We start from the raw sequence: 144,179 nt of genomic DNA, 5'->3' as shown, positions 1-144,179 counted from the left end.
GACATCTACTTTGTGCATGACACAAGTCATTTTTCCATCAATTGTTTGCAGACAGATAATTTCACTTATAATTCACTGTATCACAATTCCAGTGGGTCAGAAGTTTACATACACTAAGTTAACTGTGCCTTTTAAACAGCTTGGAAAATTACAGAAAATGATGTCATGGCTTTAGAAGCTTCTGATAGGCTAATTGACATCATTTGAGTCAACTGGAGGTGTACCTATGGATGTATTTCAAGGCCTACCTTCAAACTCAGTGCCTCTTCGCTTGACATCATGGGAAAATCAAAAGAAATCAGCCAAGACATCAGAAAAAAAATTGTAGACCTCCACAAGTCTGGTTCATCCTTGCGAGCAATTTACAAATGCTTGAACGTACCACGTTCATCTGTACAAACAATAGTACGCAAGTATAAAAACCATGGGACCACGCAGCCGTAATACCGCTCAGGAAGGAGATGCATTCTGTCTCCTAGAGATGAACGTACTTTGGTGCGAAAAGTGCAAATCAATCCCAGAACAACAGCAAAGGACCTTGTGATAATGCTGGAGGAAACGGGTACAAAAGTATCTATATCCACAGTAAAACGAGTCCTATCTCGACATAACCTGAAAGGCTGCTCTGCATGGAAGAAGCCACTGCTCCAAAACCACCATATAAAGCCAGACTACGGTTTGCAACTGCACATGGGGACAAAGATCATACTTTTTGGAGAAATGTCCTCTGGTCTGATGAAACAAAAATAGAACTGTTTGGCCATAATGACCATTGTTATGTTTGGAGGAAAAAGGGGGAGGCTTGCAAACCTGAAGAACACCATCCCAACCATAAAGCATGGGGGTGGCAGCATCATGTTGTGGGGGTGCTTTGCTGCAGGAGGGACTGGTGCACTTCACAAAATACATGGCATCATGAGGAAGTATAATTCTGTGGATATATTGAAGCAACATCTCAAGACATCAATCAGAAAGTTAAAGCTTGGACACAAATGGGTCTTCCAAAGGGACAATGACCCCAAGCATACTTACAAAGTTGTGGAAAAATGGCTTAAGGACAACAAAGTCAAGATATTGGAGTGGCCATCATAAAGCTCTGACCTCAGTCCCATAGAAAATGTGCGGGCAGAACTGAAAAAGTGTGTGCGAGCAAGGAGGCCTGCAAACCTGACTCAGTTACACCATCTCTGTCAGCAGGAATGGGCCAAAATTCACCCAACTAATTGTGGGAAGCTTGTTGAAGGCTACCCAAACCGTTTGACCCAAGTTAAACAATCTAAAGGCAATGCTACCAAATACTAATTGAGTGTATGTAAACTTCTGACCCACTGGGGATGTGATGAAAGATATAAAAGCTGAAATAAATCATTCTCTCTACTCTTATTCTGACATTTCACATTCATAAAATAAAGTGGTGATCCTAACTGACCTAAGACAGGGAATTTTACTAGGATATATGTCAGGAATTGTGGAAAACTGAGTTTAAATGTATTTGGCTAAGGTGTATGTAAACTTCTGACTTCAACTGTAAATAAAGGTTAAATAATAAAATAACACTTTATTTAGATAGTCCATCTGTAGATGTCCAACAAACAGACTATCAGTTATATGCCAACAGCATATCTGTTGACTTGCATCGTGATACTGATAGTCTTTTGATAGTGGTCCTCTGTGGCTCAGTTGGTGAAATATGGCGTTTGAAACATCAGAATAATGGGTTTGATAACAGCTGTGGCCACCCAAACAAAAAATCTATGCACACATGACTTAGATAAAAGCTTCTGCTAAATGACATAGTTTGCTGAGCATCTACAGATGGACTATCTATTCTAGGTGTTACCCCTTTTCCCACTTATTGTCAGTTTGTATATAACATATTTTCCATTGTGTTGCATGTTTGTTCACCCTGACACTTGTTTGAGCTTGCCTCTTGATAGTTTCCTCTCCGTAGTAGGAACACACCCTCAGTGTCTTTAGAGCATTTGTGTGCTGTGCACAGTGCACAGCATGGCACTGTTTTAAGTGAGTGTGTCACGACTTCCACCGAAGGTGGCTCCTCTCCCTGTTCAGGCGGTGCTCAGCGGTCGTCGTCGCCGGCCTACTAGCTGTCACCGATCCTATTTTCCTTTTCGTTTAGTTCTGTCTGTTTTTCACACCTGTGTTTAGTTTAGTTGATTTCGGTGGGTTTATATCACCCCGCTGCAGGCTAGGCTGTGTGCGGGATTATTGCTGTGTATTGTGCTTGTAAGGGGTACGTGCGTGCACCACGGGATTTCATTTGTTTCTTACGGTATATGTTTACTGTGTGCATTTTGCACTCTAGTTTGCGGAGTCGAGGTTTCTCCTCCGTGTGCGCAATTCCTTCCCTGTGGGTGGCGACGATGTTAGTGTGGTTATTCCCATTGTGTTTGTGTTGTGCTTTCGGGACCGCCTGAATAAACGTTGTGTTACACTGGAACTTATCTGCTCTCCTGCTCCTGATTTCCTACACACCCACCTCCTACGAAGAGGCATTGTTACAGAATCCCGCACCACCTCAATGGAGTCAGCAGGAGCTGACGCGCTCTCCACGTCCATGGAGGAGCGCGTACAACATCACACCACCGTTCTCCACCGTCTCAGGACCGCCATGGATCAGGTGATGGCAACAATGGAGAGATGGGAGAGGGATGGCCTGCCTACCCCTGCACCCGCCACGTACCAACCTACACCATCACCTGCACTGGCGCCATCCGAGCCCAGCGGTATTTGGCTCGCGCTCCCGAGGGAGTACGATGGGACGGCTGCCGGGTGCAAGGGTTTCCTGCTCCAGCTGGAGCTGTACCTGGCAACCGTTTGCCCGGCTCCTTCGGGAGGGGAGAGCGTGAACGCCCTCATCTCCTGCCTGTCCGGCAAAGCTCTGGAGTGGGCCAAAGCGGTCTGGGAGGGACCAGACTCGACGAGGGACAACTACCCAGAGTTCACCCGTCGCTTCCAGCCGTGTTCAACCATCCCCCGGAGGGGCGAGCGGTGGGTGAGCGTCTGTTCCATCTACGGCAGGAGACGAGGAGCGCCCAAGACTTTGCGCTGGAGTTCCGGACCTTGGCCGCCGGCTCGGGGTGGAACGACAGGGCCTTGATTGACCACTATAGGTGCAGCCTACGGGAGGACGTCCGCAGGGAGCTAGCCTGCAGAGACGCTACCCTCACCCTGGACCAGCTAGTGGACATGTCCATCAGGTTGGATAAGTTGCTGGCTACCCGCGGGCGTCTGGATCGGGTCCTGTTGGTTCCACCCCCCAGCACCTCCGCTCCAACCCCCATGGAGTTAGGAGGTGCTGCAGCGAGGGCAATCGGAGGAGGAGCCTCCTCCTGCACCGGATATGGTCGGAGAGGGCACACTGCCGACCGGTGTTGGAGGGGCTCGTCTGGGAGTCGAGACGGCAGGCCGAGCACTGTTCGGGCACCCCAGGTGAGTCAGCACCAGGCTGACCCAGAGCCCCCTGTTGGTCACATGTATGTGTTGATTTCTTTCCCTGAGTTCTTTCTGCATTCTCAGCATAAGACGCTAGTCGATTCAGGCGCCGCAGGGAATTTTATGGACCATGGTTTTGCGCATAGGTTAGGGATTCCCCAGGTTCAGATGGACAAACCCTTTCAGGTGCACTCCCTAGATAGTCGACCATTAGGGTCAGGGGTGGTCAGGGAGTCCACGGCTCCACTGGACATGGTTACGTGGGGGGATCATGAGGAGAGAATGAGTTTTTTCCTCATTGATTCTCCTGCGTTTCCGGTGGTGCTGGGGATTCCCTGGTTGGCCTTTCACAACCCCACTATTTTGTGGCAACAGAGGGCTCTAAAGGGGTGGTCAGAGGAGTGCTCAGGCAGGTGTGTGGGAGTTTCCATTGGTGCAACGACGGTGGAGAGTGCAGACCAAGTCCCCACCGTGCGCATTCCCCCCAAGTATGCCGATTTGGCTATTGCCTTCTGTAAGAAGAGGGCGACCAAATTACCACCCCATCGACAAGGGGATTGTGCGATAAACCTCCAGGTAGATGCCGCACCTCCCAAGAGTCACATGTATCCCCTGTCACAGGAGGAGACGGTGGCTATGGAAACATATGTCTCTGAATCTCTGAGGCAGGGGTACATTCTGCCCTCCATGTCACCTGCCTCCTCAATTATCTTTTTTGTGAAGAAGGGAGGAGGGTTGCGTCCGTGCATTGACTATAGAGGTCTAAATTCGATTATGGTTGGGGTACAGTTACCCACTATTTCTCATCGCTACGGTGACGGAGTCATTCCACGGAGCACGCTTCTTCACAAAATTGGATCTCAGGAGCGCGTATAACTTGGTGCGTATCCAGGCGGGAGATGAGTGGAAGACAGCATTTAGTACCACATCCGGCCATTATGAGTACCTCGTCATGCCGTATGGGTTGAAGAATGCTCCAGCCGTCTTCCAATCCTTTGTAGACGAGATTTTCAGGGACCTGCATGGGCAGGGTGTGGTGGCTTATATCGATGACATTCTGATATATCCCGCTACACGCGCCGCGCATGTGTCTCTGGTGCGCAGAGTACTTGGGCGACTGTTGGAGCATGACTTATAAATCAAGGCTGAGAAATGCGTGTTCTTCAAACAGTCCGTCTCCTTCCTGGGGTATCGCATTTCCACATCAAGGGTGGAAATGGAGTGTGACCACATTTCGGCCGTGCGTAATTGGCCATCTCCCACCATGGTGAGGGAGGTGCGGTGGTTTTTAGGGTTTGCCAATTACTAATGGAGGTTTATCCGGGGTTTTGGGCAGGTGGCTGCTCCCATTACCTCACTGCTGAAAGGAGGGCCGGTGCGTCTGCAGTGGTCGGCTGAGGCGGACAAAGCTTTTGATCGCTTGAAGTCTCTGTTTACCGAGGCTCCCGTATTGGCTCATCCGGATCCCTCTTTGGCATTCATGGTGGAGGTGGACACGTCCGAGGCTGGGGTAGGAGCCGTGCTCTCACAGCGCTCGGGCACGCCACTGAAGCTCCGCCCCTGCGCTTTCTTTTCGAGGAAGCTCAGCCCGGCGGAGAGCGAAACTATGACATGGTGGACCGTGAGTTGCTAGCTGTCATAAAAGCTCTGAAAGTGTGGAGATATTGGCTCGAGGGGGCCAAACACCCTTTCCTCATCTGGACTGACCACCGTAATCTGGAGTACAACCGGGCGGCGAGGAGACTGAACCCTCGTCAGGCAAGGTGGGCCATGTTTTTCACCAGATTTAGATTTACTATCTCGTATAGACCAGGTTCCCAGAACACTAAGGCAGACGCACTGTCCCGTCAGTATGATACGGAGGAACTGTCCATCGATCCCACCCCCATACTTCTGGCCTCTTATCTGGTGGCACCGGTGGTGTGGGAGGTGGATGCAGACATCGAGCGGGCATCTCATTCGGAGCCTACTACGCCTCAGTGTCCTGCGGGACGGAGGTATGTCCCGCTTGCTGTCCGCGATAGATTGATTCGGTGGACGCATACGTTACCTTCCTCTGGTCATCCAGGTATAGATAGGATGGTGCGAAGCCTTAGGGGGAAGTACTGGTGGCCCACTTTAGCAAATGATGTGAGGTTTTACATCTCCTCCTGTTCGGTCTGCGCTCAGTGCAAGGCTCCAAGACACCTGCCCAGAGGGAAGTTACAACCCCTCCCCATTCCACAGCGGCCTTGGTCACACTTATCGGTAGACTTCCTGACCGATCTCCCTCCATCCCAGGGGAACACCATGATCCTGGTCGTTGTGGATCGGTTTTCTAAGTCCTGTCATCTCCTCCCTTTGCCCAGTCTCCCTACGGCCCTACAGATTGCGGAGGCCCTATTTACACACGTCTTCCGGCACTACGGGGTGCCTGAGGACATAGTTTCTGATCGGGGTCCCCAGTTCACGTCCCGGGTGTGGAAGGCGTTCATGGAGCATCTGGGGGTCTCGGTCAGCCTGACCTCTGGTTTTCACCCCGAGAGTAATGGGCAGAAGGAGAGAGTGAACCAGAATGTGGGTAGGTTTCTGCGGTCGTATTGCCAGGACCGGCCAGGGGAGTGGCGAGGTATGTTCCATGGGCAGAGATGGCCCAGAACTCGCTCTGCCACTCCGCCACTCCTCAACGATAATTTCGCCCTTTCAGTGCATGTTGGGGTATCAGCCGGTCCTGGTACCATGGCATCAGAGCCAGACCGAGGCTCCTGTGGTGGAGGATTGGGTACAGCGCTCGAAGGAGACCTGGGAGGCCGTCCAGGGGCACCTCAAACGGGCCGATGGCCGGCAGAAGACAAGCATTGACCGTCACCGCAGTGAGGCCCCAGTGTTCACGCCTGGGGATCGGGACTGGCTCTCGACCCGAAACCTGCCCCTCCGCCTGCCCTGCCGGAAGCTGGGTCCGCAGTTTGTGGGGCCATTTAAAGTCCTGAGGAGGATAAACGAGCTGTGTTATAGGTTACAGCTCCCCCGTTATTACCGTATTAACCCCTCGTTTCATGTGTCTCTCCTCAGGCCGGTGGTAGCTGGTCCGCTTCAAGAAGCTGAGGTACAGGAGGTCCCTCCGCCCCCCCTGGACATCGAGGGGGCCCCGGCGTACAAAGTACGATCCATACTGGATTCCAGGCGTCGGGTGGGGGTCCTGCAGTACCTTGTGGATTGGGAGGGGTACGGTCTGGAGGAGAGATGCTGGGTGCCAGTGGGGGACGTCTTGGAACCTTCTCTGCTGAGTGAGTTTCACCGCCTCCATCCGGATCGCCCTGCACCTCGTCCTCCGGGTCGTCCTCGAGGCCGGCGTCGGCGCGCTGCGGGAGCCGCGTGTCGGGGGGGTACTATCATGACTTCCACCGAAGGTGGCTCCTCTCCCTGTTCAGGCGGTGCTCGGCGGTCGTCGTCGCCGGCCTACTAGCTGCCACCGATCCTATTTTCCTTTTCGTTTAGTTCTGTCTGTTTTTCACACCTGTGTTTAGTTGATTTCGGTGGGTTTATACCACCCCGCTGCAGGCTAGGCTGTGTGCGGGATTATTGCTGTGTATTGTGCTTGTAAGGGATACGTGCGTGCACCACGGGATTTCATTTGTTTCTAACGGTATATGTTTACCGTGTGCATTTTGCACTTTAGTTTGCGGAGTCGAGGTTTCTCCTCCGTGTGCGCAATTCCTTCCTTGTGGGTGGCGACGATGTTAGTGTGGTTATTCCCATTGTGTTTGTGTTGTGCTTTCGGGACCGCCTGAATAAACGTATTACACTGGAACTTATCTGCTCTCCTGCTCCTGATTTCCTACACACACCCCTCCTACGAAGAGGCATTGTTAGAGTGGTTCTCTGTGAGCTTAGCAGGCTCAATATGTTGATACAAAAAATAATAAGAATGTATTGTCACACACCAGACAGGTGCAGTAAAATGTGTTGTTTTACCGGGTCATCCATAGTAGAACGGTGCCCCTGGAGCAAATTAGGGTTAAGAGCCTTGCTCAATAGCACATTGACACCTTGTCGGCTCAGGTCTTCGAATCGTCAACCTTTTGGTTACTGGCAAAACTCGCTAACCGCTAGGCTAGGAGAGGAGAGTGAGGGCTTAAGCAAGAAAATGGGGTGAGCTGTGTATGCAGTCATGCAGTTCTAGACTGTTATGTTATCATCTCTTCTAAAATCCCTGCCTGACAACATTTTTCATTAGGGTGTTTGGCGTTTCATTCAATATTTGATCTATTTCAGCCTTGTGTGTGCATGCGTGCAAGCGTGCGTAAAACATGTGTGTGTGCGTGTCTTTGAGTGTTTACTTAAATCAATGGGAATATCTAATGATATGAAACAAGGAAAATGATCTGTGTTGAAAATAAGTGTTACAGGGAAGAAGAAATGTTTAAATTATTTTATCTGCTCAAATAGCTGATTTACTGTACTATGTGCAAACCAGGCTGGAAAGCAACAGTAGCTTACATATTCAAAATACAGCCCTCGGCTCGTTTGATGTCATATTCAATAGTTCATCAAGGATGCAGAGGAGTGAGGAGAGCCCTTACACAAGACTGCCTCATTATGCCAGCCAGGGACTTTTTTCTCTAGACAGAGACTTGGGAAGGAAAAAAAGAAAGAAAACACAAGGAAAGAAATGTCAACCTACGCTTGCTTCTTCTAAGTACTATTTTCAGGAGACGCTGATTCACTCCCACTGCTGCCTCTCTGCCTCGCGTTCCTCATTCTCCTTGTGGTGGGAGACACGGCGTAGGGAATGCGCTCCTGTCACTGGCTACTGTTGTAAGAGGCAGCTTTTTCTTTCTCAAAAGCTGATAATATTTTGTGATCTTTTGCCTGTCGACATAGCATCTGTGCTTTACAAAGGTGGCATTCCTTTACTGAGCCACGTCGACCTTCATGAGGATCAGTGAGTGAAGGGATGTGAGCTCGCTTACACTCGAACACTCGTCGTATTGATTATGTAATAAATCCAAGTGCCTTGATGTCAGTTTTCTTCCGCACAGCACATTGGAAAATCCAATTGTTAAATGACAGATTCCGTTCATTAAGTTCAATTCTTGATTGTTGGAGTACGATTTCCTAGTCAAGTGTAGTAAGCTGTTATGTTTTCTACAAGAATGACCCAACCATTATCGTGAGTGTGATGAGAAATATAAAACTGAGACCCAACCAGAAGAATTGTCAAAGGAAGACCCATGGCAACCATGAAGAAAACCAGGACAAAGAAATGCCTCCAGGTGAGTTCCAACTTTCTCTCTGTTTGTTTGTTTGTTTGTATCTTCACCTGTCCTGAAAGAATCTGACATAATGATTTCTCTCTAAGCTTTATCAGTTATAGTCCAATATTTGTTCTATATACCCCTACATTAGCATTTTCTAATGCAGGTTCATGTCACATTGCAGCATGCTTTATAATGTGTGGGACTTGATCTACAAACCGATTAATGCTTCTATATGATATTATGCAATGATTTATTTAAATCTGTCTTGAGAACTACGCTGCCAAATCTGTTAGTGGCAAATGAGCATTGCCCCCATGCCAATATAGGCAGTAGGCAATGAGATGCCCTGCTTCAATGCCATGGAGATGATGAGAGGTTGTCAGGTTGATCCACTTGCAGGGATTGTTATTCTCACAATCTGGCAATATGCTTATCCACAGAGGACCTCACTATCCAGAAAGATCAGCAGCCATCTGGAATGAAAAATCATCTTCTATGTTTTTCCCCCTAAGCAGTGAAAGATCAAAATTAGGACCCTGCTTATAAAGTATCATACTCAGTACACTCACTGCATGCACTTTGAACTAGCCTTATAATAATTTCCCAAACATCTTTGTTGATCTCAGAAAAGTTTGCATCCTGAACGACTTGTCTACATGACAACCATTGTCATTTTTACCAGCCTGTCACCTATGCACCAGGCTATAGGCAGCTACTGTATCACAACCTTTGTTTACTTGCCACAATCTCAGGAATTCATTATTTTCTTCGATAAGTTCTTTAACTAAATGAATACATGGTAGATATGAATGAAGAGCGTTAATAATATAACCTGTTGATCAAATCAAATTGTATTAGTCACATGTGCCGAATACAACAGGTGTAGATCTTACAGTGAAATGCTTACTTACGAGCCCCTAACCAACAATGCAGTATTAAAAAAATATATAGAAAAATAAGAGATAAAAGTAACAAGTAATTAAAGAGCAGCAGTAAAATAACAATAACGAGACTATATACAGGGGGGTACTGCTACAAAGTCAATGTGCGGGGGCACCAGTTGAGGTAGTATGTACATGTAGGTAGAGTATTTAAAGTGACTATGCATAGATGACAACAGAGAGTAGCAGTGGTGTGAACAGGGGGAGAAAGGGGGGGGGGGCAATGCAAATAGTTTGGGTAGCAATTTCAGTAGATGTTCCGAAGTCTTATAGCTTGGGGCTAGAAGCTGTTTAGAAGCCTCTTGGACCTAGACTTGGCACTCATATACCGCTTGATATGCAGTAGCAGAGAGAACAGTCAATGACTAGGGTGGCTGGAGTCTTTGACAATTTTTAGGGCCTTCCTCTGACACCGCCTGGTATAGAGGTCCTGGATGGCAGGAAGCTTGGCCCCAGTGATGTACTGGGCCGTTCGCACTACCCTCTGTAGTGCCTTACGGTCAGAGGCCGAGCAGTTGCCATACCCGCCAGTGATGCAACCAGTCAGGATGCTCTCGATGGTGCAGCTGTAGATCTACTTGAGGATCTGAGGACCCATGCCAAATCTTTTCAGTCTCCTGACGGGGAATAGGTTTTGTCGTGCCCTCTTCGCGACTGTCTTGGAGTGCTTGGAACATGTTAGTTTGTTGGTGATGTGGACACCAAGGAACTTGAAGCTCTCAACCTGCCCCACTGCAGCCCCGTCGATGAGAATGGGGGCGTGCTCGGTCCTCTTTTTCCAGGAGTCCACAATCATCTCCTTTGTCTTGATCACGTTGAGGGAGAGGTTGTTGTCCTGGCACCACATGGCCAGGTCTCTGACCTCCTCCGTATAGGCTGTCTCATCGCATCGTTGTCGGTGCTCAGGCCTACCACTGTTGTGTCATAAAATAAAATACAATTTTATTGGTCACATTCACATGGTTAACAGATGTTAATGCGAGTGTAGCGAAATGCTTGTGCTTCTAGTTCCGACCATGCAGTAATATTTAACAAGTAATCTAACAATTCCACAACAACTACCTTTTACACACAAGTGTAAAGGAATGAATAATAATATGTACATGGCGATGGCCGAATGGCATAGGCAAGATGCAGTAGATGGTATAGAGTACAGTATATACATATGAGAGGAGTATTGTAGGGTATGTAAAAATTATATAAAGTGGCATTGTTTAAAGTGACTAGTGATACATTTATTACATCCAATTTTTTATTATTAAAGTGGCTACAGATTTGAGTCAGTATGTTGGCAGCAGCCACTCAATGTCAGTGATGGCTGTTTAACAGTCTGATGGCCTTGAGATAGAAGCTGTTTTTCAGTCTCTCGGTCCCAGCTTTGATGCACCTGTACTGACCTCGCCTTCTGGATGATAGCGGGGTGAACAGGCAGTGGCTCGGGTGGTTGTTGTCCTTGATGATCTTTTTGGCCTTCTTGTGACATCGGGTGGTGTAGGTGTCCTGGAGGGCAGGTAGTTTGCCCACGGTGATGCATTGTGCAGACCTCACCACCCTCTGGAGAGCCTTACGGTTGTGGGCGGAGAAGTTTCCGTACCAGGCGGTGATACAGCCCGACAAGATGCTCTCGATTGTGCATCTGTAAAGGTTTGTGAGTGTTTTTGGTGACAAGCCAAATTTATTCAGCCTCCTGAGGTTGAAGAGGCGCTGTTGTGCCTTCTTCACCACGCTGTCTGTGTGGGTTGACCATTTCAGTTTGTCCGTGATGTGCATGCCGAGGAACTTAAAACTTTCCACCTTCTCCACGACTGTCCCGTTGATGTGGATATGGGGGTGCTCCCTCTGTTGTTTCCTGAAGTCCACGATCATCTCCTTTGTTTTGTTGACGTTGAGTGTGAGGTTATTTTCCTGACATCACACTCCGAGGGCCCTCACCTCCTCCCTGTAGGCTGTCTTGTTGTTGTTGGTAATAAAGCCTACCACTGTAGTGTCGTCTGCAAACTTGATGATTGAGTTGGAGGCATGCATGGCCACGCAGTCATGGGTGAACAGGGAATACAGGAGAGGGCTGAGAATGCACCCTTGTGGGGCCCCAGTGTTGAGGATCAGCGGGGTTGATGTATTGTTACCTACCCATACCACCTGGGGAGGCCCGTCAGGAAGTCCAGGATCCAGTTGCAGAGGGAGGTGTTTAGTCCCAGGATGAGCTTTGAGGGCACTATGGTGTTGAACGCTGAGCTGTAGTCAATGAATAGCATTCTCACATAGGTGTTCCTTTTGTCCAGGTGGGAAAGGGCAGTGTGGAGAGAAATAGAGATTGCATCATCTGTGGATCTGTTGGGGCGGTATGCAAATTGAAGTGGGTCTAGATTTTCTGGGGTAATGATGTTGATGTGAGCCATGACCAGCCTTTCAAAGCACTTCATGGCTACAGACGTGAGTCTTCCAGGTCGGTAGTCATTTAGGCAGGTTACCTTGGTGTTCTTGGGCACAGGCACTATGGTGGTCTGCTTAAAACATGTTGGGATTACAGACTCAGACAGGGAGAGGTTGAAAATGTCAGTCAACACACTTGCCAGTTGGTCAGCATATGCACGGAGTACACGTCCTGGTAATCCGTCCGGCCCTGTGGCCTTGTGAATGTTGACCTGTTTATAGGTGTTATTCACATCGGCTGCAGAGAGCGTGATCACACAGTCTTCCAGAACAGCTGGAGCTCTCATGCATGTTTCAGTGTTATTTGCCTCGACGCGAGCATGGAAGTAGTTTAGCTCATCTGGTAGGCTCGTGTCACTGGGCAGCTCTCGGCTGTGCTTCCCTTTGTAGTCTGTAATGGTTTGCAAGCCCTGTCACATCCGACGAGCATCAGAGCCGGTGTAGTATGATTTGATCTACTCCTGTATCGACGCTTTGCCTGTTTGATGTTTTGTCAGAGGGATTTCTTATAAGCTTCCAGGTTAGAGTCCCGCTCCGTGAAAGCGGCAGCTCTAGCCTTTAGCTCAGTGCGGATTCTGTCTGTAATCCATGGCTTCTGGTTGGGGTATGTACGAACATTCACTGTGGGGATGACGTCATCGATACACTTATTGATGAAGCCAATGACTGATGTGGTGTACTCCTCAATGCCATCGGAGGAATCCCGGAACATATTCCAGTCTGGGCTAGCAAAACAGTCCTGTTTCTTAGCATCTGCTTCATCTGACCACTTTTTTTATTGATCTAGTCACTGGTGCTTCCTGCTTTAATTTTTGCTTGTAAGCAGGAATCAGGAGGATATAATTACGGTCAGATTTGCCAAATGGAGGGCGAGGTAGAGCTTTGTATGCATCTCTGTGTGTGGAGTATAGGTGGTTTAGAGTTCTTTTTCCTCTGGTTGCACATTTAACATGCTGATAGAAATTTGGGAAAACGGAGTCCCCGGCTACTAGCAGCGCCGCCTCTGGGTGAGCGTTTTCTTGTTTGCTTATGGTGGAATACAGCTCCTTCAATGCTGTCTTATTTCCAGCCTCTGACAGTGGTGGTATGTAAACAGCTACGAAGAATACAGATGAAAACTCTCATGGTAGGTATTGTTGTCTACAGCTTATCATGATATTTTTATTTTATTTATTTCACCTTTATTTAACCAGGTAGGCAAGTTGAGAACAAGTTCCCATTTACAATTGCGACCTGGCCAAGATAAAGCAAAGCAGTTTGACAAATACAACAACACAGAGTTACACATGGAGTAAAACAAACATACAGTCAATAATATAGTAGAAAAATAGGTCTATATACAAAGTGAGCAAATGAGGTGAGATAAGGGAGGTAAAGGCAAAAAAGGCCATGGTGGCGAAGTTAATACAATATAGCTAGTAACACACTGGAATGGTAGATTTGCAGTGGAAGAAAGTGCAAAGTAGAAATAGAAATAATGGGGTGCAAAGGAGCAAAATAAATAAATACAGTATGGGAAGAGGTAGTTGTTTGGGCTAAATTATAGATGGGCTATGTACAGGTGCAGTAATCTGTGAGCTGCTCTGACAGCTGGTGCTTAAAGCTAGTGAGGGAGATAAGTGTTTCCAGTTTTAGAGATTTTTGTAGCTCGTTCCAGTCATTGGCAGCAGAGAACTGGAAGGAGAGGCAGCCGAAGGAGGAATTGGCTTTGGGGGTGACCAGAGAGATATACCTGCTGGAGCGCGTGGTCCAGGTGGGTGCTGCTATGGTGACCAGCGAGCTGAGATAAGGGGGAATTTTACCTAGCAGGGTCTTGTAGATGACCTGGAGCCAGTGGGTTTGGCGACGAGTATGAAGCGAGGGCCAGCCAACGAGAGCGTACAGGTCGAGTGGTGGGTAGTACCTCAGGTGAGCAATAGCTTGAAACTTCCTTAGATATCATGCACCAGCTGTTATTTACAAAAATACATATTCCGCCGCGCTTGTCTTACCAGACGCCACAGTTCAGCCACGACTCCGTGAAGCATAAGATGTTACAGTTTTTAATGTCCCGTTGGTAGTTTAATCTTCCGCGCAACTCTGTGATTTTATTCTCCTAGGATTGCACATTTGCTAGCAGAATGGAGGGAAATGGGGGTTTATTCGATCGCCTGCGAATTCTCAGAAGGCAGCCCGCCCTTTGGCCCCTCTTTCCCCGCTCCTGAGGAAGCAGTATATCCTTCGCGTCAGACTCAGAGTCTTGAAAGGAAAAAAAGGATTCTGCTAGTCCGTGGAGAGTAATCGCAGTCCTGATGTCCAGAAGTTATTTTCAGTCATAGGAGACAGTATCGGCAACATTATGTACAAAATAAGTTAAAAAAGAAGTTACAAGCAAACACAAATAAACAAACAAAAAAACACAATCGGCTGGGGGCTCGTCAAACCTCTGCCTTCTTCTCCGGCGCCATGTAGTTGTCACGATTATCTAAAGCTGAACCCAGAAGCAGACCAGGACAAGGTTAGTAAAATGAAGGTGAGTATTTATTTACAGACTCGTGGTGAAAATAGAATTATCCAGGAGACGGAGCAGCAGCGGAGGTGAGTTGATGAGAGTGAGTAGGCAGATCCAATGAGGTCACTGAAAACACCGACGACCAGGCAAGGGGGTGGAATGTTCCGGGAGGATGACTGTAGACAGAGTAAACGGGAGTGAGTAACTGGCAAAAAGTACAAAACAACAAAACTAACTCTGGTAACATGAGGCTGATACGCTGACACAACATACTGTTCATTGCTAACGATCCGGCAGGGAATGGATGTCAGGTCAGAGCTTATGAAGAGAAGAGGTGATGATCAGGACCAGGTGTGCAGATGGCTGATGAGATGCAGGTGCGGTTAATCAAGAGATCTCCCGCCTAGCATCGTCGCCCGGCAACCAGACAGGGTGTGTTCAGAACCCTTAGGAAACCACTCCAAAACAGAAAACAGGCAGCTCAGGTAGAAAACAGACTCAGAAAGCGGGATTCATGACAGTAGTAGATGTTGTGCAGCCTCAACTTCATGTTCAGAGAGGGCTGTTTTGTAGCTGTGTATGAGGACTAAAAGGACCAGTCAAGTATGTGGGCCATATTTGGCAGGTCCCACTACCATTTTGGAAAATGTTACAATTTTCAAGTTTTATTAGTTGTATGTACGGGGTACACAGTGGTATACACAGTCCAACTAAAAGCTTACTTGCAGGTTCCTTCTCGGCAATGCAACAACAATAAGAAATAATACAAGGAAAGAACACGAACATAAAGTAAATGGCTCAGTAGAAAAATTTCACATTTTCATGAACCAGACACGTGCTTTTCGGACGTGTGACGTTTCACATACATTTTTCACATGTGAACAAGTCACGTGGGAAAAACAGACGTGTGAGTCTGTTTCACATTGGCTTTTTCACATGTGATATTAATACCTCAAAGTCAACTTGTTTTGACATCGCATTGTTCTTTTTAGCTGTATAGATTATGTATTTCGGAAGTTTTCAGTGTATCTTGAATGCTTTGAGACAATGCGTTATAAACAGTGTGTGCAAAAATTTCAAAAAGTTAACTTGAGTTAACTGATTAGCTCTGACAGCGCTAATTTTAACATATAAAAAATTATAAACAGAGCGCTAACTTCGCTGTTCTTTCACTGGGCTTCTTCCAACGGAAGACCAACATATGTGACTCGTTTCAGGAAACTTTTTTTTTAATCAAAGGCAGAAATGCCTCCTGGAACATGTCAACTAACATGTGCCTTAATAACAAACTTGTATGCCATCTGTAAATACAAATACAATTGTTAAATTACCATCCTAGTTGGTTAAGCCACGGAAAAAGACAGGAACCATAATGGATGGGCTGTACATGCCAAGAGATGAGTTCGGATTGGTCTGCCATGTAGCACGCTTCTGTCTATAACATGCAAATTCCACATGTGATTAGATTTTAGATTAGAATTTCTAAAATCTGCACTTTCAGCTCATATTTATTATTTAATGTCAACTCCAAAATGCTGTGGTAGTCAGCTAAAATAATAACTTGGTCAATGTCCAAATATTTATGGACCTGATTGTACGTCGCGAGTCTGAGTTTTTGAACATCAATTCAAGTTTGAGTCTGTATTGTCTATCTGCATCCCTAATAGATTTGCGGAGCTTGTACCTGCTTGCCTTGTAGGCGTTGCGCACCACCGAGTCATCAGTGTTCGTTCTGCTGACATTGAATGCTGTAGCAATGGCTCTCCGCATACATAGTACTGATATCTGCGTTCATCCAGGGTTTTTGGTTGGGGTACATCTGGATTGTTAGCAAGAGATTTTAGGTGCGCTTCTCGCTACTGGAGGCATGTTCCACAGTGTCCCAGGACAGCAGAGTGGGCATGACTATCACGTTTTAGGGAAGACCCAGATGCAGACAGTGTCGAAGTAACATAAGTGTATTACTAGAACAGGGGCAGGCAAAACAACAGGTCAAGGGCTGGCAGAGGTCAGTAATCCAGATCAGAGTCAAAAGGTACAAAACGGCAGGCAGAATGGTCAAAACCGGAAAACCAGAAAACAGGAACTATAGACAAAGACAGGAGCAAGGGAAAAATGCTGGTAGGCTTGACGGACAAAATTAACACAGGTATAAATACACTGGGGATAATGGTGACGATGGGCGACACCTGGAGGGGGGTAGAGACAAGCACAAAGACAGGAGAAACAGATCAGGGTATGACATGACACCTCCACTTCATCACAACCCCGCTGGCACTGTTGTCATACTCTACAGACTTTCTATTTAACAGCTGTAAAATACCTGCCAGGCTCTCTAAAAATGTCACCTTTGAATCAGCAATCCAGGGAGAAGACACATTACTCACTCATTCATCTCTCACATGTTGCATCATACAGCTCCAATAATGCATGTGCATGCAAAGGAAAGGATATTATCTCTGTTATTGTATAATTATAACAGAAAAACATTTGCTGTATTATATTTCTGCATTGCAATTCAGTTTAAATCACTTTTTGTTTCTCCTTTCAGAAAACTGGCCTCTCATAGCCGTCATTTGGATCATCCTCTCATAGTTTGTTTGGAGTTAGGAATAACAGGTTACTAGAACACATTACCGATGTGAAGTCTGACAGCTAGTGGCATGCCTATTTTTTGATCTGATATGTTTGCTCATTTAGTTTTCCAATTATTTTGGTAAAATATTGTATTTATAAAAGTGTCAACGGAAATCTTCTCTGTTTTTGTTAAATAACATTCTATGATCACAATCACCATTAACCTCTGGACGGGCTCCGTCCAGCGAAAAATCCTATCGCCATTAGCATAACAAAATGTAATATATATATTTTTTCAAATATAGGACTATTTTATATCGTTTTATAGATACACCTCTCCTGAATCGAACCACGTTGTCCGATTTCAAAAAGGCTTTACAGCAAAAGCAAAACATTAGATTATGTTAGAGGAGTATATCGTAAAAGTAGCCACATAGCCATTTTCTGACCAACCACATGCATCACAAATAACCAAAAAACAGCTAAATGCAGCACTAACCTTTGACAATCTTCATCAGATGACACTCCTAGGACATCATGTTACACAATACATGCATTCTTTTGTTCGATAAAGTTCATATTTATATATAAAAACAGCATTTTCCATCGGCGCGTGACGTTGACTAACTATTTTCCCTCAAATGCGTCCGGTGAAACAGCGCTACAATTTACTAAATTACTATTCGAAAACATTTTTTAAATGTAATATTGTCATTCTAAGATTTATAGATTAGCATCTCTTGAAAGCACCTGCAATGCCAGATTTAAAAATAACTTTACTGGTTAATCACACTTTGCGATAAAAGGGGATGCGATGCTCAGAAAAATAGGCTACCGTTACAGGTCAGCGCCATCTTGGCACAATCGCATATCACATCTACTCTTGTATACTATTGTCAATAATCCCTTACCTTTGATTATCTTCATCAGAAGGCACTCCCAGGAATCCCAGGTCCACAACAAATGTATTTTCATTCGAAAAAGTTAATCCTTTATGTCCCAATAGCTTGTTGTTTTTAGCGTGTTCTGAAGGCTGCTCCAAAAGTACCGTCGTTCGCGGGACTTCTCAATGTTTAAACAAAATTTAGGTTTGTTTAAACATGTCAAACGTTGTATAACATAAATCTTTAGGGACTTTTTCAACCAGAGCTCCAATAAGATTCAAGGGGGACGGTTGCATTGTCTTTCTAAACGTTTCGAAAGGGGAGGGTAGCCAGGGGCGCCGGTGTCATAATGGTGATGGCCCTCTCCATGTGACCACATTCCACAGACTCTCATTCTGTCAGTTTTCACAGTAGAAGGCTCAAACCACTTTGTAAAGACTGGGGACATCTAGTGGAAGCAATAGGAAGTGCTCAATGAACGATAGCTCACGGTGTGATTTATAGGCAAAGTGATGAGGTTGAGTCCGCAATTCAGAATTCCACATCCTGTTACGATCTGTCTCGGGGTTTTGACTGCCATATGAGTTCTGTTATACTCACAGACACCATTCAAACAGTTTTAGAAACTTCAGGGTGTTTTCTATCCAAACCTGAACAATAATATGCATATTCTAGCTTCTGAGTTGGTGTAGGAGGCAGTTAAAAATGGGCACATATTTTTTCCAAAATTCTCAATACTGCCCCCTAGCCCAAACAGGTTAAAATGGGCACCATTTTTTTTCAAAAATCGCTGTAGCGCCCCCTATCCTAGGCAACCGTCAAGAGGTTTTAACGCTACTATTTCATGTGATTTAACTGAATTGGATAAATTGCACATATGAATAAAATTGAGTACATATTCATATAACTGTAGTATAGTATAATTCTGTTGATGTTATCTAATTCAAGCTCATACTCAAGTTAACTCTAGCCATTTAGATGAACATCAGATGATCATTCCGTTTGAAGCAGTGAGCTCTAAGCATCTAGTCCTCCCATGTTGAGGTGGAGAACATCTCATGAGAGCTGCTGGGTTACTGATGACTCAGTGGAGTCTTATCTTTTCCGAGCTCTACCCATGACTTTGTGTGGTGGAGCTGTATGTTGAGAGTGTTTGGCAGTCTGAACAACTCGGTGATGCTGCGAAGATGTTCAGGTGGTGTGAACAATGATGCTGTTGAGTACAGCTTAGCGGAAGTTTGTGTTCAGTGAGTAGTTGTGTTCTGTTTGAGTTGTACTGATGGCAGTGAGCCATCACTGATGGCAATGTCTCACTCTGTCTTGCATGAGGCAGTTTTAAATTACTGCTCTCTGACGCTTAGCTCAAACTTGACAAAATGTCTGTCTTGCTATTTTGTGTTTGGTTTGCAAAGACAAGGAGAAGTATCCCACTGGGCACAAACTGGTTGAATCAATGTTGTTTCATCGTAATTTGTCAACGTATTGTGACATGGAATCTATGTAGAAATAAACTATATACAAAAGTATGTGGACACTCCTTCAAATTTGTGGATTGGGCTATTTCAGCCACACCCATTGCTGACAGGTGTATAAAATCGAGCACACAGCCATGCAATCGCCATAGGAAAATATTGGCAGTGGAATGGACTTACAGAATACCTCAGTGTATGGCACCGTCATAGCATGCCACCTTCGAAACAAGTCAGTTCATCAGATTTCTGACCTGCTAGGGGCTGCCATGGTCTACTGTAAGTGCTGTTATTGTGAAGTGTAAACATCTACAGTGGGGCAAAAAAGTATTTAGTCAGCCACCAATTGTGCAAGTTCTCCCACTTAAAAAGATGAGAGAGGCCTGTAATTTTCATCATAGTTACACGTCAACTATGACAGACAAAATGAGGAAAAAAAATCCAGAAAATCACATTGTAGGATTTTTTATGAATTTATTTGCAAATTATGGTGGAAAATAAGTATTTGGTCACCTACAAATAAGCAAGATTTCTGGCTCTCACAGACCTGTAACTTCTTCTTTAAGAGGTTCCTCTGTCCTCCACTCGTTAACTGTATTAATGGCACCTGTTTGAACTTGTTATCAGTATAAAAGACACCTGTCCACAACCTCAAACAGTCACACTCCAAACTCCACTATGGCCAAGACCAAAGAGCTGTCAAAGGACACAAGAAACAAAATTGTAGACCTGCACCAGGCTGGGAAGACTGAATCTGCAATAGGTAAGCAGCTTGGTTTGAAGAAATCAACTGTGGGAGCAATTATTAGGAAATGGAAGACATACAAGACCACTAATAATCTCCCTCGATCTGGGGCTCCACGCAAGATCTCACCCCGTGGGGTCAAAATGATCACAAGAACGGTGAGCAAAAATCCCAGAACCACACGTGGGGACCTAGTGAATGACCTGCAGAGAGCTGAGACCAAAGTAACAAAGCCTACCATCAGTAACACACTATGCCGCCAGGGACTCAAATCCTGCAGTGCCAGACGTGTCCCCCTGCTTAAGCCAGTACATGTCCAGGCCCGTCTGAAGTTTGCTAGAGAGCATTTGGATGATCCAGAAGAGGATTGGGAGAATGTCATATGGTCAGATGAAACCAAAATATAACTTTTTGGTAAAAACTCAACTTGTCGTGTTTGGAGGACAAAGAATGCTGAGTTGCATCCAAAGAACACCATACCTACTGTGAAGCATGGGGGTGGAAACATCATGCTTTGGGGCTGTTTTTCTGCAAAGGGACCAGGACGACTGATTCGTGTAAAGGACAGAATGAATGGGGCCATGTATCGTGAGATTTTGAGTGAAAACCTCCTTCCTTCAGCAAGGGCATTGAAGATGAAACGTGGCTGGGTCTTTCAGCATGACAATGATCCCAAACACACCGCCCGGGCAACGAAGGAGTGGCTTTGTAAGAAGCATTTCAAGGTCCTGGAGTGGCCTAGCCAGTCTCCAGATCTCAACCCCATAGAAAATCTTTGGAGGGAGTTAAAAGTTCGTGTTGCCCAGCGACAGCCCCAAAACATCACTGCTCTAGAGGAGATCTGAATGGAGGAATGGGCCAAAATACCAGCAACAGTGTGTGAAAACCTTGTGAAGACTTACAGAAAACATTTGACCTGTGTCATTGCCAACAAAGGGTGTAGAACAAAGTATTGAGATAAACTTTTGTTATTGACCAAATACTTATTTTCCACCATAATTTGCAAATAAATTCATTAAAAATCCTACAATGTGATTTTCTGGAATTTTTATTCTCATTTTGTCTGTCATAGTTGAAGTGTACCTATGATGAAACTTACAGGCCTCTCTCATCTTTTTAACCTCTTACATCTAGACGTTCCGCTAGCGGAACACCTGCTCCAATATCCAATGATAGGCGTGGCGCGAATTACAAATTCCTCAAAAATACAAAAACTTCAATTTTTCAAACATATGACTATTTCACAGCATTTTAAAGACAAGACTCTCCTTTATCTAACCACACTGTCCGATTTCAAACAGGCTTTACAGCGAAAGCAAAACATTAGATTATGTCAGCAGAGTACCAAGCCAGAAATAATCAGACACCCATTTTTCAAGCTAGCATATAATGTCACAAAAAACAAAACCACAGCTAAATGCAGCACTAACCTTTGATGATCTTCATCAGATGACAACCCTAGGACATTATGTTATACAATGCATGCATGTTTTGATCAATCAAGTTCATATTTATATCAAAAACCAGCTTTTTACATTAGCATGTGACGTTCAGAACTAGCATACCCCCCGCAAACATCCGGTGAATTTACTAAATTACTCACGATAAACGTTCACAAAAAACACAACAATTATTTTAAGAATTATAGATACAGAACTCCTCTATGCACTCGATATGTCCGATTTTAAAATAGCTTTTCGGTGAAAGCACATTTTGCAATATTCTCAGTAGATAGCCCAGCCATCAGGGCAAGCCATTTAGACACCGACCAAGTTTAGCCCTGATCAAACTCCGATTTACTATTACAAAAGTTTCATTACCTTTGTTGTCTTCGTCAGAATGCACTCCCAGGACTGCTACTTCAATAACAAATGTTGGTTTGGTCCAAAATAATCCATCGTTATATCCGAATAGCGGCGTTTTGTTCGTGCGTTCCAGACACTATCCGAAATGGTAAAGAAGGGTCGTGCGCATGGCGCAATTCGTGACAAAAAAATTCTAAATATTCCATTACCGTACTTCGAAGCATGTCAACCGCTGTTTAAAATCAATTTTTATGCCATTTTTCTCGTAGAAAAGCGATAATATTCCGACCGGGAATCTCCTTTTCAGCAAACAGAGGAAAGAATCACAAAGACGGGGGCGGTCAGGTCACGCGCCTAAGCCCAGAGTCCCTTGATCGGCCACTTGAGAAAGGCGATAATGTGTTTCAGCCTGGGGCTGGGATGACGACATTCAGGTTTTTCCCGGGCTCTGAGTGCCTATGGACGACGTAGGAAGTGTCACGTTAGAGCAGAGATCCTTAGTAAAAGATAGAGATGGCAAAGAAGTTCCAGAAATGGTCAGACAGGCCACTTCCTGTAAAGGAATCTCTCAGGTTTTGACCTGCCATTTGAGTTCTGTTATACTCACAGACACCATTCAAACAGTTTTAGAAACTTTAGGGTGTTTTCTATCCATATATAATACGTATATGCACATTCTAGTTACTGGGTAGGATTAGTAACCAGATTAAATCGGGTATGTTTTTTATCCAGCCGTGAAAATACTGCCCCCTAGCCATAAGAGGTTAAGTGGGAGAACTTGCACAAGTGGTGGCTGACTAAATACTTTTTTGCCCCACTGTATGAGCAGCAAGGGCTCAGCCGCAAAGTAGTAGGCCACACAAGCTCACAGAACAGGACCGTCGAGTGGTGAGGCGCATAAAATTTGTCTGTCCTCAGTTGCAACACTCACTACCGAGTTCCAACATGCCTCTGGAAGCAACGTCAGTACAATAACTGTTTGTTGGGAGCTTCATGAAATGGGTTTCCATGGCTGAGCAGCCGCACACAAGCCTAAGATCAGCATGCACAATGCCAAATGCAGCATTGGACTCTGGAGCAGTGGAAACGCGTTCTCTGGAGTGATGAATCATGCTTCACCATCTGGCAGTCCGACAGACAAATCGGGGTTTGGTGGATTCCAGGAGAACACTACCTGTCCAATGCATAGTGCCAACTGTAAAGTTTGGTGGTGGAGGAATAATGGTCTGGGGCTGTTTTTCATGGTTCGGGCTAGGCCCCTTAGTTTTAGTGAAGGGAAATCTTAACGCTAGAGCATACAATGACATTCTATACGATTCTGTGCTTCCAACTTTGTGGCAACAGTTTAGGGAAGGCCCTTTCCTGTTTCAGCATGACAATGACGCCGTGCACAAAGTGAGGTCCATGCAGAAATGGTTTGTCAAGATCCATGTGGAAGAACTTGACTGGCCTGCAAAGAGTCCTGACCTCAACCCCATCGAACACCTTTGGGATGAATTGGAACGCCGACGGCGAGCCAAGCCTAGCAATGTACCAACATGTACCAACATCTAGTGGAGCAATGTAGCAATGTACCAACATCTAGTGGAAAGCCTTCCCAGAAGAGTGGAGTCTGATATAGCAACAAAGGGGGGGGACCAACTCCATATTAATGCCCAGGATTTTGGAATGAGATGTTCGATGAGCAGGTGTCTACAGTACATACTTTTGGTCATGTAGTGTACTTTGGATTTGAAAAAAGTAATCATCGTCTGATTTGATTGATTTAGTTCTATTTTTTTGCTTAGATTGATGTTTGAGATGTGAATCAAACATATCAATTATTAATTTGCAGACAAACTGAAATTGAAGTCAGTGGCACAGATGGAACTATCCAAGCAAAAGATACATCTTCAAATGTTGATATTTGGTTGCCTTGTCAACCAAGCACAATTTAATATTGGTTTTGTAATACAGTAAATAGCTTAAAGTTAGGCTATCTTACAAACGAATATAACATTCAACCTTAAAATGTAACACATCCATGGCCGCATTGAGGTTACTGTAACTGTATATTTGTCACGACTTCCGCCGAAGTCGGCTCCTCTCCTTGTTCGGGCGGCGTTCGGGGGTCGACGTCACCGGCTTTCTAGCCATAGCCGCTCCATTTTTCCATTGTTCCATTTGTTTTGTCTTGTTCCCTGCACACCTGGTTTTCATTCCCTAATCACACTGCATGTATTTATTCCTCTGTTCCCCTCCATGTCTATGTGTGAAATTGTATTTGTTACCTGTTTTGTGTGTACGCGCCAGGCTGGGTTTTTTCCCGTTATTTCCGTGGTGTTTCACGAAGGTTGTTTATTGTAACATTTGCTCATATTTTGTGACTGTTTCGCGCCTTGCACTTTTTCCTTTGGCTGGAGGCTTTGAAGCAGTGGCGTCCGTCTGTTTTATTGCCTCTACCAAAAATAAAGTGTGAGCCTGTTCACAACTCTCTGCTCTCCTGCACCTGACTTCTCCACCAGTAGCGCTCACCGTGACAATATTTCTTCTTATGTAATCATATAAAGTGTGTACGTTCAAGATAGCATGTAGAGGTCTTTACAGGTGAGTGGAGATCTTCACAATTGCTGCAGAACCTCGAGAGGCATTGATCACTTTCACCATGTACTTTTAATGTAATCTCAACTGCAATTCAGGTCATTTAGTTTTGCTACCAGATGAAGCACAGTGATAACACATTCATCTGTTGTATAAACAAAATATTTGGCATTGTATTCCCATTGGAATTTTACTGTGCTTTTAAATTGTTAAAAGCACAGTTATAGAAATTTGCATGCTAACTCAACCAAATATCAGACATTTTTTTTCATTGCAATTTGGTTGTGCTTTTAGATAGTTGAAAGCATAGTGATAACAAAATGGAAATTCAACTAACCCTTACCTGTCTTTTTAAATGGGTGAATATAGGTTGTAATCTCATTGATCAACGTCTCAACCAAATATCACCCAATTATCCATGTTGAAATGATGTGGTGTGCCTAGTGGGATGATTCACTCATGAGGATCAAACTGACTCAACCAATTTACTTAGTATCTTCAAAAAGTATTCACACCCCTTGACTTTTTCACATTTTATTGTGTTACAGCTTGAATTTAAAACTGATTATATTTAGATTTTGTGTCACTGATCTACACAAAATACCCAATTATGTCAAAGTGGAATTATGTTTTTAGGAAATTAATTACAAATGAATTTAAAACAAAAAGCTGAAATGTCTCAAGTCAATAAGTATTCAACCCCTTTGTTATGGCAAGCCTAAATAACTTCAGGAGTAAAAATGTGCTTAACAAGTCAGATAACAAATTGCATGGACTAACTCTGTGGTCCTTTAGTCAAGCAATGAATTTAAAGCACAGATTCAATGACAAAGAATTCACACATTTTAAAATTTAAATGAGCGGACTTTGAATATCTCTTTGAGCATGGTAAAGTTATTAATTACACTTTGGATGGTGTATCAATACACCCAGTTACTACAAAGCCCCAGGCGTCCTTCCTAACTCAGTTGACAGAGAGGAAGGAAACTGCTCGGGGATTTCACCATGAGGCCAATGGTGATTTTAAACCAGTGAGTGAGTTACATGGCCGTGATAGGAGAAAAAATAGGATGGATCGGCGCTAAAGTAATACTGAAAAACATGTGGCAAAGAAATTCACTTTTTGTCCTGAATAAAAAGCATTATGTTTGGGGCAAATCCAACACAACACATTTTCAAGAATGGTGGTGGCTGCAATATGTTATGGGTGTGCTTGTCATCGGCAAGGACTAGGGAGTGTTTTAGGATAAAAAGGAACGGAATAGAGGTAAGCACAGGCAAAGTCCTAGAGGAAAACTTGGTTCAGTCTGCTTTCCAACAGACACTGGGAGACAAATTGACCTATCAGCAGGACGATAACCGAAAATGAAAGGCCAAATATACACTGGAGTTTCTTACCAAGACAACATTTAAAGTTCCTTAGTGGCCTAGTTACAGTTTTGACTTAAATTGGCTTGAAAATGGCTGTCTAGCAATGATCAACAACCAACTTGACAGAGCTTGTATCATTTTTTAAGAAATAATGCGCAAAAAATTGTACCATCCAGATTTGCAAAGCTCTTAGAGATTTACCCAGAAAGATTCACAGCTGCAATCGCTGCCAAAGGTGATTCTAACATGTGTTGACTCAGGGGGTTGAATACTTATCTAATCAAGACATAGTGTTTTATTTTGTAATACAACAAATGTGGAAAATGTCAACGGGTGTGAACACTTTCCGAAGGCACTTTCCGAAGCTAATTAACAAAGGGCTTCCTAAAGTAACAACTGCTTCTCATTGCTGCCACTATGGAAACATAATTTCTCTTTACTGCAGCACATTAATGGTAAATGTTCTTGGTACCATCTTGGTTCACCACTGCTTACTTTAAGTCCGGAATTTAATCGTTGCAAATGAGCATTTCAAAATCAATTGTCAGCTTCATGCTTTTGGGACAGATCAAACGCACCTCTGAAAGTGCAGTGCGGAAAATCCTCTATTTGCAAACATTGAATTCTGAATATAGCTATTTCCTTTTGGCACCTGATTGTCCTCTTCTCTATGTAATGTTGGATTTTCCTAATGCAATGTTTCACAATCCATTCCTAGGGGACCTCTCACAATTTGGCTCGGACTCAGCGATGACACACCTATTTCAATTAATCAAGCGCTTGGTGTTTAGTTAAATCAGGTGTGTTAGTGTTGGGCTATAAAAAGGGATGAATCCTAATTTCCATTTTGTAAGATTTTCATTTAGTTATACATTGATGTGAAAGTGACAATTTGACTTGAGTGTAGGTTAGGATTCACCCCATGGGTTTAAAATGGAATGTCATGCAACACCATATGTTGTCAATCCACTTGAGTCTAATACCTTTTCCTTGTCACTCTTTCAGACTCAGAGACCACAGAAGACGAAGGTGGAGACTCCATTGAGACCAAAGAAGGAAGCAGAGGTACTCAGAACCAGGCTATGTATGCAGGTACCATGTCTTTTCCCATCCTTGTCTCAAATGCATGAAGGAGAATACATGAAACGCCAACAGTTTAATGTGTGGCAAGGTAAATTTTGAGAACACCTGTGTAGTATTCACTCCAAGCGACATGGTAGTTGTAGGGCTCTATTTTAACAAACCTAACGAAATGGTAAATATTAGCTCTGGTGGTAGCGTTATAGGTTCGGGGTGTGTCAGAGATATTTTTGCTGTTTTCAGAACTTGAATAATGTGCACAGTAGCAGATGGTGGTGCAAAAGGTCTGAGTTTTGATAAATAAACAAGTTGTGGGTGTGTCGTGGATTGGATCCTCACTTTGTCATTCAGAACGTGCTCCATGGCTATGTGGTTGCTTCAAGTTGTGTATTTACGGTCTTTTATGTATTGCATCGTCATCATTTCCAATTTGAATGTTAAATATCCTGCCCCATATTTGCTAAATATGTTGAAAACTTTTGAAATCCATATTGTTCTTATCGCATTGCTTCAATATAGAAATATGTTGTGAAACATTGGCTAGAGCATTCACACTAATATACAGTAAGGGAAAAAGTATTTGATCCCCTGCTGATTTTGTACGTTTGCCCACTGACAAAGAAATGATCAGTCTATAATTTTAATGGTAGGTTTATTTGAACACTGAGAGACAGAATAACAACAAAAAAATCCAGAAAAACGGATATCAAAAATTGTATAAATTGATTTGCATTTTAATGAGGGGAAATAAGTATTTGACCCACTCTCAATCAGAAAGATTTCTGGCTCCCAGGTGTCTTTTATACAGGTAACGAGCTGAGATTAGGAGCACACTCTTAAAGGGAGTGCTCCTAATCTCAGCTTGTTACCTGTATAAAAGACACCTGTCCACAGAAGCAATCAATCAATCAGATTCCAAACTCTCCACCATGGCCAAGACCAAAGAGCTCTCCAAGGATGTCAGGGACAAGATTGCAGACCTACACAAGGCTGGAATGGGCTACAAGACCATTGCCAAGCAGCTTGGTGAGAAGGTGACTACAGTTGGTGCGATTATTCGCAAATGGAAGAAACACAAAAGAACTGTCAATCTCCCTCGGCCTGGGGCTCCATGCAAGATCTCACCTCGTGGAGTTGCAATGATCATGAGAACGTTGAGGAATCAGCCCAGAACTACACGGGAGGATCTTGTCAATGATCTCAAGGCAGCTGGGACCATAGTCACCAAGAAAACAATTGGTAACACACTACACCGTGAAGGACTGAAATCCTGCAGCGCCCGCAAGGTCCCCCTGCTCAAGAAAGCACATATACATGCCCGTCTGAAGTTTGCCAATGAACATCTGAATGATTCAGAGGACAACTGGGTGAAAGTGTTGTGGTCAGATGAGACCAAAATGGAGCTCTTTGGTATCAACTCAACTCGCCGTGTTTGGAGGAGGAGGAATGCTGCCTATGACCCCAAGAACACCATCCCCACCGACATTATGCTTTGGGGGTGTTTTTCTGCTAAGGGGACAGGACAACTTTACCGCATCAAAGGGACGATGGACGGGGCCATTTACCGTCAAATCTTGGGTGAGAACCTCCTTCCCTCAGCCAGGGCATTGAAAATGGGTCGTGGATGGGTATTCCAGCATGACAATGACCCAAAACACACGGCCAAGGCAACAAAGGAGGGGCTCAAGAAGAAGCACATTAATGTCCTGGAGTGGCCTAGCCAGTCTCCAGACCTTAATCCCATAGAAAATCTGTGGAGGGAGCTGAAGGTTCGAGTTGCCAAACGTCAGCCTCGAAACCTTAATGACTTGGAGAAGATCTGCAAAGAGGAGTGGGACAAAATCCCTCCTGAGATGTGTGCAAACCTGTTGGCCAACTACAAGAAACATCTGACCTCTGTGATTGCCAACAAGGGCTTTGCCACCAAGTACTAAGTCATGTTTTGCAGAGGGGTCAAATACTTATTTCCGTCATTAAAATGCAAATCATTTTATAACAGTTTTGTCATGCGTTTTTCTGGATTTTTTTGTTGTTATTCTGTATCTCACTGTTCAAATAAACCTACCATTAAAATTATAGACTGATCATTTCTTTGTCAGTGGGCAAACATACAAAATCAGCAGGTGATCAAATACTTTTTTCCCTCACTGTAGGGTCTAGGTTTACTGTAAATTGTAGTCTGGACATGGACATGCCAAACGTAGTCAATAAGTAAGATTCAATTCACAAGGCTATTGATAAGGCCTGAAACAACAACTTGTTTTAAGTAGGCTATGTCTAAATATAGTGATATTACAGAAAACGCAACTTAGAGGGTTGCATCTAAACTTTTCACACGAATGGATAAAAATCCAATATAAAGACAAATGAGGAATGTCCACTAAACGTTATACTGCCCACAAACGTAATGTTTTATAAACACCATGAACCATCTTACAGATCATATTTGCAATTCTCCAGAATTAGCAGATGGAATTGCATTGCATTCGAGCCATGTACATTCTCAACATAAACCCATAGATGGTGAATCTTTCTAATAAGTATGTTTTTTAATCAAATTAAACAAAAAACAATCAATCTGCTTTTTAAACCAACAGCAATATTTCTAAATAGAATCGGGTCAGAAGCATCATATCATAATTCACGTATCTCCTTCCATGGCACTGTGCACACATAAGTTTTCAGACACTTTGCTATGAGACTCGGAATTGAGCTCAGGGTCATCCTCTTTCCACTGATCATCCTTAAGACATTTCTACAATTGATTGGACAAGATTTGGAAAGACACACACCTGTCTATATAAGTTCCCACAGTTGACACTGCATGTCTAAACAAAAACCAAGCCACGAGTCCAATTGTCCGTAGAGCCCCGAGACAGGATTGTGTCGAGGCACAAATCTGGGGAAGGGTACCAAAACATTTCTGCAGCATTGAAGGTCCCCAGGAACACAGTGGCCTCCATCATTCTTAAATGTAAGAAGTTTGGATCCACCAAGACTCTTCCTAAAGCTGGGCGTCCGGCCAAACTGAGCAATCGGGGGAGAAGGGCCTTAGTCAAGGAGGTGACCAAGAACCCGATGGTCACTCTGAAAGAACTCTAGAGTTCCTCGGTGGAGATGGGAGAACCTTCCAGAAGGACAACCATCTCTGCAGCACTTCTTGATGAATTAGTTGAGTAACATAGATAATTAAGATGTTTTAGAATGAAACATTGTCATCATATGTGATAGTGTCTTTACCTATTCTTAAACCATGTGAAGGGATGGTGTGATTAACCTCTATGGGCAAGGCGGGACGAATTCGTCCCACCTACGTAACAGCCACCTGAATTCAGTGGCGCGATTTTTGAATCGTTTGAAATAGTATTACTTCAATTTCTCAAACATATGACTATTTTACAGCTATTTAAAGACAAGACTCTCCTTAATCTAACCACACTGTCCGATTTCAAAAAGGCTTTACCACGAAAGCAAAACATTAGATTATGTCAGGAGAGTGCCCAGCCAGAAATAATCAGACACCCATTTTTCAAGCTAGCATATAATGTCACAAAAACCCAAACCACAGCTAAATGCAGCACTAACCTTTTATGATCTTCATCAGATGACACACCTAGGACATTATGTTATACAATACTAACAGTTTGCTAAATTACTCACGATAAACGTTCACAAAAAGCATAACAATTATTTTAAGAATTATAGATACATTACTCCTCTATGCACTCGATATGTCCGATTTTAAAATAGCTTTTCGGATGAAGCACATTTTGCAATATTCTAAGTACATAGCCCAGCCATCACGGCTAGCTATTTTGACACCCGGCAAGATTAGCCTTCACCAAAATCCTATTTCCTATAAGAAAAATGTTCTTACCTTTCCTGTTCTTCGTCAGAATGCACTCCCAGGACTTCTACTTCAATAACAAATGTAGGTTTGGTCCCAAATAATCCATCGTTATATCCAAATATCCTCTGTTTTGTTCGTGCGTTCTAGACACTATACGAATGGTAAATAACGGTCGTGCGCATGGCGCATGGCGTGACAAAAATTGTCTAAATATTCCATTACCGTACTTCGAAGCATGTCAACCGCTGTTTAAAACCATTTTTTATGCCATTTATCTCGTAGAAAAGCGATAATATTTCGACCGGGAATCTGCAATAAGCTAAACAGCCGAATGAAATTTCTCCACGGGGGCGAATCGTGCACGCGCCTCATTCAATGGTCCTCTGATCGGCCACTTGGATAAGGCGATAATCTGTTTCAGCCAGAGGCTGCCTCGTCATCGTTCAGGTTTTTCCCGGGTTCTGAGAGCCTATTGGAGCCCTGGGAATTGTCACGTTACACCTAAGATCCTTACTCTTCAATAAACAGATGCAAGACGCACGACTCCTTGTCAGACAGGCCACTTCCTGCATGAAACCTTGTCAGGTTTTGGCCTGCCATAGGAGTTCTGTTATACTCACAGACACCATTCAAACAGTTTTAGAAACTTTAGGGTGTTTTCTATCCAAACATATTTTCTATCCAACATGCATATTCTAGCTTCTGAGTTGGTGTAGGAGGCAGTTAAAAATGGGCACATATTTTTTCCAAAATTCTCAATACTGCCCCCTAGCCCAAACAGGTTAATGGGGAACCAATTATTTGTCTCCACAATGTCTGTGCGCAGGTCACTCCCCTCAGTGAGCTTGTCCAGGAGTGGGAACAAGAGGTGTCTTACCAAGGATGGGCCTCTATGAGATAGCCCTGACAGAGGAGATTTATGATGTATTTTGGTAAGAATGCCTAAAAAGCATTCCAGAGGACATGAGCTAATAGTTCTGTTCTATACCATACCAGGGAGGGACGGTTCTAGGGAGACCAGACACCGGTCTATATAATGAACACTGTTGAGATAGCAGTTGCTGTCTGCTGTGTTTTATAGATATCTTTTCATACAAAACGTAACCTTTGTGAACTGTTCCTAAGATTTGTGTTTCGTCAATGTACGTTGAAGGGGTGGTTCTTGGGTATAGAATATCTCAGTAGCCATTGTGTTGGCACCCTTTTTCAATGGTTCATTCGAGAGAGTGCATTATTGAAGGTCAAAGTACTTTTGCAAAAGTATCTTAAGTATTAAAGCTGTAGTTTAACTCAGACTTGTGTACTTGTAACTCTCCTCATTTGGTAATGCAGAAATTAGCCACCACACACTCCACCAATCAGGCCTTTATGTAGAATGGCCAGACGGAAGCCACTCCTCAGTAAAAGGCACATGACAACCTGCTTGAAGTTTGCCAAAAGGCACCTAAAGACTCTCACACCATGAGAAACAAGATTCTCTGGCCTGATGAAACCACTATTGTACTATTAGGCCTAAATGTTTTATTTACCTTTATTTAACTAGGCATGTCAGTTAAGAACAAATTCTTATTTTCAATGACAGCCTAGGAACAGTGGGTTAACTGCCTTGATCAGGGGCAGAACAACAGATTTTTACCTTGTCAGCTCAGGGATTCGATCTTGCAACCTTTCAGTTTCTAGTCCAACACTCTAACTACTAGGCTACCTGCTGCTGCGAATGCCAAGCGTCACATATGGAGGAAACCCGACACCTTCCCTGTGGGGATGTTTTTCAGCACTAGGGACTGCGAGACTAGTCAGGATCTAAGGCAAAGATGAACGGAGCAAAGTACAGAGAGTTCCTTGATGAAAACCTGCTGCAGAGTGCTCAGGACCTCAGACTGGGGCAAAGGTTCACCTTCCAATAGGACAAGCACAGAGACAAGACAAAGCAGGAATGGCTTCGGGACAAGTCTCTGAATGTCCTTGAGTGGCCCAGCCAGAACCTGGACTTGAAACCGATCAAACATCTCTGGAGAGACCTGAAAATAGCTGTGCAGCTATGCTCCCCATCCAACCTAACAGAGCTTGAGAGGATTTGCAGAGAAGAATGGGAGAAACTCCCCAAATACACGTGTGCCAAGCTTGTAGCGTCATACCCAAGAAGACTCAAGGCTGTAATCGCTGTCAAAGGTGCTTCAGCAAAGTATTGAGGGTCTGAATACTTATGTAATTATATAAATAAGCAAACAGTTCTAAAAAACAGTTTTTGCTTTGTCATTATGGGGTATTGTGTGTAGATTGATGAGGGGAAAAAAACTACACTGCTCAAAAAAATAAAGGGAACACTAAAATAACACATCCTAGATCTGAATGAATGAAAACATCTTATTAAATACTTTTTTTCTTTACATAGTTGAATGTGCTGACAACAAAATCACACAAAAATAATCAATGGAAATCCAATTTACCAACCCATGGAGGTCTGGATTTGGAGTCACACTCAAAATTAAAGTGGAAAACCACACTACAGGCTGATCCAACTTTGATGTAATGTCCTTAAAACAAGTCAAAATGAGGCTCAGTAGTGTGTGTGGCCTCCACGTGCCTGTATGACCTCCCTACAACGCCTGGGCATGCTCCTGATGAGGTGGCGGATGGTCTCCTGAGGGATCTCCTCCCAGACCTGGACTAAAGCATCCGCCAACTCCTAGACAGTCTGTGGTGCAACTTGGCGTTGGTGGATGGAGCGAGACATGATGTCCCAGATGTGCTCAATTGGATTCAGGTCTGGGGAACGGGCAGGCCAGTCCATAGCATCAATGCCTTTCTCTTGCAGGAACTGCTGACACACTCCAGCCACATGAGGTCTAGCATTGTCTTGCATTAGGAGGAACCCAGGGCCAACCGCACCAGCATATGGTCTCACAAGGGGTCTGAGGATCTCATCTCGGTACCTAATGGCAGTCAGGCTACCTCTGGCGAGCACATGGAGGGCTGTGCGGCCCCCCAAAGAAATGCCACCCCACACCATGACTGACCCACCGCCAAACCGGTCATGCTGGAGGATGTTGCAGGCAGCAGAATGTTCTTCATGGCGTCTCCAGACTGTCACGTCTGTCACGTGCTCAGTGTGAACCTGCTTTCATCTGTGAAGAGCACAGGGCGCCAGTGGCAAATTTGCCAATCTTGGTGTTCTCTGGCAAATGCCAAACGTCCTGCACGGTGTTGGGCTGTAAGCACAACCCCCACCTGTGGACGTCGGGCCCTCATACCACCCTCATGGAGTCTGTTTCTGACCGTTTGAGCAGACACATGCACATTTGTGGCCTGCTGGAGGTCATTTTGCAGGGCTCTGGCAGTGCTCCTCCTGCTCCTCCTTGCACAAAGGCGGAGGTAGCGGTCCTGCTGCTGGGTTGTTGCCCTCCTACGGCGTCCTCCACATCTCCTGATGTACTGGCCTGTCTCCTGGTAGCGCCTCCATGCTCTGGACACTACGTTGACAGACACAGCAAACCTTCTTGCCACAGCTCGCATTGATGTGCCATCCTGGATGAGCTGCACTACCTGAGCCACTTGTGTCGGTTGTAGACTCCGTCTCATGCTACCACTAGAGTGAAAGCACCGCCAGCATTCAAAAGTGACCAAAACATCAGCCAGGAAGCATAGGAACTGAGAAGTGGTCTGTGGTTACCACCAGCAGAACCACTCCTTTATTGGGGGTGTCTTGCTAATTGCTAATAATTTCCACGTGTTGTCTATTCCATTTGCACAACAGCATGTGAAATGTATTGTCAATCAGTGTTGCTTCCTAAGTGGACAGTTTGATTTCACAGAAGTGTGATTGACTTGGAGTTACATTGTGTTGTTTAAGTGTTCCCTTTATTTTTTTGAGCAGTATATGTAATACATTTTAGAATGAGGCTGTAACATAACAAAATATGGAAAAAATCAAGGGGTCTGAAAACCTTCCAGAGGCACTGTATGTGGATTGAGAATAATGAAAAAGAATGAGGTCAAAAAACTGTAGTACCATTTTTTCCATTTTACTACAGTCGGCTAAATCAGGGTCACACAGAATGTTTCTTGGTAGTCTTAAGCAAATCTACTTTGAATCAAAAATATATACCTCACACACATGGTTATGGGCTTATACAGTTCAAATGTATTCAATTTTGAGTTTGCATCACAATATTACACTTTATTTACAAAATACTGAAATAAACCAAAACATTTGACATAGAAACACTTGATTTTCAGGTGTAAAAAGAAAGGTGCATTAATTATGAAATTATGAAACATATTAACATTCCACCAATGAGGCCACTAGAGGTTGATTTGGTCATTTGACTGTTGGAAAGGGCTACAAGTTTTTAATTCATAGGCTACTTGGCTAATGGCAAGGGTAAAAATATGCACCTATGTGATGCTGCTAAACCAGCCTTGATTAAGCGGAGGGTACGCTATGCTTGGTTTTTAATCAAATTAAACAAAATGGGGGTGAACCAATAGTTTTTATGTTTCTAAATACGAGATTCACCAGCACAAAATGCACATCTCTCTTCCATGGGCAATGTGCATGATGGCTGGATAGTCTGCCATTCAGCTCTCAAAATCCATGCAATTATCAACTGTGTTACAGTACCTGTAGGACCTGATTTTTGTGGGTCTTAAAACTTCCCATTAGTGCTGCATGAAATTGTCAGTGTTTTTAAGAAAACACCTCAAATATTGTGAGTTGTGAGCTGATGTTAGACACGTAAATTGCTGAACCTGGTGTTAGGGCTGGAAAATGACAGTGGGACAGTTTTTACATGACAAAATTGCAAACTAATGTGCATTTGACACTTGCACTTCCTTAGCGCCAGCCAAAAATAGAGCTCATAGACTTCTTAACCTTCACATTCTCTGCACCAGATAGCGTAATACAATTTAAGCCATCAGTTGGATTCACAGCATTATCTGTATAGAAAGAAAAATGACTTAGTCTTTTTTCCATGGTTGCTATGGTTTTGAAAAGGAACATTGGTCTTTATAATTCTAGAGTTTAGGCATATTTGTCCTACCTGTTGCTCACAATTACAGGTAACTATGCCAACTGAGGTACACCCTTGTTCTGAATTATTAAAGTATTTCAGGTAGAGTAACTCAAATATTGGCTAACAAACAAAACTATTTGTGTTTCATGTTATATCTTGCCACAGGGTACAGAATGATGGACAGCTGGGGCAAAGGACTTCAAGACATCTCCAAGCCCTCCAGGCAAGCAAACAGGGTGGAGCAAGCAGCCACCCAGATCAAGCACCAAGGGGTCAAGTCTCTGATAAGAGCACATATGCTAATCTAACTGGGCCAGTAAGGGAGTCCAAGGAAAGTGTGTCTTTAGCAAGCGGTTACTATGACAGCAGGTTCAGTATCTAAAATGGAAGTATACTCAAAACATACTCCTTTAGGTAAACATTACCAAGAAGCCTGGGTAACACACTTAGGAAAGCAGAAAATATTAAAGCTCACCCATCTCAAACACCCGCAACACAAGTTAATACAAGTATTTCAGATGACTTACTATTACACTGTGCAACACATAATAATGCTTTAAGAAGTGGGTTGTTGCCCTTGGGAAAGCTCCCACTTAAGAAAGAATAAAGTCACTGTGGTGTGTGAATGCATTTGCTGTCACCACATGAATGGAGGTGCAGGTGATATACTGAGGAGGATCACTCAGGGATTTACTTGAGTAGCTGTTACAACAGATTTCACTACTGATATGATTAGTAAACATTCCTTAAAGAGGCAATCTGCAATTTATATACTTTTGGACTTTTATATGAATGATATACTGTACACTGAGTATTCCAAACATTAGGAACACCTCAGAGCAGCCTCAATTTGTTGAGAAAAACACTTGACAAAGTGTCGAAAGCGTTCCACAGGATTGCTAGCCTATGTTGGCTTGAATGCTTTGTACAGTTGTGTCAAGTTGGCTAGATTTCCTTTGGGTGGTGGATCAATCTTGATACACACGGGAAACTGTTGAGCTTGAAAAACCCAGCAGCGTTGCATTTCTTGACACAAACCGGTGCGCCTGGCACCTACTACCATACCCTGTTCAAAGGCACTTACAGTTTCTGTCTTGCCCATTCACTCTCTGAATGGCACACATACATAATCCATGTTTCAATTGTCTCAAGGTTTAAAAATGCTTCTTTAACCTGTCCCCTCCCCTTCATCTACACTGATTGAAGTGGATTTAACAAGTGACATAAATAAGGGATCATAGCTTTCACCTGGATTCACCTGGTCAGTTCTTAATGTTTCATATACTCAGTGTATATACCTATTGATTCTTGAAGAATACAACTTTTAAATGACTCATGACCCTACTTCAACTGCCGTACCCCATCAGAACCCCAAAATATAAGCTTGTATTACTCCATTGTTTTTAAACAATGTAATTGAACACAAACACTAAAGCCTCAAAACATAGTTAAAACTATAACTATGATCTTATGGATGGTCTGTCCTTGCATCCAGTTTGAGAGTAGTTACATTTCTCCAGCCCCATCCCTCATCTGTTTACCAAAATCAGTGGCTGGGGGATCCAGTTTATTATTGTTTGAATCACAGATTGCCCCTTTTAGCATCAAATTACTTTCTGACCTATATTTAGATTAATTGTCATTTTGTCTCACAATTTCCTTCAACTCCCCCATTACAATTTTGCTTTCCATTTTGACCAACACCAGTCAGTGAATGAAAATAAATAAAGTGGGCAAATTGTGCAAGCAAGCAGTTAGTGCATTCCAAACATTTCCAAAGTTTGAGCATAGACTTGCTTCTTTAGCTTTGTTTGGATTTCACATGGACTAATTTATATCAACTGCCATTCAGAGCACTGTTTACATCACATTGTATGTGTGAGGTATCATTGACCCCTTTGGATCTTCTATGGTTGTTATGCATGCCATTGTTGAAGAGATGATTTTCAGTTTGCCATGCCTGCTGTTTACAATCTTGTGATTTAACAGACAGAATGATGAGCTTGAAATCTTTCGTTTCATATAAAGTGTAATTTTATTTTGGCAGCCCAAGAGCTCTATTTTTACAAACCAAATGCAAACGTGAATCTTAGTGCATTCGCAGAAATATTTGAGCTATTTTGATGGCAGGAATTATGGCCGCAACCCCTGGGGTTAGCGTAAAGCGGCAGGCTTCCTATCAATTCGTAAATTGTAGGTGTGACAAGGGCTTTTTATGTGGTTGCTTCAAGTTGTGTGTTTATGGTGTTGGATGTCCAATTCGCAATGAAGGCATGGATGTCCGTCCTATCCATTGAAGATAGTTTATTAAATATTATAGGCCTACAGTAACCGTATAATAGGCCTAGTTATAACAAAGATGTATACATTTTTTTAAATACAAAAAGTAGGCTAGTTGGCTTCAACATGGAAGTAGATTTGCCTACATATTGCATTTGCATTTCGGAAATTGCATTTCATGTCCGAGCCATGGACATTGCCTTCCAAACATTATAATAAGATTAGGCTACCTTCGCCGTTGATATGACCCATATGGTGACTTGCCAGGTAAAGAATTGTAAAGGTAAACAAACATACAGGCAAACATCAATAGTGAATTCAGCGCCGCAGACATAATTACCACGATTTTACATTTAGGTCCAACAGAGGAAAGTGGAAGATCATATTTCTTTACAAAATGATCAACGAAAAACAAAAAGCAATCTTTTTTTATCAACAATGTTTCTAAACAGGCTTCCTGCAGTCACTCAGAAACCTGGCGCTTTCCCATCCGGACCCAACAGGCATAAATATATATATATTTAAAAAAAAATTTTTATTGAATATTTAAAACATACAATATACTTGCAGTGAAGCCGCTCAACAACTGCATCACATTAGTCATCTAACAGCCTCCCATCCAGAAACACACATAGAAGCAACCAGGGTCAACACCCTGCTCCAAGACCCCCCCGGGAAAAAATAAATACATCCAATAAATCCATTCCCCACCCCCAAGACCCCCCCCCCCCCCGCACCAACAAAATGAACAAAAGAGAAAAAAGAGAAAGACAGAGGGAAACAGAAAACAACAATGCAAAAAACAAAAGACATCAAGGACAACAAAAATCACAACAGCAAGGCCAGCTGAATATGTTTGAGTGCATGTATGGCACTATTTACATGTGTGTGTGTGTCCGTGTATGTGCACATGTGTGCATTTGAATGAGAGTGTGTGTATATTGCATGTGTACAAACACCTGCACGGCATCAGCCTCAGGCAAACCGGCATTAACTGTAACAACACTGCCCCTCAGTGTCATTCACACTTACTTTTGTTATCTTTTATTTTGACTTAATTATTACTTCTATCTTTGACCGTCATTGTAGACTAATAGCTGCCATAGCTAGGTTATTTAACATCCAATATGATTGCGTAGTACTGGTTTGGACTGAGTCAAATCAGGAGAAGCTAGTTAAGCTAGCTAGGCTAATCGACGCTGCATGCACTTTCTCATCCTACAAATGTACAAACAACAACAACTCCATTCAGAATATAAAGTAGCAGTCTACCTGTGGCTCTTGATCATTGTAGCTTTTTCCTCTCCTTGAAGTTTTAATTATTTAATTTAACTCCATTTTCCCTTAAATAGATATCTCCTTTCTTTTGCCCCCCTTGAAGGCTCTATAACTGTAGCCTATTGCCGCTATAATTACTTATGATTGGCCAACAACAACAACAATTGCTACAGGCGCCACTCTCGTGAAAAGCAAAGAGCAGAAGCATAAATAAAAAATTGTATCTCTCTCTACCGCAGCAGTTACATTCGGATTTGTATGGGTCCTTCCGGATAAGTCAGTTAAATTTACACATACCTGAGTCGCATGACAATCAGATCCGACCCAGACCCGTGACATTATTTAGAATTCTGGATCCGGATCCGCTCAGGTCCCGGATCGGGTCTCGGGTTTTCGGGTACAGGTGAATCCGTGAAGGCCTCTACTGTCACTGACATCTTTCATTCAATGGGCATTGCACATAATGAGTTAAAACATTTTACAGAAGCTGGGAAAAAATCAAATATAAAGAAAAAAAGTGAATGTCTGCTGACTTTTGCTGCTCCCGAAGTTGATATTTGAATAAACATTGGTGATAGGCTACTGATTAGGCTATTGTGCACTTCCGCTGGCAAAATTGATGCCATAACCAACTGCCTTAACTGCTATGACCAGCTTTTGGTTGGTCTTAAATATTCCCAGTTGCACTGCATGAAATTGGCAATTTGGTGCACGTTTTTAAGGACACAGCTCAGATATTTCCATTCCTCCCACCTTAGCGCAAGCGCCTTGATGTTAGACGGATAAATTACCAACCCTTGCGCAAGGGTTGGAAGATAGCAAACCGCCTACAAGCATGTGCGTGTGACAATAGCACTGCCTTAAATGGAATTCCCAATAGCACTGCCGCAAGCCGAAAATAGAACTCCCAGTGTTAATGATATCCTTGACATTACTCACACTGGCCCAGGTATCATTTAGAACTCTTTCTCTAACAGATCATTTCCCATAACCATCTTCTTTCAGGAGCCAATCTGAAAATGTTTTGAGGGAATCTTCCCCACAAGTCCTCCCACCCCCCTCCCCCAGAATTATTAAATGCCCCTCCACTTCTCCAATGCCAAGCTGCTCTGGAACAGCCCCTCACACACCCCTCACACCCCGCAAGAAACATTTTGTGCCAACCGACTACCAAGACACAGTCCCTGCTGAATTTGAGGAAATGTTAAGACATCCAAAATTATCAGCCATGTCTCAAAGCAGCACTCAGAATTCCCGTCCTCAGACACCTGTCAGTGTCAACGAGTACTCCCACAAGGAATACCAGTATAGGCCGTCCCCAAAACTGACCAGAGCAAGCTCCAAGATCTTTGAGAAGGTGCGCGGTTTCGAAGAGCGAAGGCGAAGTTATGACCATGAAGGCTCCATCTCGGGACGGTCCTGGGCCGGGTTCAACCACGCTGGGTCTGTCGACTCAGATGATGGAGGGAACTGGTTGGGCGTCTCCAGAGAGAGTTCGAGGGAAGACCTACGAGAGGCTCTGAAGGAGGACGCTGCCGAACGGAGGTCCAATTTCAGACAGAAGGCTGCATCCTTAGAGGACTGCAGGCCCCGTACCACCCAGAAGGTCCAGGAAATCAAGAACAAGTTCACTGAAGAGCTTCAACGAATCAAGAAACTTGTGGGTAAACCTCACATGAAGAAGTCCTTCTCCACCCAGCAGCTCTCACTCAGGGCAAGAGGCAGGCAGCCCTTGAGGAAGATTGAGCCCCTCCCACCGCAAATTCTCCAGAAGCTCCAGGAAAGGGAGCGAACCCATCAGGAGAAAGAGCAGAAAGAGACAGAACAGTCTATAAAGGTAGCGCCACCAAAATCACCACGACTGCACCTACAAGCACGGCAGGGGCAGCCTTCGCCCCAAACCCACGAGATTGAGGGCCCCTCCATGAGTAACATAACAGTCAGTAGATTGGGAGCAGTAGCAGCCACTCCAGAATCTATGCAACTGGTTCACTTATCTGGACAGAGGCCAACAAGACAGGTAAATCGAGTCAGTCCAATCAAGGAGATCCTTCAGAGGTCTCCATCACCAGTTGTTCAGAGGGTATCTCATATGCAAGAGTCTCAGGACATCCAAGAATCTCCTGCCCAAAAGTCCCCAAAGGAAAAATCGTCAGGAAGAAAAACACCTGTAGAGGTAGCCTTAAGAAAAGTAGAGTATAAACCAGAAAGTCTATTGGTACAGAGAAAGCCTACCGTTGTACAAGAACATCCAATACAACCTCTGCAAAAATCTCCATGGCTGGTTACCTTTTCTACAAATATTCCACTCTCCCCATCTGAGGAGAAAATGGAACTGGAGTTAATCAAGCCAGCCCCCAAGGTAATCATACCTACCATCATTGTCAAAGAAGAGCCCATGGAAGAGGAAGTTCCTCCAGAGACTGACAAGTCTAAAGAGGTGACCAATGTGAAAGAAGGCCAAACACAGAAGACCTGGGGGAAGGGTCGCTGCGCTAGGCCCATGTCTCCAGAGTTAGGTGCGAATTATTTTCTATATTTTTGGGTCAAAATGAAAATGTCTGTCATGTGTATATTAGAGGCTTCTTATCTTATTAACCTTGTCTTTTCAAACTCCAATGCTAATGGGTATTCCTCAGTTCTGAACACATCCATGAATGTCTTTGTAATTTCATTAAAACTGGGTTTTCAAATTACGTTTCGTAATCTGTGCAGATTCTTCAGACGACTCTTTCGTGTCTGCTGAAGAGGACCCCTTGGAGGCCCCTATGTTTGAGTTTCCTCTTAAGGACACTGTGGCAACTGCTGGTACTGAGGTCCTGCTGAGAGTCATCATTGCTGGCACTCCTTTCCCAGAAGGCAAGCTATCTCAATCTTTATGTAGCACATACACTGAGTGTACAAATCATTAGGAACACCTTCCTAATATTGAGTTGCACCCCCTTTTGCCCTCAGAACAGCCTCAATTCGTTGGAGCATGGACTCTACAAGCTGTTGAAAGCATTCCACAGGGATGCTGGCTCATGTTGACTCCAATGCTTGCCACAGTTCCAATGCTTCCCACAGTGTGTCAAGTTGGCTGAATGTCCTTTGGGTGGTGGACCATTCTTGATACATACAGGAAAAAACCCAGCAGCTTTGCAGTTCTGTACTCAAGCCTGGCAGCTTCTACCATACCCTGTTCAAATCCACTTAAATATGTCTTTTTGATATCACCTCAGCTTATATTTGTGTCCTGATCTGTGTCACTTTCTAGTTACCTGGAGGCGAGACAATATTGAGATCACTAACAGCCCAGACTATGGGGTCAAAGTGGAGGGAGAGCGGTATTCACTTCTCATCAAATGTGCAAAACCAAGTGATGCTGGAACATACTGTGTGACAGCTGCCAATGTGGCTGGGAGAGCATCTAGCAGTGCCAGCCTTTCCATCAAACCAGGTAAGCATGAGTTGCAAAATTGTATTGGTTAGATCACACCCCCTCCCCTTGAACCTGATGTCTGCTTGATGTCTTTAGCCTTTGGTAATGGCACCTGACTTTAGCTAACTTTTGCTAACAGAGGTCTGTACTTGGATGGTTGGATCAGTAATGGCATACCATTCTACACTCTTCGAAAAATATGTTCTATCTCGAAACTAAAAGGATTCTTTGGCTGTCCCCATAGGAGAACATTTTGAAAAACCCTTCTGTGTGTCAAGCAGAACCCTTTTGGGTTTCATGTAGAACCCTTTCCACAGAGGGTTCTACATGGAACCAAAAAGGGTTATATTTGGACAGCTGAAAAAACCTTTTGGAACCTTTTTTCTAAGAGTGTAAGTCCTTCAGTTATTTCAGAGAGATGAATTAAAGGATGTTGTGGACATTTGAGTCACTCCATTGACCTATGTGTGTGTAATTTTTATTTGCACTGCCAGAGAATGTGTCATTTAAATTTGCACATCAAAGCCTTCAAATGTGATGAGTACAAGGAAATGAATATGAGTGGGAAAAAAGTCTGATAAGTCTTTAACAAAACAGCATACTTCTGAACAACTTCCCTCAAGTGATTCCCATAAATAGGGACCTAGATAAACATTCCTTTTGTGATAACATGCAGTGAATGATTCATGTGGAGGTTTTCCAATCAGATCAAAACAATGTACTTTGTTATTTTGTTCTTCATAAAGTTATTTCCTCATTTCTCCTCACCCACTCCATCTTTCATAATCTCTCTCTCTCTCTCCACAAAATTTGTGCAAGCAATATATTCCAGCTGAGCCAACTCACTTATAGTTACCATAGCAACTAGGAGGCTAAATTGAACCAATACATTGTTAAAGAACACCGGTTTCCTTGCCATATAAATCCACTGTTGTTGTTCAGATATCACACATCTTGTTTAAGGTAAATTACATCATGGCCTTGATTTTTAAGCATAGGATAATATATGTATATATTCAACCATAAAACTCATCAGTTAATTATTTCATCTTGAACTTAAATTACTCAAATGAGAAACTTAGACCATTTGCTCCCTGAGCCATCAAGATGGTGATATTATTTACAGAGTACAAATGAATGAGAATATGAATACTTGTATATGAGGGAGAAAAAAAAGAGAGGGAGGGAGGATAAGGTTAACACCTGCAGTTAACAGGTAAAACACTCATGATTATGCTAACACACACACATACATTATAGTACATCATTTGTCGTTTTTACTTAACTCCTTTGTACACGGTCACCATTTACATAGACATACAGTACCAGTCAAAAGTTTGGACACACCAACTCATTCAAGAGTTCCTTTATTTTTACTATTTTCAACATTGTAGAATAATAGTGAAGACATCAAACTATGAAATAACACATATGGAATCATGTAGTAACCAAAAAAGTGTTAAACAAATCTAAATATATTTTAGATTTAGATTCTTCAAAGTAGCCACCCTTTGCCTTGATGACAGCTTTGCACACTCTGGGCATTCTGTCAACCACCTTCATGAGGTAGTCACCTGGAATGCATTTCCATAAACAGGTGTGCCTTGTTAAAAGTGAATTAGTGGAATTTATTTCCTTCTTATTAATGCATTTGTAGCAATCAGTTGTGTTGTGACAAGGTAGGGGTAATACAGAAGATAGCCCTATTTGGTAAAAGACCAAGTCCATACTATGGCAAGAACAGCTCAAATAAGCAACGTGAAATGACAGTCCATGATTACTTTAAGACAAGAAGGTAAGTCAATCTGGAAAATTTCAAGAACTTTGAAAGTTTCTTCAAGTGCAGTCGTAAAAACCATCAAGCACTATGATGAAGCTGAATCTCATGAGGACCGCCACAGGAAAGGAAGACCCAGAGTTACCTCTGCTGCAGAGGATAAGTTCAGAGTTATCAGCCTCAGAAATTTCAGCCCAAATAAATGCTTCACAGAGTTCAAGTAACAGACACATCTCAACATCAACTGTTCAGAGGAGACTGTGTGAATCAGGCCTTCATGGTCGAATTGCAGTGAAGAAACCACAACTAAAGGACACCAATGAGAAGAAGAGACTTGCTTGGGCCAAGAAACATGAGCAATGGACATTAGACTGGTGGAAATCTGTCCTTTGGTCTGATGAGTCCAAAATAAAATTGTTTGGTTCCAACCGCCATCTTTGTGAGACGCAGAGTAGGTGAACAGATGATCTCCTCGTGTGTGGTTCCCACCGTGAATCATGGAGGAGGAGGTGTGATGGTGTCTGGGTGCTTTGCTGGTGACACTGTCTGATGTATTTAGGATTCAAGGCACACTTAACGAGCATGGCTACCACAGCATTCTGCAGTGATACACCATCCCATCTGGTTTGCGCTTAGCGGGTCTATCTTTTGTTTTTCAACAGAACAATGACCCAACACACCTCCAGGCTGTGTAAGGGCTATTTGACCAAGAAGGAGAGTGATGGAGTGTTGAATGATGACATGGCCTCCACAATCACTCAACCCAATTCAATCAATCAATAAAATATATTTATAAAGCCCTTTTTACATGAGCCGATGTCACAAAGTGCTGTACAGAAACCCAGCCTAAAACCCCAAACAGCAAGCAATAGAGATGTAGAAGCACGGTGGCTAGAAAAAACTCCCTAGAAAGGCCAGAACCAAGGAAGAAACATGGAGAGATGGTTTGGGATGAGTTGGACTGCATAGTGAAGGAAAAGCAGCCAACAAGTGCTCAGCATATGTGGGAACTCCTTCAAGACTGATGGAAAAGCAATCCAGGTGAAGCTGGTTGAGAGAATGCCAAGCGTGTGCAAAGCTGTCATCAAGGCAAAGGGTGGCTACTTTGAAGAATCTCAAATATAAAATATATGCTTTTTTTGGTTACTACATGATTGTATGATTCCATATGTGCTATGTATTAGAGTTGATGTATTCACTATTATTCTACAATGTAGAAAATAGTAAAAATAAAGAAAAACCCTTGAATGAGTAGGTGTGTCCAAACTTTTGACTGGTACTGAACATGATCTTGTAAGTCCCCTATGGTCTCATAAAACACCCAAGGTTGGCAAATTGAATATACGGCATAATAACTTTAATAAGAGATTATTAATACTTAAGAATTTAAATGGTTATCATGCTTATACATTCTTTTTTTTTTTTACAATTAATTAAATAGTTATTAATGAATAGTTCATAAATTGTTTATTAATGCTTATTCATGAAAGTTATACGGATGCCCAAGAAAAAATGTAATAACGTAGACCCTTGGAATTATCTAATTTGAAAGACTTTCTCGTTTGAACGACTTATTCAAAAAATTAAACGTCATTGTTATTTTGTCTAATTAGGCCTCATTTGTTATGCAGCTTGTCAGACAATGTAATGGTTGCTGCGGCCATTCATTCACAGACTCCATCCATTGATATGATTATTCATTGACAGTTCTTTGATAACCTACAGCACGGCTGCTTTTGAATGCCAGAGCATGTAAGTGGACAAGTGTGGAGCAAGGAGCACAGCATAATTCGAGCAGATAAAAAAAAATTGTGTAGTACCAATAAGCTTCACATGTGCATTGAGCGTGGGAAATGTGCACTACAAATTAAATATTAATATTATTATTATGAAGACAGAAAAAAACACATGTAAGAGCTTAATTACATGAAAGAATATTTGTGGGAATATAGCCAAAATATAAACAAGAGAAATGAGAATGGAATATATTTGAAAACCCGAAAATTGATAAATACATTGAGATGAAGCTGCCCCCGTCTGTGGATGCCATAAAAAAAAAAAAAAAAAATGTTGATTTGATTAGAGAAAGAAAACAAGTAGGCCCTCAGGTCAGGACTCAATACTGCTATCTGCAGGAAGATAACGAGATTCCAACATACCATAGTACACAACTGCCCTTGATTGTGATCTAGAAAGAAATGTTGAATGAAATGTGTGAGACACAACAAGGAAACAATAGTTTTCTATCAATAGAATCAATGTAGTGTTTAATTCCACACATGCTATCTTCTGCTGCATCGTCAGTCTGATGTTCTACCTCCTCCATTATCGGAAAAAGCTGGGACATTCACTGTCTGTTGGTAGAGCTGCTGTTGGGAGACACTGACTCGACGCCAAAAACTTTGGAACTCAAGAACTCGGATACCTGTGACAACACCTGCTACCAACTAGCCAGCTAGCTAGTTAGGTTGCAACGGAGTCCGCTTCGCCTGGAATAGCTAACTAACGTTTCCAGCACTGTAGAATCTGTGTTTATTATTCTCATGTCCACGACAATATTGACAATCCGTAGTTCCAATGCAGCAATTGTTTGCTAACGGGGACTACGGGAATGCGGTGGCTATGCTTACAAACATATTTCAATTCTGCGCAAAGCACACAAAACTCAATTCTGCGCAAACTTATGGGAAAAACGCAAATTGTTCTCAAGTCCTACGGCAGGACGCCGCTCGGGCCTAATGGCTCGTATTATAAGGAGGATGGGATTCAGCCAAATCATTTGTGTTCCTGGATCCTTTCACAGCATAATAAGGCTGCGTTGAGACAATGACTTGAAATCTAATCAAATCAAATGTTATTTGTCATATGTGCTGAATAGAACAGGTGTAGACCTTACAGTGAAATGCTTACTTACAAGTCCTTAATTAACCAACAATGCAGTTTTAAGAAAAATACCTGCTAAGTAAAACAAAAGTAGATAAGGAAAAAAATAACAAATAAAAGTAACAAATAATTAAAGAGCAGCAGTAAAATAACAATAGCCAGGCTATATACAGGGGGTACCGGTACAAAGTCAATGTGCAGGGGAAGTCGAGGTAATTGAGGTAAAATGTACATGTAGGTAGAGTTATTAAAGTGACTATGCATAGATAATAAAAGAGGGGGGGAAATGCAAATAGCCATTTAGCTTAGCTGTTCAGGAGTCTTATGGCTTGAGGGTCGAAGCTGTTTAGAAGCCTCTTGGACCTAGACTTGGCGCTCCGGTACCGCTTGCCATGCGGTAGCGGCGAGTACAGTCTTTGACTAATGTGGCTGGAGTCTGACAATTTTTAGGGCCTTCCTCTGACACCACCTGGTATAGAGGTTCTGGATAGCAGGAAGCTTGACCCCAGTGATGTACTAGGCCGTACGCACAACCCTCTGTAGTGCCTTGCGGTCGGAGGCCGAGCGGTTGCCATACCTGGCAGTGATGCAACGAGTCAGAATGCTCTCGATGGTGCAGGTGTATAACTTTTTGAGGATCTGAGGACCCATGCCAAATCTTTTCAGTGTCCTGAGGGGGAATAGTTCACGTCAACTTTGAAGAGGCGACTCCGGGATGCTGGCCTTCTAGGCAGAGTTGCAAAGAAAAAGCAATATCTTAGACTGGCCAATAAAAAGAAAAGATTAAGATGGGCAAAAGAACACAGACACTGGACAGAGGAACTCTGCCTAGAAGGCCAGCATCCTGGAGTCGCCTCTTCGCTGTTGACGTTGGGACTGGTGTTTTGCGGGTACTATTTAATGAAGCTGCCAGTTGAGGACATGTGAGGCGTCTGTTTCTCAAACTAGACACTCTAATGTACTTGTCCTCTTGCTCAGTTGTGCACCGGGGCATCCCACTCCTCTTTCTATTCTGGTTAGTGCCAGTTTGAGTTGTTCTGTGAAGGGAGTAGTACACAGAGTTCTGCAAGATCTTCAGTTTTTTGGCAATTTCTCGCATGGAATAGAATTATTTCTCAGAAAAATAATAGACTGACGAGTTTCAGAAGAAAGGTCATTGTTTCTGGCCATTTTTAGCCTGTAATCGAACCCACAAATGCTGACACTCCAGATACTCAACTGGTCTAACAAGGCCAGTTTAATTGCTTCTTTAATCAGAACAAGTTATCGGCTGTGCTAACATAATTGCAAAAGGGTTTTCTGATGATCAATTAGCCTGTAAAGCGTCTGTGTGTAGCTGGTGAGATGCGTCAGGTGCAGGACAGCAGATATGAGTAATGAAAGCAATTTTACTCAAAATATCACAATACACGTTGTAAAAATACATGGCCACAAAAATACAGACCGCAATACAATAAACAATTACTCACAAACAAACATGGGGGAACAGAGGGTTAAATAATGAACAAGTAATTGGGGAATTGAAACCAGGTGTGTAAGACAAAGGCAAAACAAATGGAAAATGAAAAGTGGATCGACGATGGCTAGAAGGCTGGTGACGTCGACTGCCGAACGCCACCCGAACAAGGAGAGGGACCGACTTCGGCGGAAGTCGTGACAGTACCCCCGAGTGCTGACACTGACCTCGGGGACGACCCTGGGGACGAGGCGCAGGTCGATCCGGATGGAGACGGTGGAACTCCCGCAGCAACGAAGGGTCCAAGACGTCCTCCACCGGCACCCAGTGTCTCTCCTCCGGACCGTACCCCTCCCACTCCACGAGGTACTGAAAGCCCCTCACCCGACGCCTCGAGTCCAGGATGGCTCAAACAGCATACGCCGGGGCCCCCTCGATGTCCAGAGGGGGCGGAGGAACCTCCTGCACCTCAGACTCCTGGAGTGGACCAGCCACCACCGGCCTGAGGAGGGACACATGGAACGAGGGATTAATACAGTAATCGGGGGGAAGCTGTAACCTGTAGCACACCTCGTTCAGTCTCCTCAGGACTTTGAATGGCCCCACAAACCGTGGACCCAGCTTCCGGCAGGGCAGGCGAGGGGCAGATTTCGGGTCGAGAGCCAGAACACCGGGGCCTCACTGCGGTGGCGGTCGGCGCTCGCCTTCTGCCGCCTCGCAGCCTGTTGCAGGTGCACATGGGCGGCGTCCCAGGTCACCTCCGAGCGCTTAAACCATTTGTCCACCGCAGAAGCTTCGATCTAGCTCTGATGCCAAGGTGCCAGAACCGGCTGATACCCCAGTACGCACTGGAAGGGAGAGAGTTTAGTGGAAGAGTGGCGGAGTGAGTTCTGGGCAATCTCTGCCAAGGGGATGAACGCCGCCCACTCCCCCGGCCGGTCCTGGCAATACGACCGCAGGAACCTACCCACATCCTGGTTTACTCTCTCCACCTGCCCGTTACTCTCGGGGTGAAAACCTGAGGTAAGGCTGACCTAGACACCCAGACGTTCCATGAACGCTCTCCAGACCCTGGACGTGAACTGGGGACCCCGATCAGAGACTATGTCCTCAGGCACCCCGTAGTGCCGGAAGACGTGAGTTAACAGGGCCTCCGCAGTCTGTAGGGCCGTAGGGAGACCGGGAAAATGGAGGAGACGGCAGGACTTAGAAAACCGAGCCACAATGACGAGGATCCTGGTGTCGCCCTGTGAGGGAAGAAGATCCGTCAGGAAGTCCACCGACAGGTGCGAACACGCCCGTTGTGGAAGGGGTAGGGGTTGTAACTTCCCTCTGGGCATGTGCCTGGGTGCCTTGCACTGGGCGCACACCAAGCAGGAGGAAACATAAACCCACACGACCACCAGTACTTCCCACCAAGGCAACGCACCGTCCAACCGATGCCAGGGTGACCAGAGGAGGGTGACGTGTGGGCCCAATAAATAAAACGGTCGCGGACAGCAGACAGAACGTAGAGGCGCCCAGCTGGACACTGGGGGGGAGTGGGCATTGTGCGTAATGCCCGCTTGATGTACACGTCCAGCTCCCACACCACCGGTGCCACCAGGCAAGAGGCCAGAAGTATCGGAGTGTGATCTATGGACCGCTCCTCTGTGTCATACATCCGGGACAGTGCATCTGCCTTAGCGTTCTGGGAACCTGGTCTGTAGGACAGAGTGAACACGTAACGGGTAAAGAACATGGCCCACCTCGCCGCCTAATGTACTCCAGATTGTGGTGGTCAGTTTAGATGAGAAAGGGTGTTTAGCCCCCTCAAGCCAATGTCTCCACGCCTTCAGAGCCTTGACAACAGCCAACAGCTCCCGGTCCCCCACATCTTAGTTTCGCTCCGCTGGGCTGAGCTTCTTCGAAAAGAAAGCAAAGGGGCGGAGCTTTGGTGGCGTGCCCGAGCGCTGAGAGAGCACGGCTCCTATCCCAGCCTCGGATGCGTCCACCTCCACTATGAACGCCAAAGAGGGATCCGGATGAGCCAGCACGGGAGCCGAGGTAAACAGAGCCTTCAGGTGACCAAAAGCCCTGTCCGCCTCAGCCGACCACTGCAGTTGCACCGGTCTCCCCTTCAGCAGTGAGGTAATGGGAGCCGCTACCTCACCAAAACCCCGGATAAAACTCCGGTAGTAGTTGGCAAACCCTAGAAACCGCTGCACTTCCTTTACCGTGGTGGGAGTTGGCCAATTACGCACAGCTGAAATGCGGTCACTCTCCATCTCCACCCCTGAAGTGGAAATGCGGTACTCCAGGAATGAGATGGACTGTTGGAAGAACAGACATTTCTCAGTCTTGATGAACAGGTCATGCTCCAACAGTCGACCAAGCACCCTGCGCACCAGGGACACATGCTCGGCGCGTGTAGCGGAGCATATCAGAATGTCGTCGATATACACCACTACACCCTGCCTGTGCAGGCACCGGAAAATCTCGTCAACAAAGGCCTGGAAGACTGACGGAGCATTCATCAACCCGTACGGCATGATGAGGTACTCATAGTGCCCTGAGGTGGTACTAAATGCCGTCTTCCACTCGTCCCCCTCCCGGATACGTACCAGGTTGTAAGCGCTCCTGAGATACAATTTTGTGAAGAAGTGCGCCCCGTGCATTGACTCGATCGCACTGGTGATGAGAGGCAGCAGGTAGCTGTACCTCACAGTGATCTGATTGATACCTCGATAGTCAATACACGGGCGCAGACCCCCGTCCTTCTTCTTCACAAAAAAGAAACTCGAGGAGGCAGGTGAAGTGGAGGGCTGAATGTATCCCTGCCCCAGACATATGTTTCCACAGCTGCCGTCTCCTCCTGTGACAGAGGATACACGTGACTCCTGGAAAGTGCTGCGTCTACCAGGAGATTTATTTGACAATCCCCCCGTCGATGGGGTGGTAATTTAGTCGCCCTCTTCTTACAGAAGGCGAGAGCCAAATCGGCAAATTTTGAGGGGATGCGCACGGTGGAGACCTGGTCTGGACTTTCCACCGTAGTCGCACCGATGGAAACCCCTACACACCTCCCTGAGCACTTTCGTGACCACCCCTTGAGAGCCCTCTGTTGCCACAAAATAGTGGGGTCATGACAGGCCAACCATGGTAGGCCCAGCACCACGAGAAACGCAGGAGAATCAATAAGGAAGAGACTGATTCTCTCCTTGTGACCCTCCTGCGCAACCATGTCTAGTGGAGCGGTGGCCTCCCTAATCAGCCCTGACCCTAATGGTCGACTATCTAGGGCGTTCACAGGTAAGGACATATCCACAGGAACAAGGGGGATCCCTAAACTATGGGCAAATAAACGGCAATAAAATTCCCAGCTGCGCCTGTATCTACGAGCGCCTTATGCTGGGAATGCGGGGAAAACTCAGGAAATTTAATAAACACATACATGTGAGCAACATGGGGCTCTGGGTGAGCCTGGTGCCGACTCACCTGGGGTGACACGATAGTGCCCTGCCTGCTGCCTCGACTCCCTGAGGAACCCCCCCAGCACCGACCAGCAGTGTGCCCTCTGCAGCCACAGATGGTGCAGGGAATGACCCCTCATCCGGTCACCCTAAACGCAGCCCCTCCCAGCTCCATGGGCATCGGATTGGAGGTGCTGGGGGATGGAACTGACGGGCCCCGATCTGGACGTCCGCGGGTGGCCAGCAGGTTGTCCAGCCGGATGGGGACAGGTCCATCAGCAGGTCCAACTTGAGGGTGGTGTCTCTGCAGGCCAACTCCCGACGGACGTACTCGCGCAGACTGCACCGGTATTGATCGATCATGTCGTTCCATCCCGCGCTGGCGGCCAGGGTCCAGAAGTCCAAAGCGAAATCCTGTGCGCTCCTCGTCCCCTGCCTCAGGTGGAACAGACGTTCACCCGCCGCTCGACCCTCAGAAGGGTGGTCGAAAACTGCCCCAAAGCGGCGGGTGAACTCTGCGTAATGATCCAACGCAGCGTCTCCCTCACTCCATACGGCGTTGGCCCACTCCAGGGCTTTGCCTGAGAGGCAGGAGACGAGGGTGGACACGCTTTCACTTCCCGAAGGAGCTGGGTGGACGGTCGCCAGGTAGAGCTCCAGCTGGAGTAGGAACCCCTGGCAACCAGCAGCCGTCCCATCATACTCCCTCGGGAGTGCGAGCCGAATCCCGCTGGGGCCAGGTGAAGGAGGAGTGGACAGTGGAGCCTGCTGTAGTGGGGCTGGTGGAGGCGTTGGAAGACCTCCTTCTCTCTCCCATCTATACATCGTCCGCATCATGTGAGCCATGGCGGTGCCCAGACGTTGTAACATGATCGCGTGCTGCTGGATGCGCTCTTCGACCACAAAAGAGGGGGTCGTCTGCTCCTGCTGACTCCATTTCAGGTGAGTAATTCTGTAAAGTGTCTGTGTGTAGCTGGTGAGATGAGTCAGGCGCAGGACAGCAGATGTGAGTAATGAAAGCAATTGTACTCAAAATATCACAATACATGTTGTAAAAATACAAGGCCACAAAAATACAGACCTCAATACAATAAACAATTACTCACAAACAAACATGAAAGAACAGAGGGTTAAATAATGAACAGGTAATTGGGGAATTGAAACCAGGTGTGTAAGACAAAACAAATGGAAAATGAAAAGTGGATCGGCGAGGGCTAGAAGGCCGGTGACGTCGTCCGCCGAATGCCGCCCGAACAAGGGGAGGGACCAACTTCGGCGGAAATCGTGATATAGCCTTTTAAAATGATGATGTTGGATTAGCTAGCACAACATGCCATTGGAATACAGAAGTGATGGTTGCTGATAATGGGCCTCTGTACGACTATGTAGATATTCCATAAAAAATCTGTCGTTTCCAGCTACAATAGTTATTTACAACATTAACAATGTCTACACTGCATTTCTGACAAAAGAGATGACATTTCTAAGTGACCTCAAACTTTTGAACGGTAGTGTAGGTGTTCATTTTGTCCATGTGTGAAAGGGCAGTGTAGAGTGCAATAGAGATTGCATCATCTGTGGATCTATTGGGGCGGTATGCACATTGGAGTGGGTCTAGAGTTTGAGGTGTTGATGTGAGCCATGACCAGCCTTTCAAAGCACTTCATCGCTAAAGACGTGAGTGCTACGGGTTGGTAGTCATTTAGGCAGGTTACCTTTAGTGTTCTTGGGCACAAGGACTATGGTGATCTGCTTGAAACATGTTGGTAATACAGACTCAGACAGGGAGAGGTTGAAAATGTCAGTGAAGACACTTGCCAGTTGGTCAGCGGATGCTCGCAGTACACGTCCTGGTAATCAGTCTGGCCCAGCGGCCTTGTGAATGTTGACCTGTTTAAAGGTCTTACTCACATCGGCTGCGAAGAGCGTGAATACACAGTCATCCCGAACAGCAGATGCTCTCATGCATGTTTCAGTGTTACTTGCCTCGAAGCGAGCGTAGAAGTTATTTAGCTTGTCTGGTAGGTAGGCTCGTGTCACTGGGAAGCTCTCGGCTGTGCTTCCCTTTGTAGTCTGTAATTGTTTGCAGGCCCTGCCACATCCGACAAACGTAGGACTGGGTGTATTACAATTAGATCTTAGTCCTTATTGACGCTTTGCCTGTTTGATGGTTCGTCGAAGGGCATAGCGGGATTTCTTTTAAGCATTGAAAGTTGCCTGTAATCAATGGCTTCTGGTTGGGGTATGTATGTACAGTCACTGTGGGGACGACGTCATCGACGCATTTATTGATGAAGCCAGTGACTGATGTGGTGTACTCCTCAATGCCATCGGAGGAATCCCAGAACATATTCCAGTCTGTGCTAGCAAAACAGTCCTGTAGTTTAGCATCCGCTTCATCTAACCATTTTTTTATTGACCGAGTCACTGGTGCTTCCTGCTTCAGTTTTTCTTGTAAGCAAGAATCAGGGGGATAGAATTATGATCAGATTTGCCAAATGGAGGGCGAGGGAGAGCTTTGTACACATCTCTGTGTGTGGAGTAAAGGTGGTTTAGAGTTTTTTTCCCTCTGGTTGCACATTTAACATGCTGGTAGAAATGAGGTAAAACGGATTTAAGTTTACCTGAATTAAAGTCCCTCTGCCACTAGGAGCGCCGCCTCTGGGTGAGTGTTTTCGTGTTTGCTTATGGCCGTATACATCTCATTGAGTGCGGTCTTAGTCCCAGCATCAGTTTGTGGTGGTAAATAGACAGCTATGAAGAAAATAGATGTAAACTCTCTTGGTAGATACGGTTGTCAACAGCTTATCATAATACACTCTACCTCAGGCAAGCAAACCCTTGACACTTACTTAGATATCGTGCACCAGCTGTTGTTTAGAAATATACACAGACCGCCTCCCCTGTGTCTTACCAGAGGCTGCTGTTCTATCCTGCCGATAGAGTGTATAACCCGCCAGCTGTATGTTCTTAATGTCGTCGTTCAACCACGACTCGGTGAAACATAAGATATTACAGTTTTTAATGTACCGTTGGTAGGATTTACATGCTTGTAGTTTGTCCACTTTATTATCCAATGATTGTACGTTGGCCAATAGTACTGATTGTAACGGCAGAATTGCCACTCGTCACCGGATCCTTACAAGGTACCCCGACCTCCCGCGATATCTCCGTCTCTTTTTCCTGCGAATGATGGGGATGAGGGCCTTGTGAGGTGTCTGGAGTAAATCCCTCTCGTCCAACTCATGAAAGAAAAATTATTTGTCTAGTTCAAGGTGAGTAATCTCTGTTCTGATGTCCAGAAGCTCTTTTCGGTCATAAGAGACGGTAGCAGCAACATTATGTAGAAAATAAGTTAAACAATGCGATAAAACTACCAAAATAGCATGGTTGCTTAGGAGCCCATAAAACGGCAGCCATCCTCTTCGGCTCCATCGTCAATCTTCAATTACCCAAGCCAAGCTCATTTAATCCTTATCATTGTGTCGCCGATGTCACGTTCTGACCAGTAAAGGGGTTATTTGTTATTGTAGTTTGGTCAGGACGTGGCAGGGGGTGTTTGTTTTATGTGGTTTGGGGTTTGTTGGCTATGTTCTATGTTTATCTAGTATGTCTAGTTCTATGTTTAGTTAATGGGGTAGACCTTCAATTGGAAGCAGCTGCTCCTAGTTGCTTCTAATAGAGGTTCCTATTTAAGAGAGGTGTTTTTCTGTGGGATTTTGTGGGTAGTTGTCTCCTTGTTTAGTGTCTGAGCACCTGACAGGACTGTTAGTGTCGTTCATTTGTTTTGTATACGTGATTTGTTTGTTTTTCCTTCTTCACATTAAAAAGAAGATGAGTATACACGTTCCCGCTGCGTTTTGGTCTGATCCTTACGACACCCGTTACAGCCGAGTTGTCATAATGATTCAGCAAATGTACATTGTCCCAGGGGTGCTGGAAGACACAATGGAAGTAACCTAATTTATGTCCCTCTTACTGCCCTGAATGCCTCTGCTGATCCTACAGCTATTGTATGCAGTAATCATGTGCCTATGAACCAGAATTATACTGTTACCACTGAGACGGTGTGACCTAGCAGGAAGTCAACTGTATGCAGCTCACCCTGCACTAACATAAATAACCTGAGCATGTCTACCTCTGCTAAGCTTCCCAGTAAAGCAATAAAAACAATCAAGCATCCCAGAAAAGTGTTAAAATAGCCCACGGAAACAATGTCGCCTATGGGCACAAACTCACCGTCGCTGGACCAGACAGGACTGGCAGAAAGTGCTCTTCACTGACCAGTTGCGGTTTTGTCTCACCAGGGGTGATGGTCGGATTCGTGTTTATCGTCGAAGGAATGAGCGTTACACCGATGCCTGTACTCTGGAGCGGGATCGATTTGGAGGTGGAGGGTCCATCATGGTCTGGGGCGGTGTGTCACAGCATCATCGGACTGAGCTTGTTGTCATTGCAGGCAATCTCAACACTGTGCGTTACAGGGAAGACATCCTCCTTCCTCATGTGGTACCCTTCCTGCAGGCTTATCCTGACATCACCCTCTAGCATGACAATGCCAAAAGCCATACTGCTCGTTCTGTGCGTGATTTCCTGCAAGACAGGAATGTCAGTGTTCTGCCATGGCCAGCGAAGAGCCCGGACCTCAATCCCATTGAGCACGTATGGGACCTGTTGGATTGGAGGGTGAGGGCTAGGCCAATTCCCCCCCAGAAATGTCCAGGAACTTACAGGTGCCTTTGTGGAAGAGTGGGGTAACATCTCACAGCAAGAACTGGCAAATCTGGTGCAGTCCATGAGGAGGAGATGCACTGCAGTATTTAATGCAGCTGGTGGCCACACCAGATACTGACTGTTACTTTTGATTTTGAATCCCCCCGCTTTGTTCAGGGACACATTATTCAATTTCTGTTAGTCACATGTCTGTGGAACTTGTTCAGTTTGTCTCAGTTGTTGAATCTTGTCATGTCCATACAAATATTTACACATGTTAAGTTTGCTGAAAATAAACGCAGTTGACAGTGAGAGGACGTTTCTTTTTTTGCTGAGTTTACTAGCCATATCTAGGAAAACCAAAGTTCCAAAGGCTGGTTCTACTATACTGTGTAAGAGGTCATACAATACGTTTTGTAGTGATTCTTATGTCGCTGATGTAAAGAATATTTGTTGTCCTTGATGTGTAATGTGAAGCAACCAGACGCTGCACTTGACACATTTATGAAATTGCTTATCCCAGTTACTAATAAGCAGGCACCCATTAAGAAAAGGACTGTAAAAACTGTTAAATCCCTTTGGATTGATGAGGAATTGAACAATTGTATGGTTGACAGGGATGAGGCAAAATAAATTGCACAACCGATTGGCAAAGGTACTGTAACGTCCGTCGTTAAAGGTAGACCAAGGCGCAGCATGGGTTGGGTTCATCATACTTTATTCAACGGTGAACAAGCAAAAACCAAAACAATAAACAACACAACGAACAAAACGTTTACCAGGCTACTCACAGCAATACAAAAACAAGATCCCACCAACACAGGTGGAAAAAAGGCTGCCTAAGTATGGTTCCTAATCAGAGACAACGATAGACAGCTGCCTCTGGTTAGGAACCATACTCGGCCCAACACAAAGAAATACAAAACATTGAATGCCCACCCCACACCCTGACCTAACCACATAGAGAAACAAACCCTCTCTCTCAGGTCAGGGCGTGACAGTACCACCCCCCTCAAAGGTGCGGACTCCCGGTTGCAAACCTGAACCTATAGGGGAGGGTCCGGGTGGGCCTCTATACTTGGCGGCGACTCTGGTTCGGGGCGTAGCCCCCACACCGCCCGCTGATACCCCCGCTTCTGTGTCGCCGGAGGAACCAGACTGTGGATCAGCGCCGGAGGCTCTGAAACTGCCGAACGCCGCTGAAGACTCCGGGCTGCAGGCCGCCGCTGAAGACTCCGGGCTGAGGAGCGTCGCTGAAGACTCCGGGCTGAGGAGCGTCGCTGAAGACTCCGGGCTGAGGAGCGTCGCTGAAGACTCCGGGCTGAGGAGCGTCGCTGAAGACTCAGGGCTGAGGAGCGTCGCGCGTCGCTGGAGGCTCCGGGCTGGGGAGCATCGCTGGAGGCTCCGGGCTGGGGAGCGTCGCTGGAGGCTCCGGGCTGGGGAGCGTCGCTGGAGGCTCCGGGCTGGAGAGCGTCGCTGGAGGCTCCGGGCTGGAGAGCGTCTCTGGAGGCTCCGGGCTGGAGAGCGTCTCTGTAGGTTCCGGGCTGGTGACCTTCGCTGCAGGCTCTGTGCCATGGATCATCACTACTGGTTCCTCGCCATGGATCATCACTGGAGGCTTTGTGCCATGGATCATCACTGGAGGCTCCGGGCCATGGATCATCACTGGAGGCTTTGTGCCATGGATTATCACTGGAGGCTCCGGGCCATGGATCATCACTGGAGGCTTTGTGCCATGGATTATCACTGGAGGCTTCGAACCATTGATCATCACTGGAGGCTTCCTACGGGGAGCTGGAACCAGTCTCACCGGACTGGGGAGACACACAGGAGACTGGGTGCGCAGAACAGGCACAGGGCACACTGGGCCGTGGAGGCGCACCGGAGGTCTGGAGCTCAGGGCTGGCACACCCCGTCCTGGCTGGATGGTCACTGTAGCCCAGCAAGGGCGGGGCGCTGGTACAGGACGAACTGTGCTGTGCTGGTGAACGGGGGGTACCGTGCGTAGAGCAGGCGCAAGATAACCTGGGCCGTAGAGACGCACTGGAGACCAGATACGCTGAGCCGGCGCACTTCTTCCTGGCTGATGGTGAGGAGCACAGCAACGGTGGGGAGCTTGTACCGAGCGCACCGGGCTGTGAGTGCGCATGGGCGACACAGTGCACATCACCGCATACCACGGTGATGGTTCAGTCACTCGCTCCCCACGGTGAGTTGGCTCAGGTCTTAAAACCACCTTAGCCAATCTACCCGTGTGCCCCCCCCCAAATGTTTTTTGCCGCTGCCTCTCGGGCCTCCGTTGTTGCCTTGCCTGTTGATCTCGTCGCTGTACCTCCCTCGCTGCTTCCACCTGTTCCCATGGGAGGCGATCCCTTCTGGCCTGGATCTCCTCCCACATCCAGGATCCTTTGCCATCCAGGATGTCCTCCCATGTCCAGTCCATCGGCCCATGCTGCTTGGTCCTTTGGTGGTGGGATCTTCTGTAACGCCCGTCGTTAAAGGTAGACCAAGGCGCAGCGTGGGTTGGGTTCGTCATACTTTATTTAACGGTGAACAAGCAAAAACCAAAACAATAAACAACAAAACGAACGAAAAGTTTTGCAGGCTTCTCACAGCAATACAAAAACAAGATCCCACAAACACAGGTGGAAAAAAGGCTGCCTAAGTATGGTTCCTAATCAGAGACAACGATAGACAGCTGCCTCTGGTTAGGAACCATACTCAGCCCAACACAAAGAAATACAAAACATAGAATGCCCACCCCACACCCTGACCTAACCACATAGAGAAACAAACCCTCTCTCTCAGGTCAGGGCGTGACAGGTACTGCAAATGAACCTGAATAAAAAGAAGGATAAAGTACACTATGAAACAAAGATAAAGATGATAGTAAAAAGCTTTGGAGCACTTTAAATTAACTCCCCTCCATAGTTCATTGAAACAGATGGCTCATTCAACACAAAAGCAACTGATATTTCCAACTACTTAAAAACCTCTTGAGCGTCTCGTCCCGTAAGAGGGATCATCATCCAGCGAAAAACTCCTAGCGACATTAGCATAACAAAATTTAATAAAAAAAAAAAATTAAATATAGGACTGTCTCATATCGTTTTATAGATACACCTCTCCTGAATCGACCCACGTCGTCCGATTTCAAAAAGGTTTTACAGGAAAAGCAAAACATTAGATTATGTTAGAGGAGTACATGGTAAAAGTAGCAACATAGCCATTTTCCGACCAACCACATGCATCACAAATAACCAAAAAACAGCTAAATGCAGCACTAACCTTTTACAAACTTCATCAGATGACACACCTAGGACATCATGTTACACAATGCATGCATTCTTTTGTTCAATAAAGTTCATATTTATATATAAAAACAGCATTTTACATCGGCGTCTGACGTTGACTAACTATTTTCCATCAAATGCATCCCGGGAAACAGTGCTACAATTTACTGAATTACTATTCGAAAACATTTTTAAAATGTAATATTGTCATTCTAAGATTTATAGATGAATATCTCTTGAAAGCACCTGTCATACCAGATTTAAAAATAACTTTACTGGGTAATCACACTTTGCGATAAAAGGGGATGCGATACTCAGAAAATTAGCTAGTAATTCCAGCTCGGCGCCATCTTGGAACAATCGCATATCACATCTAATCTTGTATACTATTGTCAATAATCCCTTACCTTTAGTTGTCTTCATCAGAAAGCACTTCCAGGAATCCCAGGTCCACAACAAATGTATTTTCGGTCGAAAAAGTCCATCCTTTATGTTCCATTAGCTTGCTGTTGTTAGCGCGTCTGAAGGCTGTATCCAAATGCTCCGTCGGGCGCGGGACAGCGGTTTCGAAAAATATTTTTTTTCTTCCCATTTAGGTTCGTTCAAACATGTCAAACGTTGTATAACATAAATCTTCAGGGCCTGTTTCAACAAGAGAGCCAATAAGATTTGAGGGGGACGATTGTATTGTGTTTCAAAACGTTTCGAAAGGAGGGGGTAGACAGGGCCGCCGGCGTCATAATGGTGATGGCCCTCCCCCTGTGACCAATTTCCACAGCATCTCATTCATTCAGTTTCGACAGTAGAAGGCTGAAACCACTGTGTAAAGACTGGGGACATCTAGTGGAAGCAATAGAAAGTGCTCAATGAATGATAGCTCACGGTGTGATTAATAGGGAAAGATGTGAAGTTGAGTCCACAATTCAGAATTCCACTTCCTGTTTCAATCAGTCTCGGGGTTTTGACTGCCATATGAGTTCTGTTATACTCACAGACACCATTCAAACAGTTTTAGAAACTTTAGGGTGTTTTCTATCCACAGGTATTAATTATATGCATATCCTAGCTTCTGAGTTTGATTAGTAGGCCGTTGAAAATGGCCACTAATTTTTTTCAAAATGCGCTCTGGCGCCCCCTATCCTAGGGTGAGCCCAAAAGGTTAAATTATATTTCATTGGCAAAATCAGCCAACTTAGGCATGACATGCCAGCAACAAATGCTGACACTACACATCCAAGTATATCTGACCAAATTATGAAAGACAAACATTGTCATTTTGAATTCCGTAAAGTGAGTGTGGAAGAAGTGAAAAAAATATTGAAAAAAAATATTGTTGTTTATCAACAATGACACCAGGGTCAGGGTCTGACAACTGGATGGAAAATTAATTCCACTACACAAGAATAGTAAAGCCACTTTTACTGGCTCAAATAGCCGACCAATCAACCTGTTACCAACCCTTATTAAAGAGAAAAAATTGAAAGAATTGTGTTTGACCAGATACAATGCCATTCTGCAGTAAACGAATTGACAACAGACTTCCAGCGCACTTATAGAGAAGAACATTAAACAAGCACAGCACTTACACAAATTACAGATGATTGGCTGAGAGACATTTATGATAAAAAGATTGGGGGGCTATTTTGTTAGGCTTCAGTGTGGCTTTTGACATTATCGATCATAGTCTGCTGCTGGAAAAACATATATGTTATGGCTTCACACCCCCTGCTATATTGTGGATAAAGAGTTACCTGTCTAACAGAACACAGAGGGTGTTCTTTAATGGATGAATGCCTTTCCAACATAATCCAGGTAGAGTCAGGAATTCCCCAGGCCAGCTTGTCTTTAATTCATTTTTTATTTATTTTTTACATTTATTTAACTAGACAAGTTAGTTAAGAACACATTGTTATTTACAATGACGACCTACCAAAAGGCAAAAGGCCTCCTGCGTGGGTGGGGGCTGGGATAAAAATATATATATACAGTATGTAGGACAAACCATACATCACAACTCGACTATCTAGGCCCCTTACTTTTTTCAATCTTTACTAACGATATGCTTTTTGAGTAAAGCAAGTGTGTCTATATATGCGGATAACGCAACACTATACACATCTGCGCCTACAGCAATTGAAATGACTGCAACACTAACAAAGAACTGCAGTTAGTTTCAGAATTGGTGGGAAGGAAAAAGTTATTATTAAATATTTCCAAAACTAAAAGCATTGTATTTGGGACAAATCATTCACTAAACCCTAAGCCTCAACTAAATCTTGTAATGAATAATGTGGAAATTTAGCATGTTGAGGTGTCTAAATGGCTGACCCTTAGATGTACATAGAGAGCTAACATTAATAATACGCATGCCAATCTCTCCTGGCTCAAAGTGGAGGAGAGACTGACTTCATCACTACTTGTATTTGTGAGAGGAATTGACATGTTGAGTGCACCGAGCTGTCTGTTTGAACTACCTGCACACAGGTCAGACACCCATGCTTTCCCCACAAGACATGCCACCAGAGTGTCACGACATCCGCCGAAGTCGGCTCCTCTCCTTGTTCGGGCGGCGTTCGGTGGTCGACGTCACCGGCTTTCTAGCCATCGCCGCTCCATTTTTCATTGTTCCATTTGTTTTGTCTTGTTCCCTGCACACCTGGTTTACATTCCCCAATCACACTGCATGTATTTATTCCTCTGTTCCCCCACATGTCTTTGTGTGAAATTGTTTTTGTTACGTGTTTCATGTGTACGCTCCATGCAGGAGTTTTTCCCGTTATTCCGTGGTTTTCACGAAGGTTGTTTATGGTATACATTTTGTGCACTTTTTGTGACTGTTTCGCGCCTTTGCACTTTTACCTTTGGCTGGAGGTTTTTACGCAGTGGTGTCTGTGTGGTTTATTGCCTCTGCCTAATAAAGTGTGCGCCTGTTCACAACTCTCTGCGCTCCTGCACCTGACTTCTCCACCAGTAGCACACACCCTGACAGAATTTCACACCACCCATGGAGTCAGCAGGAGCAGGTACCCAGATCAGAGGAGTCGAGGAGTGATAAATCTCCTGGTAGATGCTGCACTTCCCAGGAGTCACGTGTATCCCCTGGTGCAAGCGGAGACGGCAGCTATGGAGACATATGTCTCTGAATCCCTGCGTCAGGGGTACATTCGGTCCTTCACGTCACCCACCTCCTCGAGTTTCTTTTTTGTGAAAAAGGAGGGAGGTCTGTGCCCGTGCATTGACTATCGAGGTCTCAATCAAATCACGGTGAGGTACAGTTACCCGCTACCTCTCATCGCCACAGCGATTGAGTCAATACACGGGGCGCGCTTCTTCACTAAACTGGATCTCAGGAGCGCGTACAACCTGGTGCGTATCCGGGAGGGAGACGAGTGGAAGACAGCGTTTAGTACGACCTCAAGGCATTATGAGTAACTCGTCATGCCGTACGGGTTGATGAATGCTCCATCAGTCTTCCAATCCTTTGTGGACGAGATCTTCAGGGACCTGCACGGGCAGGGTGTAGTGGTATATATCGATGAAATTCTGATATACTGATATACATTCTGAGGTCTCTTCACAGTCCCCAAGTCCAGAAAATACTATGGCAAGCGCACAGTACTACATATAGCCATGACTACATGGAACTCTATTCCACAATAAGTAACTCATACAAGCAGTAAAATTCGATTTAAAAAACACACCCTATGGAACAGCGGGGACTGTGAAGCAACACAAACAGGCACAGACACATGCATACAAACACACAATATCATATGCACTTTACACACATGTACACATGGATTTTGTGTTGTACATATGTGGTAGTAGCGGCCTGAGGGCGCACACTTAATGTGTTGTGAATGTATTGTAATGTTTTTAAAGTCGTATAACTGCCTTAATTTAGCTGGAACCCAGGTAGAGTAGGGGATCCATAATAAATACAAATACAAATCTAGGGAGGTAACATAATATCATAAGGGAATCGCTTATACCGCATTTACTGGTAGCACTAGTTATCTCACACTCTGTCAGAGAAGTAGCCTATGTGAGTGCTTTAACAGTAGCCTGAACATAAAGTTAAAGTATCCATCACCAATAAATGTATGAACTTCAGAGATAATAGACTGGTTTATGCGGCGAACAACATGCTGTCATTAGTCTACCAGAATCACGTTCAAAGAGGTTTGTGATAGGCCTTCAATTGTTATAGAGTGCAGTTCACAATAACAGGAAAGAATACATGTAATCGCCGAAATAAAATGAAGAGACAGTAAACTTTCATGATGACACTTGACTGATGGTTTACTGAAACATGAGGAAGCTAACTATCTGATTTTCAATAGCGCCGATGACAACCTATTCATCTGATGATAAGGCAAAGTAAAAATTCTTGTTTTGAAAGCACCCTCGAGAAGGAGCGCTTGAGAGGGAGAACCTTGCTTAATGGATTATGGATTTGGCGGACAGGTTGCAAAATAAATCCTTGCATTGCAGGGATCAACTTGCTGTGGCAGTTTTATAGCCTCATGCAGTAGTAGCAGTAACAAAAATAATAATAAACCTTACTATCCTGCGCAGGCTGACACAGACTGATTAGGCTATTTCAAACACTTCAAGCTACCTACTGTCAAAAGCCACCTACTGCGCAAAACATTTCTGAGGTGCGCACAGATTATTTGGACAATAATGTTGTGCAGAGTTGTTTTTATTAGCACTTAACTAATGTATTATTGTGGGGTCTTTGGTAAACAAAAGTGTCACAATACATAGGGGCATATTTATCAATCAAGGCATTTGGAGCTTAGCAGAGATCTTCGTGTCTTCTGCAAACCTGATCTGATATCACAAAGAAACTTTGTCCTGTCCGTATGGGGATTTAGATAATTAAACAGTATTGTAGGGACTGCAGATTACCAGTGTGGAACTGTTTTTACTCACCAATAAACTGTGTTCTCTTTTGGTGATATCACCAATTCCCTCGGTGACAGTCTGTTCATTACAGCCAAAAGCTGTTTAGTGGGGTTTGTAGTGAGTCTCATAGAACGTCTGTGCATTCAGTAGATAGTGTAGTCTTCTACAGTAACAGCGCCCTTGTCTGCTGGGCGGATTAATATATAGGTGTCATTCTGGAGATTTCAGGGCTTGTTTCTCAGAGTGGGTAAAGTTATTCCTGACATAGGGAATAGAGGCCTCTAGCTTGGGTGTGTCTTTACGCGCCAGTCTGTAGTACACTTTAAAAAGAAAAGGTTCCTGGAATATCGTGTAGGATTTCTTCAAATTGAAACTATGGGGGAACTACTATAAGTTCTTTGAAGAACCCTTTAAAAGGGTTTTAACTACCCCCCCTCCCCTATTATTAATAATAATAATATGCATAACAATAACAGCAATAACACAATATTTTAGGTGTCAGTGTTTATTGTGATTTTCGTGGCAAAGAAAAATCAAAATATGAGGTAAACTCGCAGCAGAGCCCCAAGTCCAATGGGTATATCCTCTGGTGTGTTGATGTTAATGTGTTGATGTTTTCCGTATCCATAGCCAGAATGATTTTGCAGTGCATGGTGATCGAACAGATTTGCTGTTATATTCATCAGAGGTGTAGGGAGGGGGAAGTCTGTGAATCCCCAAAAAATTTAATTATACAGATGATTAACAAAACATGCACACAACAGTATACATACTTTGGTTTTTGTGGTAAATGTGAATGAACATTTTTTTTTTAGATGTAATGTAGAGGCCTATGGGATATTCATAGAAGGTTTAAGGGAGGAGGATTGTACATGTGATCTGCATTACATAAAAATACAAATAGACATACCTTGTGTGCCCCCTGTCTGTATACCTGCAGACACAGACACAAAAGTGAGCAGTTCAGTCATCTGCACCTAATACAGCTAGCCTTCAACATATTCTTATAGCCTACATATTCTTACATCTATGTTGATTGATATCCATTGAATTGTGTCCATTTTCTGTTTTAGAAAGATTTGCACAAATATGAAAAGATAGAGGGTATCATCGTGAAACAATATGAATTTAGATATGATACAAGGTACAAACCTTACCTTAAATTGAGAAGAGCTTTACATTTTCCAGTTAAGTGCCTGCACCTGCTGTCCTTTCAAATTCAAATGTTTCAGTTGGGCAATTAGGTTCCTGCAAGAACCCCCACCAACTAAGGAGGTCCTCGATGAACCCCACCTCCTATGGGGTTCTTGGAAGAACCTTTTGGGGGCAATTTTCAGTGCCAAGAACACTAAGGTTCTTCAAAGAACTTTGAGGATCTTAGAGAAACCCTTGTTGGACCCCTAATTTTTAGAGTGTATGTATCCACAGCTGGATCAATAGGCCCAGGTGGAATGAATGTAGATGGAGCTCTAAACACAGTTTTCATGGGGACAGAGGTTGCAAGCTCTACAGAACAGTTTCTGATGTGCATATGAATTAGTAGTCGAAACGGGTAGCAGTTGTTCATCCTAAAATTACAGGCTGATTTGCTACTATATGTATTGTTTTGTATATATTTTCTGTAAATAGTTCACTAAAGTTTATTGAACCGTATCAGCCGCCTACATGTTTTCTTTCTCCAATCAAATAAAAAAATAGCACAATAGACACAGTAAGAAATATTTTAAAAATCTGCTTCATCTCAATGTATTTTACATTTTTAAGCTTTTCAAATATATTCAATTCTCCTTTCTCTTGTTTATTATATGGCTATATTGCCACTAATATTCCTTTGTGTAATTAAGCTTTTAGATGTGTATTTTTCTGTCTTTATAATAATAATAATACATTTGTAGAGCGCATTTCCCACACTCAATGCACATGTGAAGCTTTTTGCAAATCATTTGACAGCTGCAGTTTGAGATTATTTATTCTCTATTATTTATGAAAAGAAGCAGATACTGGCCTTTATTATTTACAATTTTTTTTCTGATATTTTAGCTTAATTGATTTATGTTATGGTGTTTCTATTCAATAAAAAACTAAAATACATTTGACAGCATATGTATTTCCTACCTAAAAATGTCTTAATACATTTGAACTCCTTCAAAATAGGAACTACATATTCTAATGTTAGAAAGAATAATATCAACTAGATATAGGCTACGGTGGGTGGGGTTGGCTAAATAATTAAAACTGAATAGGCCTAAAGAGTAGTCATGAAGTAAATGAAAAAGGCAGAGCAAGCCCAGAGCTTGTGGCTGAGCAGTACCAGAGCGAAATTGGATCGGGCTGACACCATTTTTTGGAACCCGGCTTGCTGTGGCTATTGATATGGAGATTTCCGCGCATGTTTGCAGACATAGCTGCTGCCCACTCTGTTGCCTATGTAGCTTCTGCTCAGTGCTCCCACTGCCACTTCCCCCTCATTGACATGGAGTGGAAACTTAATGTTGTACACTAAAGATACAGTATGGTTGACATGTTCGAACTATGCATTCCTGTTAGGCTACATGCAGCTATCCTGCTGTACACAAAAGACATGATCGAAATTTGTGTACAAACGTTGTTGTCTGTTGTAACAGTAATTTAGCCAAGCATATCAAACACTGAATCAGAATCTGGCTTTACAGGAGATGTTCAACGTCTCCACTAAGTCCAGATTCTGGTTCAACACAAGGAAGACAAAAAGAGGCAGCGATTATTTTCTCATGATTGCAAACATTGACTATTTCTTTTTTCAGCAACTCTCGCTACGATATGGCAGTATAATATCTAGGAAGATTATCATCACAAAAAAAAGGTAGTCTAAAGCAGTAGTTGACAAACGATGAAAGGAAAAATAGTGCTCTGGGCGATGCAAAACAAACTCGCCCATTGTCAGACCCTGGTTATTGCTCTGGGTAAACATTCTCGAGCTGCCTAGAACGTTCTGCTGCCCAGAGGTGGAACAGCTTGGTAGCCTACACGTGCGGTAATTGCACGATAATTTAGAAGCACAGTAGCAGTTGGTAGTGCCTGTATGTAGTTAAAACACAGATTGTTTTATGCCCCAATGCAAAACTCAACGGGAATTATATTATTTTTTCAGTAACTCTGGCTAGTAGCTATGATATGGCAGCAACTATAAAGATTAGCCTACATCATCACACAAACACTGATTGTTCTTGCTCCAATCCAATATATGGGGACTGTGTCCTTCTGCAACAGAAATATCCATTACAGCTGACAGAGACAGTTGTATATCCATCAATAAATATTTTTAGGGATTTTTTTACATTTCAGCTGTTCAGTAATATGAGGCAGAGATAAAGTTATCCGTAAAGTTATTATAAAAACTGATACAAGTCATTTTTTAAGACATGTCATACTTATGAATTGAAATGCTTATAAGCCTTAATGTATTTATACATGTTTACAATGAATACAATTACTATTTATTAATAGTGTTGTGAATGCAGATATACCCTTTTTATGTCCCGCCTACCGTGTGGGGTGATTGGCAATAGTGTTGGCCAATCATCAGTCAGCACCACATTCATGTTCTTTGTAACTCTCATTTTGGGGCACTTGATTTGACATATGGCCCCAGCATAGAACCCATATTGAAGAGAATAAGGTTTGTTGTGGTCCTTCCACCCATGTCATCCACATCAGCTGTACAGTGAGTTAATAGTTAGCTAAAATCTCAGTGCTAGCCAGGTTAAGGTTAGCTACTGAGGTGACAGCATTAGCTAACGTTAGCTCACACTCAGTGAAGAGCTCAAACCACAATAGTTTATAAATCATTTATAAGTGCTAATAAATACATGTTATTATAAAGTGTGACAGAATATTAAAAAGAGTTTTAAGTACAAATTATTTACTCATCCTTACACATTTACACATTGATTATTTGCCATTGCTTCCTATCTTCCTATCAGTACTCTTTTTTAGATGTAACATCACGGCCATTCAAGTCACATGTATCAAATCAAATTATAGTGTGTTAGTATACTGTAATGTATACTAAAGCATTTATTTTTTACAATATCACCATGGACATTAAATCACATGCTCGTACAGTGCCTTCAGAAAGTATTCATACACCTTGAATTATTCCACATTATTTTGTGTTACAGGATGAATTTAAAATGGATTAAATCGCTTTTTTTCTCACCCATCTCCAAACAATCCCCCATAATGAGAAAGTGAAAATATGAAATTTTAGCAAAAGTATTTAATTTGGAGAATCACCTTTGGCAATGATTACAACGTTGAGTCGTATTGGGTGTGTCTTTATTAGCTTCGCACATCTGGAATTGGGGATTTTCTCCCATTCTTCCTTGCAGATTTTCTCAAGCTCTGTTAAATTATATCCGGAGCTGCGGTGAACAGAAATCTTCAAGCTTTTCCACAGATTCAATGGGATTCAAGTCTGGGCTTTGGCTGGGCCACTCAAGGACTTTCACATTCTTGTTCTGAAGCCATTCTAGCATTGATTTGTCTGTATGCTTGGGGTCATTGTCCTGTTTGAACGTAAATCTTTGCCTCAGTCTAAGGTCATTTGCAACCTGAAGCAGGTTCTCATTAAGGATTTGCCTGTATTTGGCTCCATTCATTGTTCCCTCTATCCTTACCAGTCTCACAGTCCCTGCCACTGAAAAGCATCCCAATTGCATGATGCTGCCACTACCATGCTTCACAGTAGGGGTGGTGTTAGATGGGTGAAGAGCTGTGCCTGTTTTTTCCAAACATAGCGATTTGCATTCAGGCAAAAGAGTAAAATGTTTGTCTCATCAGATCACAGAATCTTTTTCCTTATGCTCCGAGTCTTTCATGTGCTTTTTTGCAAACACCAGACGTGCTGTCATGTGCCTTCTTCTCAGGAGTGGCTTCCATCTGGCCACTCTTCCATAAAGCCCAGATTGGTGATGTGCTGTAGACACTGTTGTCCTTCTGTCAGGTTTTCCCATCTCAGCCAAGGAACTTTGTAGTTCTGTCAGAGTGGGCTCTTGGTCACCTCCCTGACCAAGGTCCTTTTTGCCCGGTTGCTCAGTTTGGTCGGACGGCCGGCTCTAGGCAGAGTCTGGGTAGTTCTATATTTTTTCCATTTCCCAATGATGGAGACCACTGTGCTCTTGGAAACTTTCAACACTCTAGAAATAGTTTTATACCCTTCCCCAGATATATGCCTCATCACAATTCTATCTCGGAGATCTGCAGACAGTTCCTTGGACTTCATGGTATAGTTTCTGTTCTGACATGCACTGTCAACTGTTGGACCTTATACAGACAGGTGTGTTTCTTTCTAAATCATGTCCAAAGAATTGAATTGGCCACAGGTGGACTCCAATCAAGTTGTAGCGACATCTCAATGATGATCAAAGGAAATCGGATGCACCTGAGCTCAATTTGAATCTTTTTTAAATTCAGGCTGTAACACAACAAAATGTGACTCACCACCTGTAGCAAAATGTGACTTGGTGTTTTTTACTGGTAACTCGGAGCTACTAAATGGTATATCATACATTGCATTTGAAGAACAATGGGAAAGTAATTCTGCTTTGAAAGTTAATCAACTTGTAAACACACTTTTGAGAAAATTGCATTTGAATGCTTTGGTATCTAGTGAAGAGCTCTTCTTTGTCTACACCCATTTAGCATCGTTCACACCCTCTTCAGCTTTAGCCCCACCCATCTCGTTTCACTCTCATAGCGCAAACTTGACGCTCTGGCCGATGATTTGTTTACCTCTGGATAACATGAAAACAGCCTAACCAGGTCTGCTGGCAACAATTTCATTACGCTTTTTTGCAGACGTTTATTGACACCGATCATATTGAACGGGTGTTGTACACACGTCACGTAACGCTAGCTAATGAGCCAGCCAGCTAACGTTAGCTAGTTAAACAACTATGAACAAAGTGCCAACAATGAACAAAGTGCCAACAATGCCTAACATTAGGCTCTAACTATAAAAGCAAACAGCTCTGGGAAATGAATAATAACGTCCGCTAGGGAGCCAGACAGCTAACGTTAGCTAGCTAGCTAACAGTACACTTTAGCTTAAGACATATAGCAAGCTAGCTAGTTAAACAATGAATGGGAGCTACCCAACCAGGTCTAATGTTGGCCAACAATTAACAAAGTGCCAACAATGAATAAAGTGACAACAATGCCTAACATTAGGCTCTAACTAGAAAAGCAAACGGATCTGGGAAACAAATAATAACATCAGCTAGGGAGCCAGCCAGCTAATGTTAGCTAGCTAGTTAACAGTACACTTTAGCTTGAAATGAAACCACTTTCTGTCAAAATTAGAGACGTGTAATATTTGAAAATATAGCTAGCTAATGCTAGATTATTTTACCTGTATACATCATCATACAGGATGGACACGTTTACCTGTCAGGATTGCCATACCACGGTTGCCCTTAGTTTGAAGATGTAATCTGGAGAGAGGTGTTTTCTCCATCTCTTTTGCTATCATACTCTAATTTCACTGATTTCAAAACTTGATCGTCCAGAAAGTGGAGAGCAACACTAATGCAGCTCCACTACACATTACGTATTTTTTTTAAAGCCACGATAGACAGGATTACCAATACAGACTGACAAGCTCAAATAGACAAAAACCTTCAATATGGCAGACCAATCCAAACTCCTCTCTCGGCATGTCCAGCCCACCTATTATATCAGTCAATCATAGCTAGTGGGAAGGTTGCTTACTTTTTATGTGGCTTAACCAACAAGGCTCGTAATTTAACAATTGTATTTGTATTTACAGATGGCATACAAGTTTGTTATTAAGGCACATGAAAGTTCACATGTTCGAGAAGACATTTCTGCTAAAAAACATTTTGCAAAAAAATATTTTTTACTTTCAAATGGCTCTCCTGTGAAGTAGTGACTTGCGACATATGCATAGTTTTCTGAATCAGGTCACAAATGTGGAGTAAGTCAACATTTAATATCAGAGAGAGATAGAGAGAGAGCAACTTGTTGAATGTGCCTAATATGGAGAGAGAGATGGAGGTGGAGCTTCAATCACAACCTTTCTGTGTTTACTACTCATGGTTGACCCACTGGCACCATTTCTTAAAAAATCAGAGTAGATAGCAATATCGAATTTACCAGCTTTGTCTATCAACAGTTGTCAGAGTGATATCATTAACATTCTATTGAAATGGTAACTTGCAAAGTGGAGTCTTTTGTTTCGACATGTATCTAGCTAGCTAAACAATGAACCATGATCCCAACTCATAATGTTATTACCCTGCATGAATCTGCAGGTAGCTAACCAACCAGGTTCAATGTTAGCTAGCTAGCTAACATTAGGCTATAACTAGCAATGCAAATTACTTTGAGATATGAATAAAATTACTACACAGATCACACACGTAACATTAGCTAGCGAGCCAGCCAGCTAATGTTTGCCAGATAGCTAACAGTACGCTTAAACTTGAAATGAAAATGACTTTCTGACAAAATTACAAATGTGTAATATCTAAAAATTTGGCTAGCTAGGCTATCTTACCCGTATACATGGATGGACGCTTCTCCCTCTATGTCACGGATGCCATGGTTGCTCTTAGTTTGAAGATGTAATCCGGAGACAGGTGTTTTGTACAATAGCCTTCTGTGTGTTCTCTTTTCAACTCCCTCTGCATATTTGCAATCAAACAGTAGAATTTCCTCAGCTATCATACTCATATTTCCACTGGGCATTCCACTGATTTCAAAACTCAGTCCTCCAGAAAGTGGAGAGCAACACTTTTGTGATATCTTTAAAAAAGCTGTGTTAGATTACCTACACATACTGACCAGCTCACGTTATAGACAGAAGCGTGCTACATGGCAGACCAATCTGAACACATCTCTCGGCATGTCCAGCCGACTTATTATCTCTGCCAATCATGGCTAGCGGAAAGGTTTCTGACTTTTTCTGTGGCTAAACCAACTAGGCTCATAATTTAACAATTTTATTCCCATTAACAGATAGCATACAAGTTTGTTATTAAGGCACATGAAAGTTCACATGTTCCAGAAGGCATTTCTGCCAAAAAAAACACATTTTGATTAAAATAAAAAGTTTACATTGAAATGGCTCTCCTGTGAAGTAATGACGTACGACATACACCTAGTTTCCTGAAATGATTCACATATATATATATAGATTAAAAAAAATGGGATTCCGCATTTATTAATGACATAAAACAATAAAGCCTTGTTCACATTTGGATACTGCGATCACAACATGGAAAATAAAGTACATTTTCTATTTTAATGTATATTCGACAGAGCCCATGCAGGAGCCGCAGGGGAACCTGGGTGTTCCTAGGGACATCAGCAGCCCTATCACATCTGATGAAGAGTACCTCAGCCCACTGGAGGAAGGCATGGACTTTGGAGGGCCTGAGACAAGGAAGATAGTCGACACACGATTCAAGGAGCCCCCTGCTTTCCAGGTGAGACTGTGTAACACTGGATCCCAAAAGGATCTTTCGTGTGTATCACTTGGCTCTCCTTCACTTTACATTATTCTGTAGGCCATTGTTGTGGTAAACTTAAGCACAGGGGCAAGGGATCAGTTTGGGATTTGGCAAATAGATCTCTCACAAAACTTTTTATTGGCATTACAATACACTGTAAAATCTATAAATTGTTTTAAACTTAATCTCAAAGCACTTCATATTGTATGGTGATTCATGCAGTGGATGTTCCAGTAACACTTTACTTGACACCCAGCGTCATAACACGTTATGACATGGTCATAACCATGTCATAACAGCTGACATAACTTGTCATAACCTGTTATAATATAATCTTAATACTGTCATGACATATATTTAGACATGTTGTGACATAAAATCAGCCAAAAAATAAACGTCTCTTTTTCAGGACCATGTCTTTCAAAGATAATTCGTAAACATCCAAATAACTTCACAGATCTTCATTGTAAAGGGTTTAAACACTGTTTCCCATGCTTGTTCAATGAAGCATAAACAATTAATGACCATTCACCTGTGGAACGGTCGTTAAGACAGTATCAGCTTACAGACGGTAGGCAATTAAGGTCACAGTTATGAAAACTTAGGACACTAAAGAGGCCTTTCTACTGACTCTGAAATACACCAAAAGAAAGATGCCCAGGGTCCCTGCTCATCTGCTTGAACGTGCCTTAGGCATGCTGCAAGGCGGCATGACGACTGCAGATGTGGCCAGGGCAATCAATTGCAATGTCTATATTGTGAGACGCCTAAGACAGCGATACAGGGAGACAGAACGGAGAACTGATCATCCTCGCAGTGGCAGACCATGTGTAACCACACCTGCACAGGATCGGTACATCCGAAATATCACTCCTGCGGGACAGGTACAGGATGGCAACAACAACTTCCCGAGTTACACCAGGAATGCACAATCCCTCCATCACTGCTCAGACTGTCCGCAATAGGCTGAGAGAGGCTGGACTGAGGGCTTGTAGTCCTGTTGTAAGGCAGGTCCTCACCAGACATCACCGGCAGCAACGTCGCCTATGGCCACAAACCCACCGTCGCTGGACCAGACAGGACTGGCAAAAAGTACTCTTCAATGAGGAGTCACGGTTTTGACTCACCAGGGGTGATGGTCGGATTCGCGTTTATCGTCGAAGGACTGAGCGTTACACGGAGGCCTGTACTCTGAAGCGGGATCGATTTGGAGGTGGAGTGTCCGTCATGGTTTGGGGCGGTGTGTCACAGCATCATCGGACTGAGCTTGTTGTCATTGCAGGCAATCTCAACGCTGTGCGTTACACGGAAGACATCCTCCTCCCTCACGTGGTACGCTTCCTGCAGGCTTATCCTGACATGACCCTCTAGCATGACAATGCCACCAGCCATACCGCTCGTTCTGTGTGTGATTTTCTGCAAGACAGGAATGTCAGTGTTCTGCCATGGCCAGCGAAGAGCCCGGATCTCAATCCCATTTAGCACGTCTTGGACCTGTTGGATTGGAGGGTGAGGGCATGGGCTATTCCCCCCAGAAATGTACAGCAACTTGCAGGTGCCTTGGTGGAAGTGTGGGGTAACATCTCACAGTAAGAACTTGCAAATCTGGTGCATTCCGTGAGGAGGAGAAGCACTGCAGTACTTAATGCAGCTGGTGGCCACACCAGACTGTTACTTTTGATTTTGACCCCGCCTTTGTTCAGAGACACATTATTCAATTTCTGTTAGTCACATGTCTGTGGAACTTGTTCATTTTATGTCTCAGTTATTGAATCTTGTTATGTTCATACAAATATTTACACATGTTAAGTTTGCTGAAAATAAACGCAGTTGACAGTGAGAGGACGTTTCTTTTATTGCTGAGTTTACATTGCATAATTTTATGGCTGCTTATGGCATCTACATAAGAGTGTCAAAACCCACATAACCTACCACACAAGTCAAAACATTCCATTACACTATAGCCTACATGTAATGTTATATATATTTTTTTAATTTACCATTTTAAATTATCATTGTAATTGCACACGCATTGATGTCAGACATGCACCTACCCCAATGCTCTGTTGCTGATGACTGGAATGAATGCAGGAGCAGATTTCAGGAGCAGGACAATACATCCTTGTTTTGACTGATGATTGATATAAGGGAAAGTACGTGATAGGCCTATCTGGCTTGTATGATTATGATCGTCATAATGCTTCTTGACAGTGTCATAAAGTGTATTTTCTTAGTCCAAGTAAAGTGATGCAGGATGGTCATAATGCTTCATGACAGTTTCATGAAGTTTATTTTCTACAAGTTATTTAAAATATAATGGGAAAAAGAACATGACTGTAAAGAATTCATTACAACAACAAAGGGTTTAAGAAACAAACTTTCAAACAAAAGGAAACTTCTTGGCAGGGAAAAAACTAATTGGAATAAATGTGGGTTTTGACACAATTATATATGTATTATATATGTATGTATTATATATACAATCATATGACATCATAATGTATTATGACACTGTGTATCATGTAAATATGTAACCAATGTTACATATAGTGTAGTTTGAATTTCAAAAGTGACAGCATGGAAATGAGTCTATGTGCTGTCAACTCCCATTTCAAAATGGCTCATCCTCTGTTTTAACAGGTAACTATGAATGATCAAGCGGTCATTGAGGGGCAAGAAGTGACCATGTCTGTCCGACTAAATGGACAGCCCAAACCCATGCTTTATTGGTAGGTTTCCTTACTCCATTAAATCATCAATTCAATGCTCTGTGTATTTAATCTTAACTGAAAAAGCCTGCTGTAATGTACAAGAGTTATTGATACAATACAGCATTTGTTTTGTCATGCATACACTACATGACCAAAGGTACAGTATGTGAACACCTACTCGTTATACATCTCATTCCAAAATCCTGGGCATTGATATAGAGTTGGTCCCCCCTTTGCTGTTATAACAGACTCCACTCTTCTGGGAAGGTTTTCCACTAGATGATGGAACATTGCTTCCATTCAGACACAAGAGCGTTAGTGAGGTTGGGCACTGATATTAGGCGATTAGGCTTGGCTCGCAGTTGGCATTCCAATTCATCCCAAAGGTGTTCGATGGGGTTGAGGTGAGGGCTCTGTGCAGGCCAGTCAAGTTCTTCCACACCGATCTCGAAAAAAACATTTCTCTATGGACCTCCCTTTGTGCTGAAACAGGAAAGGGCCTTCCCCAAACTTTTTCCCCAAGTTGGAAGTACAGAATCCTCTAGAATGTCATTGTATGCTGTAGCGGTAAGATTTCCCTTCACTGGAACTAAGGGGCCTAGCCCGAACCATGCCCCAGACCATTATTCTTCCTCCACCAAACTTTACAGTAGGCATTATGCATCGGGGCAGGTTGCGTTCTCCTGGCATCTGCCAAACCCAGATTTGTCCGTCGGACTGCCAGAGAGCCATTTTCCCTGCTCCAAAGTCCAATGGTGTCGAGCTTTACAGCTCTCCAGCGTACGCTTGGCATTGCGCATGGTGTTCTTAGGCTTGTGTGCGGCTGCTCGGCCATGGAAACCCATTTCATGAAGCCCCCGACGAACAGTTCTTGTGCTGACGTTGCTTCCAGAGGCAGTTTGAAGCTCGGCAGTGAGTGTTGCAATCGAGGACAGACGATTTTTACGTGCTGCGCCCTTCAGCACTCGGTGGTCCCGTTCTGTGAGCTTGTGTGGCCTACCACTTCATGGCTGAGCCGTTGTTGCTCCTAGACCAGGCCTGGGAAATTATTTTCCATAGAGGGCCACATATTATGACAGGATTATACATAATGTGTATGACTGTGTTGACAGATATATCTAGTGTAATTCACTTATTTAACTTTTTTAACATATAAACCACATCAATGTTCTCCTATTGGTAGGTATTTTCCTTATTAAACATGCAATGAACTACACGGAGGGAAAAGTACGCTGTGCATTCAGCACCACGGACAGTACTCTTGTTAACAGGTATGCACAAAAACACAAGAAAGATAGAGAGCTCAACATCAATGTCACGTCCTGACCAGTAAAGGGATTATTTGTTTTTGTAGTTTGGTCAGGGCGTGGCAGGGGGTGTTTGTCTGTGTGTTTTGGGTTTTTTGGGTTATGTTTTATGTTCTTCTATTTCTATGTTTATTCTAGGGTATCTATTTCTATGTTGGAATTGTTTGGGGTTGGGCTCAAATTGGAGGCAGCTGAATCTCGTTGCCTCTGATTAGAGACCATATTTAAGTATTTTTTTTTTCATTGTGTTTGTGGGTGGTTATTTTCTGTTTAGTTCATGTTAACCTGACAGAACTGCTGGCTGTCGTTTTCTTGTTTTGTTTATAGTGTTTCAGTATAATAAATACAAATATGAGCACTAAACACGCTGCGCCTTGGTCTACCTTTAACGACGGCCGTTACAGAACCACCCACAAAAGAAGGACCAAGCAGCGGAGGAAGGAGCATCAGAGGAGCTACTTAGAGTCGTGGACATGGGAGGAAATAATGGATGGAAAGGGACCCTGGAGGCAGGCAGGGGAGTACCAGCGCCCGAAGGAGGAGCTGGAGGCAGCAAAGACTTAGCGTCGGAGGTATGAGGCACTATATCCTCCATTTCAGGAGGTGAGGAGGCAGCTCCAAAACAATTTTTTGGGGGGGCACACGGGGAGTTGGAGTAAGTCAGGCAATAGGCCTGAACCAACTCCTCTTGCTTATTATGGGGAGAGTTTGGCGTTGAGAGCACCATGCTATGCGTAAGTGCGCACGGTCCGGTACGGTTGATACCAGCCACCCGCAAGTGCCATGCTAGAGTGGGCATCCAGCCAGGGAGAAGTGCGCCGGCAGAGCACATCTGGCCACCAGTGCGTCTCCTAGGCCCAGGCTACCCTGCGCCTGCCCTACGCACAGCAGCCATCATGCCTCAGCACAGCCCAGTTCGCCCTGTGCCAGCACTCCGCCCGTGCAGGGCTACAGTGACAATCCAGCCAGGACGGGTTGTGGAGGCTGTGCACTCCAGACCTCTAGTGCGTATTCAAGACCCAGTGTATCCTGTTCCTGCTCCTCGCACTAGCCCTGTGGTGCGTGTTACTGTTCTGGCGCTTCCAAAGCCAGCCCCACGCATCAGGCCTTCAGTGTGCAGTCCCCGTCCAGAGTTTCCGGCGACAGTTCCCCCTCCAGAGCTTCCGGCGACAGTTCCCCGTCCATAGCTTCCGGCGACAGTTCCCCGTCCATAGCTTCCGGCGACAGTTCCCCGTCCAGAGCTTCCGGCGACAGTTCCCCATCCAGAGGTTCCGGCGACAGTGCCCCGTCTAGAGCTTCCAGCGACAGTTCCCCATCCAGTGCTTCCGGCAACGTCCTACAGTCCGGAACGGACAGAGACGGCCCACAGCCCGGAGCCTGCAGCGACGCCACTCAGCTCGGAGCCTGCAGCGACGCCCCTCAGCCCGGAGTCTCCAGCGACGCCCCTCAGCCCGGAGTCTCCAGCGACGCCCCTCAGCCCGGAGTCTCCAGCGACGCCCCTCAGCCCGGAGTCTCCAGCGACCCCCCTCAGCCCGGAGCCTGCAGCGACGCACCTAAGCCCGAGGTCTCCAGCGACGCTCCTCAGCCCTGAGTCTCCAGCGACGCCCCTCAGCCCTGAGTCTCCAGCGACGCCCCTCAGCCCTGAGTCTCCAGCGACGCCCCTCAGCCCTGAGTCTCCAGCGACGCCCCTCAGCCCGAGGTCTCCAGCGACGCCCCTCTGCCCGAGGTCTCCAGCGACGCCCCTCAGCCCGAGGTCTCCAGCGATGGTCTACAGCCGTGAGCCTTCAAGGGGGGTGGGCAGGTTAGAATGGGGACTAAAGCCGGAGCCTGAGCCACCTCCGTAGTTGGAGGATTGGGGAGGGGGGTGTAGCACGGGAGCCGTCGGTGACGGTGGCCACCCTCCCTTCCCTCCCTTTAGTTTGGGGTTATTGTTTTGTGAGTTTTTGTTTCAGGTGCATTCGGAGTCTGCACCTTTGGGGGGGGTACTGTCACGTCCTGACCAGTAAAGGGGTTATTCGTTTTTGTAGTTTGGTCAGGGCGTGGCAGGGGGTGTTTGTCTGTGTGTTTTGGGGGTTTTGGATTATGTTCTATGTTCTTCTATTTCTATGTTTATTCTAGGGTATCTATTTATATGTTGGAATTGTTTGGGGTTGGTCTCAAATTGGAGGCAGCTGAATCTTGTTGCCTCTGATTAGAGACCATTTTTAAGTAGTTTTTATTTTATTCATTGTGTTTGTGGGTGGTTATTTTCTGTTTAGTTCATGTTAACCTGACAGAACTGCTGGCTGTCGTTTTCTTGTTTTGTTTATAGTGTTTCAGTATAATAAATACAAATATGAGCACTAAACACGCTGCGCCTTGGTCTACCTTTAACGACGGCCGTTACAGAACCACCCACCAAAGAAGGACCAAGCAGCGGAGGAAGAAGCATCAGAGGAGCTACTTAGAGTTGTGGACATGGGAGGAAATAATGGATGGAAAGGGACCCTGGAGGCAGGCAGGCAGGGGAGTACCGGCGCCCGAAGGAGGAGCTGGAGACAGCAAAGGCTGAGCGTCGGAGGTATGAGGCACTATATCCTCCATTTCAGGAGGTGAGGAGGCAGCCCCAAAACAATTTTTTGGGGGGGGCACACGGGGAGTTGGAGTAAGTCAGGCAAGTCAAGGTCCTAAACGATATCGTAACGGCCATCGATAAGAAACAATACTGTGCTGCCGTATTCATTGACCTGGCCAAAGCTTTCGACTCTGTCAATCACCACATCCTCATCGGCAGGCTCAATAGCCTTGGTTTCTCTAATGATTGCATCGCCTGGTTCACCAACTACTTCTTTGATAGAGTTCAGTGTGTCAAATCGGAGGGCCTGTTGTCCGGACCTCTGGCAGTCTCTATGGGGGTGCCACAGGGTTCAATTCTTGGGCCAACTCTTTTCTCTGTATACATCAATGATGTCGCTCTTGCTGGTCAGTCTCTGATCCACCTCTATGCAGACAACACCATTCTGTATACTTCTGGCCCTTCTTTGGACACTGTGTTAACCTGTTGGGTCTAGGGGGCAGCATTTGCACGTCTGGATAAAAAAAATGTACCCGATTTAATCTGGTTACTAATCCTACCCAGTAACTAGAATATGCATATACTTATTATATATGGATAGAAAACACACTAAAGTTTCCAAAACTGTTTGAATGGTGTCTGTGAGTATAACAGAACTCATTTGGCAGGCAAAACCCTGAGACATTTTCTGACAGGAAGTGGATACCTGATGTGTTGTATTGACTTTAAACCTATCCCATTGAAAAACACAGGGGTTTAGGAATATTTTGGCACTTCCTATTGCTTCCACTAGATGTCACCAGCCTTTACAAAGTGTTTTGAGTCTTCTGGAGGGAGATCTGACCGAACAAGAGCCATGGAACGATGATGTCCCATTAGACACCTGGCGCGCGAGTTCATGTTGGGTACCCTCGTTCCAATACGTTATAAAAGAGTATGCATTCGTCCACCTTGAATATTATTCATGTTCTGGTTAAAAAAGGCCCTAATGATTTATGCTATACAACGTTTGACATGTTTGAACGAACGGAAATATATTTTTCCCCTCGTTCATGACGAGAAGTCCGGCTGGCTTACATCATGTGCTAACGAGACGGAGATTTTTGGACATAAATGATGAGCTTTTTTGAACAAAACTACATTCGTTATGGACCTGTGATACCTGGAAGTGACATCTGATGAAGAGAATCAAAGGTAATGGATTATTTACATAGTATTTTCGATTTTAGATCTCCCCAACATGACGTCTAGTCTGTATCGCAACGCGTATTTTTCTGGGCGCAGTGCTCAGATTATTGCAAAGTGTGATTTCCCAGTAAGGTTATTTTTAAATCTGGCAAGTTGATTGAGTTCAAGAGATGTAAATCTATAATTCTTTAAATGACAATATAATATTTTACCAATGTTTTCTAATTTTAATTATTTAATTTGTTACGCTGACTTGACTGCCGGTTATTGGAGGGAAACGATTTCCTCAACATCAATGCCATAGTAAATCGCTGTTTTTGGATATAAATATGAACTTGATAGAACTAAAAATGCATGCATTGTCTAACATAATGTCCTAGGAGTGTCATCTGATGGAGATTGTAAAAGGTTAGTGCATCATTTTAGCTGGTTTTATGGTTTTGGTGACCCTGTCTTTGACTTGACAAAACATTACACACAACTCTTGTAAATGTACTGTCCTAACATACTCTAAATTTATGCTTTCGCCGTAAAACCTTTTTGAAATCGTAAAACGTGGTTAGATTAAGGAGATGTTTATCTTTCAAATGGTGTAAAATAGTTGTATTTTTGAAAAATTAGAATTTTGACATTTATTTGGATTCAAATTTGCCGCTCTTGAAATGCACCTGCTGTTGATGGAGTGCACCACGGGTGGCACGCTAGCGTCCCACCTAGCCCCAAGAGGTTAACTGGTTTTTGATATAAATATGAACTTGATTGAACAAAACATGCATGTATTGTATAACATAATGTCCTAGGGTTGTCATCTGATGAAGATCATCAAAGGTTAGTGCTGCATTTAGCTGTGGTTTGGGTTTATGTGACATTATATGCTAGCTTGAAAAATGGGTGTCTGATTATTTCTGGCTGGGTACTCTGCTGACATAATCTAATGTTTTGCTTTCATTGTAAAGCCTTTTTGAAATCGGACATTGTGGTTAGATTAACGAGAGTCTTGTCTTTAAAATGGTGTAAAATAGTCATATGTTTGAAAAATTCAAGTTTTTGCATTTTTGAGGTATTTGAATATCGCCCCACGGGATTACACTGGCTGTTGAGTAGGTGGGACGCAAGCGTCCCACCTAGCCCATAGAGGTTAAATGATATAAGACACTTGTATATTCATGAATGTTTAATATTATGTTTTGTAATTTCAATTTGGTGCTCTGCAATTTCCCCGGATGTGATCCCGCTAGCGGAACACCTAGCCCAAAGAAGTACTAGTCAATCAGTGTGAGGAGTGAAGTCTCTGATGGCCATTGACTAGAGCAGTGAAGTCAGGTATAATTTCTGATGTCGCTACACGCAGGATTGCTGAGAGGTGAGAGTCAGTAAGAGATGATCTGTGCCTTGACTTGTTATATTTCATCACTGAAAATGTCTGTTCACATACATAGTTTGACCCAAACAGTACAAACATCTTCTGAGCATGACTCCTACTCTTTGGAAAGTTTTGTTCATCGAGAGATGCATAGAACCTTGTCAGTGACATTGTTTTGAATAGTTCTCCAATCACTGGATCAGACTGAAGATCGATAAGCTCAAGTTGCAGGTCAGTGGGAGTGTTATCCACATTGAAGGTGAAAGGAGAAGAAACCAACAGCATGTCATTTTCCAACACTTTGAAATCCTCAAAACGAGGAGAAAACTCACCATTGAAAGCATGCAGGAGCGATGTATACCTATCCCGCTGGTCATCTGACAGGGAACAGACTAGTAGTGTCGGAAGGTGGGTGAGATTGTAGGCATCTAATTGGCAGGTCAGGAGTAGTAATTTTCCCTTGAAGGCTTTGACAAGGCAAATTTCTGATGTGCAAAAAGGCCCTTCCCTTGTAGTTTGGAATTCAGTTCATTCATGAAGGCCATTATGTCCACGGCATAGGCAAAATCAGCCAACCATTCTTTATCTTTCAGTTCAGTGAAATCCACATATTTTCCTTTCATTTGCAATCTCCAACTTCAGGTCCCACACCCTTTTAAGGAAAGGGGGATACCTACAGAAGTCAGTTGTCCAACTGAATGTATTCAACTGAAAGTGTCTTCCGCATTTAACCCAAACACTCTTTTAAGCACCTTCCCCAAACTCAGCCATCTCACGTTTTGTTGTAGGGGAGATCTGCGTAACCCGCCTCTGTCTCTTCCAACAGTGAGAAACTGCCTGTGGTTTAAAGATTTTTCTCTTATGAAGTTTACCACTAAATGACTGTATCCACAACATGGCTCATTTTCAGAACACATTTACAGAGCACCTGATGCATAATGCAATGCAGGAAAATAATTTTCTGGGTTGGGTTCAGCTCAGCTACTTGATCTTGTATCCTTTTCAAAAGACCAAAGTTTTTTTCCTGTCAAGTTTGGGCGCCCATCAGTGGTCACAATCTTTCTCTGTGGTTGTGCTCTTCATTGACTGCACTGAAGCAAGCTCCTCTGTAATTTCAAAGTCTGGGGTTATGCCTCGTAAGAATATCAACAACTGCGCCATGTCACGTGCATCACTGCTCTCATCCAGGGCCAAGGAGAAATAGGTGAAATCCTTTACCTTGTCTTTCAACTGTTGTTCCATATTCCCTGTGATGTCCCCAACACGTCGTGTCACTGTTCGTCTTGACAGGATTTTTTTTTCAAACAGCTCTTTCTTGTCGGGGGAAAGTATTGCTGCAGAGTCAATTAAACATTCTTTAATGAATTCGCCCTCAGCAAATGTCTTACTATGTTTAGCAATTTTGTGGGACAGTACAAGCTAGCTCTCGCAATTCTGTCATTTGCTGAATGCAGTTTTGTTAAAAGTCCTTGCTGCTTTTGCAACTGAGAAAGCAACTATTTCGATGCACTTGCCCTCTGCTCAGAAGACATATTCCTATATTTCTCTGCATGCTTTGTCTGGAAGTGTCGGGACAAGTTGTAGTCTTTAAAGACAGCAATGCTCTCTTTGCACACCAAGCACACAGCTTTCCCTGATACCTCAATAAAGAAATATTTTGATGTCCACTCTTGCTGGAACACCCTACATTCATTGTCTGCTTTCCTTTCCTTTTCTTTGAAAAACAAAGGCCCTTGCCCAGGCCTGTCCTAGATGTTTCCATTCTACTGCTAATGTTTACCTATGGAGATTGCATGGCCGTGTGCTTGATTTTATACACCTATCAGTAACAGGTGTAGCTGAAATAGCCGAATCCTCTAATTTGAAAGGGTGTCCACATACTTTTGTATATTGTATCTTGCCATTAGAGTTTTGTGCATGCTCCACATTGGCATGGTTCACATTGGCAAGACAATGGTTGCTAGGTTTCTGTAATACATTTACAATGTAGTCTTTATAAAACCAGTATACTGTAGTTCCCTCTCCATTGTAATGCATCTCTAAACATTGCAAAACATTTCTAAATATAGAACTCTCTCTTGGTTCAGGCTGAGGGACAGGGAGACAATGAAAACAGACTTGCACCACACAGTGAGTGAGACCAAGGACGGCACTTTTGAAATGACCATCAACTCAGCTCAGAAGTCGGACACGGGAGTGTACACCTGCAAGATCATCAATGAGTATGGAACAAAGCAGTGCGAATGCAAACTGGAGGTGAAAGGTACAGTACAGCAATGTTGTCTTTTTCCAATCCCTCTCTTCGCTGTATGCCAATCAAATAATACAAAATGTTGGATAACATATTTGTTATGTAAGGTACATATAATGCCTTATAACACCTATACTGTGTTATAACACTGACTCTAAGCATAGTAATAAGCGCAGTGGTTCTGCCTGCACAATGTGTAAGCTACAAAGCATGGCAGACAGCTTACACTCTTCCAATAAATAATCAGGAGGCATTGGTACCGTTAAGAATCTTTAGTAGAATATATTTTGTTTGAAAACTGTAACAGATACAGAAAGGAGAAACTGTATGAGAAAAAGTCACTATATACATTCACACAAATTAATACAAATAAAGAACAGCATCTCTATCACGAGTTAGCAGCAAAAACTAGCCTAGCTAGCCAACATGACCATGCAGATATGATGACAATCACAGGAAATGTACCACTAAACATATACACATCATCTAAGTGTCCATATAGCTTAATAACTATGATTTAGCTTTGTCACAAGAGATATCTGAACACTTAAAATAGCCAGATACATCCAAAAACTAAGAAGCTAAATTCCATCCCAAAACGATAGCTAGCATGCTAACGCACAATGTTAAGTTAATGGGTGATAGATAGTTAGCGTAATTAGCTTAGCATCATCGGAATTTAGAACTAGAATAAACATGTAAAAAACATAAATATTCTAGAAACACAATTTGAATTAGCAAAAGTATTTTCTAATAACTCGAAAGTATGTACAGACTCATCTTTAACCAAGGCCTACTAAGATGAAAAAATTGAGTTCTGTTCTGACAGGAAATAGCTCTGCACCGAAAGTTAGCAAATTAAAAGATACAGTACCCAAATTTGCCACTAGATGACAATATAATATTTTGGACAGAAGTACAGCTATCAGAACAGTAGTATTAAGCTATAAACTCACAAGTAATTAAAACATCCTTATAAGCAGTGGTGGAAAAAGTAACAAATTGTTATACTTGATTAAAAGTATTGTACAGACAGCTATGTGTTATTCTGTTAGATGTTTGTGTAGTACTTACCAGTACCCAGTGTTCGCGTTCCCAATCAACCTGCTATCTTCCAATCACAGGAATGCCTGGAATGTTCTAATGCTGGGCATCCTGGTGGTTGGTGGAGTGGGGGGGTTGGCAGGGGGGTGGAGCATTGCAAGTTTAAGACCATGTTTAGCCATTGTTCTCTCTCTTATATCTGGTCTTCACAAGAGAAGGTCACGGTTGCTTTATATGGGTATCTTTGTCGGCGCCATCGCCTCGCTTCAGGTCCTTAGAAAACTATGCAGTTATTCATTTTTTTTAGGTATTAATTCTTACATTGTTAGCCCAGAAAACCTCAAGTGTTATTACATACATCCGGGAATAACTATTGGATATAAAAGCAATGTCAACTTATTAACATTACGACCAGGAATACGACTTTCCCGAAGCGGATCCTTTGTTCGGAACTCCACCCTGGACATGGGATCTTATCTCAGAGGCCGACCCAAAACAACGCAGTCGCAGCAGGAGAGGCAGACGGAACGACCTACTGGTCAGACTCAGAAGGCGAGCACACCATCCACCGCTTCCGAGGATATTACTCACCAATGTCCAATCTCTAGATAACAAGGTGGACGAAATTAGGGCACGAGTTGCCTTCCAGAGAGACATCAGAGATTGTAACATTCTCTGTTTCATGGAAACATGGCTCACTCGGGACATGTTGTCAGAGTTCCTACAGCCACCCGATTTCTTCAGGCATCGTGCCGACAGAAACAAACTCTGGTAAAAAGGAGGGCGGGGGTCTATGCCTTATGATTAACGACTTATGGTGTAATCACAACAACATACAGGAACTCAAGTCCTTTTGTTCACCTGACCGAGAATTCCTGACAATCAAATGCCGACCGCATTATCTTCCAAGAGAATTCTCTTCGATTATAGTTTCAGCCGTGTATATCCCCCCCAAGCAGATACCTCGTCGGCCCTGAAAGAACTTCTCTAATCAAAGGAGATGACTCTATGTAAACTGGAGACCATATATCCTGAGGCTGCATTTATTGTAGCTGGGGATTTTAACAAAGCTAACCCGAGAACAGGACTTCCTATAATCTATCAGCATATCGAATGAACGACACGAGCTGGTAGAATTCTGGATCATTACTCCTCTAACTTCCGCGATGCATACAAAGCCCTCCCCCGCCCTGCATTCGAAAAATCTGACCATGACTCCAATTTGTTGCTCCCAGCCTATAGACAGAAACTAAAACAGGAAACGCCCGTGCTCAGGTCTATCCAATGCTGGTCTGACCAAACAGATTCCATGCTTCAAGATTGCTTCGATCACGTGGACTGGGATATGTTCGGGATAGCCTCAGACAATAACAGTGATGTATACACTGACTCGGTGAGCGAGTTTATTAGCAAGTGCATCGGAGATGTCGTACCCACTGTGAATATTAAAACCTTTCCTAACCAAAAACCGTGGATTGATGGCAGCATTCGCACAAAACTGAAAGCACGAACCACCGCTTTAATCATGGCAAGGCGACAGGAAACATGACTGAATACAAACAGAGCAGCTGTTCCCTCCGCAAGTCAATCAAACAATCAAAGCGTCAGTATAGAGACAAAGTAGAGTCGCAATTCAACGGCTCAAACACGAGACGTATATTGCAGGGTCTACAGTCAATCACGGATTACAAAAAGAAAACCAGCCCAATCGTGGACATCAACGCCTTGCTCCCAGACAAATTAAACAACTTCTTTGCTCGCTTTGAAGACAATACAGTGCCACTGACACTGCCCGCTACCAAAGCCTGTGGGCTCTCCTTCTCCGTGGCCAACTTGAGTAAAACATTTGCATGTGTAAGCCCTTGGCATCCCTAGCTGCATCCTCAGAGCATGCGCAGACCAGCTGTCTGGTGTGTTTACGGACATATTCAGTCTTGTTCTAAACTAAATGACTATCACCCCGTTGCACTCACTTCTGTCATCATGAAGTGCTTTGAGAGACTAGTCAAGGATCATATCACCTCCACCCTACCTGATACCCTAGACCCATTCCAATTTGCTTACCGCCCCAATAGGTCCACTGACGATGCAATCTCCATCACATTGCCCTATCCCATTGGACAAGAGGAATACCTACGTAAGAATGCTGTTCATTGACTACAGCTCAGCATTTAACACCATAGTACCCTCCAAACTTGTCATTAAGCTCGAGACCCTGGGTCTTGACCCCGCCCTGTGCAACTGGGTCCTGGACTTTCTGACGGGCCGCCCCCAGGTGGTGAAGGTAGGAAACAACATCTCCACTCCGTTGATCCTCAACACTGGGGCCCCACAAGGGTGCGTTCTCAGTCCTCCCCTGTACTCCCTGTTCACCCATGACTGCGTGCCATGCACGCCTCCAACTCAATCATCAAGTTTGCAGACGACACTACAGTGGTAGGCTTGATTACCAACAACGATGAGATGGACTACAGGGAGGAGGTGAGGGCCCTCGGAGTGTGGTGTCAGGAAAATAACCTCTCACTCAACGTCAACAAATCAAAGGAGATGATCGTGAACTTCAGGAAACAGCAGAGGGAGCACTTCCCCATCCACATCGATGGGACAGTAGTGGAGAAGGTAGAAAGTTTTAAGTTCCTTGGCGTACACATCACGGACAAACTGAAATGGTCCACCCACACACACGTTGTGGTGAAGAAGGCACAACAACGCCTCTTCAACCTCAGGAGGCTGAAGAAATGTGGCTTGTCACCTAAAACACTCACAGATTTTTACAGATGCACAATCGAGAGTATCCTGTCGGGCTGTATCACCGCCTGGTACGGCAACTGCACCGCCCTCAACCGCAAGGCTCTCCAGAGGGTAGTGCTGTCTGCACAACACATCACCAGGAGCAAACTACCTGCCCTCCAGGACACCTACAGCACCCGATGTCACAGGAAGGCCAAAAAGATCATCAAGGACAACAACCACCCGAGCCACTGCCTGTTCACCCTGCTATCATCCAGAAGGCGAGGTCAGTACAGGTGCATCAAAGCTGGGACCGAGAGACAGAAAAACAGCTTCTATGTCAAGGCCATCAGACTGTTAAATAGCCATCACTAACATAGAGAGGCTACTGCCAACATACAGACTCAAATCTCTGGCCACTTTAATAAATGGACTTAACAAAGGTATCACTAGTCACTTTAAATAACGCCACTTTAATAATGTTTACATATTATATTACTCATCTCATATGTATATACTGTATTCTATACGATCTACTGCATCTCGCCTATGCTGCACAGCCATCACTCATCCATATATTTATATGTACATATTCTTATTCATCCCTTTATATTTGTGTGTATAAAGTACTTGTGAATTTGTTAGATTACTTGTTAGATATTACTGCATTGTTGGAACTAGAAGCACAAGCATTGCGCTACACTCGCATTAACATCTGCTAACCATGTTTATGTGACCAATAACGTTTTATTTGATTTTGATTTGATTTGATATTTGGCGTGGACTATGGCCAAGCGGTAGCCTGTGAGGAGTTGGGTTAATAAACCGTGAATTCGTAAACTCAATCCTCTGTCTGGACAACTGTTCCTTTATGATCTAGCCAGGTCATTACATTATAGATACCTTCCTCTATGGGATCGGTGTCCCCCCCACGGGACGGTTGAGCTAATGTAGGCTAATGTGATTAGCATGAGGTTCTAAGTAACAAGAACAATTCCCAGGACATAGACATATCTGATATGGGCAGAATGCTTAAATTCTTGTTAATCTAACTGCACTGTCCAATTTACAGTAGCTATTACAGTGAAATAATACAATGCTATTGTTTAAGGAGAGTCCATAACTTTGAACTTGAAAATGTATTAATAAACCAATTAGGCACATTTGGGCAGTCTTGATATAACATTTTGAATAGATATGCAATGGTTCATTGGATCAGTCTAAAACTTTGCACATATACTGCTGCCATCTAGTGGTCAAAATCTAAATTGCATCTGTGCTGGAATAATACATGATGGCCTTTCTCTTTCATTTCAAATATATTACATATTTTACCAGATCTAATGTGTTATATTCTCCTACATTAATTTCACATTTCCACAAACTTCAAAGTGTTTCCTTTCAAATGGTATCAAGAATATGCATATCCTTGCCTCAGGTCCTGAGCTACACACAGTTAGATTTGGGTCAGATCCTTATGAGGTTTTAATTAATCGAAAGTTATTCAAGTGAAAGTCAGACAGTAAAATACTACTTGAGTAAAAGTTTAAAAGTATTTGGTTTTAAATATACTTAAGTATCAAAAGTAAATGTAATTGATAAAATATACTTAAGTATCAAAAGTTGAAATAAAAGTATAAATCATTTAAAAATCCTTATATTAAGCAAGAATTTTCTTGTTTTTCAAAATATACATATAGCCACTCCAACATTATTTACAAAATATGTATTTGTGTTTTGTGAGTCCGCCAGACCATAGGCAGTAGGGATGACCACATGTTCTCTTGATAAGTGTGTGAATTTCACCATTTTCTTGTCCTGCTAAGCATTCATACTTTTGGTGTATGGGAAAATGTATGGAGTTAAAAGTACAATATTTTCTATAGGAATGTAGTGAAGCAAAAGTAAAAGTTGTCAAATATATAAATAGTAAAGTACTACTTAAGTAGTATTTTAAAGTATTTTTACTTAAGTACTTTACACCACTGCTTATGAGAGTGAAATCCATGATTATTGCACAATTTTGAAAACGCAGGTGATATATTTTAGTATATACCTTACTAAATACTTAACTTTGTGCAGACTGCCAGATTACGAACAAGACACAGACTTTACAAAATATTCTCTCTTGCCCTGTGTATCCCCTAGTGCCACCAGTGGAGTCAGGCCTAACCATTATCCGTCCAGTGATGGACATCACAGTGGACGCAGGTGAGACGGTCATGTTAGAGTGCCACATAATTGGACCACTGGACACAGACGTCGATTGGCTTGCAGATGGTAAACTGATCCAGCCAGCTCTGCTCAACTGCAAAATGCATTTTGACGGGAAAAGGTGCAGGCTGCTCCTCAACTCAGTGCACGAGGACGACAGTGGCACCTATACGTGCAAGCTGACCTCGGCCAAAGGTAAACTCTTAACTGCACTGTCATCTGCTTCGCTTGTCCTCTTCACTTCTGTGGTATAGAATAACCAAATGTATAGATTAACCAAAAGATAAATTAGCTTATATATATTATTGCATACATATACAGTATCACATCATATAGATGACAACATGTAAGTCATCAACTTCCCAGAATCAAACTGGAGTTCTTGAAATGAGTTGAATGACCATTTGAATTAATAAAACCGGTACTGTAAATGTTTTACTTTATTTTCAACTTTATTTTCAAGTTTGTTTCTTTACTTTGGCCTTGTTTTGTTTTAGAGGAACTGACCTTAAGTGGCCAACTCAAAGTCATCCCTTCCATCAAGCCCCTTTTCACCCGCAAGCTGGATGCCTTAGAGGTGATTGAGGGACGTAACGCCCGCTTTGACTGCAGGGTCAGCGGAACACCACCTCCAAAAGTCAGCTGGGGACATTTTGGTAGGAGACCCATTTTCATCATGTTCACCCAGCCAAATAATTTCCTATAAATAGCCTACTATTTGAAAGTATTTTCAAATACTTATTTCAAATACTATTTTCAAATACATGGGTTAAATGCACATGAGTGTATTTGAGTATTTTAAAATACATGCCAATACTTTCCAAGTTTATTTCCGAATACATTTCAATAATTAACTACTTCGAAATCTATGTGAAAGTAATTGAAATATTTGATATAGTATTTGAACCCAGGTCTGGCAGGTACACATCGTTACATAGTAATTTCTACAGTTATACTTGTTAGTGGCATGCACAATTTCAAGGTTTCGCAAATAAAATCACTGTGCAGACAATGTCTCAATGTCTGTATGTCCTCTTCTCTCCCCAGACCATACACTGGTAGAGAGTGACAATGTGCAGATCTTACAAGAGGGAGGACGTCACTCCCTCATAATCTCTCATGTCACCAATGAGGACGAGGGCTTCTACACAGTCATCGCTTGCAATCCACACGGCGACGCCGAGAGTGCCGCTGAGCTCTATGTCCAGGAGCCCAAACCTGCTATGTCATCTCAAATGTAGGAACACACTTACCACCTACAGTCCTCACCATATGTATTTGGACAGTGAAGCTACATTTGTAATTTTGGCTCTGTACTCCAGCATTTTGGATTTGAAATCTAAATGATTAATATGACAGCGACAGTACAGAATGCCACCTTTTATTTGAGGGTATTTTCATATATATCAGTTTTACCATTTAGACATCAAATCACTTTTATAATTTTATGTGTCCCCTGTTTGAAGAAATCATAAGTATTTGGACAAATTCGCTATAGTGTGTTAAAGTAGTCAAAACTTTAGTATTGGTTTTATAATCATTGCCTGCAATGACTACATCAAGCTTGTGACTCTACAAATATGGTTGGTGCATTTACAGTTTGTTTTGGGGCATGTCTTGTCCAATAGTAACTGAATGGTGAATTACGTCAGGTGTCATTTTGGAGTGAGAATAAAGTGAGAATAAAATATGTTCCTAAACACTCTTATATTCATTTGGATGCTGCCATGATCATGACAAATCCTGAATGAATCATGAATAATGAAGAGTGAGAAAGTTACAGAGGCACAAATATCATTATTCATCATTATTCAATATCCATTCATGAATTTTCTTAATCGTGGCAGCATCAGGATGAATTTAGAAGTGCTCAGAAGCATCCTATTTGCACATTTAGAAATAAAATTACTCTAGGCACCATTCACCATTTAGTTACTATTGGGCAAGACATGTCCCAGAAAATACCCAAAACAATCTGCAAATGCACCCAACGAGTTGTAGAGTCAAGCTTGATGTAGTCATTGGGTGCAAGCAATTTAGGACCAAGTACTAAGCTTTAGACTAGTTTAAAAATTATTTGGGATCGGTGTCCCGTCCACGGGACGGTTGAGCTAACATAGGCTAATGTGATTAGCATAAGGTTGTAAGTAACAAGAAAATTCCCAGGACATAGACATATCTGATATTGGCAGAAAGCTTAAATTCTTGTTAATCTAGCTGCACTGTCCAATGTACAGTAGCAATTGCAGTGAAATAATACCATGCTATTGTTTGAGGAGAGTGCACAATTTTGAACATGAATAGTTATTAATAAACAAATTAGGCACATTTGGGCAGTCTTAATACAACATCTTGAACAGAAATGCGATCGTTCATTGGAACTTTTCACATACACTGCTTCCATCTAGTGGCCAAAATCTAAATTGAATGATGATGGTACAAAAAAATATAAAAGAACGGCTGGTTTTTCTTTGTATTATCTTTTACCAGATCTATTGTGTTATATTCTCCTACATTCCTTTCACATTTAATTTGTCCAAATACTCCAAGTGATTTCTTCAAATGGGGGGGACTAGATACTGTATATAACGTGGGGGAGACTGGGGGCAATCGTAACACCTTAAATTTCTCCCAACAGAAACTAGCTAGAGTAATGAAACTGAGTACATGCCCATTAAAGTTCTCTCCCTGCTTGAAAAGTTTCAGCCAAATATCTCACTATTTGCTCATTTTATGGGCAAGTGTTTGTTTTTTAGGTGTGTAAGTAGTTTGTTCCACTGGCTGTACCTTTTTAATACTATCCTGAGCATTAATGTCCAAGAATTCAAACAAACATAATTTTCATCACTTTATATTTGCTTAACTTTGACATGATTGACATGTGTCACTATTGTTTTCTCTTGCTAGGCACATGAGGTTTTGCCATGGCTGCTAGGGTTGGGGGGAATTGTAACGCAGTGTTAAAATGAGAAAGTCAAGCAGCCAAATGATGAAAACAAGGGATATTAAATGTAAGATAGTATGAATTATACAAATACTAACGTTCAATATCCTTGGGATCATGTAGAGTGCCAAAGAAGTTGTAAACATATATGATCTGGGCACCATTAGACCATTCAATATATTGTGAGAGGAACCGAACCAAATAGGGGTGTTACTGTAAATATTGGTTACATACATAAAAATAATTATTTCTTGCAAAATCATTACATATGTCTATGATGATATGATAGTTCATAAACATTAATGTTTTTTTAAGTTAAGTGAGTTTATTTGGTTTATTTCTTAGGCATTACATTTGACCCCAGTTACTGTTACAATTGCCTCTGGCATGGGGGAAAATGTAACATCAGGACTTTTCAGATTAAAATCTATATTTTGATCCGACCGTTTTATGCACAGACCTAAATCAAATAAAATTTTATTTGTCACATGCTTTGTAAACAACAGGTGTAGACTAACATTGCAACGCTTACTTAAGGGTCCTTCTTCACCAATGCTGAGTTAAACATAAAAATAAAATAAAAATAATAATATTGACACCAGGAAGAAATACACAGTGAATAATGAATAACAATAACTAGTAAAAATAACGTGGCTATATACAGGGAGTACCAGTACCGAGTCGATGTGCAGGTGTACGTGGTAATTGAGGTAGCTATGTACATATACAGTAGGTAGGGGTAAAGTGATTAGGCAACAGGATAGATAAGACAGTATCAGCTGCGTTTGTGGCGATTGTGAAAGTGTGTGTGTGTGAGTGTGGTATCAGTATGCACGTGTCCGCGTGTTATGTGTGTGTGGAAGTATGTAGTATGTGTTTATGTGTCTGTTGGGGTGTCAGTGTAAGTATGTGTGAGTGTGTGGGTAGAGTCCAGTGTGTATGTTGGGGTGTCAGTGTAAGTATGTGTGAGTGTGTGGGTAGAGTCCACTGTGTCTGTTGGGGTGTCAGTGTAAGTATGTGTGAGTGTGTGGGTAGAGTCCAGTGTGTGTGTTGGGGTGTCAGTATAAGTATGTGTGAGTGTGTGGGTAGAGTCCAGTGTGTGTGTTGTGGTGTCAGTGTTAGTATGTGTGAGTGTGTGGGTAGAGTCCAGTGTGTGTGTTGGGGTGTCAGTGTAAGTATGTGTGAGTGTGTGGGTGGAGTCCACTGTGTGTGTTGGGGTGTCAGTGTAAGTATGTGTGAGTGTGTGGGTAGAGTCCAGTGTGTCTGTTGGGGTGTCAGTGTAAGTATGTGTGAGTGTGTGGGTAGAGTCCAGTGTGTGTGTTGGGGTGTCAGTGTAAGTATGTGTGAGTGTGTGGGTAGAGTCCAGTGTGTGTGTTGGGGTGTCAGTGTAAGTACACAGCAAAAAGTCCAGTGTTGAATTAACTCCCACAGAGTTGATTTCAACACTTTTTGAGGGTTTATATAGGTCCACACTCTCCAGAGTTAAATTAACACTTTCAAAATAGTTAAACATTTAACACTCTGCCAGAGTTCCTTCTTTAACTCGCAAAACAGAGTTAAAGTAACACTAAGGGATTAGACAACTAACACTGCTCCGAGTTTATTTTTATTAACTATTTGGGTAGTGTTAATTTCACTCCCTAAGGTGTCAATTATCTACACTGAAAATCTGTTAAAATGAATTGTTAATTTATTCAATATTATTTAATTAAATATATACTTATATTAATAAGAATTAATCACAATAAACAATCATTGTCAAAAACATTTATTTGTGCCTTTTCTCCCTTGCAGTCAGTTGAATTAAAACATTGTGAATGAAGGTATAATGTACATACTTTCATCTGAAACATTGTATGAGCTTTGAATATCAAACGGTTTATGAAATTTAAGCTCAGACATTTTTAGTAGACATCTTTCCACACTTCGTAATACTCTGAATGCATGATGATGGTCATCAAAATTCTCTGTAAATAGCTTGTTTGTAAAAAAAAAAGTGATCTTCAACCAAAAGTACATCACTTATTTGTCAAAAGACTGGCATGTCTTCTTCCATTGCACTGCAAATAACTAGTCCAGCTTTATACTCTACACCATCAACTTTAACCCAACTAGTTGAGAAAACATCTTTTGACAAGATCGTTTCAAGCATTTCATTGTTGACGACATTCTCATCTCTGAAGAGAAAAGATTTAATTGGCCCATACTCATTTTGTTTGAGGGTGAAGGTTTCCCAGTGATAAGCAATGGCCATCTGATGCTTTTTAGCAAGCGACTTGGTTATGTTTTTGACATTTTTAAAACAATCTTTTAACAGCTTGTGTTTGGCCTCAAACCTCATACACCACGTATATAATAAGGGGCCAATTTTCCTTATAGAAGATGGGTAATGGATCATAAAATGATGCTTAGGTATCAAGTTTCTATGTGGATACAAGTGCTTAAATAGTTTGTGGTGGTCAACAATCAAATGCTTTAAATATATTGTCATACCTAGAGTGAGAGAAGGTGAAAAAACTATGTTCATTATTTGAAGTAACAACAGTAACAAATTCCAGTTTTTGTTTCCTGCAGGAATAATGTCACCAAACAACAGTGGGATGTTTTTCACAAGACACAATGTCGGAATAGAATTCAAACCAATGCCATTGCCAACACTCTCCAAAATAATCTTTGTAGGACGATTTTTTCATTCTAAAAATCCATAATCAAAACAATAAATCCTGGAAAGCAAGTCCTGTTCTGACATAAAGTGTTGCGTGAGATATCCAAAAAGCAATTTGATCTCATACTGAACCACACCCTCAAGAAGATCATGCATGATATCAAATGAATAGTTGTTACAATCATGGAAATACTTCAATGAATTAAGCGGTTTGCCTTGCATGGGATGAGACGCTTATCCATTGTGATGTAGAAGCTCTCAATCTTGCTCTTCTGACACCCAACAGCGAGGAGGTACGGCTGACGACCCTGCTGGTTGCGGAGATGCTCCTCCAAACTGCAGCATGACTAGGGTTGAGATCAGAAAACTGAAAATTAGACAAGAATAATGTGCAGCCAGAGAAAACTACATTATAGAAGTGATTATTCAAACAGCTTTTCATTGGCTAGTGCAAGATGGGAATGAAGACTTAATTACAATTCCATCCACTTTTTAACAACCCTCATTTACATATGTGGCTAAGAAGGTGACGTGACAAATTATTATAATCACGTTAATAATATAATTACCTTATGAAAGACAACAAGTCTCAACTGCATCACATGCACTAATTTTTGGAGACTTCAGTCCCCCTGGAGGTGGTGGAAGGAGATGTAACAGCAACAACAGGGAAGCCATTTCTTGGTCGTAGGCTGAGGACAAAGAGTCACAAGAATTAACTGAAAACTCTTCAAATGTAATACTTTTAAAGTTTGAATGAGAACAGGGAGGCATTATGAGAAGGTTTTAAACAGTCATCCATCTATTAGTCACATTTATCCCAAAAATCAGATCAACGTTCAGAGATACACAGAATAAACAAATGAAATATTATTGCAGTTATAATTTAACTGCAATTATAGCAAATTTATAAAAAAACAAAAAACAACTCACTTGTTGGCTCATCAAGATCACTTCTTGGGGGACTTTCAGCTGACTGCACCAAGCGACGCAACTCTGGTGTTGAGGTGAGCCGCTTAGCCTCTTTTATGACATTTGGCTTGAACAAATCCCATTTCTGAAGAAGCCTGGAGGATGTGTCGCCATCAAATAGGAGAGTGAAGTCTTGGTCCACCTTTAAGAAAGAAGATATTAAACTACTACTACTTCAGGAAATACTTTCAAATTTCAAGCCATTCTAAACATCTCATCCCAAACTTACCAATCCTTTTGTATCCAGGAATCTTGGGAAGCTGGAGAGGATATCAACACTTCTGCCTGGGTCATTAACGAGCTTCTGACGGTGCTGAAAGGTCTCTCTCATCTTCTGGAAAATCAGGGAATTGTCTGTGGTATGGTTGAGCAAAGACATGGCCTCTTGGCAAGCATCACCATCAAGCTGCCTTTCAACATTAACAGTCCTTTGGAAATTTGGGCCCCCTGGAGAAAAGTCAATTGGGCTATTTGGTGGCAGTGCAGATCCGCGACGAATCTTCCTCTGGACTGTTTTCAGACGCCAAGAAATGTATCCTGTGCTGCATGCAGCATCATAGAAGTGTTCCTGAAATGGAAAAAAGAAAACAAATGCGTTGTCATACCAGGCTCATGAGAAATCTCACGGAATTCAAATATCAATGTCATCCACACAGTTTTGTGTCACAACATGACATGAAAGAGTTAACAATAATAATGCCTATTACATAGCCCTTCTTGGAGTATGGATCCTTGAGGGAAGGGAACAACATCACTATCCCACGCGCATAATCTTCTCTGATTGCTTTAGTGGGGCGGTGCCTGAGAGGAGATATTAAATTAGTACATTTATGCAATGGCCATGCAGTTATCTGGTACAAATAAAAACAATGTGAAACAAACATACCCATTATTGTCAATCTTGTGAGCCACCAGGATGTTAACCATTTTTCTTCTTGCAGCATCTGTTAGGGTTTCTGTTGTTTGGTACTCCTGTAGTACTTCTTCACCCCCAGACTTGCCTCTTAGCACAGCTTCAATCAACTAATAAAAAACAAAAACATTACAATACAAAATATGGTGATAAATAGCTTTTCTAGAGACTCAGAGTGAAAAAATTTGAAAGCATTAAGAAACCTGTTCAGCAGACACAGCATCATGTGTATCCTCAATTCTTTGTCTCTTGCTAGGGACATCATCTAGGATTATAGTTGATGCACTTGAGCTGAAGCTTGAGTCAGATGTCTCAGAAGCAGAAGACAAGGAGAAATCAGAGAATTCTAAAGGAATAGAAAAAAATGCAAATAATTATATTATGTAAGGTGTAAAGTCCTTTATTATACCTGCCTTGATATCTCACCCTGATCTGAGAATAGTGTCAGCAGCACATTGCCTTGTCCAACGAGGTCGCTGAATATTTCTGCATCAACTTCTGTCCCTGTTGCATCCTTGTATATAACTTTTGCATCAGGTGGCAGGAAAAATCTCTCGATGACTGGAAAAGATAGTAAGGTCAAACTGAATGTGCCTTTGAAGTCAGCACTGTTTCTTGCCTCACAGCCAATAACTCTTCACATTGAATACACACTGTATAAGCCTTAAATAGACCTAGAGCATTTTCCCTCACATAACCCATTCCCTCTTAAGTCCAAATTGATGATTGGCTTTTTTATTGACTGTTTTGGTGTATATTAATACTTTACACTCTATGAAGCACACATTACAGAACTGAAAATGATTAGCAATTTAACCCCATTTACCGTATAAAAGAGTCTGATAAAGGCATGTAAAGAAAATCAGAATCGACAACTTTAAGGAGCTTGCACAACAAGCTTTTAAAAGAACATGGGTGTGGTTTAAAACCTTTTTCCTAAGCCATGCTAACCGTTTTCATGGAATTGCATAAAGTCAAACCGTCCTTCATCCTCATCCAGCTTCACATATTTCTGCTGTTGGCTGTACTTCACCTGGACCAGCATTTTGACTGAGACATGCAAGGAAGTTTGACAAAGTAAATAAACATTTAAAGGAAGAACGATAAAGATTAAAGCTAAGTCGACAGTGTTACACCATTTTTGGTGACCCATCAGATTCTGTGACCTGCACTGTTGGAAAAAGTACAAATTTTCAGAAAATCGCGCTGTGACTGAGATATTAAAATGCTGCTTATGCATTGACTCATCAGTATTTAATGAAGCACTTAAATGTTTAATAAATGTTTAATAAATGTTAAATATCAGTCACAGCCCGATTTTTCTGCTAATTTTGTACTTTAGCTTTAACTTAGTAATTTCAGTACAATTAACTGGTAATACTTATATACTTTTACTTAAGTAAATTATCTGAGTACTTTTTCCAACACTGCAGGTCATAGAATCTGATGGTTCACCAAATACAGTGTACGCTGGTCACACAGCCAACACGTGAAACACCGTCTGCATGTTGGGACGTGTTGTTTGCGGCCCCTTTGATGTTCAAAGTGAAGGGGGGAAAAAGACGTTAGCTCCAGCCTCAAACAAGATTTTATACAGTAAAAAAACATAACGCTTTGTTTTTCCTTTCAATAAATCATCATTGATAAAGTTGGAGACGGTTTAAGTAACAAACTGTTAGCTAGCTTACCATACACTTCTAGCTAACTAATCACCAGGACAAATTTGCTGCTCAGACCTGGCAACAAACACGGTTTTGTTAGGCATATATTCTCTGTAGATGTTTCATTGTTCATACTGAAATTCTCAGCATCAATTTATAATTGTTTCAGTAAGTTTGAGTTAATTGCACTTACCGTGTAGTACTGCATGGGAGGGAGAAAATGGCGCCGACTTGTCTCCTCTGTCTCCAACCGAAGAAGTGAAATGCATGGGCGGAGCTTAATTACATCTCTGCGGAGTTGGGTTAACACTGACCGCATCAAATCTGTCAAATAACTCCAACACTGAACACCATTTAAATCAGAATGTGTTAAAATTACACTCTGGGAGTAAAAATCAACTCAGAAATGTTTAACCCTGAAATTTCAACACTCCAATTTTTGCTGTGTGAGTGTGTGGGTAGAGTCCAGTGTGTGTGTTGGGGTGTCAGTGTAAGTATGTGTGAGTGTGTGGGTAGAGTCCAGTGTGTGTGTTGGGGTGTCAGTGTAAGTATGTGTGAGTGTGTGGGTAGAGTCCAGTGTGTGTGTTGGGGTGTCAGTGTTAGTATGTGTGAGTGTGTGGGTAGAGTCCAGTGTGTGTGTTGGGGTGTCAGTGTTAGTATGTGTGAGTGTGTGTGTGGGTAGAGTCCAGTGTGTGTGTTGGGGTGTCAGTGTAAGTATGTGTGAGTGTGTGGGTAGAGTCCAGTGTTTGTGTTGGGGTGTCAGTGTAAGTATGTGTGAGTGTGTGGGTAGAGTCCAGTGTGTGTGTTGTGGTGTCAGTGTAAGTATGTGTGAGTGTGTGGGTGGAGTCCAGTGTGTGTGTTGGGGTGTCAGTGTAAGTATGTGTGAGTGTGTGGGTATCGAGTCCAGTCCAGTGTGTGTGCATCGAGTCAGTGCAACAGAGTTAGTGCAAAAAAAAGTGTATGAATGATTGAGACAGATGTAAGTTTCTTATATAAAAAAATGACCGCCCTATTTCAAGGGGTCTCTGAACAATAGAGTCAAATTCAATACAATACATTTTGTCCCCGGTCTTCCCTAATTTTATGTCTAAGTGGTAAAGCATATACACTATATATACAAAAGTATGTGGACACCCCTTCAAATTAGTAAATTAGGCTATTTCAGCTACACTGGTTGCTGACAGGTGTATACAATCGAGCACACAGCCATGCAATCTCCATACATAAACATTGGCAGTAGATTGGCCTTACTGAAGACCTCAGTGACTTTCAACATGGAACTTTGATACCAAAAAGTCAGTTTATAGGATTCCAACAAGACAGTTCGTCAAATTTCTGCCCTGCTAGAGCTGCCCCGGTCAACTATAAGTGCTGTTATTGAGAAGTGGAAACGTCTAGGAGCAACAACGGCTGCGAACAGCTGCGAACTGGTACTCCCTGCCACACAAGCTCACATAATGAGACCGCCGAGTGCTGAAGCACATTGCGCGTAAAAATGATTTGTCCTCAGTTGCAACACTCAATACCGAGTTCCAAACTGCCTCTGGAAGCAACGTCAGCACAATAACTGTTCGTTGGGAGCTTTATGAAATGGGTTTCCATGGTCAAGCAACTGCACACAAGCCTAAGATCACCATGCGCAATGCCGACTGTCGGCTGGAATGGTGTAAAGCTTGCAGCCATTGGAATCTGGAACAGTAGAAACGCGTGATGAATGATGAATCATGTATCACCATCTGGCAGTCCGACAGACCAATCTGGGTTTGGCGGTTGCTAGGAGAACACTACCTGCCCCAATGTATAGTGCCAACTGTAAAGTTTGATGGAGAAGGAATAATGGTCTGGGGCTGTTTTTCATGGTTCAGGCAAGGCCCCTTAGCTCCAGTGAAGGGAAATCTTAACACTACAGCATGCAATGATATTCTAGACTGTTTGGGGAAGGCTCTTTCCTGTTTCAGCATGACAATGCCCCGTGCACAAAGCGAGGTTCATACAGAAATGGTTTGTTGAGATTGGTGTGGAGAACTTTACTGGCCTGCACAGAGCCCTGACCACAACCCCATCGAACACTTTTAGGATGAATTAGAACACTGACTGCAAACAAGGCCTAATCACCCAACATCAGGGCTCAACATCACTAATGCTCTTGTGGCTGAATGGAAGCAAGTCCCCACAGCAATGTTCCAACATCTAGTAGAAAGCCTTTCCAGAAGAGTGGAGGCTTTTATAGCAGCCAAGGGGGGACCAACTCCATAGTATTGCCAATGATTTTGGAATGAGATGTTCGACAAGCAGGTATCCACATACTTTTTGTCATGTAGTGTATGTATGAAAATCCCCTCAAATAAAACATTCTCTACTATTGTGTCATATTGATCTTATTGATCAAATGCTGGAGAATGGAGACAATTTAAGTTTTAGCTTCACTGTCTAAATACAAAATGTAATAATCTAGCCTTGATTTCACAATCCATATTAAGCACATTCAACAAGTTGTTCTCTCTCTCTTTCTAACCCCTCCCTCTCTTTCATTTCCCTCCCTCCCTGCTCTCCTCCCTTCAAAGGGCGAAGCTAGAGAAGATGCCATCCATCCCGGAGGAGCCTGAGGTGCTGGTCAACGAGGTTGAGCGCTTTACCATGCCTGACTTTGTCAAGCCACTGTACGACCTGGACGTGATTGAGGGCACGGAGGCCGTGCTCAAGTGCAAGGTGGCCGGCCTGCCGTACCCCACCATTGTGTGGTTCCACAATGGCAAGAAGATCGACAGCATGGAGGACAGGAAATTGACACAGTGTGAGTTGAGATTAGTACAGTTTTTTTTCTGAGGTCTTGGCTGATTTCTTTTGATTTTCCCATGATGTCAAGCAAAGATGCACTGAGTTTGAAGGTAGACCTTGAAATTCATCCACAGGTAAACCTCCAATTGACTCAAATTATGTCAATTAGCCTATCAGAAGCTTCTAAAGCCATGACATCATTTTCTGGAATTTTCTAAACTGTTTAAAGGCACAATCAATTTAGTGTATGTAAACTTCTGACCCACTGGAATTGTGATACACTGAATGATAAGTGAAATAATCTGTCTGTAAACAATTGTTGGAAAAATGACTTGTGTCATGCACAAAGTAGATGTCCTAACTGACTTGCCAAAACTATAGTTTGTTAACAAGAAATTTGTGGAGTGGTTGAAAAATGAGTTTTAATGACTCCAACCTAAGTGTATGTAAACTTCCGACTTCAACTGTAAGTCCAACTGCGACTTTCATACACTAGCGCATCACAATATTTTGTAAAATTGTCCAAACTTTGTCCAAAATTAAATGCACCATAATTTATAGATAAAGTTCCTATATTCGATTAATCAGTTGTAGTACAGCAATGGTTTTTGGGAAACATCTTCAAAGCTAACAACGGACTTTCAGCAGGATATTATGATTAGCTTAACGCTATGATGCACTTTGGGAAACTCACCCCTGTGCTGTTCCTCTCTTCCAGTCAGAGACATCCACAGCCTGGTCATCAGCTCTGTCTGCCATGCTCACGGAGGGGTATACAAGAGTGTCATCGCCAACAAGGTGGGCAAGGCCACTTGCTATGCCCATCTATATGTGACTGGTGAGGAATCCCAGATTACTTTTTGTTAATACTTACTTCAAGCTGTTCGGTTCTAATTTTTCTGAGTAAATAACCCACGGACACTAGTGAAGCTTAACCAAGTTTAATTCTTCCCAAAGGCTCGACACAGCTGTGTTCAGACAAAGACATGTTTCCACCACTACAAATATATATACACTCCACTTTAGGCACTCCTCCTTCTCTCCAATAATTACATCTTATGGTTCGAAAAGAAGAGGGTAATAGGTTGACCTCCTCCCGTCCACCCAACACATTCCAAAGCCAGCTGTCTTTCTAGAGAGAACCATTAACTGACATAAAAACCTGTCTCTTCCACTCCTTTATATACTATGCTTATGCGTATAACAATGTTCAATGTTTACCCCGAATCCAACAAAGCCTAAATTTTTAATGCACTATGTTAAATGTATAATGCGTTGTAAGACTTGTCATGCGCATGTATGGGCCTCATACTGCCTAAATTCCAGCCATGTTGAGTCAGTTGACATTTGATCAACTTTGTCAATAGAATCCTTTTTTAATTTAATTTAATTTAAATGTAACCTTTATTTAACTAGGCAAGTCAGTTAAGAACAAATTATTTTTTACAATGACGGCCTCAAGAGAGTCTAGTCTGTTGCTGAATCCCAAATCAACAACTATAGCCCCTACCCCCATGGCACTCCTGTAGATCTGAAAGGATCTGATAGGTTTAAGCAACACAGCAATTACATAGGTTTGCCTTGCTTTGCCTCGACTGGGTGGAGTTTTTGCCATATTGGGCGCACCTTGCCAAGTGTTTATGGGCTAGAGGTCGATTTGGGATTCAGCATACTTTGATGCATGCACAAGAGGGTCATTTTACCATTCCTCATTAACTTTAATTACAGTGTTGATGGAATAGGGGACCTGGGCTGCAGTCCAAATACAAAGTAGACAGCCCTCGGCCCTAAACCCTCAGTCCTTAAATTACGTTTTACATCGTCACAACCGAGTGTACCTTACCCAAGCGAGGGAGAGTGATGATCGGAGAGGCAATTTCAATGGTGGAAATCTTGAAATTGAGATTAAAAACAACCAACCTAAAGCTATTAATGTACCTAGCAAGCTAACGTAGCTAGCTAGCACTCCAGTCAGGTAGCTAGCTACTGTCACCCATAGCTGGCTAGCTAGTTTTACTATGAGACTCAGCCAATTTGCCAATGCTAACATCAATGTCATTTACACTACCATTCAAAAGTTTTGGGTCACTTAGAAATGTCCTTGTTTTCCATGAAAACATACATGAAATTAGTTGCAAAATGAATAGGAAATATAGACAAGACGTTGTCAAGGTTATAAATAATGATTTTTAATTGAATTAATAATTGTGTCCTTCAAACTTTGCTTTCATGAAAGAATCCTCCATTTGCAGCAATTACAACCTTGCAGACCTTTGGCATTCTAGTTGTCAATTTGTTGAGGTAATCTGAAGAGATTTGCTTCCTACAAATCTCCCACTTTACCACCACCAAAGCACCCACAGACCATCACATTGCCTGCACCATGCTTGACAGATGGCGTCAAGCACTCCTCCAGCAACTTTTATTTTTTTCTGCATCTCACGAATGTTCTGCTTTGTGATCCGAACACCTCAAACTTAGATTCGTCTGACCATAACAATTTTTAGAATCTTCCTCTGTTCAGTGTCGGTGTTCTTTTGCCCATCTTAATCTTTTCTTTTTATTGGCCAGTCTGAGATATGGCTTTTTCTTTGCAGCTTTGCCTAGAAGGCCAGCATCCCAGAGTCGCCTCTTCACTGTTTATATTGAGACTGGTGTTTTGCGGGTACTATTTAACCTCACTAGGGTAGGGGGCACTATTTTCACCTCCGGATGAAAAGCATGCCCAAAGTAAACTGCCTGCTACTCAGGCCCAGAAGCTAGGATATGCATATAATTAGTAGATTTGGATAGAAAATACTCCCAAGTGTCTAAAGCTGTTAAAATAATGTCTGTGAGTATAACAGAACTGAAATGGCAGGCGAAAACCTGAGGAAAATCCATCCAGGAAGTGCCATTATTTTGAAATGGCTGTTTTTCCTATGAAAGGCTATCCACCATTTAAAGGGATAGGACCCAGATTCTGTTCCCTATGGCTTCCACTAGATGTGAACAGTCTTTAGACATTGTTTCAGGCTTTTATTCTGAAAAATGAGGGAGAATGACCACATTGAGTCAGTGGATAGTGGGATGTCCCCAGAGCTGGTTCCTGTGTGCGACCGAGAGTGTGCCTTTCTTGTTTTTCTTTTATATTGACGACGCTATTGTCCAGTTGAAATATTATTGATTATTTAGGCTAAAACCAACCTGAGGATTGATTATAAACATCGTTTGACATGTTTCTACGAACTTTATGGATACTATTTGGAATTTTCGTCTGCCTCTTGTGACCGCATTTGAGCCATTGGATTACTGAACAAAACGCGCAAACAAAATGGAGGTTTTTGGATATAAAGAGGGTCTTTATCGAACAAAACAAACATTTATTGTGTAACTGGGAGTCTTGTGAGTGCAACATATGAATAGCATCAAAGGTAAGTGATTCACTTTATTGCTATTTCTGACTTTCGTGACTAGTCTACTTGGCTGGTAACTGTATGTAATGTTTTGTCTGCTGAGCGCTGTCCTCAGATAATCGCAAGCCTTTTTGAAATCTGACACAGCGGCTGGATAAACAACAAGTTAAGCTTTATTTTGATGTACTACACTTTCATGAAAGTTAAACATTTATAGTAATTTAATTTGAATTTGCCGCTCTGCAATTTCACCGGATGTTGGCCAGGTGGGACGCTACCGTCCCACACCCCCTAGAGAGGTTAATGAAGCTGCCAGTTGAGGACTTGTGAGGCATCTGTTTCTCAAGCTAGACACTCTAATGTTCTTGTCTTCTTGCTCAGTTGTGCACTGGGGCCTCCCACTCCTCTTTACATTCTGGTTGGAACCAGTTTGCGCTGTTCTGTGAAGGGAGTAGTACACAGCGTTGTACGAGATCTTGTTATTTGGCAATTTCTCACATGGAATAGCCTTCATTTCTCAGAACATGAATAGACTGATGAGTTTCAGAGTTTCACTCGCTCCCTCTAGCAAAATTGAGGGCAGAGGGGTCAACGTTAGTGAATTGAACCTCCACTTAAGATGGCAATCAAACTGCATCCATGTTCGATGGGGATTCCCCCGAGGGAAAGTTGCTAGCACGAGGGCTTAGAGGGTAAAAAATTATGTGTTTGGACTGCAGCCCTAACAAACGTTTCTAACAAATGTTCAAATCTATTATAAAATGTATATCCTCCTATTCAAGAAGTTAGTCCTATATGAATAGGAGGATATACATTTTATCAAAGATTTGCAGGTTTGTTAGAAACACGATATGAACACTTATGGTGTTAAACACTTACTGTTTGGTTCTTTTCAGATGTTCTTCCAGACCCTCCAGATGGGCCACCAGTAATAGAGGCGGTTACTGGCAAGACTATCACCCTGAGCTGGAAGAAACCCCGGAGGCTGGATCCCTCTATTGGTAATTTTCATTTCACTAGCATTTCTATTATTCATTATAATGTGGATTGTGGAACCATGGTTCCCTGTATTTCAAGAGCTAGCTTCTAGACAGTTGTAACAGCACCCGATGAAAAATGAAGTGAAGAATGATGTATATATTTAATGTATTTGGTATTACCAAGTTTATAATCAAAGGATACGGCACCAGGGTGAATCATTTATTGATTAAGAATATTGAGTAAGATTAGGCTGGAGGTATCATATCCATTTTCATAGTACAGGAAAAGTTCTATACTGAACTAAAATATAAACACAACATTTAAAGTGCTGGTCCCATGTTTCATGAGCTGAAATAAAAGATCCCAGAAATGTTCCATACACACAACCAAAGAATTTCTGCACAAACTTTCAGAAACCGTCTAAGGGAAGCTCATCTGCTTGTTCGTCATCCTGACCAAGGTCTTGACCTGACTGCAGTTCTGCGTCTTACCTGGCTTCAGTGGGCAAAGACTCATCTTCGATGGCCACTGGCACACTGGAGAAGTGTGCTCTTCACGGATGAATCCTGGTTTCAACTGTACCGGGCAGATGGCAGACATGTGGGCGAGCACAATGCTGATGTCAACATTGTGAACAGAGTGCCTGATGGTGGGGTTATGGTATGGGCAGGCATAAGCTACGGACAATGAACACAAATGCACTTTATCGATGGCAATTAGAATGCACAGAATGCACATGACGAGATCCTGACGACCATTGTTGTGCCATTCATCTGCCACCATCGCCTCATGTTCCAGCATGATAATGCACGGGCATGTCGGAAGGATCTGTACATAATTCCTGGAAGCTGAAAATGTCCCAGTTCTTCCATGGCCTGCATACTCACCAGACATGTCACCCACTGAGCATGTTTGGGATGCTCTGGATCGACATGTACGACAGCGTGTTCCAGTTCCTGACAATATCCAGCAACTTCACACAGACATTGAAGAGGAGTGAGACAACATTCCACCGGCCACAGGCCACAATCAACAGCCTGATCCACTCTATGCGGTAATGTGTCACTCTGCAAATGGTGGTCACATCAGATACTGACTGGTTTTCTGATCCACAGCTCTTTCTTTTTTTTAAGGTATCTGTGACTGACAGATACTTATCTGTATTTCCAGTAATGTGAAATCTATAGATTAGGCCCTACTGAATTAATTTAATTTGACTGATTTCCTTAATTGACGTTACCCTACGATAGGGGGTGCCACAGCGCATTTTGGAAAAAATTTGTGCCCATTTTCAACGGCCTACTAATCAGACTCAGAAGCTAGGATATGCATATAATTAATACCTGTGGATAGAAAACACCCTAAAGTTTCTAAAACTGTTTGAATGGTGTCTGTGAGTATAACAGAACTCATATGGCAGTCAAAACCCCGAGACCGATTGAACCAGGAAATGGAATTCTGAATTGTGGACTCAACTTCACGTCGTTGCCTATTATTCACACCGTGAGATATCGTTCATTGAGCACTTCCTATTGCTTCCACAAGATGTCGCCAGTCTTTACAAAGTGTTTTGAGCCTTCTACTGTCGAAGCTCAGTGAATGAGACGCGTTGGAAATTGGTCACAGGGGGAGGGCCATCACCATTATGACGCCGGCGGCCCTGTCTACCCCCACCTTTGGAAACGGTTTGAAACACAATGCAATCATCCCCCTCGAATCTTATTGGCTCTCTTGTTGAAACAGGCACTGAAGATTTATGTTATACAACGTTTGAATGGGAAAAAAATGTTTTATTTCGAAACGGCTGTGGCGCGCCCGGGAGAGTATTTGGATACAGCCTTCAGACGCGCTAACAGCAAGCTAATGGAACATAAAGGATGGACTTTTTCGACCGAAAATACATCTGTTGTGGACCTGGGATTCCTGGAAGTGCTTTCTGATGAAGACAACTAAAGGTAAGGGATTATTGACAATATTATACAACATTAGATGTGATATGCGATTGTTCCAAGATGGCGCCGAGCTGTATTTACTAGCTCATTTTCTGAGTATCGCATCCCCTTTTATCGCTAAGTGTGATTACCCAGTAAAGTTATTTTTTAAATCTGGTATGACAGGTGCTTTCAAGAGATATTCATCTATAAATCTTAGAATGACAATATTACATTTTAAACATGTTTTCGAATAGTAATTCAGTAAATTGTAGCTCTGATTCCCCGGATTGCATTTGACGGGAAAATAGTTAGTCAACGTCAGACGCCGATGTAAAATGCTGTTTTCATATATAAATATGAACTTTATTGAACAAAAGAATGCATGCATTGTGTAACATGATGTCCTAGGTATGTCATCTGATGAAGTTTGTAAAAGGTTAGTGCTGCATTTAGCTGTTTTTTGGTTATTTGTGATGCATGTGGTTGGTCGGAAAATGGCTATGTTGCTGCTTTTACGATGGACTCCTCTAACATAATCTAATGATTTGCTTTTCCTGTAAAACCTTTTTGAAATCGGACGATGTGGGTCGATTCAGGAGAGGTGTATCTATAAAACGATATGAGACAGTCCTATATTTGAAAAAATATATATATTAAATTTCGTTATGCTAATGTCGCTAGGAGTTTTCCCTGGATTTTGATCCCGCTGACGGGACGAGACGCTGATTAAATGAACTGTTACTCTGTAAAATCTTTGAAATTGTTTCATGTTGCATTTATATTTTTCTTCAGTGTAGTACATGTTCAAGTGAATTCTGTTTGAATGCCATTCCAACAGGTCAAGGTTATGCTCTGTCTACATGTATTCACACGTATCAAAAATGTATGTTTGCCATTGCAGATCCAAACACGTTGACGTATGCCATCCAACAACAAGAGCTGGGCTCGATCCAGTGGACCATCATAGTGTCCAGTCTGAAAGACCCTTGCTACACAGTGACCAGCTGCTCCAAAGGAGTCTGCTATGCCTTCAGGGTCCTGTCAATCACCACCAAGGCCTTTAGCAAACCCTCTCCGTCCACAGACCCAGTGCAACTTGTCAACAGAGGTATGAGTCATCAAATGAGGGCAACATGAATTGATGACATGATGCCTATATTAGTGGTTGCTGGCAAGGGCAGGTTTAACAACATGTAAGCATGGATTGTACTCTCTCCTTGTCCAAAGACTGCTGACAAGGCATGGAACAAATATGTCGTTTTTAAAATGTGATGAACTATCCGTTTTAAAGAGATTTAATTTCTTCCAAGGTCCATATCTTCAGGAGGGTCCGGTGATCATTGATAAGCCAGACATAGTCTATGTCCAGGAGAACCTGTCATTCAGCATCACCATCACTCTGAACCACGTCAATGCTTCAGTTATCTGGAAGAGGCAAGTCACACACTGTATCACTACAGCTGATACACTAACAATAATGTATTAACATGGTCATTTTAAGCAGATGCTTTAAATTTGAACGTACAATTTGACTCATAGTTAGGTTACACTGAGTGTACAAACATTAAGGACACCTGCTCTTTCCATGACATAGACTGACCAGGTGAATCCAGGTGAAAGCTATGATCTCTTATTGATGTCACTTGTTAAAGCCACTTCAATCAGTGTAGATGAAGGTGAGGAGACAGGTTAACCTGTTTGGGATAGGGGGCAGTATTTTCACGGCCGGATAAAAACGTACCCAATTTAATCTGGTTACTACTCCTGCCCAGAAATTAGAATATGCATATAATTAGTAGATTTGGATGGAACACACTCTAACGTTTCTAAAACTGTTTGAATGGTGTCTGTGAGTATAACAGAACTCATATGGCAGGCCAAAAACCTGAGAAGATTCCATACAGGAAGTGCCCTGTCTGACAATTTATTGTCCTTCTGTAGCATCTCTATTGAAAATACAGCATCTGTGCTATAACGTGACATTTTCTAAGGCTTCCATTGGCTCTCAGAAGGCGCCAGAAAGTGTAATGGGGTGTCTGCAGTCTCTGGGTGAAGAACAGCAGGAGTATTTGATAGTGGTCAGGCTGGGAACAGTGACACAGGAGATGCGCGTCCACGAGACTACTCCACTTTTTTATTTCAGCCTTTGAATGAATACAACGTCACCCGGTTGGAATATTATCGCTATTTTATGAGAAAAATAGCATAAAAAATGATTTTAAACAGCGTTTGACATGCTTCGAAGTATGGTAATGGAATATTTTGAAATGTTTTGTCACGAAATGCGCTCGCGTATCACCCTACATATAGTGACCTCAACGCACAAACAAAACGGAGCTATTAGAATATAACTATGGATTATTTGGAACCAAAACAACATTTGTTGTTGAAGTAGAAGTCCTGGGAGTGCATTCTAACGAAGAACAGAAAAGGTAATCCAATTTTTCTTATAGTAATTCTGAGTTTAGTGAGCACCAAACTTGGTGGGTGTCAAATTAGCTAGCCTGTGATGGCCGAGCTATCTACTCAGAATATTGCAAAATGTGCTTTCGCCGATAACCTTTTTTTAAATCTATCACTGTGATTGCATACAGGAGTTCTGTATCTATAATTCTTAAAATAATTGTTATGTTTTTTGTGAATGTTTATCATGAGTAATTTAGTAAATTCACCGGAAGTTTGCGGTGGGTATGCTAGTTCTGAACATCACATGCTAATGTAAAAAGCTGGTTTTTGATATAAATATGAACTTGATTGAACAAAACATGCATGTATTGTATAACATAATGTCCTAGGAGTGTCGTCTGATGAAGATCATCAAAGGTTAGTGCTGCATTTAGCTGTGGTTTTGGTTTTTGTGACATATATGCTTGCTTTGAAAATGGCTGTGTGATTATTTTTTGGCAGGGTACTCTCCTGACGTAATCTAATGTTTTGCTTTCGCTGTAAAGCCTTTTTGAAATCGGACAATTGTTAGATTAATGAGAGTCTTATCTTTAAAATGGTGTAAAATAGTCATATGTTTGAGAAATTGAGTTATAGCATTTTCTGAGGTATTTGTATTTCGCGCCACGCTCTACCATTGGATATTGGTGAGGCGTTCCGCAGCAGACACCACATTCCACTTTCTGGCGGCTTTAGAGAGCCAATGGAAGCCTTAGAAAGTGTCACATTACAGCAGAGATGCTGTAATGTCGATAGAGATACAACAAATTGTCAGACAGGGCACTTCCTGTATGGAATCTTCTCAGGTTTTGGACTGCCATATGAGTTCTGTTATACTCACAGACACCATTCAAACAGTTTTAGAAACTTTAGACTGTTTTCTATCCAAATCTACTAATTATATGCATATTCTCGTTTCTGGGCAGGAGTAGTAACCAGATTAAATCGGGTATTGGAAGTCTCGAGCTCACCTCCTGCACAACCCGTCTTGGCTGGATGGCAGTAGTATCCCTGTACGTTCGTGGTGCTGGTACAGGGCGGACTGGGCTATTCAGGGGCCTGATGGTCGCCGTGCGTAGAGGAGGTGTCCTGTAGCCTGGACTTTGGAGGTGTGCTGGTGGCCAGACGTATTGGGCTGGCATCCTCCTTCCAGGCTGGATGCCCACTCTAGTACGGCCTTTGCTTGGGGCTGAGATCACACGCACTGGTCTGTGCGTACGCACTGGTCTGTGCGTACGCACTGGACTGTACGTGCGCATGGGCGAGATCTTGCGTACCTCTTCGTACTTCGGCGCTCTCCACTCCATGTGCTCCCCTTAACCTCTTGGGGCTAGGTGGGACGCTAGCGTGCCACCCGTGGTGCACTCCATCAACAGCAGGTGCATTTCAAGAGCGGCAAATTTGAATCCAAATAAATGTCAAAATTCAAATTTTTCAAAAATACAACTATGTTACACCATTTGAAAGATAAACATCTCCTTAATCTAACCACGTTTTACGATTTCAAAAAGGTTTTACGGCGAAAGCATAAATTTAGAGTATGTTAGGACAGTACATTTACAAGAGTTGTGTGTAATGTTTTGTCAAGTCAAAGACAGGGTCACCAAAACCATAAAACCAGCTAAAATGATGCACTAACCTTTTACAATCTCCATCAGATGACACTCCTAGGACATTATGTTAGACAATGCATGCATTTTTAGTTCTATCAAGTTCATATTTATATACAAAAATAGCGTTTTACTATGGCATTGATGTTGAGGAAATCGTTTCCCTCCAATAACCGGCAGTCAAGTCAGCGTCAGAAATTAAATAATTAAAATTAGAAAACATTGGTAAAATATTATATTGTCATTTAAAGAATTATAGATTTACATCTCTTGAACGCAATCAACTTGCCAGATTTAAAAATAACCTTACTGGGAAATCACACTTTGCAATAATCTGAGCACTGCGCCCAGAAAAATACGCGTTGCGATACAGACTAGACGTCATGTTGGGGAGATCTAAAATCGAAAATACTATGTAAATAATCCATTACCTTTGATTCTCTTCATCAGATGTCACTTCCAGGTATCACAGGTCCATAACGAATGTAGTTTTGTTCAAAAAAGCTCATCATTTATGTCCAAAAATCTCCGTCTCGTTAGCACATGATGTAAGCCAGCCGGACTTCTCGTCATGAACGAGGGGAAAAAAATATTTCCGTTCGTTCAAACATGTCAAACGTTGTATAGCATAAATCATTAGGGCCTTTTTTAACCAGAACATGAATAATATTCAAGGTGGACGAATGCATACTCTTTTATAACGTATTGGAACGAGGGTACCCAACATGAACTAGCGCGCCAGGTGTCTAATGGGACATCACCGTTCCATGGCTCTTGTTCGGTCAGATCTCCCTCCAGAAGACTCAAAACACTTTGTAAAGGCTGGTGACATCTAGTGGAAGCAATAGGAAGTGCCAAAATATTCCTAAACCCCTGTGTTTTTCAATGGGATAGGTTTAAAGTCAATACAACACATCAGGTATCCACTTCCTGTCAGAAAATGTCTCAGGGTTTTGCCTGCCAAATGAGTTCTGTTATACTCACAGACACCATTCAAACAGTTTTGGAAACTTTAGAGTGTTTTCTATCCATATATAATAAGTATATGCATATTCTAGTTACTGGGTAGGATTAGTAACCAGATTAAATCGGGTACATTTTTTTTATCCAGACGTGCAAATGCTGCCCCCTAGACCGAACAGGATAATAAGCACGAGGTGTTGGCTTCAGGGGCAGCCTTTGCCCAGCCACCCACCCTGTGTGCCCCCCCCAATTTTTTTTTATTGGGGCTGCCTCTCAGGCCTTCTTGCTAGCCTCGTCCCAACGTACTTCTCCAGGTCCTCACCGTTCCTTCGCCACGGACCTTCTCAATTCCTCCTGCTTCCTTGGCTGCTCCCTCTTCTGTTGCTTGGTCCGGTTGTGGTGGGTAGTTCTGTAACGAGTGTCGTGTGTGGAGGACCAAGACGCAACAGGGAAGTGTATACTCATCTTCTCTTTTTAATATATAAGAAGGAGAAACAAAATAAACACGTATACAATTAACAGAAATGACACTAACAGTTCTGTCAGGTGACAAGCACAAAACAGAATACAACTACCCACAATCCACAATACAAACACACCCCTAATTATAGGACCTTCAATCAGAGGCAACGATAGACAGCTGCCTCCAACTGAAGGCCCCAACACCAATTAACTAAACATAGAAATACAAATGACTAGACAGAACATAGAAATAAACTAACATAGAACAATAACCAAAACCCTGGACTAATAAATCAAATACCCCTCTCTACATGGACACATACACACAACCACCCTGAACCACATAAAACAAATACCTGCCACGTCCTGACCAAACTAAACACTAACAAATAACACCTTTACAGGTCAGAACATGACACTTTTTTTGGTTACTACATGATTCCAAATGTGTTATTTCATAGTTTTGATGTCTTCACTATTATTGTACAATGTAGAAATTGTAAAAATAAATAAAAACCCTTGAATGAGTAGGTGTGTCCAAACTTTTGACTGCTACTGTACACCACATTCTATTAGTAGTGTCTACAGACCATGTAGACACTTCCCTTATAAATGCCCACAGACAGCTGTTAGCGGGGCTCTCCATGGTACCGTTATGCCCTCGCTCTTGTCTTCTCATAAGACTAGTGAATTGCCTTCTCTATAAGACTATGGGTAAATTTTTATGCGCTACTTGCCTTAATTTTATTGGTTTCATCATTTATTTTTATACAAATTATTTTAAATTGACTTACTGAAATTCAGTTGACATGTCCCTCTTTTGTTCGCGGATGATGTGTGTCCTCCTGGGCAGCTCACAGTAAGGGTCTGGTCTTGGTGGGTTCCGTCCTCTTTTAGTCAGATGGGAATTTCTCTCATGCTTCCAAGCGCCACCTGTTTTCCTCGTCAATCTTAAATTAATCATTGTTTATTAACAGTTAACTGGAGAGGTTCCAACAAACCTCATGCACTATAGTACACGTCTGTCAGGAGCTCTGTTGGGGCAGTCCCATTCGATCTATTATATACTTACACAGACAAATTGTATTTGCATGATTTTGCTTATTCATTATTGATTATAAATGTTTTGGTTCATGCATGTGAACGACCAATACCTCATGAGGCTCCTTCTCTCCAAGCTGAGACCTTGAAACTCCTTTCGTTTTCAAAACAAGGTTCTGGGCGTACGGCCAAATTGCAAATACTGATAGTGAGGATTCAGTCAGTCACTTGCATGAACAAAGAAACTGATTATTAGAAAAGCACAAACATAGAACACACAAAATGGTTATTAGAAAAGCACAAACATAACATTTTCCATCACATGTCCTTAATGTTTTGTACACTCAGTGTATGTGGCCCATGTGGGAATCAAACCCACAACCTTGATATTGCCAGCAACCAGCACCATACGCCAACCCACTGAGCCCTCAATCAACTGGCCATATTGTTCTTAACTGTATTTGAAAAGCACCGTGCCCATTCTCCGGCCTCCTTGTTTGCTTCACAAAAATTGAGTTCACAAATATGCCAGTGTGCAAGAATGCCATTTTAATACCAAGTGCTGTAGGATAAAACAATAAGATGTGTGAAACAGTCACACAACAAAAGTTCTTACCACTAAAATGTAACCACCATGACAATGGGATATCTAAGCTGCCTTATTGTTCTCTGTTATTAGAAGTGGAGTGGTCCTTGCAATCAAAGATGGGCTGTATGAGATGAGTATGCCTGATGATGACCAGCACTCTCTGAAGATCATGAGGGTGAAGAGTGGCGATGTGGGTCAACTGATGTGTGTTGCCTCCAACAAGTTTGGCGTCGACTCCTGCATCTTTAGTGTGGAAATGGCAGGTGAGTGCAATAATGACAGATTATGATAATGGATTGAATTTACAGTATGTATCTCTCTTTTCAGCTGCTTAAAGCGCTTTGCATTGTTTGGGAGTGGAAACTTTTCTCATCCACTATAGTAATGGCCATTAAGAAGTTAGCTACTTTTTCAAAATGCCTTGCTGCATGCAGCAAGGTACATCGCCAGGAAATGTTGTCTGCTTCATGTTTTGTTTCCTTGCTATGATACTTTGAGTATCGACATACTGAATATTGTGACAACAGTATCTAACACATTTTCATGTTCCCTCTGTAGCACCACCAACCTTTGAGTCCATCATGGAGGATGTGGATGTGCACATGGGGGAGACACCTCGCTTGGCTGTGGTTGTGGAGGGCAAGCCCATTCCCGACATCCTTTGGTTTAAGGTGCATACATGGAGACACACATATATTTGAGTGTGTATATCATTGTAACCCTTTATGAAGTTGCACACTCATGCCATATATATACTCTATAGATAACTAGTTTGATAACCAGAATGTAGGAACTCAACTGGTAACTGCTGAGAAGGTACATAAACAATGACTTGTAGTGACAGGATACTCCAAATTATGTTTCAAATTAGTTTATAAAGACTTCATAAAGCTTTCATAAAGTGTTCATAAACACTACATAGATGTGTCACAAATAATCTATGACTGTATGTCATGCCTAATAAAGAGTTCATAAACAGTGGTGTAAAAAGTACCCAATTGTCAAACTTGAGTAAAAGTAAAGACACCTTAATATAAAAGTAAAAGTGAAAGTCATCCAGTAAAATACTACTTGAGTAAAAGTATTTGGTTTTAAATATACTTAACTATCAAAAGTAAAAGTATACATCATTTCAAATTCCTTATATTAAGCAAACCAGATGGCACCATTCTCGGGAGGCGAAGGTCGAGTCATGCATCCTCCGAAACATGACCCACCAAACCGCACTTCTTAACACTGGCTACTTAACCTGGAAGCCAGCCACACCAATGTGTCAGAGGAAACACTGTTCAACTGACGGCCGAGGTCAGCCTGCAGGCGCCCGGCCCATAACAAGGAGTCGCTAGAGCACGATGAGCCAAGTAAAGCACCTCCGGCCAAACCCTCCCCTAACTCGAACTACACTGGGCCAATTGTGCGTACTTTTGGGTGTCATGGAAAATGTATGGAGTAAAAAGTACATTATTCTCTTTAGGAATGTAGTGAAGTAAAAGTAAAAGTGGTAAAAAATATAAATAATAAAGTACAGATACCCCAAAAAACGACTTAACCTCTATGGGCTAGGTGGGACGCTAGCGTCCCCCCGTGGTGCACTCCATCAACAGCAGGTGCATTTCAAGAGCGGCAAATTTGAAACCAAATAAATGTCAAAATTCCAATTTTTTAAACATACAACTATCTTACACCCTTTGAAAGATAAACATCTCCTTAATCTAACCACGTTGTCCGATTTCAAAAAGGTTTTACGGCGAAAGCATAAAGTTAGATTATGTTAGGAGAGTACATTGACAATAGCTGTGTGTAATGTTTTGTCAATTCAAAGACAGGGTCACCAAAACCATAAAACCAGCTAAAATGATGCACTAACCTTTTACAATCTCCATCAGATGACACTCCTAGGACATTGTTAGACAATGCATGCATTTTTAGTTCTATCAAGTTCATATTTATATCCAAAAACAGCGTTTTACTATGGCATTGATGTTGAGGAAATCGTTTCCCTCCAATAACCGGCAGTCAAGTCAGCGTAACAAATTAAATAATTAAAATTAGAAAACATTGGTAAAATATTATATTGTCATTTAAAGAATTATAGATTTACATCTCTTGAACGCAATCAACTTGCCAGATTTAAAAATAACCTTACTGGGAAATCACACTTTGCAATAATCTGAGCACTGCGCCCAGAAAATACGCGTTGCGATACAGACTAGCCGCCATGTTGGGGAGATCTAAAATCGAAAATACTATGTAAATAATCCATTACCTTTGATTCTCTTCATCAGATGTCACTTCCAGGTATCACAGGTCCATAACGAATGTAGTTTTGTTCAAAAAAGCTCATCATTTATGTCCAAAAATCTCCGTCTTGTTAGCACATGATCTAAGCCCGCCGGACTTCACTTCATGAACGAGGGGAAAAAATATATTTACGTTCGTTCAAACATGTCAAACGTTGTATAGCATAAATCATTAGGGCCTTTTTTAACCAGAACATGAGTAATATTCAAGGTGGACGAATGCATTCTCTTTTATAACGTATTGGAACGAGGGTACCCAACATGAACTCGCGCCAGAGTCTAATCGGCCATCACCGTTCCATGGCTCTTGTTCGGTCAGATCTCACAGTAAAAGACTCAAAACACTTTGTAAAGGCTGGTGACATCTAGTGGAAGCAATAGGAAGTGCCAAAATATTCCTCAGCCCCTGTGTTTTTCAATGGCATAGGTTTAAAGGTAATACAACACATCAGATATCCACTTCCTGTCAGAATCTGTCTCAGGGTTTTGCCTGCCAAATGAGTTCTGTTATACTCACAGACACCATTCAAACAGTTTTAGAAACTTTAGGGTGTTTTCTATCCATATATAATAAGTATATGCATATTCTAGTTACTGGTTAGGATTAGTAACCAGATTAAATCCGGTACGTTTTTTTATCCAGCCGTGAAAATACTGCCCCCTAGCCCCAACAGGTTAAGTAATACTTTAACCTCTCTAGGGTCGGTGGGACGAAATCGTCCCACTACGTAACAGCCAGTGGAATCCTGTGGCGCGTTATTCAAATACCTTAGAAATGCTATTACTTCAATTTCTCAAACATATGACTATTTTACACCATTTTAAAGACAAGACTCTCGTTAATCTAACCACACTGTCCGATTTCAAAAAGGCTTTACAATGAAAGCAAAACATTAGATTATGTCAGCAGAGTACCCAGCCAGAAATAATCAGACACCCATTTTTCAAGCTAGCATATGTCACATAAACCCAAACCACAGCTAAATGCAGCACTAACCTTTGATGATCTTCATCAGATGACACACCTAGGACATTATGTTTTACAATACATGCATGTTTTGTTCAATCAAGTTCATATTTATATAAAAAACCAGCTTTTTACATTAGCATGTGACGTTCAGAACTAGCATACCCCCCGCAAACTTCCGGTGAATTTACTAAATTACTCACGATAAACGTTCACAAAAAGCATAACAATTATTTTAAGAATTATAGATACAGATCTCCTCTATGCACTCGCTATGTCCGATTTTAAAATAGCTTTTCGGTGAATGCACATTTTGCAATATTCTAAGTAGATAGCCCGGCATCACAGGGCTAGCTATTTAGACACCCACCAAGTTTAGCCCTCACCAAAGTCAGATTTACTATAAGAAAAATTGTATTACCTTTGCTGTTCTTTGTCAGAATGCACTCCCAGGACTTCTACTTCAATAACAAATTTTGGTTTGGTTCAAAATAATCCATAGTTATGTTCAAATATCCTCTGTTTTGTTCGTGCGTTCAAGACTCTATCCGAAGTGTAAAGAACGGTGATGCGCACGACGCGTTTCGTGACAAAAAAATTCGAAATATTCCATTACCGTACTTCGAAGCATGTCAACCGCTGTTTAAAATCAATTTTTATGCCATTTTTCTCATAAAAAAGCGATAATATTCCGACCGGGAATCTGTTTTTTAGTACAAAGAGAGAGAAAATAAAAACATGACTAGAGTCTCATAGTACTCTGACCGACCACTATCCAAACGCGCTAATGTTTTTCAGCCAGGGGCTGCCTCGACATCATTCAGCTTTTTCCCGGGTTCTGAGAGCCTATGGGAGCCGTAGGAAGTGTCACGTTACAGCAAAGATCCTAAGTTTTCAATAAAAAGAGTCAAGAAGCTCAAGGAATGGTCAGAGAGGGCACTTCCTGTACAGAATCTTCTCAGGTTTTTGCCTGCCATATGAGTTCTGTTATACTCACAGACACTATTCAAACAGTTTTAGAAACTTTAGGGTGTTTTCTATCCAAAGCCAATAATTATATGCATATTCTAGTTTCTGGGCAGTAGTAATAACCAGATTAAATCGGGTACGTTTTTTATCCGGCCGTGCAAATACTGCCCCTTATCCCCAACAGGTTAAAGTATTTTTACTGAGGTATTTTACACCACTGTTCATAAATGTGGCATAACTGTGTGGCATCATTACCAATGTCAAATGTGACATACCCCTATGTCGTATATGACATTATCCTGTGCTTCTTAAAGGGTGACATAAGCATGGCTTACTAAGGCTTTATAAATCCTATTAAGTTGAGCCATCACAAAACATCTATAACCTTGTCATACACCCTGCTGAAAGATTGTAACAGGTTGTAATCGAGCCCTGGTCTCCAGCACGGGAACAGAATACCTGGTGGCTAGGTAGTCTCAGGTTCGACTACTCCAAATCATATTGGCTCTGACACACAAACACAAGCATTGCAGGTCCATCGACCCATCTAAATTCCCCTCACACCCTACAGTAACCTGTGGATCATGATAGAACTTTCATAAATCGGCAGTGCGTTTATAATCTATTTATTGACACTTCATGTAGTGTCCTATAATACTTAATTTGAAGTGAGACACCTTTGGTTATTCAGAACACATCCATAAAGACTCTATATCACTTGACCCTGTACCCTCCCTATTCCTAACACAAGAGAGGTAAAATACAAGTGAAAACAATACAAATACACAAATAGACTTGTCCCCAAGCTGGCGGATGAATGGTTGCTGCCTCTGCCTGCTGGAGGTACTGCATGTTGGATTCAACCTTGAAAGTAACAACAAAGAAAGTTTAGCTGGTCTGTTAGAAATGCATTTGTCACATCATCTGGATAAGGGCATTTCTGTGCTACACTGAGAGGACAGACGGACTGCATTGTAGAAATGGTCCTACTATGTGTTATTATTTAGCCTGTATACTTACAGGTTGTATATTAGGGGTGAATCATTTCCCCATTCATTCTGTATGATGATGTAGGCAGGATGGCAGGAACCACCTTCAGGGTCACATCACCAACTGGGTCTATTGGGGAAAACAACATTTCAAACAAATTTCTAATTATTGATGTGGTCAGGAAAATATATTGGATCAGGGCATTAATATGTCAAATTCCATAATAAACCAATAAAGTATGATGTCAAAAGCATAATTATGATTGGCGTAGTATATTTTTCATGTTGTCTTACCGTTAGAAGGGTTTCAACATCTTCTGCGAGGTCACTTTCACTTTCCTCCTATGGAAGTCAACAACTTACGCCCGATGCCACTCTGTCACTCATAGCCCATCACAGGTCACCACTGCATTTGAAGAAACACAAAAGATAGATATTTTAAATCAATGTCCAAGAGTGAATAGAAGGATGCTCAAACCATAACTTTTATCAAATGTCTTAAATGAAAGGTGTTTGTCTGTCCTAACCGGTCAGTGATGTTGGCAGTTAGTGCAGCAGTCTGGGAATTAAGTTGTTGAGGAATGGGATGAGGTAGAGGAGGAGGGCATCTCAAGCACTGGGGACAGCTTAGGTCTCAGTGCCTTCATTGGCTACCTGGAGAGCTTATTAAAAGAGATAAGAGTCAAAGCAACACAGGAACCAATGCAATAACAACCAATGCAAAGCAATTCATATGCTGCATCTCAATGCAATAACAACAAATGGAATGCAATTAATACATTTCATTTACAAGACTACAAAACAAATAGACCCAGCTAGCTAGCTAGCTTTTTTCTGAGCTAGACTCACCTTCAATACTAAGGATTATCCACTCTGTTGTCCTGCACAAACAGTGTCTGTAACAATACAAAAGTAAATATTATAGCGACAATTTAGGCCTCTTTCATTTGCAAATCTCATGACAAGAGTGTGGCTTTGAGATATAGCTACTGAAGTACATAAGAGGGATTTCTATTTAGCTGAGCCTATTAGCTACAGTACCAGTCAAAAGTTTGGACACACCCACTCATTCAAGGGTTTTTCTTTATTTTTAATATTTTCAACATTGTAGAATCATAGTGAGGATATCAAAACTATGAAATAACAGATATGGAATCATTTAGTAGTCAAATCAAAATATATGTTCAATGTAGCCAGCCTTTGCCTTGATAACAGCTTTACACACTCTTAGCATTCTCTCAACCAGCTTCATGAGGAATGGTTTTCCAACAGTCTTGAAGGAGTTCCCACATATGCTGAGCACTGGTTGGCTGCTTTTCCTTTACTCTGTGGTCCAACTCATCCCAAACCATCTCAATTGGGTTGAGGTTGGTTGATTGTGGAGGCCAGGTCATCTGATGCAGCACTCCATCACTAGCCCTTACACAGCCTGGAGGTGTGTTTTGGGTCATTGTCCTTATGAAAAAGAAATGATAGTCACACTAAGTGCAGAGCAGATGGGATGGCGTATCGCTGCAGAATGCTGTGGTAGCCATGCTGGTTAAGTGTGCCTTGAGTTGTAAATAAATCACAGACAGTGTCACCAGCAAAGCACCCCACATCATCACACCTCCTCCATGCTTCACAGTGGGAATCACACATACAGAGATCATCCGTTCACCTACTCCGCGTCTCACAAAGACACGGCAGTTGGAACCAAAAATCTCAAATTTGGACTCATCAGACCAAAGAACAGATTTCCATCTGTCTAATGTCCATTGTTTGTGTTTCTTGGCCTAAGCAAGTCTCTTCTTCTTATTGGTGTCCTTTAGTAGTAGTTTCTTTGCAGAAATTCAACCGTGAAGGTCTGATTCACGCAGTATCCTCTGAACAGTTAATATTGAAATGTGTCTGTTACTTGAACAATGTGAAGGATTTATTTGGGCTGCAATTTCTGAGGCTGGTAACTCTAATGTACATCCTCTGCAGCAGAGGTAACTCTGGGTCTTTCTTTCCTGTGGCAGTCCTCGTGAGATCCAGTTTCATCATAGCGCTTCATGGTTTTTGCGACTGCACTTGAAGAAATTTGACATTTTCCTGATGGACTGTCATTTTACTTTGCTTATTTGAGCTGTTCTTGGCATAATATGGACTTGGTAATTTACCAAATAGGGCTATCTTCTGTATACTGCCCCTACCTTGTCACAACACAACTGATTGGCTCAAACTCATTAAGAAGGAAAGAAATTCTACAAATTAACTTTTAACAAGGCACAGCTGTTAATTGAAATGCATTCCAGGTGACTACGCCATGAAGCTGGTTGACAGAATGCCAAGAGCGTGCCAAGCTGTCATCAAGGCAAAGGGTAGCTACTTTGAAGAATCTCAAATATAAAATACATTTTGATTTGTTTAACCCTTTTTTGGTTACTTCATGATTCCGTATGTGTTATTTCATAGTGTTGATGTCTTCACTATTATTCTACAATGTAGAAAATAGTAAAAATAAAGAAAGACCCTGGAATGAGTAGATGTGTCCTATATTTTGACTGGTACTGTAGCTAGCTACATTTCGTATTGATATAGCTAGCTATATAGCTAGCTAGCTTATGCTGCTAGCTATCTAGCTAGCTAACATTAGCAATTGCTGTGAAGTCACCAAAATTATTTGAAATAACTATTGAAGTAGCCATGCAGGCATGTACACAGATACAGGTCTATAGTACCTGTCCCTTTGCCCTCCCACTCGCCAAGCTCCCTTATGGGTGGTAGTATAATTATAAAAAAAAAAATGGTATACAGTTTTTCATTTCACACAGTTATGCCGCATTTATGAATCCTTTATAAAGCATGACATACTGTTGTAGATTATTTGTGACATTTATGTCGTGTTTCTGAAGGCTTTGTGAAGGCTTTCTGAGGCCTTTATAATCTGCACATAATTTAAAGGGCAACTCCACCACTTTTCAACCTTATTTTCATTATCACAGTTCCATTGTCTACATATGTGAAAATGGCACATTTCTATGTTTTGTAGAAAGAAATATGAAGTTGAAAAGTTCTACTCAATGACATCATCAACAGTTAAAACATTTTAAAAACTGTCATTTTTAAACACTATGAGATTCTTGGTAATGTGGGGAGCAAGAAAATATCCTCCTTATGGCTAGAAACTCATTGTAAGTTTTGAAAATCACAGTTTTTGTTCTTTTAATCCTACTCTATGATTTCAAAGAGAAGCATTTTTTAGGACCGTATCTTTTTTCCCCACAGATAATATAAATGCACTATTTTCCCAAATGTAGACAATGGTATGGTGCTGGATATAATGAATATGAGGTTGAAAAGTGGCAGAATTTCCTTTAAAGCGGGTCCACATTATATGCATGCTTATTTTGATGAAATGTGATTAATTCCAGAGTGACATATTGTTACTTTGTTTTAGGATGATACATTGTTGTGCGAGAGTAGTCACATCACCTTTCTGTATGATGACAACGAATGCTCCCTTGTGCTGCTTAACACAAGTCCAGAAGATTCAGGGGTGTATACCTGCACAGCCAAGAACCTGGCTGGTTCTGTGTCCTGTAAGGCTGAGCTCACCGTGCGCACAGGTAAGCCTTGGGGTACCATTCAATGAAATATGCATTCCAGTATTGACACAGAGGCATAGTCGTCTGATGTTTTCAGACCTCAAAGTAGACGTATGATGAGATATATCCACATCCTAGGCCACCAGTTGTATCGTTTCAGCTAAATGCCTTAATCCCCAAATTACAGGAAAATATTAGTACCGTCTAATTTCCTGGTTGTTTTATTCTGTGATTATCTTTTCTATTCATTTAGGATATTTGAGTAGACGGCCGGATCTACACAACCGATGTCGAAGGACGTGGATTCAGCTTGACATTAGACTACATTTGAGGCCTAAAAACATCTGACAAACTTTCATTTTGGAGTGAATAGTCAGATTGTTGAGATGCAGCTATGTAGAGGCAGACGTAAATTAGCAGTTGGGAATGTGATTAACACAGGCCCGAACACTATAAAATGTGGGCCTGTAATTAGGCTACATTGTAATTGTGTCCTCACTTCTGTGCTACCTTGCAGTTAAAGAAGACAAGGAGGATACAATGGAGGACAAGGAGACCGTTCTCAGGAAGATGCGCCGGCTGACTGACTACTATGACATCCACAAGGAAATAGGGAGGTGAGGCACCCGTTTGTAAATAAAGCTAGAAAAAAAGAGTAACATAATCTAGATGGTAATTTTCCATTAAAAAAAGTTGTGAGACTTGCTTTAATTCTTTAAAAGTATTTTTGTTGTAGTGGAAGATTTTAGATTTGAAAAGCAGAGAAGTATACTAAGATTTCATACGTTCTAAGTTTTTGTCTAACTTGTTGGGAAAGTGGTCAAAGTAGCTGATTCACACTGCATTGTTCTTAGACCTGGGATATCCTCACTGCATGAAAAGACATGTTTCTGGGTTGAAAATTGCAGATCACTTTCCCTCAAACGGTTTTCAGAAATTATCAATGGCGTGTCACACATACACAGCTTCGGCACACCCTGCGTGAACACTGGGAAACGAATGGGCTAGTGTTCAGACGATATGAACGGGTCTATAAACCCGGTGTGATTGGTTTGAATATTCACGAAAACTTACCCGGGAATGAACAGCATCTTTCAGGGTGTCCTGACAACACGTACTGCAGTTGTGTGTGTGTGTATGTCTGAAAAACTCCCGATCACTCTTTCCCACCGAATTGAAACTTTTACAAACCTACAAAACTCACTCTCCCACCTCATAAATCTCAGTGGTGAAAATGCTAGCTGGAAATTGCTAGCTAACATTATTGCTAATTTGCTACACCAGCTGCAGTAGTCAACACTAAAATAATCTTTAGGCTTGTTTAGAAAACATATTGTTACTCTGTGTTGTTACTATCAAACATCCACTTGCCAAACTATGGTTGCGCATACCGGACAAACTGGTTAAACACACATTTGTTTCCCTGAAAGGAGCTAGTAATATTAACATTAGGCTATACAATGCTACTTTTCAAACATCTAAACCCACTTTCACATTATACATTCACAAAAAACATTATTATAATAATGTGTTAAATTGCTATCTTTAAATACATTTTGGAAAAACTTTAACCATTGATTCACAAATGAGTAAGCCTAACATTAGCTAGGTAGCTATACACATCACAAAATTAAAGTCAAGTCTATTTGTCAAATACACTTGCTGGGCGTTAAACTGTAAACGAACTATACAGGTATTCATTTGCGGACAGGTTTGAATTTACACTTCACCTTATATAAAAGTTTGATTTGTTATATTAAAAAATTCAGTTATGACTCCAAAAAAGGATGGCACTCATCCGTTTTTATAGCCAGAAAGAACTGCCTTTAGCTGAGAACTGAGGAAGTTTGCTTGCAATACCAAGAAGTCAAACAACTTTGGGAGGTAAGACCCCAAGAAATTGGGCAACTACCCCTAGTGGCGAACGTAAGAACTGCAGACAAATAGGTCGGAGAATAATAATTCTGTCAAGGAAACGTTTAATTTATTTTTTGCGAAATAGAGGCATATTAAGACAAAAGAAACAAAACACAGTTTGTGAATGATAACCAATTAGTGTCGGAATTGAACAAATAACTATGCAAATGGTAAGCATTCGCCGAGTAACAAGCTAAAAAATAGGATTTTGATTCCTATTCAATGTTCTATAAATAGGACTTCTTCACTGTCAGTTTTGTCCTATTATTTTTGGTTGAACAGTAAAGCAATCAGAACGGAGAAAACACATTAAAATCAATTCGAATTAATTTGTTGCCATCCTAGGGCATATTTACAACTTTAATAGTCAGAAACATGAAATACTGTCATATCGTCAAAAAATTGAAAAATACAGTGATATGATATTTTGGCCATATCGCCCAGTGTTAGATATACAGTCCCTTTGGAAAGAATTCAGACCCCTTGACTTTTTCCACACTTTGTAAGGTTACAGCCTTATTCTAAAATTTTCCTCATCAATCTACACAAAATAAACCATTATGACAAAGCAATAAAACAGTTTTTTAGAAATTGTTGCTAATTTATAAAAATATTTATATTTATAAATATTAAATTTACATAAGTATTCAGACCCTTTACTCAGTACTTTGTTGAAGCACCTTTGGCAGCAATTACAGCCTCGAGTCTTCTTGGGTATGACGCTACAAGCTTGGCATACCTATATTTGGGGAGTTTCTCCCATTCTTCTCTGCACATCCTCTGAAGCTCTGTCGGGTTGGATGGGGAGCGTTGCTGCACAGCTATTTTCTGGACTCTCCAGAGATGTTCAATCGGGCCACTCAAGGACATTCAGAGACTTGTCCCAAAGCCACTCCTGCATTGTCTTGGCTGTGTGCTTAGGGTCGTTGTCCTGTTGGAAGGTGAACCTTCTCCCCAGTCTGAGGTTCTGAGCACTTTGGAGCAGGTTATCATCCTCCTGAAAATCCTGAAATATCCATCCTAAATATAACATTTTCCGACAAGATAGAACTGCCAAAGGTGGCGGAGTTGCAATCTACTGCAGAGATAGCCTGCAGAGATCTGTCATACTATCAAGGTCTGTGCCCAAACAATTTGAGATTCTACTTTTAAAAATCCACCTTTCCAGAAACAAGGCTCTCACAGTTGCCTCTTGTTATAGACCACATTCAGCCCCCAGCTGTGCCCTGGACACCATATGTGAATTGATTGCCCCCCATCTATCTTCAGAGCTCATACTGTTAGGTGACCTAAACTGGGACATGCTTAACACCCCGGCCATCCTACAATCTATGCTCGATGCACTCAATCGCACACAAATTATCAAGGAACCTACCAGGTACAACCCTAAATCCATAACACTGGGCACCCTCTTAGATATCATCCTGACCAACTTGCCCTCTAAATAATCCTCTGCTGTCTTCAACCAGGATCTCAGTGATCATTGCCTCATTGGCCGTGTGCATAATGGTTCCGCGGTCAAACGACCACCCCTCATCACTGTCAAACGCTGCCTAAAACACTTCAGCGAGCAGGCCTTTGTGATCGACCTGGCCCGGGTATCCTGGAAGAATATATTGACCTCATCCCGGATGCCTGGTTTCTCTTTAAAAGTGCTTTCCTCTCCATCTTAAATAAGCATGCCCCATTCAAAAAAGGTAGAACTAAGAACAGATATAGCCCTTGGTTCACCCCAGACTAGACTGCCCTTGTTCAGCACAAAAAACATCCTGTGGCATTCTGCATTAGCATCGAATAGCCCCCGTGATATGCAACTTTTAGGGAAGTCAGGAACCAATATACACAGTCAGTTAGGAAAGCTAAGGCTAGCTTTTTCAAACAGAAATGTGCATCCTGTAGCACTAATTCCCCAAAATTTTGGGACACTGAAAAGTCCAGAGAGAATAAGAGCACCTCCTCCCAGCTGCCCACTGCACTGAATATAGGAAACATTGTCACCCCCGATAAATCTACGATAATTGATCATTTCAATAAGCATTTTTCTACGGCTAGCCAAGCTTTCCACCTGGCTACCCCTACATCGGCCAACATCTCAGCACCCCCTGCAGCAACTTGCCCAAGCACCCCCCGCTGCTCCTTCACCCAAATCCAGACAGCTGATGTTCTGAAAGAGCTAAAAAATCTGGATCCTACAAATCTGCTGAGCTAGACAATCTGGACCCTCGCTTTCTAAAATTATCCGCCGAAATTGTTGCAACCCCTATTACTAGCCTATTCAACCTTTCTTTCGTATCGTCTGAGATCCCCAAAGATTGGAAAGCTGCCGCGGTCATCCCCCTCTTCAAAAGGGGAGACACTCTAGACCCAAACTGTTATAGACCTATATCCATCCTGCCCTGCCTTTCTAAAATCTTTAAAAGTCAAGTTAACCTCTCTTTGGTAGGGGGCAGTATTTTCACATCTGGATGAAAAGCGTGCCCAGAGTAAACTGCCTGTTACTCAGGCCCAGAAACTAGGATATGCATATAATTGGTAGATGTGAATAGACAACACTCTAAAGTTTATAAAACTGTTACAATTATGTCTGTGAGTATAACAGAACTGATATGGCAGGCAAAACCCCGAGGACAAACCATCCCCCCCAAAATCTTTTTCAGTCTATCACTGTTTTCAATGGCTGTCACTTTTATTATAAGGCGAAATCCTCCGAGTTTGCAGTTCCTAGGTCTTCCACTAGATGTCAACAGTCTTTAGAAAGAGTTTCAGGCTGGTTTTTGGAAAAATGAGCCAGAAATTGTGCGTTCTTTGGTATTTTTCTCCAGTAAAGACAATAACGATTCTCCGTCTTAAATTTTATCATTTATTTACGTATTAGGGTACCTAAGGTTTGATTATAAACGTTGTTTGACTTGTTTGGAAAAGTTTATTAGTAACGTTTGGGATTCATTTTGTATGCATTTTGATGGAGGGAAACTAGGTGAATTATTGACTGAAGCGGGCCAGCTAAACTGAGTTTTTATGGATATAAAGAAGGACATTATTGAACAAAAGGACCATTTGTGATGTAACTGGGACCTTTTGGAGTGCCAACAGAAGAAGATAATCAAAGGTAAGGCATTTATTTTATCGCTATTTCTGACTTTCATTGTGCACCTGCCTGGTTGAAATATGTTTTTCATGCTTTTGTATGTGGGGCGCTGTCCTCATATAATCACATGGTGTGCTTTTGCCGTAAAGCCTTTTTGAAATCTGACACAGCGGCTGGATTAACAAGAAGTTAAGCTTTGTTTTGATGTACTACACTTGGGATTTTATGAAAGTTAAATATTTTTAATTCTGTAGTTTGAATTTCGCACTCTGCAATTTCACCGGATGTTTGCCAGATGGGATGCTACCGTACCACCTGCCCATAAGAAGTTAACAAACAGATCACCGGCCATTTAGAATCCCGCCGTACCTTCTCCACCATGCAATCTGGTTTTCGAGCTGGTCATGGGTGCACCTCAGCCACGCTCAAGGTCCTAAACGATATCATAACCGCCATCGATAAAATACAGTACTGTGCTGCCGTCTTCATCAACCTGGCCAAGGCTTTCGACTCTGTCAATCTCCGCACTCTTAGCGGCAGACTCAACAGCCTTGGCTTCTCAAATGACTGCCTCGCCTGGTTCACCAACTACTTCTCAGACAGAGTTCAGTGTGTCAAATTGGAGGGCCTGTTGTCCGGACCTCTGGCAGTCTCTATGGGGGTGCCACAGGGTTCAATTCTCGGGCTGACTCTTTTCTCTGTGTATATCAATGATGTCGGTCATGATGCTGGTGATTCTCTGATCCACCTCTACGCAGACGACACCATTCCGTATACATCTGGCCTTTCTTTGGACAATGTGCTAACAAACCTCCAAACAAGCTTCAATGCCATACACCACTCCTTCCGAGGCCTCCAACTGCAAGTAAAACTAAGTGCATGCTCTTCAACCGATTGCTGCCCATACCCTCCCGCCCGACCAGCATCACTACTCTGGACGGTTCTGACTTAGAATATGTGGACAACTACAAATGCCTAAGTGTCTGGTTAGACTGTAAACTCTTCTTCCAGACTCACTTTAAGCATCTCCAATCCCAAATTAAATCTAGAAGCCTCCTTCACTCATGCTGCCAAACATACCCTCGTAAAACTGACTATCCTACCGATCCTTGACTTCGGCGATGTCATTTACAAAATAGCCTCCAACACTCTACTCAGCAAACTGGATGTAGTCTATCAAAGTGCCATCCGTTTTGTCACTCATGCCCATATACTACCCACCACTGCGACCTGTACGGTCTCGTTGGCTGGCCCTCACTACGTATTCGTCACCAAACCCACTGGCTCCAGGTCATCTATAAGTCTATGATAGGTAATGCCCCGCCTTATCTCAGCTCACTGGTCACCATAGCAACACCCACCCGTAACACGTGCTCCAGCAGGTATATTTCACTGGTCATCCCCAAAGCCAATACTTCCTTTGGCCTCCTTTCCTTCCAGTTTTCTGCTGCCAATGACTGGAATGAATTGCAAAAATCACTGAAGCTGGAGTCTAATATCTCCCTCTCTAACTTTAAGCATCAACTGTCAGAGCAGCTTACCGATCACTGTACCTGTACACAGCCAATCTGTAAATATCACAGCCAACTACCTCACCCCCATATTATTACTTACCATCTTGCCCTTTTGCACCCCAGTATCTCTACTTGCACATCAACATCTGCACATCCATCACTCCAGTGTTATTGCTAAATTGTAATTATTTTGCCTCTGTGGCCTATTTATTGCCTACCTCCCTACTCTTCTACATTTGTACACACTGTACATAGATTTTTTCTATTGCGTTATTGACTGTACGTTTGATATTGTGTAGCTCTGTGTTGTTTGTTTTTGTCACACTGCTTTGCTTTATCTTGGCCAGGTCGCAGTTGTAAATGACAACTTGTTCTCAGCTGGCCTAGCTGGTTAAATAAAGGTGAAATAAATAGAATTTATAAAGGATCTCGCTGTACCTTGCTCCGTTCATCCTTCCCCATCCTGACTAGTCTCCCAGTTCCTGCATCTAAAAAATACCCCCACAGCATGATGCTGCCACTACCATGCTTCACCGTAGGGATGGTGCCAGGTATCCTCCAGACGTGATACTTGGCATTCAGGCCAAAGATTTCAATCTTGGTTTCATCAGATCAGATAATATTCTTTCTCGTGGTCTGAGAGTCTTTAGGAGACTTTCGGCGAACTCCAAGCGGCCTGTCATGTGACTTTTTTAATGAATGGCTTCCGTCTGGCCACTCTACCATAAAGGCCTGATTGGTGGAGTGCTGCAGAGATGGTTGTCCTTCTGGAAGGTTCTCCCATCTCCACAGAGAAACTCTTAAGCTCTGTCAGAGTTAACATCAGGTTCTTGGTCACCTCCCTGACCAAGGCCCTTCTCCCCCAATTGCTCAGTTTGGCTAGGCTGCCAGCTCTAGGAAGAGTCTTGGTGGTTCCAAACCTTCTTCCTTTTAAGAATGATGGAGGACACTGTGTTCTTGTGGACCTTTAATGCTGCAGAAATATGTTAGTACCCTTCGCCAGACCTGTGCCTCGGCACAATCCTGTCTCGGAGCAAAACAGGATGCACCTGAGCTCAATTTTGAGTCTCATGGCAAAGGGTCTTAATACTTAAGTAAAGGTATTTGTTTTTTATTTTTAATAAACTTGCAAAAATTCTAAAAAACCTGTTTTCACTTTGTCATTATATGGTATTGTGTGTAAATTGCTGAGGATTATTTATTTATTTAATACATTTTAGAATAAGGCTGTATGTCACGTCCTGACCATAGTAAGTTGTTATTTTCTATGGTAGAGTAGGTCAGGGCGTGACAGGGGGTGTTTGTCCGTTTTGGTATTTCTATGTTTAGTTTCTAGTTTTGTATTTCTAGGTTCGTTTTTGTTTGGCATAACCTCCAATTAGAGGCAGCCATTGTCGTTGTTTCTAATTGGAGGCCATATTTAAGTTGATGTTTGTCCCACTGGTGTTTTGTGGGTGATTATTTTGTGAGTAGTGTATGCCTGCTCTGCGTCACGGCTTTCTTGTTTTTGTATTTCAAGTTTATGGTTTATTGCATTAGTTTCACGACTGAATAAAAGATGTGGAACTACGATCACGCTGCATATTGGTCCGATCCTTCCGAAAGCCCTGACAGAATCACCCACCAACCAAGGACCAAGCAGCGTGGTATGGAGCAGCGGGAGTCGTGGACGTGGGAGGAAATCCTGGATGGCAAAGGACCCTGGAGGCAGGCTGGGGAGTATCGCCGTCCGAAGGAGGAGATCGAGGCAGCAAGAGCGGAGCGGCGATACTATGAGGGGTGATATCCACCAAGAGGCAAGGACGAGAGGCAGCACCAAAATTTTTTTTGGGGGGGCACACGGGCAGATTGGCTAAGGCAATTTTAAGACCTGAGCCAACTCCCCGTGCTTACCGTGGGGAGCGAGTGAACGAGCAAGCACCTTATTATGCGGTGGTGCGCACTGTGTCGCCAGTGCGCACTCACAGCCCGGTGCACTCGGTGCAAGCTCCTCACCATTGCCGTGCTAGAGTTGGCCGTCAGCCAGGTAGAAGTGTGCCGGTTCAGCGTATCTGGTCTCCAGTACGTCTCTTCGGTCCAGGTTATCCTGCGCCTGCTCTACGCACGGTACCGCCTTTCACCAGCACAGCCCAGTTCATCCTGTGCCGGCGCTCCGCCCTTGTTTGGCGCAAATCACCATTCAGCCAGGACGGGGTGTGCCAGCTCTAAGCTCCAGACCTCCGGTGCGCCTCCAGAGCCCAGTACGTCCTGTGCCTCCTTCTCGCACTCGTCCTGAGGTGCGTGTTACTAGTCTGGCACCTCCTATGCCAGCTCCACGCATCAGGCCTCCAGTGCGCCTGCCCAGTCTGGGGCGTCCTGTTCCTGCTCCCCGCACTAGCCCTGAGGTGCGTGTTACTAGTCTGGCGCCTCCTATGCCAGTCCCACACATCAGGCCTCCAGTGCGCCTGCCCAGTCTGGGGCGTCCTGTTCCTGCTCCCCGCACACGTGTTCCTATTCCAGCAACGCCCCTCAGCCCAGAGCCTCCAGCGACGCTCCTCAGCCCGGAGCCTCCAGCGACGCTCCTCAGCATGTTGTTGATCCAACCTCAGTTTTCTCCTATCACAGCCATAAACTCTAAGCAGTTTCCTTCCTCTCTGGCAACTGAGTTAGGAAGGATGCCTGTATCTTTGTAGTGACTGGGTGTATTGATCCCTAATCCAAAGTGTAATAATAACTTCACCATGATCAAAGAGATACTCAATGTCTGCTTTTTTTATTTTTACCCATCTAACAATAGGTGCCCTTCTTAGCAAGGCATTGGAAGATTAGTGCATCTGGTCTTTGTCGTTGAATCTGTGTTTTAAATGCACTGCTCGACTGAGGGACCCTACAGATTGTCACGACTTCCGCCTAAGTCGGTCCCTCTCCTTGTTCGGGCGGCGTTTGGTGGTCGACGTCACCGGCCTTCTAGGCATCGCTGATCCACTTTTCATTTTCCATTTGTTTTGTTTTACACACCTGGTTTCACTTCCCCAATTACTTGTTCATTATTTAACCCTCTGTTCCCCCATGTTTTTTTGAGTAATTGTTTCTATGTATATGGTCCGTTATTTGTGGGCTAGTCTATTGTGTTGTATTTATTATTCCTTGAGTAAATTACATTCCTTACTCATTTCTGCTGTCCTGCGCCTGACTCCTCCACACCAGCTACACACAGGCCGATTACAGAATCACTCACCAAACGAATGGAGTCAGCAGGAGCAGACGCCTTCCCTGTGGCGGTAGAAGAGTGCGTCCAGCAGCACACGACCATGTTGCAACATCTGGGCACCACCATGGATCGCGTGCTGCAGACGATGGATCGTTGGGAGAGAGGAGGAGGATTTCCAGCGCCTCCACCAGCCCAACTACCGTCGACCCCACTGTCCACCCCTCCTTCACCCAGTCCCAGCGTGGTTCGGCTCACGCTCCTTAGGGAGTATGATGGGACGGCTGCCGGATGCCACGGATTCCTACTACAACTGGAGCTCTACCTGGCGACCGTCCACCCGGCTCCTTCGGGATGTGAGAGCGTGTCCGCCCTCGTCTCCTGCCTCTCAGGCAAAGCCCGGAGTGGGCCACCGCCGTATGGAGTAAAGGAGACGCGGCGTTGGACCATTACGCAGAGTTCACCTGTCGCTTTCGGACAGTTTTCGACCACCCGCCTGAGGGTCGAGCGGCGGGTGAACGACTGTTCCACCTGAGGCAGGGGACGAGGAGCGTGCAGGATTTTGCATTGGACTTCCGGATCCTGGCCGCCAGCGCGGGTTGGAACGACAGGGCCCTGATCGATCACTACCGGTGCAGTCTGCACGAGGACGTCCGTCGGGAGTTGTCCTGCCGAGACACCACCCTCACGTTGGACCAGCTGGTGGACCTGTCCATCCGGCTGGACAACCTGCTGACTGCATGCGGATGTACAGATTGGGGCTTGTCAGTTCCATTCCCCAGCACTTAGGGCGACCGGAGGAGGGGCCATTCCCTGCACCATCTGTGGTCGCAGAGGGCACACTACTGGTTGGTGCTGGGGGGGCTCCTCAGGGAGTCGAGGAGGCAGCAGGCAGGGCACTATCGTGTCACCCCAGGTGAGTCGGCACCAGGCTTACCCAGAGCCCCCTGTTGCTTACATGTATGTGTTTATCAAATTTCCTAAGTTTTCCCCGAATGCCCAGCATAAAGCGCTCGTAGATTCAGGCGCAGCTGGGAATTTTATTGACCGTTCTTTGCCCATAGTTTAGGGATTCCCCTGGTTCCTGTGGATATTCTGTAAGAAGAAGGTGACTCAATTACCACCCCATCGACGGGGGGATTGTGCGATAAATCTCCTGGTAGACGCAGCACTTCCCAGGAGTCACGTGTATCCTCTGTCACAGGAGGAGACGGCGGCTATGGAAACATATGTTTCTGAATCCCTGGGGCAGGGATACATTCGGCCCTCCACTTCACCTGCCTCCTCGAGTTTCTTTTTTGTGAAGAAGAAGGATGAGGTCTGAAGCCCGTGTATTGATCGAGTCAATGCATGGGGCGCGCTTCTTCACAAAATTGGTTCTCAGGAGCGCTTACAACCTGGTGCGTATCCGGGAGGGGGACGAGTGGAAGACGGCATTTAGTACCACCTCAGGGCACTATGAGTACCTCGTCATGCCGTACGGGTTGATGAATGCTCCATCAGTCTTCCAAGCCTTTGTTGAGGAGATTTTCCAGGACCTGCACAGGCAGGATGTAGTGGTGTATATTGACGACATTCTGATATACTCCGCTACACGCGCCGAGCATGTGTCCCTGGTGCGCAGGGTGCTTGGTCGACTGTTGAAGCATGACCTGTACGTCAAGGCGGAGAAATGTCTGTTCTTCCAACAGTCCGTCTCCTTCCTAGGGTACCGCATTTCCACTTCAGGGGTGGAGATGGAGAGTGACCGCATTTCAGCCGTGCGTAATTGGCCGACTCCCACCACGGTAAAGGAAGTACAGCGGTTTCTAGGGTTTGCCAACTACTACCGGAGGTTTATCCAGGGTTTTGGTCAGGTATCGCTCCCATTACCTCACTTCTGAAGGGGGGACCGGTGCGACTGCAGTGGTCGGCGGAGGCGGACAGGGCTTTTGGTCACCTGAAGGCTCTGTTTACCTCGGCTCCCGTACTGGCTCATCCGGATCCCTCTTTGGCGTTCATAGTGAAGGTGGACGCGTCTGAGGCTGGGATCGGAGCCGTGCTCTCTCAGTGCTCAGACATGCCACCGAAGCTCCGTCCCTGTGCTTTCTTTTCGAAGAAGCTCAGCCCGGCGGAGCGAAACTATGATGTGGGGACCGGGAGCTGTTGGCTGTTGTCAAGGCTCTGAAGGCGTGGAGACATTGGCTTGAGGGGGCTAAACACCCTTTTTTCATCTGGACTGACCACCACAATCTGGAGTACATCCGGGCGGCGAGGACACTGAAACCTCGCCAGGCAAGGTGGGCCATGTTCTTTACCCGTTTTGTTTTCACTCTGTCCTACCGACCAGGTTCCCAGAACGCTAAGGCAGACGCACTGTCCCGGATGTATGACATAGAGGAGCGGTCCATGGATCATACTCCCATACTTCCGGCCTCTTGCCTGGTGGCACTGGTGGTGTGGGAGTTGGACGCGGACATCGAGTGGGCGTAACGCACAGAGCCCACTCCTCTCCAGTGTACAGCTGGGTGTCTGTACGTTCCGTCTGCTGTCCGCGACCGTTTGATCTATTGGGCTCACACGTCACCCTCCTCTGGTCATCCTGGCATCGGTCGGACGGTGCGTTGCTTTAGTGGGAAGTACTGGTGGTCCAACTTAGCCGATTACACAGTTAATTGTATTTGTGCGATACAGAGATGAGGTAGTCATTAAAAATCATGTTAACCTCTCTGGGCTAGGCGGGACGAATTCGTCCCACCTACGCAACAGCCAGTTGAATCCCGTGGCGCGATTTTCAAATACCTTAGACATGCAATTACTTAAATTTCTCAAACATATGACTATTTTACAGCATTTTAAAGACAAGACTCTCGTTAATCTAACCACACTGTCCGATTTCAAAAAGGCTTTACAACGAAAGCAAAACATTAGATTATGTCAGCAGAGTACCAAGCCAGAAATAATCAGACACCCATTTTTCAAGCCAGCATATAATGTCACCAAAACCCAGAAGACAGCTAAATGCAGCACTCACCTTTGATGATCTTCATCAGATGACAACCCTAGGACATTATGTTATACAATACATGCATGTTTTGTTCAATCAAGTTCATATTTATATCAAAAACCAGCTTTTTACATTAGCATGTGACGTTCAGAACTAGCATACCCCCGCAAACTTCCGGGGAATTCGCTAACATTTTACTAAATTACTCACGATAAACGTTCACAAAAAGCATAACAATTATTTTAAGAATTATAGATACAGACCTCCTCTATGCACTCGATATGTCCGATTTTAAAATAGCTTTTTGGTGAAAGCACATTTTGCAATATTCTAAGTACATAGCCCAGGCTTCACGGGCTCGCTATTTAGACACCCGGCAAGTTTAGCACTCACCATAATCATATTTACTATTATAAAAGTTTGATTACCTTTTGTTGTCTTCATCAGAATGCACACCCAGGACTGCTACTTCAATAACAAATGTTGGTTTGGTCCAAAATAATCCATCGTTATATCCGAATAGCGGCATTTTGTTCGTGCGTTCCAGACACTATCCGAAATAGTAAAGAAGTGTCACGCGCATGGCGCAATTATGACAATAAAATTCTAAATATTCCATTACCGTACTTCGAAGCATGTCAACCGCTGTTTAAAATCAATTTTTACGACACTTTTCTCGTAGAAAAGCGATAATATTCCGACAGGGAATCTCCTTTTCGGCAAACAGAGGAAAAAATCCCAAATGCGGGGGCGGTCGGGGTCACGCGCATAAGCCCGTGTCCCTTGATCGGCCACTTGAGAAAGGCGATAATGTGTTTCAGCCTGGGGCTGGAATGACGACATTCTGTTTTTTCCCGGGCTCTGAGCGCCTATGGACGACGTGGGAAGTGTCACGTTAGAGCAGAGATCCTTAGTAAATGATAGAGATGGAAAAGAAGTTCAAGAAATGGTCAGACAGGCCACTTCCTGTAAAGGAATCTCTCAGGTTTTGACCTGCCATTTGAGTTCTGTTATACTCACAGACACCATTCAAACAGTTTTAGAAAATGTAGGGTGTTTTCTATCCATATGTAATAAGTATATGCATATTCTAGTTACTGGGTAGGAGTGGTAACCAGATTAAATCGGGTATGTTTTTTATCCAGCCGTGTCAATACTGCCCCCTAGCCCTAACAGGTTAAACACTATTATTGCACACAGAGTCCATACAACTTATTATGAGACTTGGTAAGCACATTTTTACTTGTGAACTTATTTAGGCTTGCCATAACAAAGGGGTTGAATACTTATTGAATTTAAATTTTTTGGAAAAATGTTGAAAACCCTTATTCCACTTTGACATTATGGGTATTGTCTGTATGCCAGTGACCCCAAAATACTAAATATAATACATTCTGGCTGTAACACAACAAAATGGGGAAAAGTCAAAGGGTATGAATACTTTCTGAAGGCGCTATATATCAACTTTATTACTTTGGAGTGTGGGGCAGTTAGATCACTTATTTACTACACTCAGACTACCACTACAGAACATGTAGACTGTAATAAGAAGCAGAGGTGGCACCACAGGTACCAGAGTGTTGTGCTGTAAAAGAAATTATGGGGCCCATAGTTTTTCCTGACCTGGTAACCTAATCATGCAAGGGAAAACCCCCCTAATTTGGACAAAATAACATGGGAACATATTGGCATAGCACGAATCATACACACGATTGTAAATACCACCGAAAGCGGTCCATCTCCGGGCCAATCATATGGCAATTTTCCGATGGCAATTGCCAATTGTAACACCCCAAATTTCCTTTAGATGGAGAGCGCGCTCCACCGTGGTTTTTCATACAGCAAATGATACCCAAGTCTACACCCAAAGGTCAGATTTTGATAATATGATATTTTTTTGGAAAACTTATCAACTCTTAAAAAAGTGGTTTCTGGACCGTTTTCCGTTTTTCGTTTTTTATTGACGTCGTTTTTTGGGTTGCTTTGCTTGTGCACAAGGCATATGATTTGTGCATTTTGAATATGATTTCATAGCAAAAAAGTGACATTTTTTTTCCCTTTTTTTGGCAAAATGACATATCCAATGCTTTTTTTTGACAATTATGAAAGTATTGAATGTGCCAAATCACAGCAAATATCCAATAGATGGCTAGAGCTCTCCGCAGTGAATTTTCATATTACAAATGTAACACAATTCAAGACCCAAGAGTCAAATTTTGAAAAAATGACATCTTTTTAAAAAACTTTTCAACCCCTTAAAAAGTGGTTTCTGGACCGTTTTTCGATTTTTTTTCGATTGTTATGTCAATTTCACATGTATAAGAGCTGTATGAACATGCTAATGACGTTTTTTATTGACGTCGTTTTTTGGGTTGCTTTTGCTTGTGCACAAGGCATATGTTTTGTGCATTTGGAATATGATTTCATAGGAAAAAAGTGACATTTTTATTTTCATTTTTTTTGCAAAATGACATGTCCAATGCTTTTTTTTTGTCAATTATGAAAGTATTGAATGTGCCAAATCACAGCAAATTTTCAATAGATGGCTAGAGCTCTCCGCTGTGAATTTTCATATTGCAAATGTAACACAATTCAAGACCCAAGAGTCAAATTTTGAAAAAATGACATATTTTTTGAAAACTTTTCAACCCCTTAAAGAGTGGTTTCTGGACCGTTTTTCGAAATTTATTCAATTATTATGTCAATTACACATGTATAAGAGCTGTATGGACATACATTTGACATTTTATTGACATAATTTTTGGGGTTGTTTTTGCTTGTGCATAAGGCATATGTTTTGTGCATTTGCAATATGATTTCATAGGAAGTCAAAAGTGACATATTTGCTTGTGCATAAGGCATATGATTTGTGCATTTGGAATATGATTTCATAGGAAGTCAAAAGTGACATCTTTTTTTCTTTTTTTTTGCCAAATGCCATTAGAAATGTGCAAATGAAATGTCCAATTCTTTTTTTGTCAATTATACGTGTATGAAAGTATTGAATGTGCCAAATCAGGATGTTTGTCCGTTTGCCATGTACGATCATAGGAAGTCGGTTTCCAAACCCAAAAGTCAGTGAACCATAGTCCAAATGGCATTTATACTGCCCAAATGATATATAGCCCTATGTTAAGCCATGAATCAATGCAGACAGTCTACTTGTCATGTATGATGAGGGAGAAGTGGGACTCTGTTGCTTTAAACATTTTTAATGAATTTGACATGCTCAGAATGCATAATTGACTGGCCCGATGATCTCGGGATGGCCGTGCAGTGACTGTGGTTCCTCTCCTTCGCTCGTTGTGTTGATTTCATCATGTCAACTTTGGTGATATTTTTTGCTGTTGAATCATATTGCAAATGCGCGTTACATTTGCAATATAGCGCGTTACGTTTGCAATATGATTCAATGGCATTTAGCATCACGAATTTAGGCATGCTCAAAAATACTGCAGAAATGCATAATTGACTGTCCCGATGATCTCGGTATGGCCGGACAGTGACTGTGGTTCCTCTCCATGACTTGATGGTGACATGAGAGAAGTGGGACTGTCGTTTTTTAGCGATTTATTTTTGAAAAATGTCCAAAATGACTAGGGGTGCCCCATATTGGATGGGCACTGATGGAAGGTGCTCCCTACCCAACCATGGACCCCTTGCACCCCCCTAAAGGCATTTAAAACCCTTCTAAAAAATGTATCCTGGTAACCCATTTCGGGTCACCATGTGCACGGATGCGCATTACCGATATGTTTCAATGGGCCTCAACATCACGAATTTGGCATGCTCAAAAACCCTGCAGAAATGCATAATTGACTGTCCCAATGAACTGGGGATGGCCGTGCAGTGACTGTGGTTCCTCTCTATCGCTCATTGTGCTGATTTCATCATGTCAACTTTGGTGATATTTTTTGCTGTTGAATCATATTGCAAATGCACGGTACGTTTGCAATATTGCGCGTTACGTTTGCAATATGATTCATCATGTCAACTTTGGTGATATTTATTGCTGTTGAATCATATTGCAAACGCGCGTTACGTTTGCAATATTGCGCGTTACGTTTGCAATATGATTCATCATGTCAACTTTGGTGATATTTATTGCTGTTGAATCATATTGCAAACGCGCGTTACGTTTGCAATATTGCGCGTTACGTTTGCAATATGATTCATCATGTCAACTTTGGTGATATTTTTTGTTGTTGAATCATATTGCAAATGCACGTTACATTTGCAATATTGTGCGTTACGTTTGCAATATGATTCAATGGGCATTTAGCATCACGAATTTATGCATGCTCAAAAATACTGCAGAAATGCATAATTGACTGGCCCGATGAACTCGGGATGGCCGGGCAGTGACTGTGGTTCCTCTCCATTGCTCGTCACCCAGCAGTCAGCGTCCATCAGTCAATTAGATGTCATTCTGACACCAAACTGATACCATCTGACACCAAATCCACTTTTTCCAACTCGTATAGAAGCCAACTATCACATATGTCAGAGAAGGCCCATAATTCACAGTGCTTTCAATTTTAACCATAAAAAAACATAAAACACATAGTTACGTTATAGCTGCGGGTCCAGCTCTGACAATATGTGTAGGCCTATGTGAGGCGACCCCGAATCCAAAGTTTTGGCTCGATAGGTCATTCGGTGCCCGAGCAATGGCCTTAATTGGTGCTGAAAATCCACTTTTTCAGGGCGTTACTACGGGGTCCCTGAATGAGCTATCGGACAGAGACATTGGGGTCCGTCTCTATGGGCCGAGGCGGTTTCAATGCACCTAGTCTTGCGACTCTGGGACATTTCTACATGACGCCATGTCCGTGATATTCAAAATGAATTGAACATATTGCAAATGCACGAGGCGGTTTCTCGGTCTGAGAACCGTCTAGAGCCACATAAATCACCGTGCACTATCGGCTTGAGCTCTAGAACAGGTTTCTAAAATTTCAGAGCTCAAGGTCTGACGGTTCTTGAATTGTTTGAACGAAAATAACTACTGAAGGAGGTATAAGCCTCTAAGCCCCACACTATGTCCCTATGGACAAATTGTGTGTGTGTGTTTTAGTTTTTTTTGCAAAAAGAATAGACACACGTTGTCTTTGGGGTAAGGATAAACAGAATCCTGAATATGAAGTCTCTAACTTAAGAATTTACTGAATGACAGATGGTTGAGTTGCGTGATTTTCACTATCTGCTGGTTGGCCATATGACAATAGCTCTTGGGTGTTTTAACAACTTCCGGTTGTCACAGGAAGTTCTTACTCAACACACGTTGTCTTTGGGGTAGACATAAACAGAATCCTGAATAAGAAGTCTCTACCTTAAGAATTGACTGAATGACAGATGGTTGAGTTGCGTGATTTTCACTATGTGGTTTTATATGACAATAGCTCTAGGCTGTTTTTAACCACTTCCGGTTGTCACAGGAAGCTCTTGCTCCACACACGTTGTCTTTGGGGTAGACATAAACAGAATCCTGAATATGAAGTCTCTACCTTAAGAATTGACTGAATGACAGATGGTTGAGTTGCGTGATTTTCACTATCTGCTGGTTGGCCATATGACGATAGCTCTTGGGTGTTTTTAACAACTTCCGGTTGTCACAGGAAGTTCTTACTCAAAACACGTTGTCTTTGGGGTAGACATAAACAGAATCCTGAATAAGAAGTCTCTACCTTAAGAATTGACTGAATGACAGATGGTTGAGTTGCGTGATTTTCACTATGTGCAGGTTAAATGACAATAGCTCTTGGCTGTTTTTAACCACTTCCGGTTATCACAGGAAGTTCTTACTCAACACACGTTGTCTTTGGGGTAGACATAAACAGAATCCTGAATAAGAAGTCTCTACCTTAAAAATTGACTGAATGACAGATGGTTGAGTTGCGTGATTTTCACTATGTGGTTTTATATGACAATAGCTCTAGGCTGTTTTTAACCACTTCCGGTTGTCACAGGAAGCTCTTGCTCCACACACGTTGTCTTTGGGGTAGACATAAACAGAATCCTGAATATGAAGTCTCTACCTTAAGAATTGACTGAATGACAG

The 144,179-nt window shown here is 42.9% G+C and overlaps 3 protein-coding genes across 8 annotated transcripts; 2 read left to right on the top strand and 1 right to left on the bottom strand.

The window, feature by feature from the left end:
• The first annotated feature begins 76,484 nt into the window (after positions 1–76,484).
• LOC123729586 (striated muscle preferentially expressed protein kinase) lies at positions 76,485–115,862 on the top strand. Its single transcript, XM_045704874.1, has 11 exons — positions 76,485–76,643; positions 85,125–85,300; positions 91,211–91,471; positions 91,774–91,932; positions 92,324–92,513; positions 102,996–103,225; positions 103,928–104,047; positions 107,501–107,605; positions 110,421–110,627; positions 110,830–110,953; positions 115,853–115,862. Exons 1-11 carry the CDS (start codon positions 76,561–76,563, stop codon positions 115,860–115,862), a joined length of 1,665 nt encoding a protein of 554 aa, XP_045560830.1. The 5' UTR covers positions 76,485–76,560.
• On the bottom strand, positions 95,973–100,737 carry LOC106581682 (uncharacterized). Of its 6 annotated transcripts, XM_045704440.1 has the most exons (10): positions 100,625–100,737; positions 99,722–99,820; positions 99,197–99,331; positions 98,974–99,116; positions 98,744–98,880; positions 98,565–98,658; positions 98,087–98,425; positions 97,819–97,999; positions 97,455–97,577; positions 95,973–97,232 (listed from the first exon to the last, which is right to left on the bottom strand). In XM_045704440.1, exons 1-9 carry the CDS (start codon positions 100,698–100,700, stop codon positions 97,456–97,458), a joined length of 1,326 nt encoding a protein of 441 aa, XP_045560396.1. In that variant the 5' UTR covers positions 100,701–100,737; the 3' UTR covers positions 95,973–97,232; position 97,455. The 6 variants fall into 6 exon arrangements, with proteins under 6 accessions (XP_045560396.1, XP_045560399.1, XP_045560398.1 ...); XM_045704443.1 differs by lacking the exon at positions 99,197–99,331; XM_045704442.1 differs by lacking the exon at positions 99,722–99,820.
• An 861-nt stretch (positions 115,863–116,723) lies between the features above and the next one.
• Positions 116,724–126,047, top strand: LOC123729549 (striated muscle preferentially expressed protein kinase-like). Its single transcript, XM_045704444.1, has 4 exons — positions 116,724–116,892; positions 117,188–117,300; positions 125,279–125,447; positions 125,944–126,047. Exons 1-4 carry the CDS (start codon positions 116,760–116,762, stop codon positions 126,045–126,047), a joined length of 519 nt encoding a protein of 172 aa, XP_045560400.1. The 5' UTR covers positions 116,724–116,759.
• The last annotated feature ends 18,132 nt before the right edge of the window (positions 126,048–144,179 follow it).

This window comes from Salmo salar, chromosome ssa21 (assembly GCF_905237065.1).
Source record: "Salmo salar chromosome ssa21, Ssal_v3.1, whole genome shotgun sequence".
NCBI lineage: Eukaryota > Metazoa > Chordata > Actinopteri > Salmoniformes > Salmonidae > Salmo > Salmo salar.
Note: the sequence above shows the minus strand (reverse complement) of the source record. Positions and strands in the feature narration are given on the sequence as shown.

What these genes read in the sequence shown, in the direction of transcription:
- LOC123729586 (XM_045704874.1), top strand. Translation starts at nt 76,561, where the DNA reads ATGAATGATCAAGCGGTCATTGAGGGGCAAGAAGTGACCATGTCTGTC. An exon ending in CAAGCTGACCTCGGCCAAAG is followed by an intron (nt 91,472 to 91,773) that starts GTAAACTCTTAA and finishes GTTTTGTTTTAG; the next exon opens with AGGAACTGACCTTAAGTGGC. An exon ending in GGACAGGAAATTGACACAGT is followed by an intron (nt 103,226 to 103,927) that starts GTGAGTTGAGAT and finishes CCTCTCTTCCAG; the next exon opens with TCAGAGACATCCACAGCCTG.
- LOC106581682 (XM_045704439.1), bottom strand. Translation starts at nt 100,010, where the DNA reads ATGCATAAGCAGCATTTTAATATCTCAGTCACAGCGCGATTTTCTGAA. An exon ending in CACAAGATTGACAATAATGG is followed by an intron (nt 98,659 to 98,743) that starts GTATGTTTGTTT and finishes ATCTCCTCTCAG; the next exon opens with GCACCGCCCCACTAAAGCAA. An exon ending in TCCTGGATACAAAAGGATTG is followed by an intron (nt 98,000 to 98,086) that starts GTAAGTTTGGGA and finishes TCTTTCTTAAAG; the next exon opens with GTGGACCAAGACTTCACTCT.
- LOC123729549 (XM_045704444.1), top strand. Translation starts at nt 116,760, where the DNA reads ATGAGTATGCCTGATGATGACCAGCACTCTCTGAAGATCATGAGGGTG. An exon ending in CCGACATCCTTTGGTTTAAG is followed by an intron (nt 117,301 to 125,278) that starts GTGCATACATGG and finishes ACTTTGTTTTAG; the next exon opens with GATGATACATTGTTGTGCGA. An exon ending in TGAGCTCACCGTGCGCACAG is followed by an intron (nt 125,448 to 125,943) that starts GTAAGCCTTGGG and finishes GCTACCTTGCAG; the next exon opens with TTAAAGAAGACAAGGAGGAT.